Source organism: Larimichthys crocea, chromosome XVII (assembly GCF_000972845.2).
Source record: "Larimichthys crocea isolate SSNF chromosome XVII, L_crocea_2.0, whole genome shotgun sequence".
NCBI classification, from domain to species: domain Eukaryota; kingdom Metazoa; phylum Chordata; class Actinopteri; family Sciaenidae; genus Larimichthys; species Larimichthys crocea.
Window position 1 is genome coordinate 8,237,068 of NC_040027.1, and position 138,047 is coordinate 8,375,114.

Below are 138,047 nucleotides of genomic sequence, written 5' to 3' on the forward strand. Positions count from 1 at the left end.
AAGAACTTACTGCTGCACTAACACTTTCTTTTCGCACTGTACCTTGATCAAGGTACAGGGGTCGGTTGTTGTCTTTTCCTGTGGTTGTGTTATGTATTGAGTCATATTATATCGACGTGTGGATGTGTTTCGATGTGTTTTCAGTTAGTCAGTGAGTCAGCAAACAAACAAACAAACAAACAAACAAACAAACAAACAAACAAACGTGCATTGAACATTAGTAAAAAAAAAATGACTCAGTTTGTGGGCTGACATGAATTTAGATTTTCTAACATGTGAATTCTGGCATTTATTACGACTGCCAACTGTAGTCAAACATCACTGACTTGGAATTAGTTTGTTGCAGGAGGAAAAGTATTTTTATGCCAAGCAATCAAAATTCTCCATCTGTCTCTCCGGCTTCTTCCAAAAAACCCACGAGCTCAGCGCTTTCACTTTATGTTTTAATGGAACACAGTTTGGAAATTTGCATGCAGATTCAAAAAAAGGAAGTGTATATAATGTGATATACAGCGTGCAAATGTGCAAAGGGAAATGTAAAATACAACGATCCGGGTATGAACAGGGTGTGAGACCTGCATTTGTAAGTGGATATGATAAATATCATAATTTCAAAGTAAACAGTTTGTAATCTGACAAGCAGATGCTCTCAATTCCTGCCCAGAGTTTATAAAAAGCTATTCTTCTCCCTGCTGCTCGCTCCTATTATCCTATAGATTTAACACCATGTGAATGGAAGTCGTCTTTCCTGCCGTCTCTCTTTGTGCCTGCGAGCGTTTTAACTCATATACATTGTAACCTTTACCTGGTCAGTAGTTAAAGACCAGCTCGTCTTATGGTGTGTGTGTGTGTGTGTGTGTGTGTGTTTGAAAGTCAGTGAAAGCCAACACCTTCTCCAGGGAAGACACTTCAGATTCATTCACACATGCATTGTCTGCGCAGAGCAGCACACACCCATGTGATCGTATGTCACACAGAGAGAGGGACTATATGTCCTGCACGCTTCATGTTCTGTGCAGGGAGGTACTGATTTTGACGCCTGTGTGTGTGTGTGTGTGTGTGTGTGTGTGTGTGTGTGTTATGTAGCCTACATATTGAATATTTGTCACGTTGTTGCGTTTATGAAAGAGCACGCAGGGAGGATGGTGTGTTCAATGACACTTTAACATGATACACTGTGTTTTAGCTCAGATTACCGGTAGATTAGGATGCATTACGGGTTTAGTTACCGGTCAATAACTCTCTACTCAGCACGGGACGATCCATTCATTTACATTTACACAATGTCAGTGCCCTTTTCTTTTAGATTTGCAGCCCCTAGGCCTAGAGAATAGTTCAATATCATCATTTATTAGTCAGGTTTTCATTAAAATACCTGCAATAAAAAAATGCAAATGAACCTGCGTCTCCATCCACGACGGTTGTGGGAATATTAGGAGTTGTTTCCACGAGATAACCAGTCAGTCGGGTGGAGAAGAGAGGACTCAACGTGCAATTAAAAAAGTGCCAGTCAAACATCAGGCGAACAAACCTGCTTCGTGCACGTCGTGATCAAGAATTTATCATCAAAACACACTTCGAATATTTCAGAATAATGTACATGATGATTATTGATGCATGAATGTGCACCACACCTTAATCTGTGACTAAATAAAACATTTAAAATGTAGCTTTAAACTTCGACTTCACTCTGATTCATTTTATATGAGCGTGGCCCAATCACGATCATCAATAACTGAAAGTATGTTGATTCTTATAATAACTCTGTCATAGTCTGGACAGTTGGCTGATGTGTCACGTCGTTAGCTCGAATGTTTGTGCGCTTGCAGTCGACTTTAACTCATCACCAGGTTTTTGGAAATGATTTGTGAACTCGTCATCGTCGTCAGTCTGTCGGCGCGTGATTCATAATCAATCAAGATTAATCATCAACGAAAGTGTTGAAGAACTTTAAGAAGAAACAGTGACTTTCTGTGGGTCCTGTGCTGTTCTGTGCCGACCACACAAACAATAAGGTCAAGTCAGTTTCAACTCGAGGAACTTTATCGATTTTTAACATTTTTCTAGGCCACTTTATTATTATTATTTTTATTATGTTGAAGTTGCTTCAGAGTCAGCACAAGTCTGAGGCCATTGTTCTCCCTCTGGGTCGGGTGTGAATTGCTGCCCCACAAGAGAAGGAGTTTAAGTATCGTTCAGAGTGCAAGGTGCAAAGTCAGCAGTAATCGGGACGTTGTACCGGACCATCGTGGTTCAGAGGGAGCTGATTCTCTCCAACCCTCACCTGTGGTCGTGAGCTTCAGGTGTAACCGAAACAGCTCGGAGTAGAGCTGTTTAATCCTTTGCACTAAAAAGAGCCAGCTGAGGTGGTCCGAGCTTCTGATTAGAAGGAGGCAGACCCAGAACCCACTGGAGGGACTAACATATCCGGCCTATGAACGCCTCGAGATCTCCCAGGAGGAGCCGGATACGTTTCTGGGATAAAGAATGTCTGTAAGGTCCTGCTGCGACTCGACCCGGAATAAACGGAAGGAAATACATGGATGCTTGAGTGGCATTTTGCAAATTGAACTGTATCGTTCATCCTCACGTGTTACAGTTATAGATGAATATATTTAAGTATTTCTGCCCTGATGACGAGTCTGTGAGGTCAGAACCGCTCCGACCTCTCTCCTGACTCGGCCCAACAAAGCCTGAGTACATTTCTTTTCTATGCATTTTAAAGTTGACATTACATTTCCTGTGAGAAAACTGCCATCATACAGACAAGATGTGTTTGTGAAATGAAGCCAGCGTCAATATTTTACAGTTTACCTGCTTCACATCCGGCTCATATCTGTGTTTACGTATGTGTGTGTGTGTGTGTGTGTGTGTGTGTGTGTGTGAGAGAGAGAGAGAGAGGAAATTGATACTGTCCATCATCTGTCACACATCACATGCTCACTCAGGCGCTCACAGCACACGCTACCAAGTGGAACGCCGAATACCCAGTACACACAGACACACACACACACACACACACACACACACACACACACACACACACACACACACACACACACACACAGCCTCTCTTTACACTTCTATAACTTTTGTTCTGTCCTATTCCAGCTTCCATCTCTGCATTGTTTTTCTAGACAGGCTCAGATCTATGGGTGAGGGTGGTGTGTGTGTGTGTGTGTGTGTGTGTGTGTGTGTGTGTGTGTCTGATGGGGGCATGGTGGAGTGGAGGCGGTGGAGGTGGAGGTGGAGGGTTTTGGTTGACAAGATCTGTTAAAAGCAGAGCTGTGAATCTTTCATGATGTCTGATGCAGCGACATGAGAGAGACAGACGGAGATAGAGGTGAGGGAGAAGAAAGGGGAGAGGAGGGAGGAGGAGGAGGAGGGAGGAGGAGGAGGAGGAAGGAGGAGGAGGGAGGAGGGAGGATGGAGGCTCTGTCCTGGCTGCCTTTCCTGTCATCTCTAACATTCATCCTCCCTTCACAGACACGGGACGAGTGTCGTACAGCTGCTTCAGTCCTGATCTCTGTGTTTGATCACTTCTTATGAGACGTTTTAAAATGTGTGATTGTGCAGGACAGGAAATATTTGTGTCTTAGAAGTCTGACAGTCAGAGCTGAGCAGCTGTCCGGATGCTGAAGCTTTGTAGTAAGACATAAACCTACAGCAGGAACCAGAAGTTCTGTCAAAACCGCTCCAGAATGACGTTTGAATATTCGCTCATTACGTCAATAACAGGAGGACAGACTGATACAACTCACCAAAATTCAAAGTACAGGGTGCTTGGAGCATTTTTACTTTTACTTACGTTACGTATGTTTGGTCTTAGTCTGGACTCGGTCTTGCAGCACCTTCATCTTGGTCTTGACTTGGTCTCAGTTTAGTTGGTAATGACTCCAACACTGGTAGTAACTGAGTGTTACGTCCAAAGTTAAATAGCACATCATTAACTAACAGCATTAGTTTAAAGGTCCAGTGCGTAGGTTGCAACAAAATGAACACTCTCCCACGTCTCACCCTCTTCTTCCAAGCACGTAATAAAAAAAGTAAAACGGCAAATCTACATCAGTCGTAGTTTGTGTGTTCTGAGCTACTGTACAAAAATGCTGGTTCAAAATATAAAGAGCTCTTTTTTAAGACAATGAAAACATACTAATGAATATTTGTTCCTGCAAAGAAATACTCCCAAATCTTCCACACCGGACCTTTGAAAGAGTTTTACTGTTTCCTCTTTTGTGTGGGAACTCGTCCTGGATTCTGTCAGGGTTTCATGTGCTCTTTATTTATTTAGACTCCAGCAGCTGCAGTTTTCTCTCTTTGTTTACTTCTAAAGGACTTTTGTTCACTTACTAAGAATTACGAGTGATGTACGCCGCAGTTATCATTGTGAATTGCAGATTTATGTTCCATGCAGGAACATATGGCTTGACAACAGCCACTAAGGGTGCAAATTAGCACAAGATATCTTCCATAAAATGCCAGTAAACCTGCAGCTTTTCATTGCACGTCATTTTTATATATTTGTATGTGTGTGTTTAAGCTTCTTGATATATGTAATGCAGCTGCATTGCATATTTACGTTCGACATAAAAACCCGCAGCTCTTATCCAGACTGTGGGTAAAAGCCCGATAGATTAAATTCCTCTGTTGCCAACGTGAGGACGTAAAACTGATGAATGCAGGGTTGGGAGTCATGCAGCCCTCCTGCATCCCGATGATGATCACGTAAAACAGGATCGGTAGGTGTGGGGAGGAAGAAGAACGGGAGGTGCAAAAGTGCAAACCATTCGATTCCTTAACATCAATCTTTGCACCTAAAATCAATTTGGTCCAAGCCGGTATCGTCTCTCGATAACCTCTGCCTCTCTCTTCCTCCCCTCTTTAATTCACACCTCTTCTCATTGTTCCCTCTTTTCCATTTAATGTTTACTTCCTCCCTCTTATCAGCCTCTATTTTTACTTTCTCCTCCTCCTCCTCCTCCTCCTCCTCCTCCTCCCAGTCCTCCTCATCCCCCTCCTCCCTCTGCGAGTCGAGCATCCATCTGTTTTCCAAATGAAAAGATGAGCCGTTTGTGTGATGTGGTGGACTCGGTGGTTGCTCGGTTGCTTTATGAGTCAACTCTCTTCATACATATGCTCCATGGAGCTGTATACACTGTGTGTGTGTGTGTGTGTGTGTGTGTGTGTGTGTGTGTGCACTGAAGGGATGGTGATTTATTGGTATAATATTTACATAGAGATGAGCTGGTTGTGCTGCTGCTCTCTGAGCTGATTCTTCAGTCACGTTACACTGAACAGTAACAACATAGCATGCTCACTGATTAGTCACTTCACAGCTAATTATTAACGAGGTTGATCATTTGAGTTGATTTTAAAGCCAAAATTTAAACAGATTGCTTGTTCCACCTTCCATTTTCCATCTCCTGTGAAGGGAATATTTGGATTCTGCATCTTTGTTGGTTGGTTAACAACCAATTTAGATTCTGTATGGCAGCTTGGCTTTGGGTAATTGGGGAATTTTTCACTATTTTCTGACATTCGTGGTGAAAAGATAGTGAAATCAATTCTGCAGAATAAATTCCAATCAGAATAAACGTCACTTGCAGCCCCTCGTTTATTTTCTACTGATTAATTGACGTTCAGCAAAGAGTTGAGGCAGAATAGAAATCTGTGTTTTTGCGATTTTGCGCCCTCAGTTTCAGAGACCACAGTGGTACTCAAGTATTTAATATGTCCAACAGCAGTCAGGCTCTCGCCCTCTGTTAACGTCCTCTTCACCTCTGCCATTATGTCCATCTAACAGCAGCTGCAGTTCTCGATAGTTTTCTTTACTGTCCATCAGGGAAGCAGAAAATACAAAATACAGAGACACCATTCACCTGATGACAGTCAGCAGCATCAACATGATTTAAAATGTTTGTGACAGAACAGTTACACAAGCGGATAGTTATATAATACGACAGTATATCTACATGTGTAGTAACGTACCGCCCTCTCTTGTACTTCAGATGAAGTTGAAGCATTTTTAAATAACTTTTCATGACGCGTCAGGAGTGAATGAGATGCGTTGACTCCAGCTCGCAGCGCTGCGTATTAACTGTCACGCGTCGTGGTTTGTAATTTCATGCAAGGACACGAGTGCAGCCTCCTCACTGGGTTATCTGCAGACACGTGCGTATCAGAGCATGTACGGTGAGGCGCCGCGAAGCCTCTGGATGCCTCATTTATAATAACAGGTCATAACAAGGATTGATTGTTGTGATTCAAATCTGTGCGGCAAAATATGACGCAGGGACGTAAACAATGGTTTCAGTTCATGTAGCCGGTCTTGACAAAGGTTCCATTAACCTTTTAGACAGATCGTTGTGTAATGAAGTCATTATTCTCAATTATATCACTATTATAATACAGAGTTACGTCCTGCAATACATCCTGCTTTCATGAAGGAGGATTTACTGCAGGACTCGTTGATGTGAATAAAACACATCATACATACATGACCATGAAGCTGAATCAGAACCAAACAGCTTAAACAAAAAACTGAACATTCGATTATTGCAGGACTGTTGTGTTAGACTGCATTCAGTCTACAACTCGAGATGAAGTCGAGCATCAATCAGTTTTTACTCAAGTCAAAAGCAGGCAGCAAAAAAAGAAAAACTGCAGTTCCTCTAACGTCCACTTGAGGCTGGCTCCAGAAGTGAGTCAGTCTCCATAAGTCCCCATGTCCAAATGTCCAACTTCACAGCAGAAATAAACATGTTTACAGCCTGGTACAAAAAACAGTTTTGGTCTCTGTAGCTAATTTCCCCGTTCATGACAACTGTACTGAGGGTGAATTTATATACAACTCACCTGTTCACATTATATTAAGGCTTAACGTTATGCAGGGTTAAGAGCGTGGACGCTTTGATTGACAGGTGGATGTCGGTTAAAGTGGCTTGTTTGAGCAACCGGGCTTCACTGAGCCCGCCTCAGGTCCACATCTTTGCACCGAGCTTTATTACATCTCTTCAGAAACCTGTGGGTGACGTCACAGAGACTAGGTCCAGGTTTTATACAGTCCATGGTTGAAAGTAACACTGTGACTGTGAAGCCACAGGAACAAATCTGGACTGAGATTTTTTGACGGGCTGCACAAAAATCTGTCAAGTAAAAACATGAAAACGACTAAAACATTATTTATTCCCCTGAGAATCCGTCGGATCCAGTTTGCAGCCCAGAAAGTGTTTAGCTGTCAAATCGGCCTCAGCGTGCTGAATGACTGGCTGTACATTTGTTCGGCGTACTGTACGGTCGCCAGGGGAGACGTTACATAATTACAGCTAATCGCATAGTTTGTAAGTATTTTCCTGGAAGCCCTGCAGGCCTTGTGTCTGTTTTATAGCTTGAACGGGCTCGTTAGGAGAAAATATAAAGTGACTCAGTGATTTTGTACAAACGAGGATGTTGGTGTCCCAGCAGAGACACACACACATGCACACACCCCGGAGTGCTGATAGGATCACCGGTGAAGAGTATTATCACAGGCAGATCTCATTGAGTGTAACAGGATGTGTGAGGCAGGTCTATCTGTCACGGCAATACGAGGTGACAGAGCAACAACAACAGCAACTTGGCAACGGTTTCCAATAGCAACCAATGATCATCTCTGATACATTACATGTTAGCGGAGTGAAAATATGATCGATTTTAATGTTGGAGTGAGTTTCAAAGGCCAAATCAATAAAGTGGGCCGTGCTGTCGCTTCCACCTGAATCTGAAGTGTTCGCGCTGTCTCGTGGAAAGAGCAAGCTGGTGAATTTGTTGACATTTAACACACACACACACACACACAGGAGACTAAATGCTGCATCCAGCACAGTGTGTGTTTTCATGTTTCCTATAATTAGACATGTTGCTGTGAAAATCCAAACATGCACGCGTGCTGTGCTTGTGTCTCCATAACGCCGGCCTTTCTCCTACTTTTTTTTTATCATTTTAACCTCCCTAGCGTCAGCTCCGAGCCTATTTCATGTTAGTTTTTATTGTTATTTTTATAGCGTTTCTGCTTTATTAGATAGCTTGCCGCCGGAGGTGCCAAAGAAGTTTATTTGATAGAGGTGGCGAACTGCATAAAAACTGCTCCTTGGCTCATAACGTCTCCAAGACACAGCGTGCGTCATATCCTGACGATACACCAGGGCATTCATACGAGTTTTCCAAATGTTCCACAATTTGTGCAGCACAGTGCTCACAGGTCTTTGCCCAAAGGCACCATGGGAGACATAATAATGAATTTCTGTGAATAGACTTCCAAGCAGCAGCAGAAGAAGAAGAAGAAGAAGAAGAAGAAGAAGTGCTCCCTGTGAAACTTTAAAAGCTTATTTGCATTTTCTTCACTTTTCATTTGGATCTTGTCACTTTCACTGCAAATGTTCTGCAGCCGAGCCGATTATCCACTAAACTTTCTGATTCCCTCCCTGACCTCGTGTTTGTGACAAATTGCTTTGGTGACTAGAAGTTCAGTTGAGTTCAGCAGAGGTCGAGTGAATCAAGGAAAAATGTTGATTGTAACAGACGATACGTGATGACAAAGGTCATCGACCCCGAGCATCCCACTATGGAGTCCAGACACTGTGGAGGTGGCTGATGACTCTGCTGTAAGGCTGATGGCGGATAAAATGATGAAGCTGATGAATCTGCAAAGAGTTAGCAGACAGAGAGCAGGATCAGTGCAGATGATAACATGATGGACTTCAGGCCTACAGCATGAAAAATAAGAGTCTTCCTCTGAGCTTCATTTGGTTTTTGAAGCTCCACCAATAATGAAACCAAATCAATGACATGCCAGCATAATTCATGAACCACTATAACGATTGGTTCCCCTGACAGACGCACAGCAACTCACAGACTTTAACAGATATGAATATGAATCTGTAGGAAACAGACCAATAATTTGGCATTAGCAATGTTGTGGTTTCCATTTGTAGTCCAAGTAGTATTAACCAATCACGTTTGAGCGGGTTTTGGTTGCAGCAGTACAGAACAAAAATGGCACGAAGCCGCTGGAGGTAGAGCCCGTGCAGGTTGATTAGTTGATGGGATGCAGGTGTGGTGATGCACGCACACAAAGGGTGGAGCACACACACAAAGGGTGGAGGAAAACTACTGGAAACGACACAAAGGGAAGGAAGGAAGAGGAAAAGCCTCGACTGTAACAAAGACAGGCCTAACGTCTTCACTGATACAATCTTGGAAGCCATCGGCTGTCGTCTGATGACAGTCGAGTTTTAAGTTTTAATAAAAATGCAGATAACTGTATAGAGATCGGCCCAAATGTGTCTCTCGTCATATTTGTATCAAGTTGCTGACTGGACTGTGGAGGAAGTCTTGAGCATGTTCTGGCTACAACAGAAGCTCCCAAACATTGGGCTGTTTAGAGATAACTTCAGTACCGAGCCTGGAAAGATTGTCTGTGTAACTTCACACCGTGCTCATGTTGGTCATTGTTCTGACGGGGAGAGAAAGTCAAAGTCACGCTGGACCCGAACAGCAGCATTCTGGATGAAATCAGGATCAGATTTACTGTAAAATCCACTCCAACATTAAACAGTTACTGCTTTCCATTATATATTTTTAGCAACTACAGCACAGTAATCATTTGTCCAAGCACCGACACGAGGCTTTGGAGGTTTGTCTACATTTTAAAACTTGGCCAGCGTCGAGTCAAACTTCAGTTCATCAGTTCAGCCTCTTCACTGTTCTGACAGTGAAGATCTGACCTGGAAACAGCCGACCCCAGGCTGTGACCTGATGTTCCCCCCTCCACGAGGATTTGATGCTCCCTGCTGAGAAAGAGCATCGTCGGCCTCTGATGTACCCCCTTTTTAAACCCCTCCACCCTCCACACGTTTGCCACCTTCCCATCACCAGCAGCACCACCAACGCTGTTCTGTTGGATTAGGGGATGATGTCTAATCTCATGCTAATCCTGCTCCGTTAATCTGCGCTCGCAGTTCTCAGCTCACAGCATGACGGCTAACACACTGACCTTGCCTCGCTGAGGGAATAACACACACTCTGACTTACTCCATGTTTGTTTCTGTCTCTCTGCTCCCGTTCAACACGTCACAGGTCTCATTATTCCTCAGAAAAACTTAAATCTCCTTTTGATTTCTCACAGGGCGACATGATCCCGTGTTTACAGTCGAGCTGATCCCAGCGGTCAAAGATAGCCGCCTTCACCTTTGCCCTCACTGGAATTATCCACATACAATCAGGCGGCGACTCTGACTCCTCGGCGTGGCACACACACACCGGTTGGCACTTGTTGTGCTTTTTTACAGAGCGAGTGAAAGGGAGTCAAAGTGGTAGTTAGTTTAAGAGCCTTTAACTGCTCCCAGAAATGACATAGAATTATGGTATTATACGGCGAGGTCGGTGCCACGCGAGCACACACACACACACACACACACACACACACACACATGTACATACACACATGTACATACACACATGTACATACACAGTGGCTGGGCAGCAGACAGGGCTGGACTGTGGGGCGGTGGGTATTTTTGGTTCGGTAATAGTATAAAATAAGGCGTCTGCCTGCAGCTCCCTCTCTTTTCTCTGCTCCTCTTCGTTTCTCTCGTCTGTTCTCAAAGAAGTCAAAGCATCAGTAATTACATTTTTCATTTCTCGGTGTCGGATGTTTGTTTTTCCTAATTAAACATATCGGGGACAGTAAATACATCATTTCACAAGTTATAGCCGTGTTATGTAAAGGATCTGCTGCAGAAGTGAAGACCACGTTCAGCCTGTCATAGAATGCTAAGATGATCCATGTCCTGTGTTAAACTCCACTGTTCATGTTGAACTGAGGCGCCAACCATTGATTATTTCCATCATCCATTAATCTGACTCTTATTTTTTGATGTTTAATATTTTTGTTGGCCAACAGCCTTCGCAGCCCAGTGGTCCAGAAAATGGTCCCACTGGGATGAAAGCACATTTTTGCTCCAATGACCCATTTTTCTAAAAACACTCTCTGAGTTTTTTGTCCTTAATATCTCGTACACGAGAGGACGGTGAGAGGTGACCATCGTCCTCTCGTCCTCTCGTACTTCATCAGGTGAAACAGTCGCAGTTTGGTCAAGTTTAGGCAGCAAAACTTTGATCATGGTTCACGAGAAAACCGACACTGCATTAAACCTACATGACTGTATGAAAGATATTACTACATGAGCTCAGGAACACTTTGGATCATGAGTAAACAGAGTTCATCTCTGCGAAACATGTGACATGACGTCTACGTAACGCTTTAAAAATCAGTTCACGATCACGACAAAGCTAAACAGCAAACACTCACATGAGAGATGCTGGAACCAGGAAAGAGATCATCGTAATCATTAACAATCATCTCACCTCTTTTCTCTGTCTGAATCCTGCAGAGCGATTTTGCACCATCCCTTTCTTCTTTTGCAAGCGAGCGTGCAAATATTGATATAAGCTGCAAGACAAGCAGCCTCATCGATCTGCGTGTTGAATAGCTCTGCTGGCTGTGGGGGGAAAATGTGATGACCTGTCACAAAGCTGCAGTGGAAGTCATTTTTGTGTCAATCAATTATGCAGTCATTTGTGAGACAGACGAGCCGAAAAAGAAAAAAAAGAAAAGCGGTGGTGTGATTTTAAATCACAGACAAAAGATGGAAGCTGCAGATTTATTAGACACTTAGAAAAATCACAGCTTTATAATTTACTCCATTCCCCCTTTTTCTCTCTCTGCTGCTGCCTCCGCCGATGATCTTTCACTCCTCCCTCCCTCTCTCCTTTCATTTCCATTTTATTGCCTTCTCATCCCTCCATCTTTCTCCTCTTTCATCATTACAGCCTCCTCCCTCCTCCTCCCTCTCTTCTTCCTTCCTTTTGCTTTTCAGTGGATAGTAAAAAGGTAAAAGTGTACTTTGGGAGGAAGGCCATGTGGAACGTTAAATCACATACAGGTGCCCTTAAATAGTGAAGAGAGTGTTAGATGGAAACACACACACACACACACACACACACACACACCGGCAGCGCCTCATTTAGGTAGCAGTAATTTGCCGCAGTAAGTGACAGGGTTATTGTAAGACGCTCATTAAGAAAGGGAAGCAGCGAATAAACGTCTGACTGAAGGGGATAAATTGAAACCACCGCGCCACTTTTACTGCAGCCGCTTTGATGTGGTGTGTGACGGCAGCGCCGGGGCAGACTGAGGGCGTGTGTGTGTGTGTGTGTGTGTGTGTGTGTGTGTGTGTGAGTCATGTCCTCCAACACTGATTCTACATTTCATTAATTACTTTTGCTCAGCGTTTTGTCATCCGTCGTGCGAGTCGTGCTGCGTACTGTACGAGCGTCTGTTCTTCGCTGCTTCGAGGTCGCAGAGGTCAGATCGGTTACTACGAGACAGGCTGTTACCGCGGGAACACGGCGAGAGGTCACTTCCTGTGACAAACTTTCATCTCGGCGGGAGAGAGAGAGAGGGAAGGAGGGATGTGTGGATGAAAGGAGAGAGGCAGGGACGTTAGAACAAGAAGCGATAAACTGAGTCAGGATGGACGACGGGCTGAGGCGATGTTTAGGTGACAAGACTGAAAAAGGACGTCTGAGTCTGTCTAGTCCATCATAAAAGATGCTGAATGACGCCGAACATGCACGACCTTCATGATAATTATAACATATAACTAAAGTCTCAGATTTTATTGATGCCAATGTCGTTATTTATTCGATTCTTTATTGATTCCTGAGCAGAAAAAACGTCAGCCTACGCAGGTTTTCAGCTTCGAGGCTTTACTGTCTAAATCAAATGATGGGCGAGTCGAGCTGCAGTCTGTCTGTCTGTCTGTCTGTCTGTCTGTCTGTCTGTCTGTCTGTCATCCTGTTCAATGGATGAAATGAGAAAATATTTGTACAGTGTTTGTTTTCAGGCCTTCTTAGTCAAAGAAAGAATCTGCCGCTCGTGTTGTTCTATCGAGATATTTACTCTCAGCGACACTCGTACGTGCGATCGCCATGCGTTGTCCTGGACTTGAAGCCGGTGTGTGTGTAGAAGATGTTTCAGTACGCTGCTGATGTTTTCACACGACTTAAATCATTGTTAATTAGCTACAAACAGTTTCCTCCATGAATCCTTGATTTGAATTTAGAAAAAACGCGCCGGCATCGATGAAAGGACTCGATCATCTTGGAGACCGGTTCTGGTCTCTATTAAACACTCGTTATGAGACTTATTATACCACTTAGCAGCTAAAAGGAATGACAATGTTGGTCAAGACTGAAATATCTCAAGAACTATCTGATGGAAATAAGTTTTGTGTAACCTCGCTGACCTTGGTGATTTTCCTTCTGCTGCCTTTAAGCAGACAGACTAATCCAGCTCTGCAATTTGTCTGGTCTCACTTGAGCAACAGTTTCCACACATCGCTCATATTTTGGATAGAAATGATGACCAGAGCTACAAAACTGTGACTCATCTCGAAACGCTGCAGAGTGATGATTAAGTTCTCAAGCAGCTACAGGTTCGCTCAGAGTTAATGGTTTCACTGGTTTGAACGGACAGCGGCGACGCTCCACCCAAACAGGAAAAGCTGTTTGTCAAACGGAGGCTTCCTTTGTCAGCACCTTTAAAGCAGGTTGAGCAACGCTCTCACATCTGGAAACTAGTCATTTGAGAGGCTTCAGTTATGCTTTACAGTGTGCTGATTCAGCCCGACCTCGGAGAAAGATTAGTCCGCAGCGTTGGTGCAGGTTAGATGTGTGATGGATCTTCCACTGTGTGGCTGTGGAGTGTAATTGGATTTACACGTCTCATTTAACCCGCTAGATGCCTCAACAATCTCAGATATTGGAAACATCGCTCGAGTTTCTCGAGTAAAACGAAATTGATCTTGTAGTTTTCATGGTACAGAAGTTGACTTTAATTACTTACAATTAAAGAAAGTTCAACCAAACAACTTTTAGCCAGTTCAGCAAACTTCAGCCGTTTAGCTACTTAATTATGATTAAAGTTATAATTACAAAGTCTGGCTGTCTTCATTCACAACACTGGGGATCAATTAGGAAGTTTCACAGTTTCTAAAACACCCAAAAAATCTGCTGCTGCTGCTGCTGCTGCTGCACGAGTTACTGTAATATCTTTAGTGTGTGTTATGAAATACAGTGACCTGACGTCTGGTAACCCTGATCCATGTAATCCAGAGGAGGTGTGTGTGTGTGTGTGTGTGTGTGTTCTCATAAACTCCAATTAAGAGATTAAACGAGGCCTTTTGCATTTAGCAGTATTAGTCTTTCTCTGTTTGCATATTGATATTTCGTATATATATGTCGTAGTTGATGATTTAATTAAGAGATAAACTGACTGAACTCCACCGCTGCAGGATGCTGACCAATCACAAACTGAGCTCAGTCATGCGTTTAATAAGGAGCCGACTGTGTTAAATACTTTAAATTCTACATGAGCATAAACTAATATTCAGTTTTCATTCATTTGTGACTGTCAGGGCTGCTACAGTCATCTCTGTCCGGGCCTCACTGATCACTGTACAGAACCAGAACCACATAACTTTATTCAAACTGGATCAGACTTTATTCACGATATATTTGCTTCTTTACACCTCTGATCTCTGTCCTCTGCTCAGCTTCAGCTCTTTGATAAACTTTGATAAGTAGCATACTGCCAAGTGTTCTTACCTCGGTCAGCCCGGGATGCCAGGAGCCAAACCCGGCAAGAAAACCAGCTCGGCAGGCTGTTGTATTTCCAGCCCGACTGTCCACAACTGATTTGGGAAGTTGTGTTTGGTCCTGGTCCGGCTACCTGCAATGCATAGCAGTGGGGGTGTAATACTTCCTTAATATACGGCATCAACATCTGCAACAAAAGTCCCTTTTACAAGAAATATGAGGAGGTGATTAGTGTAGCTTAGCATAGAGACAGGCTCTGTCTTCCAGCACCTCTGAGGCTAATGAACATAATATATCTCATTTATTTAATCCACAATAAACAATTTGTGGTTTTCCAAAGCTAAACAAACTAAACCCCTCCCGGCTCCAAGTCTGCAACAAATGCAAAGACATGAGAACGGATTTGATCTTAAAACATATTTAGCAAAATGTCAAACCGCTGCTATCAACAGAAGACAGATTGATGGTGGATTAAAGGCACAGATGGCACTGATGATAACTACAGTGACAGGATATGTGTAGGAATAATCTTGTTCGATTAAGACGTTAATTTGAGTTGGGCGATTCATCACACTTTCTTCACCCTCCACCTGAGCTCAGCTACAGCAGGTCCAGCTCAAATTTGGAAAGATGTGCGATAGTTTGCAACCAGCTAATCAGCTCGCCATGATAAACAGCCATGTGCATTAAAAATGCATTTTTCCAGAGGGGAAGTACCAATTATCTGTCTGCAGCCAGGAGCCAAACCAATAACTATTCCCACGTCTGACACACGAGCCAGCAGCATGGCACCGTCACACCGAGTGTCAGGCAGCTGTTTCTGTGAATTACTGCACGAGCGTTGTCTTTGATTAAACGTTTGACTTGATTAATGAAAGTTTCTCTTGATGGGAGTTTAATTTGAGTTTAGTTCAGCAACAACAGGCAGGAAGCTGACATGTTTTTGAGGGGCCCGGCTTCCTGTCAGCAGCTTCTTGCTGCCTGGCTGAACAGCTCCGCGTCAGCCCCCGCCGTGCGGTGCAGCGGGGGTTACCTGTTCACCTGAACACGTGCTGAGGAGGACTCGCTCCTGTTGAGACGTGCTCAGGTATGTCGAGGGCTGCCACGAGGAATGTGTGGAAAAGAGGAGGGGGGGGTGACGGAGAGAAGGAAGCGAGAGGCAGATGTTTTTAGTTTTTGTTTGATGTGAAAAGGAAATGTTGTCTTGATGTGGTCTCCATGGCGACTAGTGTAAGGTGTTATATGTCTGCAGGCGAAACTAAAAAAAAGAAGAAAAAACAAGTTTCAAATTAAACGGATTCACTAATGATTAAGTGCAAAATGCCCTGCAGGAGAACGAGGATCTGTTATTTCAGGAGGGCTGTGGGAAAGTGTGAGTCTAACACACACCGTTAAATTCATCTCCATAAATACAAACATCAACGATTCCACGTGATCTATACCAAAGACTTTATCAGGTTTGATGCTGGTCTGATGGCATGAATAAAATATTCCTCATATAATAAGCATGCTGATCTTTGTTCAAACAGATCTTCCTTTGACTAAATCCTTGAGGATCAGACTGAGGTTGACGGTTTGAGTCCCAGTAAAAGGAGAAGGTGGCTGAAAATAGAAGTCTGTGATTGAACTGAGGAGCACTCAGAGCTGATTGCGATGATGTGAAGCAGGATTTCTTTTTTTAAGCATGCACAGGTTTAAAATCTGAGTGTGGTGGTGATTATGCAGGAGGTTTTTAAGGCAGATTGGTGCTTTATGTTGTTTTTTTTACTACCTGCAGCGTCAGATTCAGATCAGGTGTCTGTCTGTAGCAGCACGCTCTCAGGTTTCATCTTTGTTTACACTAAAGAGCTGCAGGAAATTAATTTCTTCCTGCGAGGAAGCGATAAACCTCGCTGCAGATGTTAGCCACTGTTTGCTCTTTTTCACCAGCGACTTTTGGATGATTTTTTTTCTTTTATCACTAGTGGCTGGTCGACCTTTAGCGTGCACGACCCTGAATAAAGAGTCATGTTTTCACGAGGGTGTATCGAATTAAGCTGTCACCGTGCCTTTTTCCTCTTCCTTTACATAAACTGTAGAAAAAACGAAAGTCAAACCAGACTCACACGATCACAGAGGGAGTTGATCTCATCACTGCTGGACAGAAACGAATGCTCTGCATATTGATATCTCTTGCGAAGACCAGTTTCTGTTTTAAACCCTGAGGATGAGAACAGTTTAAAGGTTAAAACTCATTTTGAGCTCAGTTAGATTCATCGTGTTCGGGAAGTTTTAAATTTTTTTTGTTTTGATAGCATCACTCATCACAAACTAGTGAGTTTGTCGCTTTGCCAACAACTAAACATGAAGCAAGGTGAACACCACGAGGCACCAGACCTTTGTCAGTCCCAGATCTACTCTTCTTGCTCGCTCACTCTCTCCTTTTCTCTTCTTAGCTTCCTCCGTCAGCGTCCTCTTCACTCTCTTCTCCTCTGCCATCATGTCCGTGGAGGCTGCACGGCTGCACATACCGGCCTGACACAAGCTCCACTCCCCCTTCAGCTTTTACCCTTCTCTTCCCAAACACTTACACTCACAGCCCGGCTAACAAACTGAGCTAAAATTTACTAACAGCAGCTACAGCTGTGTTCTGGCCTTTAGGTTGGTCGTGATGGAAAGTGAAAGAAGTTAAACTCGTACTTATGTTCCAGTTTAGTTTCTTGATTTGATTGCCGTCAGTCGGCTCCCGTCTCTCTTTCTTTAATCTGAGCGGCGGCCTGAGGCACCAGGGAACGTTTTATGTCAATGAGGGTCCCTGCAAGTATATTACGAATCTGTGTGTGTGTGTATAAATATATATGTGTGTGTGTGTGTGTGTGCCCTTAAGGATATGGACTGATATGCTGAAGCTTGAGGGCAAACACAGCTTGAGAAAGCAAATCACCTATAGCAACTGATTTAATTGAACCCCTCTCCTCTCCTGTCCTCTCCTCTTCTCCACCCCTCCTCCTCACTTCTCCTCTGCCCTCCTCCCTTCCTCTCCTCCTCTCCTCGTTTGCACCCTTTTTTTTCAATGCAGCACTTGAAAGCTTTGTTTCCCTTCAAGGCTTTGCTCAAAAGGACTTTCTTCCATTTTGATAATCTCGCTCTCTCACTATGTGCAGATGCTTTCCTGAATCCATTTTCCATCACCAAAGCCCTTGAGCAAGGCACTGCAGTGTGTTTGATTTGATTGATGTATTTATTTTCCAGCTGCTGTACACGTCTCTCTGCATGTTTTAGCGTGTTTGCAAAGCTTTGCTTTCTGCACATGTGTTCGTGTGTCACCGCCGTGCTTAACTCTGTCTTTTCAAGTAGATTAAGATTTTATAGCAGGATGCCAGCTGCTTCCATTACCCAGCAACCCAGGAATGCAGTAAAGCATATGTGTCTGTGGTAAACGCCCAGCGTCGTCTAGGTTGGTGAGCGAACCAACAACAAAATGCACTAAAACATTAGATGCTGCTGTCTCTGAGCTCCATGTATCACTGACTGTGGTTTTTAAACTGCGGCTCTCGTTTTATGGAAGGTGACCTGATCAAAGAAGCTGCTGACACTGACGATGATTGATCGCCGAGCGCCGTCACCTCTCCTCTCTTCTTTAGCTCATCATGTTCCGTTTTGGAGGAGCATGTGTCGGAGGTGTTGATGTGAAGTTGAGCTGAAATTTGAAATATAATCCATAATGATACCGCGCTGTGGCTTGAGTGGCCTGAGACATTTCTTTTGACATATTTCTGGAAGCAGTGCGGAAGCTCCAGGCCTGCCGAGAGGCGTTTTCCACGACAGCGGCTGACATTTCAGGGCTGTCGTGGCAAAGATAGGCACTATCTAAGGCTGGCCATGTATTCACTGTACACACAGAGAGAGGTTTGTATTATGATCCTAGTTTTAGTCTTAGTTTATAGTTAAGATTTGTACTTAACTTATATTTTTCTGCCTCTTTGAGTCCTCATGATGTTTGTCTTTGCTGCGGTGCTGCAGTTTCACAGCAGGATGAACTAAGTATCTATATCCACTAAATACTTTGTACTTATTTTCTTGCAAAGCTAATTATTAAATCCAAACTTTAAAGATGAACTAAAAGAGGACTCTGTCATTATGTTCAGAGATGCTGCTGAGCCTGGTTACATTGCCTCCTAACCCAGCTCCTGTTCTGGCACGACACCAGCTCCGCTCCATAATTAATAATAACAGCACCAACTTTATTAGTCGTAGCTGTGGGCAATCTAAAGATGCTGCAGACTGCTTCCACATTGTCTATGTGTGTGTGTGTGTGTGTGTGTGTGTGTGTGTGAACAGGATCTCTATCTCTCTGCTCAGGGCGGCCTCAGCGTGTCATCGAGCCACCCTTTAAGGACCGCCCACAAAATCCTGGACTGAAAAACAGTTTCTCCACATTTCAGTAACATGTCGTTCAAAGTCTTTTCACGTGTGTTCAGCAACAACATGTTTCATTTATTCTGGAAGAAATCTCAGAATTTAAAAACAAAAGACTTCCTTCAGACGTCGGAGATAATCACAGCGAGCTGACGTGGCTGATTCTTCTACAGCAGACTGACAGGAGTTGTCAGAGCGGTGTGAAAATTCACAGCTACAGTGTGAGGACGTAATTACATCGATCACTTTAAATAATCAGAAGACTGGTGTGATTAGCAGAAAGTGATTTTTTTAAATTGATGGTGTTCAGAGGAGCAGAGCGTCCCATCGCAGACCGACTGACCTGAGCCTGACACGCGAGGATCGATGAAGAAATGAGAATATTAAATGAGCGCCCTGGTTGTATGGAGTGTGTGTTTATGTGTGTGTATGTGTCTGGTTTGAACTCCAGGCTCCAGACTTGTATTTCTCTTTACCTCTGTAACAAAGCAACAACAAAAAAACACACCTGAAAACATCCCAAACATTAAAAACATCCCAAAAATGGAGGTGAGAAAAGAAGAAAGGTGGTGCTGTTTCCTGTGCTACACTCTCTGACACACACACACACACACACACACACACACACACCAGCCAATGCCAATGAAAGATTCATGGTGCACTGATGTCGAAGGCGTCTCCTCTTCTGCTCCACTTACCCTCGTGGACAAATTCTGCCCTCCAACCCAAACACACACACACACACACACCCAGCAACCAGCAAAAAGAGAGCAGTGATGCACACAGCTGTGGGCTACGTACTCACCCCTAACCTTCCCAGATGTAGGCGCACACACACACACACACACACGCACACACACACACACACACACACATCCAGGCTGTCAAGAGACTGATGCTGCAGACTGCTTTCTAGGCTGTCTGGCAGATTCAGTGTGTGTGTGTGCACAAATATGTCTATATATATATATGTGTGTGTGTGTGTGTGTGTGTGTGTGAAAAAGATCTTTATTTTTACTTTCCCTCGTGGGAATATCCCCGTAAGAATAGAAAAAAACAGGTTTTAGGTTGGGCGTGTCACCATCAGGGTTTAGTTATTGGCTGCAGGGGAGGAAGAGTCGGTAAAAAACAATTTAATTATTCTCAACATTCATCACTGCAGACTTTCCGTGTTGCACTTTTGTCCTTTTTAACTATTTTTGGCCTTTTTTTGGGGAGCGAATATTTCGTCCGTTGAGGCCTGTTCAAGTTGAAGTGCATATCTGAGGTACTTTATACTGCATTGTACTTCAGCATTTCAGAGGGAGGTGTGTGTTTTTCACAGCAACATTATATCTCAGAATCATCCTTCAGGCTCTTTTCCTGTGTGAAGCACTGTGACGTTAAAAACAAGGGTCTATATAAATAAAGGTGATCAGTCGTGATCATTTTCTGTCTGTGAGTCTGTTACGAAGGAAAACAACAACCACAAACACCTGCTGGATGGACTGGCTGATAAAATGTCCTCCACCCACACACAACCAGAGAAACAGCCTTTAGACAAAACAAAACAAAAGTTACATCCAAGACTACTGCACCAAACTAACCTTGGTACTAGATATGAATAATATCTGAATATAATATAATTTGAATAATAAATGCATGGACTTTAAGTCCTTCCGGTAATCTGTACTTTGACTTTTTAATGGAGTACTTTTAAGGTGGTATTGCATTTTTTTACTGAGTAAAACACTTTAATTAATTAAAATTAGGTTTATTAATGATCTAAAGGGGAATACATTGAATTTCAGTTACATACCGTCCATAACGAATGTACTGACACACAAACATACAGCCACAGAACGTACAGGCAGAATGGTTGCTATATATAAATCAAGTATACTGTATATTCTGTACAGAGTGCTGTTCTGGTTGGTAACTAAGGATTCCAGGAGTACAATAAATGATTCATGTTGCGGTGAGAGAGGCACTCAGAAAAACACAAAAGTATTAACCAAACAATACACCCAGAGTTAACTAATGAATACTGTGGATTGATGAATTAAGCATGGCGTTTTAAGAGGCTCTGATTACTTCAGCGTCATAAGATACTGCATTTAAGTAATTTAGAGTAGTTAGAGGATCGTGAAGTTGTTCATCAGGATAGGAAAGCGTCTCATGAAAATCATCCACAGTCTAAAACTGTGGATATATGATGTGTGACGATCCTGTGATGTCAGTCCTGCCTCCACGGACGCCCAACTAGACATTATTATCTGAATATTTCATAAAAACAGCAGTAAATTGCTGCTCTGGTAGTTAACCCTCGACCCAGGTTTGATTCCGCCCTGTGGGCTTTTGCTGCATGTCATTGAAAGTAGAAAGTCTCCCAGTGGAAATAAGCTGTATGGAATATACAATGGCCTGAATGCAGAGGCTGGGTCATTGTCATATAACGCAGAGCGTAATCAGACTAACGAGGTTTAGCAGCTGAGCTTAGAATGTTATCATACTAATATTTCATAGCACACAGAACAGCTGATCAGTGTTTATATTTTGATCTGCTGATGGTGTGTTAACCTCGCGGAGGGATCACACTGCTAACACTACACCTGACATATTCAGTGATTAAATTATGCAAATGAATCGGATAAAACTATTCAATTAATGAACTCTCTCTGCCAGGTGAACATCTGAGGATGTGTCCTCAGGGTCCGACCTGTTGTACCAGCGACATGGAGGAGAACCTGGCCAGCCTGAGCACCCGAGAGACGGAGGGTCTGATCAGAGAAGCCGGCAGGTCGCTGCAGGCTGCCTTCAACGCCCTCCACAGGAGCTTTGACAGTAAGTGGAGAGTGTGTGTGTGTCGGTGTGTGTGTGTGTGTTTGCAGGATAGACGCTCATTACTAGCTGAGCTCAATAACAAAGCTTCAGCAGTGGGCCCAGAGGACTGTGACATTTAGATGTTGTGTATTTGTGAATTTGTGTTTGGTACAAGCTCTGACTGTGCTCAGCGCTCAGTCCTGCAGCTTCAACAGAGCAGTGTGTGTGTGTGTGTGTGTGTGTGTGCGTGAGGCAGGATGTGTTTGTGTCCTGTGCGTCAAGGGGACCCCTGACTGGGTGTTATAATGAGAGCGGAGTCAGCCAGACACAATGAAACGTGATAAGCCGATCCCCCTGATCTCAAAGGAGCACACACACACACACACACACACACACACACACACACACACACGCACACACACACACACACAAACAGGGGGGTGTCCCCTGGGGCAGTGACTGGTTCAGCTAATGAGCAGTTGACCCACTGAGGAGCCGAGTCTGCAGATCACTGCACATCAGAGAAAGAGAGGGATGGATGGAGGGATGGAGGGATGGAGGGATGGATGGATGGAGGGATGGGTGGAGGAAGGAAAGAAAGAGTGAGAAGTGTCACTGCTAACGGGGAGAGATGCAGCGAGTGAGAAGTGTGTCACTAATGCTGAGTAGAAACAAAAAAATAGAGAAAAGAATGAAGAGAAACAGAGCAGGAGGAAGACTAGAGGAGGTGGAGGAGGTGGAGGAGGACAGTATTATTAGTCTGAAGGCAGCAGGCCACCTCAGTAGCAGTAATGTGGCCGCCCATCTGGTTGTGGTTAGAACAGGCTGGCACTGGTACGCAGCCTTTGAAGCACGAGGGAAAAGCCCGGACCAGCACACTGCTGCAGAGACGAGCGAGCCGACTTCTTTCTGTTTGACCTCTCTGTCACTTTGTATCCATCTGTCTGCTTCAAAAGGAACCTTTAAAACATGGTAAATAAATGTAAATGTGTGCTAATCAGCTGGAATATAAAAAGAGTTAATGAGAGGGGAAAGATCGACTCTGCAATCAGGAATATAATCACAGCAGCAGCATTCAACAAAGTGTTGTTCTTCAGCGTCTTGATGGCAAATAAATGGAAGTATTCCACATTCAGTGATGATTCTCTATCGTTAAGCTGCACCGATCAATATTTATTTAAACAAACAATGGATCAGATGACTGTGAGATGTGAAAGGGGTCGCTCACGGAGACAAACCCACCGAGATCTTTGCCCTGCATGACAACAACAGGAACTTATGGGAATAAACCTTTAACAGGGAACTTAAATATAGTTGTGGAAAATATATTTTATCATCATCTTGACTAAAACAACCAGTTTTCATGCAGGTCCACTTGAATATCTGCTATTCCTCAATCACATGCACATAGCACACTGCTTACTGCAGGGCTACTGAGGCCACGCCCCCTACCTGCACAGGTGATCAGAGCACACAGAGACTGTTGAAGACACACATTCAGTAATAATAGTTCTGCTTACAAATAAATCTTTGGATATGATACAGTTTGTTTAAATTAAGTCCCATGGAGTTTCCGATTTGGTATATTTCCAAAATTCCCCAGCTTTAACTTCCCATGGAAAGTTTCCAGAAATTTACCGGACACTTTCCACCCCTTTGCAGCCCTATTAAGGTGTGTTTATTAGTGGTGGGTGTAACCGCTATGAAACAATCAGAAAATTACTTTTAATTTCTCTGAGTCACTCGCTCTCTCACGCTCTGCACTCCCTTAGTCTCATTCACTGTCTGTGTCGCTCGACCACAACTGTCTGTCCATAAACAAACCACAGCAGGTTGGTTTCATAGTTTAGTCCATGAGCTTCACCTGGATAGCTCAGCTTCAGTGACAATTCAGGCTGTGGAGGAGTTTATTCCGTTCATCTTATGTAATTCAAGTCATCATAATTTACTAAAAAGTGAAACTCAGCTTATCTCTGCTCTCTCTTCATCCTCAGCCTATTTCACGGAGCTGCACGGCCGCTCGGAGCGCTCCCTGCAGGAGGCGCTGTCCCCGCTCGGCCCTCTGTTCTCCCAGAACACTCGTCTCTACGGAGATCTCTACACCGACCTGCGGCAGTACTACCGAGGCTCTGCTCTCAACCTGGACGAGACCCTGACTGAGTTCTGGTCCCGCCTGCTGGAGCGGACCTTTAAAACCTCTGCACCAACAGACGTGAGTAAATCTTATGAATAAAAAAGGTCTGCTTGTTGTTTCTGTTCTGGTTTATTAAGAGAAAGTGATAAAAAATGTGACATCACTTTCTAAAAGCAGCATTATTTTTTATCTATTTTTACACATAAATGCAACCAGAGCTGATTTATGTTCTACCAGAATAGAGGAGACGCATTTCACATCTCTTTTTAATAATATAGTCCTCGTCCGAGGTGGTTTAAGAGGCTACATTTGTAATCACAAGGTCCTGGACTCGAGTCTGTCTGGGACTTTTGTTCCACGTCGTCCTTCATGTCTCCGTCCCTGCATGCTATCTAATAAAGGCTAGAAAAAAAAAGACAATAACATATGTCTCCTCCACCCTCCCGACCCCCTTGTCACCTCTGTCTGGCAGGTCAACCTGTCAGAGGACTACCTTGAATGCGTTGCTAAGCAACAGGAGACGCTGCGGCCATTTGGAGATGTCCCACGGGACATGAAGGCGAAGGTGATCCGGGCTTTTGTCACAGCCAGGTCGTTTGTCCAGGGGCTGGTCATCAGCGGGGAGGTGGTCAGGAAGGTGTCGCAGGTGAGAGAGAGTGTGTGTGTGCATGAGATGTACAGACAGAGAGAGGCCGAGAAACTGAGACACAGTGTGTTAGTGAGAGAAGATCACATGTGTGTGTGTGTGTGTGTGTGTGTGTGTGTGTGTGTGTTCGCTGGGCTGGGCTGGTTCCAAGCAAAGCTGATGGGTGCGTGGTCGTCACGCCCTGTCAGAGAAAACGTCTCCACCCTAAAAATGAAAAACACAAAGATCATCACAAATGAAATGTCAGACTGCTGCCATCAGAATAAAGCTCTTATTTTGGAGGGATGACAACATCTGTTGTCAGATTATGGGTGTGATGATGTTTTTCCAGCTCTCCATGCTGTTTTTTTGCCGTGTGTCTGATGTGACGCCCTGACGGTTTTCTTTTATGTGTCGCTGTTGTCAGAAGGTTATTGTGAATCTGTTCCCAACATCGGAGCATTCTGCTGTGTTTTAAAAACTTAAAATAAAAAACCTAACCCAACTCGACCCTCATCGATCGTGGCGTCTTCATCGATATTCATCAAAGCAGCAGGAGCTCAGGCTTTTTTAAATCAGTCAGCACTTAAACCTCATTACAACACGTAACGTAACAACATAATGTAACGCTGACACAAATTAATGCAGACATGATGTCGACAGTGATGCATTATGAAACTTGGCCTGCAGGAAAAACTGTGAAGCACGCACGTTAACAGTTAGTTTTAAATCTTGCAAACACACTCTCGTCGTCCTGAACTACCTGCCCTCATTCTGAGCTCCCTCCATCACACCTGTGCAGGATGGCGGTAAAATAACACCACTGTGCAACCGGACACCTCTCATGACTTCTGACAGTGTCATAGACCATGCACGGTATGAAGACAGACAAGGAGGCCGTCATTGTTGTCTCGTTCACTTTGTGCCATCTAAAATGTTACAATACCGCCCTCTACTGTTGGTTTCTTTCCTTGAGCACAGAAAAACAGGTCGCTCATGAGATAAGATGTTGAGTTGAAACACCTCTACATTCCCTAAAACAAAGAGGAAACTTGGACATAAACCTTTGTGGTGCTAACCATCCTGTCAAACATCCCCAGGTGTCTCTGAGCCCCGAGTGCACGAAGGCCCTGATGAAGCTGGTTTACTGCCCCCACTGTCGCGGCTTGGCCTCCATCAAACCCTGCTCCAACTACTGCTCCAACGTCATGAAGGGCTGCCTGGCCAATCAAGCTGACCTGGACACCGAGTGGCAGAACCTCATAGGTAAGATTCAGGAGGACGAGTATCAACGAGTCATCAACCATCAATCCCTGCAGAACCACCAGACCCCTCAGACTGTTGCGTTTACAGCAATGAGTAATAATGTAGATTAAAGTCTGTTGACCTGAAACTTCTCTCTCGCTCGTTCCTCCCTTCAGACACGATGATCCAGGTGGCCTCCAGTTTCAGCATGGAGCCCAGTCTCGACGTGGTTCTGTCCTCCATCCCAGCTCGGATCTACGAGGCCGTTCACTTCCTGCAGGAAAACATGGACGCGTTCACGGCAAAAGTAAGACGTCTCTAACTTTTGTCTCATCACTTCTGCTTCCGTCTGCAGTCCTGCAGAACGAACTCCACCTCTTTATTGGATCGTTGGTTTGAGTTTGATCATTAAAGAACATGTAAAACTGTACAACGTGCGCCGGTGTTAATGGACTTGTCACCGCTGAATTTGATTGGTTTTATTGGTTTAATAGATGTATCCTTCAAATAAAGGCGAGGCAGCATTATCGACTCCCGTAATATTTATGCTGATGTATACAATATCCGTTTAACGGACAAGCAGTGAGTGCAGCTATGAGTTATGTCTTGTTTCTGAAGCCAAGTTCTGTTCTTACACTTGAACTTTAACAAAGTTTGGGGTCAGTTATTATGTTGATGTTTTTCTTCTTTCCTTCAATAATGGAATCATTTGAAATTTAGGCCCCTAAAGACGAATAATTAAATGATTCAAACTTCCATTTCAGAGAATCTTGAATTTGTTTTCCAGCCCAGAAAAGTACGAGTCAACCTAAATCTAAATATTTTGGGAACTGTCCACTTTACAAGAGCTTTGAGGCGTTTATTTCTGGATTTTATACATTTTCAGTTTCAATCATTTAAACTCCCGTAATGAAGCTTTTAAACCAACCACCAACTGTCAATGAGAAGTTTAAACTGTGAGACCAACCTTTGATTTCTAGTTTCAAATTAAGTTACTGAGCGCTGATTACTTATATTCTTATTTAACTGTTGCTCAAAGGATATTTGTCTCTTCCTGTCATCTGGTTGAACTATTTTAAAGCATTTGACTTTCTTTATTTTCTAAAGAGACTTTCTCGGCAGCGTCATTGCTGGATTCTCGAACACGTCGGCTGTGGGTGGAAAAATTAGTTTGTCAATGGCGCCATCTAGTGGAAGACAGACAGACCCAGTCATTTTAGATCCACTTCACAGTTCACAGCTTTGGCTACATGTTTGTGTTAATGTGTGTGTGTGTGTGTGTTTGTAGGTGTACCAGACGTGTGGAACTCCAGGTGAACCAGGAACAGGAAGTCCCACCCTTCATGAGCAGAGGAAGAAGAGCGGCTCGCTGACTGCATCCGAGTACAAACCGTCTCCAACAGCTGGACTCAGACTCGAGATGCAGGTGAGAATCTTTACATTTGAAAATGGTTTTAAATGTTTTGGATTTCACCTGTGACCCACAAAACAAACCGTCTCCGTCTCCAGGTGTCAGATCTGTCCAGTAAGCTCAGGGAGATGCGGCAGTATTGGACCCAGCTCCCTGTGGCACTTTGCAGCAAACTGGCATCAGGAGGCGCCGGTCAGGACAAATGCTGGAACGGCATGACGAAGGCCAGGTGAGGAAGAGAACCACAGACTGTATAACACATGGACGTCATGTCATCTTGGTAGTCCTGCCTCCGTGAGAGGTCAAAGATGTAGAGAGTGGGTGGAGTTGAATGAAGCCTATCCTACCTGTTCGTTTGATTTCATGTTGACGTTAAAATATTTCTTTGGTTTGCTTCAAAACAGGATTTGCTCCCCTTTCAAACACATGAACTCCTGCCAATGAGTTCTTCTTTAAAAGTTTATACATTTTATACCAGGGATGAAGTCCAGTGTTAGCACTGTGTCTCACAGCAGGAAGGTTTTTCTTTCTGTGGAGTTTGTAGGTTTTTCGTGCCGCCAAGCTTCGAAACTCCTTCGTTCTCCAGCAGAAAACTGCATTCAAGTGTGTTGAATGGAACAGAAAAATCAAGATGTGTCACAAAAAGGAAACTTTATCTTCAGCACTTAAAAGCTGAGAGGAGAATAAAACACAAAGAGCCTCTGAGAAAGTTGCCATGACACAGGTCGGTTCTCTTCCCTCTGAAGGACATTCGGACCCTTTGTGTCGTAACAAAATAACAAAACAGGCAGCAAGCTTTTTCTTTCCAGACGGGAGATGGATGGAAATTTATTCTGAGGTGTTCTGACATTTCTTCCACAAACACAAAAAGCCTGTGGAGATTTACATCCTGCAGCCCGAGCGTTCACACAGCCCAGCGCGTTCCTGCAGCCGCCTTTAATCCACGAGTAGATGTATTATAAAACATTATGATGGCACGCTGATATGTGCACACACACACACACACACACACACACACACACACACACACACAGTGTGGCTGGATTACAGCCAGCTGCTGAAATTTATGCCGTGCAGAACCGTGTCAACAATATATGACAGTGAAAAGGCATGAAATACACTGCAGATCTGTGTGTGTGTGTGTGTGTGTGTGAGAGAAAGCTGAGAAAGGCCATGAGATATAGATGAACTGCTGACTGTGTGTGACAGATTAAGGAAATGTGTGTGTGTCGGTGTGGCAGGGTGAATTATCACCGTGATGAACCGTTTGAATCTCCACAGCGACATCTTGTGGATTTTCTTGAGAGCTCAATAAATGTCACGCAGAAAAGTTACAACTCTAATAAATCCTCGGCGGAGTGGAGTACGGAGTTTAAATGGGGTTATTTAAAATTTTAAGCCGCTTCGGGAACGTAAATTAAATCCAACCACGAAGCATGAGGTGTTTGTGTGTGTGTGTGAGTGTGTGTAACTATCTTTATGTGGACGATAACTCAAGTTTTAAACTTTAAATTAGGGAACTGTGAGGACACGTTCACCTCCTCTGTTTAAGCATCAACCTCTGTGGCTGTGATGTGAAGCCAGTGTGTGTGTGTGTGTGTGTGTGTGTGTGTCCTTCAGTCTACCTGCTGACCACACGCTGTCAGCACAAACTGCCACGTCCAATTTGCAGGATCGGGCACAGCGGTGCAGATTTGCAGAGCGAGCGCGCCCGTGCGTGTCGTTTTCAAGTAAACAAAGATGTTCGCCGCTTCATTAACCACACGCTCTGTCCTAATGATGCTCCAACACGTCCTTGTCTCCTCCAATCAGGTATCTTCCAGAGGTGATGGGTGACGGCTTGGCCAATCAGATCAACAACCCAGAAGTGGAGCTTGACATCACGAAGCCAGACATGACCATCCGGCAGCAGATCATGCAGCTGAAAATCATGAGCAACAGGCTGAAAAACGCACTGGATGGCAACGACGTGGACTTCCAGGATGCAAGTGGGTCCCTCTCTAATATTTGTGCTTGCTCATGGTTGGACTTGTTGGGTACGGACTAGACCAGGGGTGTCAAACTGGTCCACAAAGGGGCCGTGTGGCTGCAGTTTTCCAACCAAACAGCAGCACACTTGACTCATTTAATCAACTGATCTCAGTCTTCAGAGAGTTGATTGGTCAAACTGTGTGCTCTTGGTTGGTTGGAACTAAAATCTGCAGCCACACGGCCCCTTTGTGGACCAGTTTGACACCCCTGGACTAGACTAATTGAACTGAAGGTCTCACACATACAGTACATACATGTTTACCACTGCAAGAACTTATTCAATGGTTGGATTCCCTTCATCATGATGACAGCTGATAACTAACTGACCAAATACTTCCAACAAACTTAATTAAAACATTGATTCCACTCATGAATCCACTCAGTAACTAGAAACTGAAAAGTCTGACTGAATGTGACACCTCCTTCTCTAAAAACATTTTTCCTCTCTCCTCTCTCGTGTCCTCCTCCAGGCGATGACATCAGCGGCTCAGGCAGCGGGATGTGTGTCGGCGGTCAGTGTTCTCGAAACAGGCCGGGATTGTACGCCTTCCCTCCGGAAAACAAGGTCCGAGCCGCGGCCTCGTCTCAGACCCGCCTCTGTAGCCTCCTACTCCTGCTCCCATTGGCCGTCCTGCTGCTGCTTCAGCGATGATGGACCGCCGCCGCTGCCTCCAATCAGACTCTGAAGTCTAGACCATGGGATGGACAAAAAGGGGTTTTGGTGGGAGGGAATTGGAACTTAACTTTGCCAAAAAAAAAAATAATGAAAAAGACCTTTTGGGGGAATGAATGGACATTTTCTTTAACCGAGAGGAGCAAAAAATTAAGGTACAATATTCTTTTTATTTTGTTTTGCTGACATTTGGATATGTCGTAGTTTGGGTGTGATTTGTCCATGTGGTGATTTGTTGAGCTGGTTTCAATGGATTCTTGTGATGAGGATTGTCGGAAGAAGACGGAGACGAGAAAGACGGAAAAGAGACTGATGATGATGATGAAGGTGACGATTGATTGACACCCTATCAGGTCCGTTTACCACCAGTTTCCAGTCACAGTGAAACTCTGTTTAGTTCCTCGATATGTGGTGCGTTCAACAAGGCTTTTTAAATTCATTTCATTTTCTAGTCGAGGTCGTCTACCTTAACAAACATTGTGTAAGTTGTAAATGTTTGTGTACATTAGCTAAAAAGACTGGCACCATACTGAGCCATGAATGTACAGTATAATACTATATTGGCATTGAATCTCCCTCCATGATCGGTGGTGTAGTCGTCCAGATGTTTCGGTGTGTGTCGGCATAAACAGATACATTCAGTAGGTGTACTGCAGATGAAATGTACGAGATGTTGTCACTCTCACTCTATAACCAAACCATTTCAACAGAAAAACAACGTTCAAAGCACAGACGAGCAGTTTCTTTAAGTCCTGGAAGTTGCACGTTATTCTGACACGACGCTAAAGAGGAGTCCTTGTTGAACGCACACCTGCGTTACGTAACTGATTGAAATGAAGTCTTTAGAAGCGACACGGCGGCTGATCTACAGTGAGTCAAACCAAAGCACTTTTTTTTTTTAACCTTTCCTTTGACAGAAGACATTCCCCCCAAGTACGCCGAACAATGAGCGGCGACGCTTTCACCGGCTTTTGTAAAAGACTTTGAGTTTTTGTACATACAGCACAGGACACTGTCAGAGTATCAACATGTAAACATTTGCCTGGTGATATATCATTTACTCGGCATGCCTTCTTCTTCCAGTCTACACTCTACTATACTGGTACATACGGGACTCCTGATTCACACAAGTCTCTTTGCACATAACACACACATACACTGACACACACCGGGGGTTGTGTATTAAGCTGATTTTTTTTTAATGCATCAGTGTATTTAATCACACATTTCATTCATTAAACTCTGTTTGATTGTAGCAGTGGATTCCACAATGTACATTTTGATTTGATTTCACTGATTAGCATCCGTCAGCAAGAAGCTGCGTCTTTATTTAAAGGAGGTGCTGCATCGAGTTCACACGTCTGTGTTTTTAAAAGTTATAGATGTGTCAGATTGATTCATAACAGAACGAATGCATTGAAAACTGGAGGGCAGAAATTGTGCAAAGTGAAAATACGTCCACGAAACGAGTGTCTGGAAAACATCCATCTGGCTCAAATAGATATCATCAAATTCATAGAGCTCATCTACATACGCTAAATATGTAGGCATGAGTCTACAGACGACAGTTACTACTACATGTTGCAGCAACTGTACTGAGGGTGAATTTATATACAACTCACCTGTTCACATTATATTAAGGCTTAAAGTTATGCAGGATTAAGAGCGTGATTGACAGGTGGCTTTCAGCTCTCCTCAGCTCCACCCACGCATCACGTCTTTGCCCATTTTAGGCGGAGGCAAGATTGCCAAGATGGAAACAACCAGAGCGACAACCCTGAGCTTCACAGAAACCTGTGGGTGACGTCACAGTTATGTTTCATTTCTCTGAACTGCTCGGTACTTCATGTGGATGTATTTTGACAGAGCGCAATTGCCCGCAAGGATTGTGCCGCGGCTTCACGGCTGCAGGCTGAACCAAATGGAAAACTTGTTGTCCTCATTAATCACGCTGACACAAAAACATGAGAAAATTAGGTTGAAAAATACCAAAATTAACCTTTAAAAAGTCTCCAGCGAGTCCCCCAACTTTATGGAAGTGCAGTGTTAAATCAGGAGAGCCCCCCTCTGTAGGTCTCACAGCTTTCCAGGAATGCATCCATTAGCCACAGAGATGTGTCTTCAAATGATGCCCGATGTTGTGGCCACCAGATTCAGCCATGACTCACTCACGCTGGCTTTATTTCCCCTGCAGGGCCGAGCCGGGCCACGTCCACTCATCAGATATCAAATCTGGGATGCTGTTTCTCTTTTTCTAGGAAAAAAACCTACCGGCTGCCCTACAGCTATAAATAAACATACAGCTCTTGGTAACAGGCGCTGACAGGCCTCATGTGGCCCTGCTGGAGAATAATGGAGCGTATGTGAGGATGACAATCGTGGACCAGTCGGGGGGGGGGTTGGAGTAATGAATGATTTATTTTCCTGAAGCATACAACAGGATGAAACCGAGCAGCAAAGACTATAAAGTATGTAAAACAAAAAAAAAGTAAAGTCTGTTTGTCTGTGACAGATCCGAGCTGAACATGTTTTTTCCTCCTGAATGTCTCGTCCTGTAATTGTGAATGATGTGGAAGTAAAAGTAGAATTTTCACTGAGATGTGGGAGGACTCGTGTAACAGCCGCAATCTACCGCGCCGCTGCTTCCTAGACTTGATTTATGGACGCTCAGCACGCTGCCCGAGCTGTCCGCCGTGATGAAAGTTTACTCACCGCCTCGACTCCCCCAGGTGAGATTTACCTCTAAACAAAAGGCTCCGCGGCTCTTGCTGCACACATTTAAGAGATGTAGCTGTCATTGTTCTGCACATGTGGCAGACAGCGCGCTCTATAATCGATATTTGGGTCTCCACCTGTGGTTTAGAAAAGAAACAGACTCAGTACTGATGTGTGTGAATGATTTGAAATGCCTGCTGGCTCTAAGAAGCATCTCCCTCTCTTTGTCCTCTTTCAGATACTGGTCAATGTGTACAGGATGCAGTAGCCACTGAATAAAGGTGATTGTTGTGGTGGTACACGGTGTAGCGTCATCTAAAAGCTGTCAACGATTGAAATGTCATGTTGGGAGACGAACTGTCTGGACTGCAATGTCACGGCAATGATCTGCGCTGCTGCTGTGTTTCCTTTTTCCTTTTATATGCAGGTAGTGCAAGAGACGGGAAGCTGCAGGAGATGAAGGAGAAACTTCAAGAGAGAATTGATCCAAGGCCATCCGGGGCTGAAATGTTTCTGAGCTTTATTTTACTGTAACACTCGGTGAAGTCTTCGACCTTTCATGCTGCATTTGTCATTAAAACTTTCAGATTGTTGCTACAACTGTTGCTGAAGGCCAAAAGACAACTTCTTTAACTTCCACCTGGTGACGCTGCTCCAAAGGGTTGAAATATTTACTGCGACTTTCAACGTCTACGATAAACGCCAAAATGTCGAGCTCACCAGAACAAGATAACTACCACGAGCATTTCAGCTACCAACACACTTCTCGGGTACGAATTCTGCAGGAGACGCCGTATGAACCATGACCTCGATGCAAAGACGGACACAAATTAATCGGGGAAGTCGCGGCTATTAATTAAGGACGGGATGGACTCCCTGTTGACTCCAATAAATTGACTGAATGGAAAAGGAAACTTGGTCAGTATCAGCGTTCAGGTCAAGCGTATCGATGCTTCCATAACCTCCCTAAGCCTCTTACCACCATCCACTGCTCCACCCGTGAGGTGCTGGAAACACAGAGTATAAAAAGTTACACCAACATAAACATGCATTGTGTTTTTTGATCGATGACACTGTCATTTTTTTGTTGAGGCTTTCAAAAAAGAGTCCCCAAACCGGGTCGGTCTTGTAATAAATCCTTGAAAAGTTGTGCTGGCAGATTTGGGTTGAAGTGTGACGGATGGACGGGGCTGTGCTGGGGTCATCGTTTCACAGCAGACGCTTTGACTCGACTTTGTCACAGCAGGAAAAAGCCCAGGTGTAATTAACGCCATTAAAAATGGCTCTGGTCCGTTTAAGTTTATCCATCAGCCACGTCAGTCAATGAGCCACTCGGCTCTACAGCAGGAGCTACAAAAGATCGCAGCAGTGACATTAAATGTGTGAGACGACCTAAAACAATGATAAAGATGTCCCATGAGTAAATGTGGGACTGACTTTTAGTGGTTGGTGAGAGCTTGGTGAAATAAAAGGCTGAAAGACAGACGCCGAGCTGGGCTGACTGCTGCTGGACTAGTCAGTGATATCAGCTGCTGCTGGGGACCTGGGTGATGATTGGCTGTTCTGGGTTCGAGCCATAGACGGAGATGTCCAGATCCACGGCTCTTCAGAAGCCTGTGGGGGACGTGACGGTGCTGCCTTCCAGCTAATCTAAAAATGGGCAAGGACGGGATCGTTAGTGGACCTGAGGCTTGTTGGCCATCTGTAACAGCACCCACCTGTCAATCAAAGCGTCCACGCTCTTAATCCTGCATAACTTTAAGCCTTAATATAATGTGAACAGGTGAGTTGTATATAAATTCACCCTCAGTACAGTTGTCATGAACGGGGAAATTAGCTACAGAGACCAAAACTGTTTTTTGTACCAGGCTGTAAACATGTTTATTTCTGCTGTGAAGTTGGACATTTGGACATGGGGACTTATGGAGACTGACTCACTTCTGGAGCCAGCCTCAGGTGGACGTTAGAGGAACTGCACTTCTGCGCTGGCTTCACCCTTACAGCCACGGAGGCTGCAGCAGCTCGGGTGGCCGTGCTTGCCTCCACCCTCTTCCAGCTGATCTAAAAACGTCAGTTGTGAGTTAAATGGAGATTGACTTGTTCTGCAGCCGGCCTCAAATGGTTGCTCAGGGAACTGCTGGGTCTGAACACAATGGATCCTGGAGTCAGACGGTTCTGTCAACCCTGTGTCAGCTTAGATTGTCTCCATCCCCGACCATGATAAGGACGAACAGGTGAGAGTCTTACCTGTTGCACATGTTTATGATGCCTCCATCTCTTTCAGCATCAGCATCCACTGCTGTGCCGCGGTTTGGCCGCTGGGTGTCGCCGTCCCGTCACCCAGCGGCACATGTAGCACGCCGGGGCGGAGGAAGAGACCTGACCATTGGGCATTCAGTTTGGGTCAGGTGGAAGAGAACGGGTGATTGGTTTTACGCAGCCATACTCTCTCCTGATTGGACAGAAAAAGGTGTGAGAAAGAGAGAGAGAGAGAGAGAGAGAGAGAGAGAGAGAGAGCAGATCCAGTCTGTCCGCTTCAGTCCCTGCTGACTCTCCACACACACACACACACACATGCAGACACACACACACTGCAGGCTGAGATGTGACTGTTAACCGGGAGGAATACAGCGTTTCTGTTTCTGTGGGATTTTTCTGTTTCTGTCAGCCGGATGATGGGAGAGGACAGGCGGGGACGCGGTCTGGCCATGCCGGCCACTTGGGTTGCGGTGCTGCTGTGTGTGATTACGCCGGTGTGCGCAGTGGAAGGTAGGTGCGCAAAGCCGTGCGTCAGGACGCTCCTCAGATGATGCATGCACTAACTGTTTGCACATGAGCGTCCTGATGGATTTACTGACTGTTTGACTTCTTGCAGGCTGATGTGCAGGCGTACACGCTCTGTGAAGTTTGGGGTGTGTTTGGGTTTATTCGGAGGTTTGGGTGGAGGAATGCAACTCACTGTGTGCACGGATGGAAGTGAGCTGCAGCTCTGTGTGCCTCCTCCTCAGGAACAAAGTGCTGGATATTTGCACAATAATCCTGATGGACTTCATCATGATGATGTTCTTTTAAATGATAGAGGATTGTTTTCATGTGATATTAGGAGCTCTTATTAATGATGAATACACTGGATCATCTCCCTCCTCAGTGCACTGTTGTATCTCCATTAACACGCACGCTGCTGCTCACCTGCAGCGGCAAAGCGAGGCGTAATTATAGCTCACAGGTGCTCAGTGACTCCATGGAGCTGCTGCCACCTCCTCCTCTACTTCTCCTTCAGCGTCACCTCTTGTTCCTCCTGTTGTTTCACCCCTCCCTCCCCTCTCCTCTCTCCTCTCCTGGTCCTTTTCCCCCCAAACATCAGCTTCTGCTGCTCAGATTGGACTCCCACTGCTCCTCCTCATGCTTCTCCCTTTGCTTCTCTTCACTCTTGCTGCGACCTCCTGCTTCTTCTTCCAAAGCGTTACCAGGCTCCTCCACAAGCATCACCTCCTGCTGCTCCCCCCCTTTCTGACTCCTGCTGCTGCTGTTGTTCCTCCAAGCATTATTGCTCCGTCTAACATTTCTCCCCCCCAGCAGCTCTGTGTTGTTGTTGCTTCTCCTCCCTAAGCGTGACCTCCTGCTTCGCTCCTCTTCCGTCTCATCGACTATGCATCCTGATCCTTCTTCCACTCCTTCACAAGCGTCCCCTTAGCGCCTCTTCAGTCGCTCCTCTCCAACAATCCCTCCTTGTTCTTTCACATATATCACCTCCTGCTGCTCCTCTTTGAGCATTGTTGCTCCTCGCTCGTCATGCCCAAACTCCACCTCCTGCTGCACCTTCCCAAGCTGCAGCAGCAAGTTCTACCCTTCATCAAGCATCACTTCCTCCTCTTCCTCCTCATGACCTCCTGCTCCTTTTACTTCTCCTCCACAAGCATCACCTACTGTGTGTCCCTTTGCTCCTCCCCGAGCGTCACGTCTTGCTCCACCTGCTGCTTTTTCTTCCACTGCTCCTGCTGCTCCTTCCTTCTTTCTGGTACTCCACCGTGAGCATCACTTCTGCTCCACCCATGCCCTTTGCTCCTCGCCAAGTTTCACCTCCTGCTGTTCCACCCCACGCTCCACTTCTTGCTCCACCTCCTGCTCCTGCTGCATCTCTTGTTTCTACAACCCCTCCGACATCCATGCTACCTCCTTTCTGTTCCTCCTGCTACTCCTACCTCAAGCATCACCTGCTATTCCTGCTATTCCACCCCGGGCACCACTTCTTGCTCCACCTGCTGCTCCTACAACCCTTCCGGCATCCTTTACTGGTACCCATGTTAGCTCCTTTCTGCTCTTCCTGCTGCTCCTCCCCAAAGCATGAATTACTGCGTCTCCCTTTGCTCCTCTCCAAATATCTCCTCCTGCTGTTCCAACCCAAGCATCACCTCTTGCTCCACCTACTGCTCCAACAACCCTAAACCGGTAAACATGCTCCCTCCTTCCTGCTGCTCCTCCCCAATCATCTCCTACTGCCCTTGCCACCCTTCCACATCTCCAGTTTGCCCTCCTGCTCCTCCTCTTCCTCCTCCTGCTCCTCCTGTATGGAAGCACTAGATTAGTCTGCTGCTGTGTTTTAATGGTGCGCGTAATGACGGGCTCCGAAGTGAGACGTGTAAATGTGGTGAAGGGCAGGACTATTTGGAATAAACAGAATGCTGTTTGTGTTTATCTGTGTGTGTGTGTGTGTGTGTCTGTGTGTGTGTGTGTATGTGTGTGTGTGGGAGGAAGATTGAAAGGTAGGAGGTGAAGATGCAGAGGAGAGATAAGTAGGTACAGTGTGGGTGCTGGGTTGTTTTGTGGTCACGGTGGCCTTTTCATGGTAAGTAGGTGCCTAATGAACTGAGTGCATAAGCTGATCTGAGTGTTGGTGTAAAACAGAGCCGCTGCTGACACAGTCACTGCCGTTAGCTCTGCTGCGAGTACACAAGAACAGCCCGACATCATCATGGTCTGATCTCAGACCTGTCAGTGTTTTAATAAGTCTGCAGCTGCAGCTTAGTCGTGTTTGCTTTTAAACTTAATCTCCTGTCCACCTAATCGGTCTGATCTGCAGTATGTAAGGGCTGGACGAAGCTAACATGACACTGCAAAGAAAGAAACAAGCAAAGCACTAAAATCAAATGTATATTAATACATAATGAATTAACAGATATCTTCATTATCAATTCATCCTGTGACTAACTGATTAATAATTTGGCTGTGAAAAGTCAGAAAACAGTAAAAAAAATGCTAACTTCCCCATGGAGGCGTCTTTATATTCATCAAGTCATCGTTTCAGCTCCACCTCAGCGCGGCTCGTTATTTTTTTGTTTAGGTTGGCGTGCTGGAATTACTCCAATGTTGTTTTTGATTTATTCAGAATAAAACGAGGTTACAGCTTTAATATGTAAGAACGTCATTACAAAGAATACGACTTAAAGTGTTTCAGCTCACATAAACTAACATACATTTATACAGTTTGTGCTCTGTGTCTGAGGTAGTTGCAGTTGGAAACCAATCCATGGGAATAAACGGGAATAAACCAGGAATTTACAAAAACAGTGAACTTAAACATCGTTAGGGAAAATATATTTTATCATCATCTTGACTAAATCAACCAGATTTCATGCAGGTCCACTTGATTATCTGCTATTCCTCCATCACATGCACAGAGCACACTGCTTGCTGCAGGTTTATTGAGGCCACGCCCCCTACCTGCACAGGTGATTTCTGTACCTGGACCACACTTTAGAGCCCAGAGCACACAGAGACTATTCATTGTGTATTAGTCTGCTTATGACAAAACAAAATGTTCACATTGAAGTTTGGTTTGTTTGAATTACCCACAATTTCTAGTAAATTCCAATAAATTTCCATAATTCCCATGGAGTTTATCCCAAAATTCCCAAGCTTAACTTCCCACGGAACGCATGCAACTCTAGTCTGATGTGCTCAGAAACCTTAAAGAAGATTCCTAGACAGGTGAATCTCCCCGTGATGTGAATGTGACCCTCATCTTCAGCTTTGAAGGTCATCTCCTCGTGCAGAGTTTCTTACTCGACTCTCGGCGGGCACTTGTAGCCACGCGACACACCTGCGAGATAGAAAAGTTGCAAGCTGTAGTCACATTCCTAAAAATACACAGAGCATAGCAAAATATAAAAATATAATAGAGGTAAAGGCGAACAATGTAAGCATGGTTTGATGAGAGCGAGATAATAATAACGCAGCATCTTTTCTCATGCTACATGTACCTTTATTATTTACTTTATGTTGTTGTGTTTGAGCCCAGCTCAGTTTAAATGAATCTCAGATATCCATATCTGCAGCATCAGTCAGGCTTTTCTCTTTCTCTCTTTGCTTCTATCCTGCTGATTTCTCAAATGAAGTCAGCCTTGATCATATCTGTTGTTTACCAGCAGTACCAGCAGTTTTTTTTTTTTTTCAAAGCGTGAAGTCAGGCAGTCTTTGAGGACGCGGAAAAATACTGGGAAAGTTTCCTATCCTGAACAAAAGTATGACGGACACATCATGCTGGCTCTAGCTGTTTGCCGTCATCTGTGTAAGCCTGAAATGAGCTGCACGGATACAATGACTCCTGCATCCCCTCAGGAATTACACCTTTTCAGGAAGCCTAAAATGCAGCACAGTAAATCCAGCGTTTGACCCTGTGATTCTGAAAGTCAATGCAAACCCTGACCCAGCGGATATTTGTGGGTATAAGTGCTACATATCCCGCAAACAAGCCTTGGGAGGGAGGGAGAGGGGTGGCAAAGTCATCTGTGTCTGAACCAAATGCCCAGTCAGCAGCAGGCTCTGTCGCGGAAATTGCTGATTTGTGTCAGTGTTGAGTGTCGAGAGGTCGAGGAGTTAATTTCTTTCGACTCTTTCAATGCGAGAAACTGCTACTGAGGTTGGAGCCTAATTTCAGAAATCCTGAATTTCTACAGAAGCTTGGCTACATGTTTAATGTGCACAGTATATATATATACGGTTACACCGCATGTACTATTTCTGTCCTTTTCCCTGGAGCGTGAACACACCGACACACACACACACACACACACACACACACACACACCCACACACACACACACCGTGTCCCATCTGCCATCTTGTGGGAATGCTAAAGGTTAAACACTGCAGAGATTTTTAGATGCTGGATTAACACGACAGGAGTCGCAATTTGTGACTTATTCAGTGTGTGTTTGTGTGTGCAACAAATGATGAAGGAATAATGCAGTCAGGAAAACACACACACACACACACACACACACACACACACACACACTGTACCCTGCACCACGCTCTGTCAGCTCATGTTTTAAAGATGCAGTTTCTATATTCATCTGGTGACAGGTCATCAATGTGACAGACAGATAGTTGAACTGGAGGAAAGCAGGAGCTTGGAAGGAGATCCTTTTGCACCGGTCCAGACTTTTTCACCCCGTTGTTTCCCAGTCCCGGTTTCACCTCAGGTCGTCCCTCCAGTATTAAATATTTATTTCTACATTCCGATTGTCTCAGAATAAATTCGGTTTTCTTCTTCCACGAGGGAACCTGTGGGAATATTTACCTCAGAGTCCTGAGTTTTTTTTTTTTCGTGCTGTATTTCCCACAGCGCGTTGGGCATCAAGAGGCAATTTCATATCAGTCAGTCTGGTATTAGACGCCGTGCTTCTCTATACCCACAGGCTATCAGACTTCAATATCACAGTTTTCTGGGGTGGAGGAAGTAGTTTCTAACAAAACATGCTCAGTGTTTACAGAGACGTGATTAATAAGTTCTGCTGAGTGTGAAAATATATCCTTAACTATCAATCTTCACACCTTTTTGAGCTGTGAATTTTCACACGAGTCAACAATCCTGTTCTTGTATTGAAGGAAGAACTTGTTTGTTACGGAGGAAAAATATATTTTTTAATGCACTAAATGTTTGGGTCAAAATGTACATCTCTGATCCAAAATGATTTATAATGTTTCTGCAGCTGTGGTGGCTATTTGTATATTTTCAACACAAAGCTGTATTGATAGTTACAGTCAGTTCTTTCAATGAATGGAACAGATAGTTAAATATTGATGCTTTTTTTACTGTTCCAGAATTTTATGTTTAAAATGTGACTTGAAAGTAAAATATCTGTTTTTATCTTAGTGACTTTGTCCAACTCGAGTCCAAGTTAAGGCTCAAGTCTGCATGAAACCAGTCCTGAGTGCATACATATATATACAATATATATATATATAATATAATATGATATATTATGATATATCTAGATATATATATATAGATAGTATATGTGTGTTACAGAGATCTTGGCATTTGTGCATGCAGTATTATGGTTCAGGGCGAGGCCCGTATAACCTTTAATGTCAGTATTGTGAACATTTCTGCAAACAGTTGCTGCGTCCAGCAGATCGGGTTCATCAGCTGTCACAGTCTGCTCCTCTCAGTACTTTTCCATTCACTCTCCACTCACCTGCCAGCCACACCCCCCTCATCAGACCAACTCCCCTCACCTGCTTGACTCACCTGGTTCCCATCACCAATCAAGCCAGTATTTAAACCCTCTCTGCCAGATTGTTCTACATGCTCATGGTCGACTCTCCAGCACTTTTCCCACGGACTGACTCGTTGCCGACTCTGCCTGCCTTGGACTAACCTGTTTTGCCGTAATCCCGGAAACCGACCCTGCCTTCTGTTCGTGACCACGAGTTCAGCATCTGGCCCCTCTGGATTCCGCCAGCTGGTGACGGCTCGACTACCGGCGGCTCGTTCCTGTGTACTGCATTTGGGTTTTACAATCAGCATCATTTACAGTCGCGTTTCTGCCCACCTGATGGATCTAAGTCCAGTATTCACTCTTATTTTAGTTCTGTTTTCGGTCTCCACCAACTCCAGAGGAAAATGTTGACACAGTGTGACCGATGGAACCAAAACAAAACCCAAATAATGAGGTGGAAGAGACTAAAATTCTCAGTAGAAACGAGAAGCTTACTGATGGACAGTAAAGTAAGTACTGCTGCCAACTGTAGCTGCTGCCAACTGAGGTAAGCTCAGTCCGTTAGCCGGGCTGCCCACACTGTGAGCTAGTGTTTGGACCAGGAAGAGGAGGTTTTAAAGCCGTGAGGGGGGATGCAAGACAAAAGAACAAAGCAAAACCAAAATAACGAGCTGAAAGACACTAAAATTGTCAGTAGAACTCAGGTGGGTGATGGTGCAAATTCTCTGATTATTTAAACCTGACGTGAGAAATCTGTGCTGCTGTCTGACCTCAGAGGATTACTATAAGTTTACGATGTGAATTACAGTGTAGGACGAGTCCCTGCGGCGTGAAACCTGCCCAGAGAATTCATCGCTCATATCCACAACAGTCAATCAGCATCTAAAGCACTTTCATTACAAACGTTTTACAACAATCACCATTTCTCCTCCACAGCCGACACGTCTAAAAGCACAAATTGATTTTGGCTGTAGTGAGATGCAGAAGGCTTGCACATTACAGAACACTTCACCGCCTGAACTCCTCCGGTTATTTGCATAACAAACCAGTCTAAATAGATTATATTTCCCTGATATGAAACGATAATTGATACCGTTAGAGAACGGAGCACTGGTGGGCATGAAGGGAATGAAAGAATCCTTTGTTTTCACCTAAAATTCTTCCACTTCCTTTCACTTTGGTCCATTATACTGTCACTTCAACTAATTTGCAGCTCAAAGAGTCACATCAATACGCCGCTGTGTTAGACAGACGTCAATGGCACGCTCTTTGAGTTGCTCTGCCTTCTCCCTTTTCAACATGCAAGGTAAGCAATGGCATCAATTACCCTTTGTTTCAGGCGAAGGAGAAATTATTTCCCTGTGCCCTCTTGGTAGAATTCACCAATAAAAAAAACACTTTAATTTATCTTGACCTCAGGCCTCTCACTGACTCCTTCACCTACCGGCCATGGAGCAGAAAAACAGAAGTCTGAATTTACAGCTGAATGCAAATCAGGCATAAAGGGAAGCAGGGGTTGCTGCAGATTGCCGTCCTTTAGTTTCCCCGTAGTGACGGCGCAGCATTTCAGAAATGTCGTGTTGCTGCATATTATTGTAGAGTGCTGGCGTCCAGCGTACACAATATGAAGTCAGAAACTTGAGTTGCATCTGTCATCATCAGTGTTGTTTCAATGATCAGTTATTTGTTGGATTCATTGACTAACAGCCATATTATTTTATAAACTGTTAATTATTATTTAAGCATTCATCATCAGGCGGGCGGAATGACGCCAGAGTGCTTTAATAAGCCACCTGTAACGACCCCTACCTGTCAGTCAAAGCGTCCCCGCTCTTAATCCTGCATAACTTTAAGCCTTAATATAATGTGAACAGGTGAGTTGTATATAAATTCACCCTCAGTACAGTTGTCATGAACGGGGAAATTAGCTACAGAGACCAAAACTGTTTTTGTACCAGGCTGTAAACATGTTTATATCTGCTGTGAAGTTGGACATTTGGACATGGGGACTTATGGAGACTGACTCACTTCTGGAGCCAGCCTCAAGTGGACGTTAGAGGAACTGCATGTCTCTTGCATTGGCTTCACTTTGCAGCCCCGGAGCTTAGCGCTCGGTTTTTATTCTTACGTACTCTCACGTTCTTCGCTGTTCTTTGAGGATCGACTTGTTTGATCGCGGGTCGATGTCGGTTTTATTTTTCGTAGTGCTCTGTGGACAGACTGGTCCAGGACACGTTAGCTAGAGGAGGAGGTTGACAGAAGAGGTTGATATCTGTGATGTTTTTGGCAGGTTTCCATTGAGTTTTGAATGAGTTGGGTTGAGTATTGTAACTAGTTAACTTGCTTGTTGAGCATTAATGTCAGTGAATATAATATTAGTATTGAAGGTATACCCTTCTTCTTTTTTATCACATTGTGTTCTCTTCCTCACACACTGCATGCTGCAGCTCTGAGCTTTAGACCTTCATAGCTCAGCATATGATTGAACATAATGGCCCATTATTTATTTGCTGGTGGAGAGTGGGCCCTCTGCCAGCCTCTTCAGGGCTCCTGCCGTGGGCATATGGTCTCACAGATAGCCGTGCTGGATATTAAGGACTGTGCCACTGCTGGAGTGAAAGAAAAGAAGGAAAAGGACACAATGGGTGCAACAACGCACATCGATGATTTTGCTTCACACTCAAAAGGTTGTAAGGGGAAACAAAAAGTGCCTCATCAGGAATTTTAATGAGTTTTAAATTTGAACAATAAAAACGTTTGAGATCTTAAAATGCATCGAGCATACAGGATATACGTATTAAAGCAAATCAGAGATGTGATGATTATTTTCATTGTCGAACAGAGATTCAGGTTTAAAACATGAAGTCAGGAACATGAGCGAGGAAAGATCCACAGTCCTCGTTCAGCGAAAAGATGCAGTCAGAAGTTTATTTGAAGCTAATATGAAACAAATCAAGATGATCAATTTTAAAGTTACAGTTTAATTTGCTCTTTTGTTTCCTTGTTAAGCTGCAGTGGAACAAACAGAGAGAATCTTGTACTCTGACTCTGGAAGATTTAATTTGTCTAATTTGTACTACTGAAGCCCGACTTTAACTTGTAAATTACATTTCTGCACAGAGCTAGGACTGCAGGTTTTGCATGCATTGTCAGTTGTATTGGAAGGGATCTCTCAAAGGTGTGAAGAGGAAGGGCAAGCTAAAATCACATTCATGTAAGATAAGAATAAGCAGCCACAACATAAGGTACAGAGTAAGAAATATACAGTGATTGCACAGTCCTGTCTCCTCTCTGTATTCCAGTTTGAACTTTATCCACTCACAGTAGGCTGACCAAGCGTCCGTGTTCTTTCAGTTCCGTTTCTTCACACTCGCTCGATTTCATCCACACCTGCCTTTTACAGCCACGGGCTTCTGTTCTGCACGAGCATCGAGGCGTTCAGCGGTTCTGCTCGGGAACAGACGGAAACTGACTGCAGCAGGGAGAAAGAGAGATTATTGTTCAGGTCCGACACGTGCTGGCGAAATGTCACACACTTGAGCATGACCCCACATTTTATTTCTTTCTGTGAGTGTATGTGTGGTTACATTGTTTTTCTCAACACAACAGGGGCAAAGCCAAAAAAGCAGGGCAGAGCAGACGGGCAGGAACACGACGGGGGTAATTTTAGTTTGATAGTTTTACTCTGTGTGACAGCAGTTTGGATAGCAGATCTCATGATGGATAGAAAGAGCGAAACGTAGAAAATGAGTTAAAGAAAAGACATAAAGAAAGTGATGATGAACCCAGTGGTTAGCCTTCTGTAGTTTGATGTATGGTGCAGAGAGCCAATAAGTGTCAGGTCCCTCCCACCAGGGAGCCATTTTAACAAGCTCTCAGTGTTTGAGTGGTTTGTAATCTAGCCCGACGACGTCTGACTGCTGCGGAATTAAAATTCTGAGGCTGTGAAAACGAAGGTATACACAAGTAAGCAGCTATTGATTCATCCATCAAAATGCTTTGTGTATTTGTGTATCGTTATTCTTTCAGGCATTGACTTAGATCATCGGAAAAGACAGAGAACTCCCGGGAACAGCACGCAGCAACCCTGGTGATCACGAGCCAGAATCAATATTCACACTGCAAACATACAATGTGTGCTTTAAGCCGCTGGTCCACCTGGACAGTTCTGAGCTCAAAAACACATTTTCTTCATCCCAGACTGAAAAAATAAATTTTTTATTTGGGTCCTGGCCTGAATCTCTGCTGCATTATCCAGAGCACACACACTGATGTACAGCATACCTGATCGTTTGTATGAATCCATCGCTGGAACACCCAAGTGTGTTTCTTTTTTTTTAGAGCAGAGCTTAGTCAACATACCACACTGCATATTCCTTGTTAGGGAAGTTTATGTTACCTATTGTGCAGAAATAAGTTATACACGAGCTGAAGGCACGTTCGCTCGGCACAGAAAACCCCGAAGGCAAACAGATGCACCTTAAGAAGCCTGTTGACTCGGGTATCATAGTGAACTCACAACCACAATATTGACTTTTCCTCACGGGCAGTGTGTGAATTTCATACATGGAGAAGGCTGAGCAACACATGTCAGCCTCCACAGAGCTCCTACCATTTGTTTTCTAGTTTATTATCATATAAAATGTCTTTGTTCTACTCCCCAAATATATAAATATCATGTTTGGGCTTTAGAATAATACACGAGATGGTGTGCGTTACCGTGATTATTGGCATGACGATGATGCGGTCAGGTCCAAGGTGTTTCACTGAAGTTTGATTTGATGACAGTTACCAGTTTAAATAAAACACAATCAGAATGTATTTTAGGGCAATTTGTTCTCAAAATAAACATAAAATACAGAAGTACTGGTTGTAAAATTAAGCAATGTTACACAACAGGGTGTGCATTACCGTCTTTATTGGCACTGCAGTGGTGTGGTCACGTTATTCTTATGAATTACCATAAATTATACTCATCAGAGATAGTTGATTTAATTGTAACAAGAGGTCATAGTGTAAATAAATAAAAGAAACAAAGGACAAAAAGATTTGTTTATTTAATATTTTTCGAGCTGAGCATGGTGCGATGATTTGAATGACCGTCTATGATAGTTGTCATTATCTGTCATTTGTTAGTCGTTCATCATCAGAAATCTATAAAGTATCGGCAAAAGACACATTTTACCAGAACACGACTGGTGGCTAATGCTAATTTTGTGCCATGACTGTTAGGAATAAGGAACATAGCAACCCAGGATTTTAACATAAATTAATATAGTTATATAGTTAGAGGGAGCTAGAGATGTGCAGAGGTGAGTACATCATGAAGTTGTCGGCATCAGATCAGTGAAACTGTCTTTGCATGAGTGACAAATGAAACTTTATCCCCCAAGTCAAGAGCTTGCAAGAGATCAGGCTGTGCAGGTCATTTGAACTGGGAAAGAATGAAATGTAACTATGATACTAACCTGACAGCTGAATCTGTTTGTTTTTTAAAATGTATAATTTATATATCATTGAATTACTGTGCTGAATTACCAGCACTGTTTTTCACAGTCTCAGAATTGCTTCTAGTAAAACTCCAGTCTTCAGCTTTAATTGGAAGTACGTTTAATTTGCTGCAGATCCGAGGGCAGGAAAACGACACACACTTAACATTTTGAGACAAATTGCATCTCAGGGCTATTACTACTTACTATTAAGGCAGGTGTTTCCATTGGAAATCACACGGCGTCTTGTTTTTTTCTGAATGATTAATTTAGTTCAACAAAGATAACTACCTGAGAGGAACGTGGCATTGTTTCCAATGTCCTCTTTGCAAAGATGCTGCTGGAGACTCTATCCTGCTGCCCAGACATCTGTAAAGGGAATGGGACTAATTATTTGGTGGCCTCGTCTCAGAGAAAAACTGCACCTACAAAGAAAATTACAGTTCAGGGACCTGCTATAGAAGCTGAGGTAGCAATCATGAAGCTGTAAACAAGCTGTAAACAACGTGAGATATGCATTCATGCCCAGACCGGTGACATTGATAAAATATTTAACAGCTATTTTTGCAGGATCTTTTCTCTCAATAGTCCAAACATGACACCGGTTAGAGGAGAGTCCACTTCACTCTACACTGCTCCTCTGAGTAAAAACTGTATCTACTGAGGAGGAATAAGGAATCAGCGGAGAGTATAACCGTCAGTTGGGGACCCAATTTAAAGTTGAACACTGACAAAGTGCTTTAAGAGGCAGCGACAGTAAAAAAACGGCAGTGAAAGGGGGGGCAGAGGTCGAGGTGAGGAGGAGGGGAGGAAGCTGAGACTCAAGGAGGAGAAAGTGGATCTGGATGCAGCTGTTGTGTTGCAGTCCTCCAGGGTCGATCCAGGAGGAGACGCTGCACATCTTTATGACAGCGGGTCAAACTCTGCGTCTGCGTGTACAAATGCACTGAAGCGATGCGACGCCGTCGACAGGACACCAACACCGTGATGACACACAAACACAAACAGCATCTTCACCAGCACAGATGATGAGCGTCTGTACGTTATTTTACGGATGTTCTCTGAATTATTACCATCGAACAGCGATACAGAGAAAAACTGTTTTCTAGCAACGCTCATCAAGGTTCAACATCTTGCTCAAGGACACTTGACTGGAACGGGGAGGCCAGAATTAATCCAGAACCTGAGCCGCTGCTTTGTTTCCTGACTCATTCATTGGCGCGTTTGAGCTTCACTGGGTGTGAGGTGCAACATGCAGCCAAACGTATGCATGAAAACTACTCAGATTACCTCAAAGGTCCAACAGTAAACTACTGTAAAACTACCACTACTAAAACATGTTTCATTTACAGTGTACCCATCAAACAAAAATACACTGAGAGACTTCTGAAGTTCTGTACTACAGATTTTCTCTGTTCAACTTAAATGTAACCCCGTCTCTCCTCCGGGAAGCGATCCTCCTCAGGTTTCTACCTCAAGGAGCAAAGAGGTCAGGGCTGGACATATCTCCCACATTGCTGGAATAGTTTAGGCATGCTTGGTTTACGTTTAGCGTGCACGCAGAATTTACATAATCGCCCTCACAGGCTCAGAAAATAGCTGCGGCAGGTCGCGGTTCGGGCCGAACTTCTGGCCGCTTAAAGTTCCGGGTCTCATCTCAGTCTGATCTCTTCACCTCTGCGATCCTGGTCGCTTTCTGAACACAGAAATGGATTTTTGAGAGTTCTCCGTCGCTGTTCAGTCGCTGTGCACTTGATTTCCCGGCACCTCTCCAAAATGTGTAAAAGTGGCCTCTCAGCATTTAATGAAGTAACAGGGGATCTGAAACGGTAACACGTTAAAACACTTAACGTCCATTTCACCGCGTGGAACAGTAATCAGATTTAATTTGGAACTGTTTGCAAGTACGATTTTATGAAGCTTATTTAATTTGGTTTGAAGTTTATTTATTACATAAAAGGACAAACTGAGTCTCATTCTGTCTCTGCTGGTAAATAGTTAATTACACATGGTGACATGTTTGTATTAATGATATTTGATAGATTACTAGTGTAAACCTATTGTGCTATCACCCATGTGGTTTGTGGACAGCTGGTTTGACCCTTTGAGTTTGGCGACGTGGACGGTGCCGTCGGTTTAGACGAGAGGTGGAGCTGGTGGGTGACGTACAGCGAGTTGGGCAGCGTTTGGTTCAGACTGGTTCAGTGTACTCATAGACTACATGGATTCATATTTGATCAGCACTTTCTAGTGTTATCTGAGTTTCATGTGTCTATTTGACTCTAAATGGGACCATAATTTACCATATGAACATCATGCCGTGTGGAAGAAGACTTGAAACTAGAGAACCAGACGGTAAAATCATGAGGAAACTGTTTACCGAGGTCTAAATCAACTAAGAAGTTGGCACTTACAGTGAAACTGTAACTTCCAGATTCTGCTGCAGGTGTAAGAACTCAGAAACTCATTGACTTTCATTCAGCTGCAGTATGTCAGGTGGTTTATTCACTCTGGATATTAACAGTATTTCTTGACATTTCCATAGAGCCCCAGAGCGCCGTAGATTAAACGCCACAGCGTGTGGAAAGAGGCGAGTCCGCCATTTGTGATTACACGTCTGTAAAAAACGATTTAAGAGAAGATTACACTTTATTGTATGTCTAATAAGTGCTGAAGTAAATGCCAGCAAGTGGTAACATAAGTACAGTATACTTGAAGAACGTGCTTTGGTTTGAAGTGAAGTGATGAAACGAGCCGACGTGACATCTGATGGGATTCAGCTCTCTGTGGCGAGAAGGCTGAGTGTGATAAACTGTAGTTTTATCTGACATGTTACAGTCTGTAAATGTCCCATGTTGTTCTTAGGCTCTATTATTAAATATCTAAAGCTGCTAAGATGAAGTTTCTAATTTCTGAGTCTGAAGAAATTCAGTTTACATTAATATAAAACAGAGAAAAGTAGAAAATTCATACCTGAGACATGAATTTAAATTTGAAAAAAAGGACTTTAATGTTTGCTGCTTAATTGACTGTTTGACTATTTCAGTTAAATTAGTTTTAGCTTCTGTTTTGTGTTTGCAGAAATCTCAAAACCAAAATGTGCCGGTAGAGTTCGAATCACTGCAAACAGATCCTGTTATATTACAGCATTGTTGTACTAATGTAAGTGGTATTTTAATGTTGTCGCTGGTCAAGATGGAGCTAATTTCAACTCCTTCTGGTTTGATCTGTAACAATGGATCATATTTATCACATGTTTGTGTTAAAATCTTCATTTGAAAATGAACTACAGTCGTAATTTTAGTTCTTAAATAAATGCAATGAGGTAAAAAGTTCAATATTTCTCTCTGAAATGCAGTGAGTAGAAGTATAAAGTAGGCTGAAATAGAAACCTCAGAGTTGTAGGTAAAGGTACTTGGTGGACGTTCGATGTTTGTTCGCGCCCCGTAAAGGTTCCTTCCTCTCGGGGGTCGTGCCAACAGCCACCCCACCTTCACATCGTGGTCCACAGCGAGTCTGGTAGCATGCGGCTTCACGCTGGCACGACCAAACTCGCACACTGTGCGAGCATGTGTCTCTGAGCCGCGTTGTACTTTCTACTGTTGGCATAAGGTGTCTCACTGAGCTGGCGGATGTCTTCCAGGCTGGAACATCTGTCAGCAGATTGACCCGCTGATAGATCGGGACTGTCAGGGGAGATGCGGCGCAGGCTCGGTGGCATGCGGTCAGCTGATATCTCTCTCTTTCTCTCTTTGTTCATTTCTGTCTTTCTCTGGCTGTCTCCGGGGAGACAAGCGGAGACACATGCTGACATGTGATAAACAGATCTGTGACTAATGGTCTGCTTTAATAGAATACAAATTAGATGATTAGACAACCTCTTTTATGCCGAGCAAGGAAAAGCAAGGTTCACAAAATAATGCTTAAAGCTGGAGTCTGCTGGTTTGTTAATTATCTATATTATGCGCCATCTGCATGGTGGGGGATGGTGTGAGATTACAAATGCTACATTGCCTCGGTAGTATGCTTTGCTTTTGGCTTGTCAGGTTGTGCATGTCCTGGTATGAAATGTCAGTAAAGCAAATAATATATTCATGCTAAAAATTACCTTGTCAGTCAGTGACATTTCACCCTGCTGGATACCAACAACATACCTGCCAGCTCTTCTCGATTTTCCTTGAATTGTTTCTTCTGGAAAATCTACGTATGTTCCCCGACTCCTGAATGAACTCTCCCACTGTGAGTCACAGAGCAAACGATGTGATCGGTGTAACACAGCAACACGAAAAAGGACAAGAAGAAAGATTGAAGAGTCTGACGGTAACAGCTTTCACCTTTATGTTATTTAGATACACGGACAGGTCTTTGTCCTCTTTTATCATTATGAAATAAACACAATGTTTTAGATGGACAGCAGAATTATATTCTTTACACTGCATGCTAAGACAAGTCAACTTATGAAACAGACTGCAGCATTGAAGAGAGCAGCATGAATCCTCTGCTGTCTTTGACAACATGAAACTGATGCTGATGACATCAAAAGTCAGATTTTCTGCTTAGTGGCATCATTGTAGCTGCTCTCAGCAAACATGGAAATAGATTCAGTGCATGTGCCTCAAAGCTCAGTTCAGTCTTTTGTACCGCTGTTTTAATTAAGTATCAGCTCAGCTTCTGAAATGTCAGGTTTGCTTTCTGCTCTTAAAATAAACTCAGTATCTTATCCAGACCGTCAGTTGTCTGGTTACCTATCCCTGCTTCAAACGCAACAATAACTCATCTGTGAACAGTTTTCGTCACTGTTACCGTCTGTCGGCGCCGCTCGCCTCACTTCGCTCCGAGAAACTGAACGCAGACCAAGACGTCTGCCGAGAAGCAGCCGTGGCTGTCTGAGTGCAGGTGTCAGTCAAATCGTCTGTGATAAAAAATTTGGCAACTTTAAAGCACAGATCATCTGCAAAGAAGAACACACAGTGTCAGCACTGGCTGAGACACAACCTGCACCGGTACCAACATTACGACCCATGTGCATGTTTCAGTCAGATGGGTACACACACTACTTCATTTAGTCAACATGTATTGAGGGATGTAGCTGATGCAGTGTAAAGTTTGAGGAGTTGTTCCTAAATTGGGACTCGTCTCGTTGTGGTCTAGACTTGGTCTCAACCCCCTCAAAGTCTTGGTCTTGTTTTAAGAACTGGGCCACATTCAGAACCATTTAAATGATTTGTTTCTCCATATAAATACATATGATTGGGTACTGAAAATGTTGCTGCTGATGTGTGTTTTTCAGTCTCCCCTCTCTCGCCTTCTCAATGCGCTTTATATAAACCTAAGAAGCAGTAATGCTGCTGTGGGTGTATTCTTTGTGGATAGGATGAGCTTGTCACCATTTGAGATGCAGTGCAGATGTACTTAGGCACACAATAAACACTGTGGCCCATTTCCTTTCAGCTGACTACTCAGCAACCGAGTCTTTTTCCATTAAGCTTTTTTTTCCGTTCACAAGTCGCCCCTGAAATTATTTTGACACCGCACTTTGATGGACTCCTGTGGGTTTTTCGAAATTATTGTCAGTTTACGTGTCAAAATGCAAAAGAAATATAAAATGGAAGTATATTTACTTAAGACTGATTTGATGAAAGATGTTGGCGCCTTGGAGATTAAATGTTGCTTCAATGTGTAGCTCTCAGTTCTGCCTCTTCTGATTTCTCGTCCCACTCATCTTTCACTTCTGACTGGCAGCTCTGAGACGCTCACGGTGAAAACACTGGAAATCTCTTGATACTCTTATCTTCAAATACGCTGGATTTTGTCAGACAGTTTTATGAGTTTTATGGGAGCTAAAGTTGTAGTCTCATTGACAGTGTACTCCAGATGTCATTAGGTGCATTATTACAAGCCAGTATATATGATAACATCAGCCAGACTGGAGGTAGATACTAAGAGGAACTCTACTAGCCCAGGAGTGTTGTCCGTGTATCAAAACACGGAAAATAAAGTCCAGATCTTTGTATTTAGATTATTTTATAACTAGAACTGAAAATATACATCATTATATTGATATCTATGCTTTTATTTTGGCGGGTTTCCACTCGGTTTCCTCTATAAATCTAAAAATGTCTTCGCACACCCCGGGTGTCCCCGGGTTTCCAATCTTCTGGAAGCTGTCAGATTGTGAAAGACATTGTGAGTTCATCATCACATCATCCCCATCAGTCAGCAGAGGGACTTACCCGGCTCTCCCTGCCCAGACGGAGGCTGTCTTCTCGGGGAGAGTTCGCTGAAGAGTCGGTAGGGATGTAAAACTTTGAATATCTTTCCTCAGAAGTTGCCAAAGACATCCTACCTGCTACCACATCACTGTTGTTTGTTAGAACAATGCGGGTTGCTTGAAATTTCATCACACAATCACCGTATAATAATAATATAACAAGCTGTTCTCGCTCTCAAGGCTGTTTTTCTGGGACAGTTCGCCAAAGAGTCGGCAGAGAGGAATAACCGGGTCACGGTGACTTTTACACATTTCCTCATGTAGCTGTAGTTTGAATCAAAAAGCTACAAATAGCTCAAGTTTGATGTCAAATTAAAGAGGATTTTTTAAAGGTTCTCCACAACCTGCTAGATTTCTTCTGGGGTCTAGATAAGACGGTTTACTTGTCATGATTATAGTTAATACCAGTTATATAATGTCTTATTGGTGTAATTGTGTTCTGGGTTTGGAGGATGCACAAAAAGCAGCGTCCGTTCAGAACAGGAGGGTAGAGATGATATTGGTTGTATTATGAGAAATGTAGGATCCAGCATTTTTGAAGCTTGACCCACTCTGGGGACTCGGAGTCCTCAGCCTCAGCTGCTTCAATATTGATCATTCCATTTTAATTTGTCCCTTGTGAGTTCTCTAACTTTATGGAAGTGCAATATAAAATCACTGAGGTGCCCGTTTCACTTTATATTTGACCCGAACTCCTATCGCAGCCCCGCTGTATCGCCTGCAGAGGGGTGCATCGATCACTGTTACAGTACGGTCGAATATTATTCTGCGAAGAAGCATCAAACAATTAGCTTTAGACTTTTTCTCTCCTGATACCAATTCAGAAACCTGAACTCGCGGTCTCAGGTGGTATCGGCATCAGCGGCCTATAAAAACTCCTTGTGGTACGTTCCAAGAAGAAGACAATAAAGAATCCTTTTTAATGACCTCAGCACGCTGACCACTGTTTCTGTTCCTCAAATCTTTAAAGCACTTCATTGTGTGGAAGAAACATGAAGCTTTCTCTGTAACTGCGACTGCAACCGTTCCTTTTTATTCTATCGCCGTATGTGAATGAAAACGGTTTATTCTTCATGAGAAGGTTGTTTATTGCCGGCTGTTCCTGAACAGAACTGGTTCCAGAATCAGATCTACTCCTGATCTGCACTTCTCTACTATATATTTCCTGTTTAAAGTGACGATTGCAGAGTATTTGAACCATTTACTTCACCTCCATTCACTCCATCTATCTATCTCCACGTCCCATTTTAGCTCATTAGTAATCATGGATGTATGTTCACTGCGTGCTATCCACCAGCATATTTTAAATTATATTCCTGTGAACTCATAGTTTGTTGGATTGTTGAAGATTCCTCTGCATACGACCCGGGGAAGCTTGCGTAGTGAGAACCAGTCCAACTCCACTGGGGAAATGTCAGCAGAAAAACACAAAATAAAATAGTCCCCACCTCAAAGAGATCAATATCTGTTTAAATGCGCCCTATATTAAGAACATTTTAAAGCATTACCTTGCCAACAGACAGCCTTTTACTTTGACACCAACTGTAAAACTTTCCATATTCCCAACTGCTCGGCACACACTGCGGATCAGCTGTTTGGATCAGAGTTATTCAGCCACAGCCAGAAAAACACGAGCTGTAATTCAGTTCAAATCTGTACAAACGTGGAGTTTGATTTCAGTGCGATCTCTGAACTTTCCGACCTGAACAGCTGCTCCGAGGCGTAAATACGGAGCGCGGTGCAGTTGGAAGTTGTACAGATGGTGCCAAAGTAAAAAAAAAAAAAAAGCTGTCTGACAGCAGCGAGGTGTAGGGGCGGAAATATCCTTCATGGAGTTTACACTTAAAGAGATATTGATTTTCTTTGTGGAGTCACAAAATATGTTTTTCTGTTGAGCCAGTCCACAGCAGTGCAAGGCTTTGCTTCTGTCCACTGACCGCCGCACTGACTTACCGTGGACAAGCAGGGGCACCGCCAGGAATTTTGGGCCCCATGACAAAAAAATCAAATTGGGCCCCTCTGTGCAGCTGTTGTCCCCTCATCTCTAGGACCATCAAAAGCTTTACAGAACAATAATCAAAGGCTTGCAACTGTTTTGCGTCTTGTAGTTCAATACTAGTGCTAGCACAGTATTTGTACATGCATGCAGTCTGCAGTGCAGTTCAATGTTTGATGAAGATAAAAATATGCTAAAGGCCATTTTTATTTAACTTTTACTGCCCAAAACACGTAAAAACAAAGAGATAATTAATTTCATTATTATATTTGAAATATATATACAGTGGTCCCTCGTTTATCGCAGGGGATACGTTCTAAAAATAACCTGCAATAAACGAAATCCGCGAAGCAATCGGCTTTATTTTTTTAAAACAATTATTATCCATGTTTTAAGGCCGTAAACCCCTAACCACACACTTTTATACACTTTTCTCAGACAGACATTAACATTTTCTCACATTTCTCTTATTTAAACTCTCAACGTTCAAACTTTTGCAGATTTAACAAAAATAAGTACGATACTGTATTAGTAAATGAAACCAAAGATCAAAACCTGTTTTCAAACCCCAAACATTTTTAACAAATTTCATTTTAATGATCAATCTACGAGGTTTGACACATAAGAAATTGTTACCAGTAACTCACGCGTATTTCACATTTCTCTGACGGTGCTGAACACAATGCGCGTTCATACTGTACAGTACGCTGTAAAAAAAAAAAAGCATGCAAAATTACACTAAAGAAATCCGCGAAACAGCGAGGTTAGTGAACCGCGTTATAGCGAGGGACGACTGTACTCATTGATGATGGTTTAATAATTTTATATTGGTGTTTACCTATTTTTTGGGGCCCTTGGAATTGTCCTAACTTTTCCCCCCTACACGCCGCCCCTGTGGACAAGTACCTCATACAACCACACTTTAAATGACCAGAACGCTCCCATTAAGTAAAAAATCCGAGTACCTCTGCCGCTGCTGGCATCTCTCGCCTCAGCGTTAATTAAACGATCCTCTATGATCAGTTCAACAGCTGGTTTTCACTCATTGAGCCTCCAGATATACGCCGACGTGTCATTTACAAATCCATCTAACATCTGTATCAGTCACATCCAGAAGTCAAGCACACAGTCGCAGCAGCCATTGTCCTCCAACCCCCATCGCACGCTCCTCCTTGGATTTTAATTGAATGTGTTTATATTCCCGTTTAACAAAGAGGATGACCGGCTGTCCAACCTTTTCACCGTATGTTCCGCAGCGAGCGCATAACCTTTTTGTTTTGTGCCGACAGAAGCTGCATTATCTCCTCGCCCGTCCTCGCTCGTGTAGCCCTCTGGAATCTGAAATTAACCGCCGAACGAGCGGTCGCCGTGCGACGACGTGTTAATGCGGCGTCTACGGGCGTCACTCCTCCTCCTCTGAAAAAGCAGAGCGTGTCAGTTAGCGGCCTGTTCTGCCTCGAGTTAGTCACAAAGGCACAAAGGATTCTGCCACAGTGACAGGCTGGATGCTTCCAGCATGTTTCATGTTCACGTTTCCTTCCAGAGAGAAAGACAGGCTTCATCAGTGCTCAGTTCTAAAAATAAGAACCCAAGATGTGCTCATTTTTATTGTTGTTCTCTTCCTATTTTCTAAAAGACAATAAGTTAGTTATTTATTTATTTCACAGTGACTAGCACACCCCGTTGTCTAAAAACTCAATATGTTGCAGTTATATTTATAGTGACAAGCCCCGACTGTGACAGGCAATCATATTCTGGAGAACCGCGATACATCTTTCTGTGTTTTAACACTACTGCTTCTTTAAAGACCGTGTGTTTTGTTGACAGGTTTTACTGTGTTCTATTGAATTATCTAAGGTATAATATGTCTTAGTGACAAGTCATCAAACCATACTATTGTAAAGAAATCCAACTTTGTAAGAGCTATGTTTCCTGGCCTTGATTTTTTTTTTTTTTTTTCTGGCAACAACACAAGCAAGCTGTAAATTGTTGAAATGTGCAGGTTTGGAGGTGGGTTGGTGGATTTAGAGGCTTCTCTGAAAAGCCGAGATAGAAGGTTCCTGTAGGAGAAAGCGGCGATATGTTATTTTATTTTTTTTCCCTCCCCACGGTGACGAGCATGTCCTCTTTCATCAAGTGAAATCATGACACCGCAAATTTTCTAGGTCAAGGCTGTTAACGACAGATGTGAGAGGGGGAACGAGAAGGAGAGGTGAAGACAGGGGGAGGGAGGGAGAGACATAAAGAGGAAGATAAAGAAAGAAATGAAGACAGGGGATTGAAAGTGTGTGTGTGTGTGTGTGTGTGTGTGTGTGCGTGTGTGTGTGTGGGATGCTTGTTCAATAAGAAACTGTGACACAGATAAGTGCTCATGTGTGACAGCTTGGTTGTTCTTTTTAACACAGCCGCCCTGCGCCTCTCTCTCTCTCTCTCCATTCACAACAGCAACGACGTGTCAGCAATGAGAAAAAAACAACCTGATACCTCAAGGCGCTCGGTACTCGCTTGTGCACACATCTGATCCTAAAGATCTGTTGCTGCCGAGACCACAATGCTTTGCGGGCGTGCTTGGCCTGAAAATGTCTACCGTCTCCCTCTGGTGCATGGATGAATGTCTTCAAATCTGTGTCTGTGCAGCTCGTGTGTTACCCGTTGTACCTGTTGTCAGGTGCTCTTTGTTCATCCGAGCTGCTGGTGCTTTGGGTCGGTTTTATGGAAGATATATAAATAATTGTCTGTTTTTTGACTTGAACCCCTTGTGGGCGAGGTGTAAACACATCACAGGCGTATCGCCTTATAAAGTTGATACGGTGAATGTGTTAGTGAAACAGCTGCTTATTTACACACCTAGCAGACGCCGAAGAGACGTGATGAATGTAAGTACAATATTCACCCTGTCTGGTCTTCACCGACTCCTGAGGGAAACATCTGTCTCCTTACTCCAGCTGCTAAATGCTCCATTATGTTCACCAGCTAGTCTGGGCGCATTCAGCAAACAACCCTTTTGTTTTAAAGTATACGTCTGTATGCTGAAGCTGGGAAACAATGTATGATGAGAGTGAATCAAACACAGTAAAGCAAATAAGCTGATAGATACTAAAATGCTCCACAGAGCTGAGGCAAACTGCTGAGTCAGAGTGTTTGTCATCCCTTTTCTCAGCCATGTGCTTCATTGTTTCAGTGATTATAAAATATATTAATGCAACTAACTGATCCAATTAAACACAACGCTTTGTGAACAGCATGTGACGTATAGTATCAACAGTATCAACGTGGTGCACTGCCGCATGTTTCTGTCATTTAAGTGCAAAGATCAGTGTTCAGCGTATGGAAAAGACGGTTCTGAGCATCAAATTAGTACTTACATATATTAATTAGTGAAAGTTAAATTAAGATGCGTGTGCTAACAAAGAAGATGGTATCAGGCTTTCAGATTGTGATCTAAAGCTGCAGGCTTTGTGGTTCCTAAATGAGAAGTTAATTAAAATATGAGACTGCAACTTTTTTTGTAAGATTCTTCTGGATCTTATTTGGTTTGGATACAACTCCCCATTCACTCTTTATTTCTGTTCATTTCCACACTGCAGTTTAACACTACAGACCTCAGAACTAACGCACAAAGAAACAACACATCTGGAATGATACGATTAAAAACATTCTTCGGAGCAGCCGTCTTTTCTTCTTTCGCTTCGTTGACAGCTCTCTGCTGTCTTGGCATTCTCTCAATCGGCTTCATGAGATCGTCACCTGGAACGATTTTCAATTAACACGTGCGCCCTGTCACAAGTTAATTAAGTGGAATCCCTTTTTAACACGTTCACACCATCAGCTGTTCACAGGTAGTGTGGGGATACAGTAAAGCCCAATCTGACAGGAATGGCTGAACAAAGGAAATGATACATCCATCATTATTTTAAGACATGTAGGTCAGTCATTCTGAGATTTTTTTTTATTTTTTATGTTTTTGTGAGAAGGTGATTGGATGGCATCTGCATGTGTGGTTCCCACCGCGAAGCCTGGAGGAGGTGGAGTAATGGTGTGGTGTGGCACCTGGTGGAGATTTATTCAAAGGCAGACTCCAGCACGGCTACCACAGCGTTCTGCAGCAACATGGCGTCTGGTTTGTGCCCACTTTTATTATCAACAGGACATTGACCCCAAACACACCTCCAGGCTCTGCAAGGTCTATTTGACCAAGAAGTCCAGTAAGATGGAGTTAAACTGTCCTCCACAATGACTCGATCTGAACCCATTTGACATGATTTGGGACGAGTTGGACCCTGAAATAGCCAACAAGGGCGCAGCATGAACAATTAATTTATGCTAGACTCATATTTAACTTTTATAATGAACTGCATAGTGTTCACCAGAACCGCTCCACTCAGAATGATCTGTGTGCCATAGTTGACTATTTTTTTTTGCAGGGATGGAGGTTCTTGAATTACCTCTCTTGGTAAAAAGGAGTCAAAATGTGCATAAATAAGAGCGGAGCTGACAGTAGCTTAAACCCAAAAATACTTTTAAGAGGCGTAGCGCCTAATTTAGCTGTGAGGAACCGGAGAGCAGACGCTGAAGGCAGTGAAGAGCAACTCAGCCACCTCGAGTGAACTTTGACACGGGAGATATTTTATCATCGAGACAAAAACACACCTTTACTGAGCATCAGTGGAAATAGAAAATGGGAACAAAGCCAAGAGACTGCCATGAGGAAGGAGTTCACAGGTCCTTGAAGTAATCGTAAAAATATAGAGGGAGACATTTAACAGGAAAGAACTGGATATAGACTCATTTTTATGCTATTTATCTTTTTGTACAACTTCTTAATTGCCCCAAAAGTTCAACTCATTTCTCAGAGTCTTTTTTCAGTGTTCATCATCAACACCTAATATACTGTCAGGCTGCAGGTCGGCCTTTCCCAGAAGTGCTACACACGATAGTGTGCCCTAATACTGAAATCTGTGCGCTGTGAAAGCAAATAAACAGAGATTAGCTATTAATACACACAAGGACCAAGAGCCCCACGTGTCTAATTTGTTTTGCACAGCACAGAGGAGGAGAAATCAAGAAGGAAATTAATACCAGTATTAGCAGGAAAAGTTAGCAGAGGATGAGAAACTGATAAATGTGATGCAGCAGAAGCTTTCGTTCTTGCAGATATTATCTGCAGAGGACTGAGACACGGCTTAGATTTGTTGTCTAACACTTAATGGACTAGTCACAGAGCTCATTGGATCATGGGGAAATGGGGCGGATGATGCAAATGTAATGTAATCCTTAACAAAGCTGGAAATTTGGTTGACAGCCTCCACCAAATTTGAGTTAATATTAGTTAAACTTGCATCAGGGCTTCAGGTATAAAGATGCACTGTATTCATCATGTGGAACAGGGTTTAAAGGGGCATTCCACCAATAATGGGGAGCACTTTAATGTCTTCCTGGAGGTGTTTGAATGACATGAACGCAGGCAGAGTCTCGCTGAAGACGCTGGTGGCTACGTTTAAGAAAAATTAGGAGCAATTTTATTTATTTTTTTTTTTTGGAGCGTCACCCACGCTCATGAGTCACTCGACCTACCGAGGCGCAGCGCTAAATTGCTGGAGGTTTCTTTTTGTTCTGAGAGAACTGTGTTCTTTCTCAGCATGCCCAGAATTTCTCCTGCAGCTTGCAGGTAAGCCAAACAATGATGAGTCTCTCTTAGGTCTGAGCTGGAGGTATATAAGACCAGTTCATGAACACATCCCAGCACTCACAGTGAGGCACTTTGAGTAGCTTTTAAAAAATATGAACAGTCTCTGCTGCCCTTAAAGGTCTTCAGGTTGTTCCACAGACGTGGACCGCGGCAAAAAAAGGACGCCGCGCTGTGGGTTTTAGTTCTGACTTGTAATGTGGTAATTAAAAGCAGGGTTCATAGAGGGTTCCTAGGTTAAAAGCAAATCTGATATATAGTTGTAACCAAGACCATGGAGAGCTTTTTAAACCAATAAAAGGATGTTAAAATGGAGTGTGAAGCAGACAGGCAGTCAGTGCAGAGGTTTTATATTTGGTGTAATGTGCGCTCTCTTTCTGGTCCTCATCAACAGACGTGCAGAGTTTTGGAGTAACTGTAATTGCAGTTTCGACTGTGGAATCCACATTAATTTACAGTAAACCATTTTACAATAGTTTACTGTGTATTTTGCCAAACACTACAGTAATTAAAGAGTTACTGTGAAAATTACAGTAATGCATCGTTTATTGTAGAAATTTACAGTAACCAACAATGTACTGTAGAAACTATGTTTTCTTTTACAGTTAAAACATGTTACTGTAGAACAAAAATACAGTGGAATACTGTGATTTTACTAGTCAACAGCTGCCAGTTAGTTACTGTGATTTTATTTACAGCAAGTTACTAATCAACAGCTGCCAGTTAGTTACTTGATTTTATTCACGGCAAGTTACTAATCAACAGCTGCCAGTTGGTTACTTGATTTTTTTCACAGCAAGTTACTAGTCAACAGCTGCCAGTTAGTTACTGTGATTTTATTCACGGCAAGTTACTAATCAACAGCTGCTAGCTAGTTACTTGATTTTATTTACAGCAAGTTACTAATCAACAGCTGCCAGTTAGTTACTGTGATTTTATTTACGGCAAGTTACTTGTCAACAGCTGCCAGTTAGTTACTGTGATTTTATTTACAGCAAGTTACTAGTCAACAGCTGCCAGTTAGTTACTTGATTTTATTCACGGCAAGTTACTAGTCAACAGCTGCCAGTTAGTTACTTGATTTTATTCACGGCAAGTTACTAATCAACAGCTGCTAGTTAGTTACTTGATTTTATTCACGGCAAGTTACTAGTCAATAGCTGCCAGTTAGTTACTGTGATTTTATTCACGGCAAGTTACTAATCAACAGCTGCTAGTTAGTTACTTGATTTCATTCACGGCAAGTTACTAATCAACAGCTGCCAGTTAGTTACTGTGATTTTTTTCAGTGTGAGCTGAATTCTTCTTCCAGAAAGTTGAGCGTTACAACAGTCAGCCACTGCTACTGCCCCCATAGACATGCAGTAACTTCATTTGAGGGTAATATGCTGTTAAGTGTCTTCAGATTGCACATTAAACAGTATCCATGTGTTCCACCGAGTAAGAAGTTAATAAAAAAAAAAAAGAAAACTCTCAAACTCTTTAATTTATGACACGACGGTGCCACGCTGTCGTAGCAGAATTGTAATTTTATCCGCAACATCCAACGGCTCCTCGTGTAAATCTACTGTTGTTGCATAGTTATGTCTCTTTTTTGCTGATCCAGTGTGTTTTTCAAGTGCTGAGCAGACTCTTTTAAGACAACAGGGTCAGCCCATTAGCCGGCGCTCGCAGATTGATGTTGAATGTGGAAATTATCGGGTGAGACTTATCGGGCCGTGTAGCAGCCAGAATGTAGCTTTGCAGGGGGAAACTGCCGTGCAGTTTGCAGACACTGGAGTGTAATACCGGGCCTGCCGGAGCTCCTGTGGGCCCAATACAGCAAAGTATTTCTGACAGCAGCTAAAACTTAATAAGACAATGATATATTTCTTTTTTTTCTTCTGATTCAAGGCAGCTTTTTGTTTAGCTGCTCATCCCAGTGTTTAAAATAATTACATAATTTCCTGAGGAGGTGTAAACGTTCGCCCACGTAACACTTTTTTTTCCGAGTGAGTGAGTGTGTGTGTGTGTGTGTGTGTGTGTGTGTGTGTGCCCTGCCTCATAACAGTCTTCATAATTGATTTTAGGGACCATGAGAGGTTGGATTCAAAGAAAAGCTCTGCATGAGCCCTGCAGAGTGTGTGTGTACATCTGTGTCTATAATACACATACGTTTGATTTGTGCAAGTGCAGATCTGCGTCTGAGTGTGTGTGTGTGTGTGTGTGTGTGTGTGTGTGTGCCCTGCCTCATAACAGTCTTCATAATTGATTTTAGGGACCATGAGAGGTTGGATTCAAAGAAAAGCTCTGCATGAGCCCTGCAGAGTGTGTGTGTACATCTGTGTCTATAATACACATACGTTCGATTTGTGCAAGTGCACATCTGCGTCTGAATGTGTGTGTGTGTGTGTGTGTGTGTGTGCTCTTGACTCAGTTGTCCTTTCGTGATACTGTGTCATTCCACTTCAACGCCTGATTGGTCAACGACTGCCTCGGTGGGCGGTATGACGTCTTTCACTCCAGGAGGGCTTTTAACGTGTGTGTTTGTGCATGTGTGTGTGTATCTGTGTGTTATTTTGGTGATGCTCCCAGGCGTATTTTCTTTCTTTTTTCCCGGAGGCATACAGTACGCACACACACACACACACACACACACACACACACACACACACATTCAGAGGTGTATGTATCACACAATTTGTGTCTTTGAACAGTGGACTAATCTTGTTAGAACACACTCGGCTAATTGGGATTGGATGAAGAGACTTCACCTGTACTTATACATCACACACACACACACACACACACACACACACAGAAGAAGAGAAGGAGTAAAATGACTTTTAATTCAGCGTCTGAGAGAGAAATACTTTTATTTCTCCCTCGTTGGCCACAACAAGGATTTAACAGCCTCTTTGACGGCTACGATATCGCACAGATTTACCTGCTGTTTCCTCTTCCATAAAATGGCTTTGGGTTTCATTCGGCGGTGTGTTTGGTGTGTGTTGGTTGAGGAGGTGCACCACTGCGGGGGAGGTGGGCGCACTGTGATCACAGCCTCCAATATGTCAAAAGTAATTAGGCTGATCGGAGAGTATACCCTATTATGCGCAGAGAGGTGTGTGCCGCGCGCTGTTAATTAGGCTGATGAGTAGATGCGCTCTAATAAGCTCAGCACAGTTCTTCTCTCTTTTGAAAATGAGAATTCACAAAGTGTTTACTGTTATTATTATTTGGTTATATTGTTCTTATACCTCCGGACAAATAGCTTGTCATGTTAGAGGAAAATATGAATATTAAAAGTCAGTAAAGTGGCGACTGAAAGAAGAAATCAGAAACAGGTTTATTGCCAAATAAGTCTGAAAGAAGAAATCAGAAACAGGTTTATTGCCAAATAAGTTTTCACAAGCAAAGAGTTTATCTTGGTGCTAAACATAAGTTAAAAATGATATGTAAAGATAATAAAAAGTACTTGAAGATATAAACATACGTGCAATATGTTTTTAAAATGAGAAGCTGTACAGGTTTGTGCAGGAAACACCAGGTAGTGTGCAAAAGTTCACAATGTGCGAAATATTTAAATGTGCATCAGATTTCCAAGACATTTATTTTATTTATTTAAAGGTACAGCGTGTCAGATTGCAGATTGGTACCCCTTCTGTTCCCAGTGCATAGGAGAAGCTATGGTGGCCTTGTGTCAAAACAGGTCATCGTCACAACTGTCACTGTTGATACATATATTTAGAAATGTCACTTGTTCTGCGTTGTATTGGTGTGTGTGTTGACTTTAGCTCGCTGTTTAAGTTTAATGATGTAAGGGTAAGAAGCTAATCTGTTGCTTCTTCATGTCTTCTCTTCTTTCATGCTTCTTGTGCTAAATAATAAAGTATAAACTTCTGAAACAGATAAAAGTACTTAGGTAATACATTCATTTTAATTCAGTTTTATTTTATAACCTGATGTTTTACCCAAAAAATTCAATGTGTCTAGTAGTTTAGGGAGGTTTAGGAGCAAATCATCTGCATAGAGTGAAACTTTACACTCTATATATCTATACATTATACTTTAACCCTCCTCTATCAATTCCCTCAGTATTAATATCCTGCTGAGTAGCTAATGCTGGCAGTTCTATAGCAATAATAATGATAATATAATAATAATAAGAATGGGTGCAGTAATCCAAAAGACATTTGCTGAATAAAGCTTCTCAGATGTGAGAATTCAGTGATTATCTCATGAAGTGTCTTTGGGTAATTACAATGAGTAATTTCTTTCCATTTTCTAGACTAAACCTTTTTATATGTAAGTCTGTGTTTGAAATCTTTATGTTCTTTGTCTCATGTGATGCCCTTTTCCTGATTAAATAAAATCAATTAATCACGAAAACACTTGATGAGTTATGGAAATTACCATTAGTTGCAGCCCTAATGAAGGCAGGAAGATCATAATGAAGTTATATCAGCAGTTTTATATATTAAAAAAACATATCTGCCTTTGCCACATTACTCTCCCAGCACTCGGCCCTTAATGCTCGTGCTGTGAGCGGGATGTAATAATGTGAAATGATGAATCATAGAGGCCCTCTAAGAGTTCCTGGGCATGATGGTGCAATCAATTTTAAATAAATGTATTACCAGCAAAGTCTGTGTATTGTACGCTTAAAATCGCCTGAGAATACGCCTTTAACGTGCTGTTTTGAAGTAGAAATATGGAGGAGAGAGTGCACAGCCATTGTTCTATTCTTTAAGCAAAGCCTTGACTCAAATCCCTTCCTGCAAGACTTTGCTGGAAGGTATGGCTCGTAAGACTACACGAGCTATTCCAACATCTCTTCTGTCAACATCGTGGCTTTCTCTCTGTGTTACCATTTTCTTTTGAGTTTCATTTCTTTACCCAACCTTCAAAGACATCCGAGCAGGCAGAATATGCAGAAGGCAGAAATTAACTTGCTTTTTTCTTTTGTGCAAATCTTTGTTGACAACATGCCACTAAACGTACCGAAGCTACAAATTAGATGGTAACAATTGTCACCGTTTGAGTAAGCTTTGGTCCAAGATTTTTGATAGTCGACTACATTTTGGCGTGACAAACATTTCATTTCCCCAAACGACCTTCACTCCCAGGGGAGCGCTGAAAAACTGGGTTCTGCTGTAATTAGGCTAGCTCGCTGACAAAAAAAGAAGCATCCGAGGTAGAGAGAGAGAGAGAGGGGGGAGATAAAAGACCAGGAGGTAAGAGTGAAGGAGAGGATGAAGGTGGGGAGGGTGTGAGGAGGAGATAATGAGAGGCAGGGTGACAGAATGAAAGAGTGCACGAGGAGGAGAGCATGTCAAGAATCAAGAGGGGGGTTGTTTGCCGGCGGCTGCCTCATGGTGTGATGTCGTCTCACCGTGTTTTATTACACAGGGCAGCTCTGTGTTGGGTCCGTGTGTTGTCGGCATGCCAACTAACTTACGCCGGCTCGAGTGTTCTCAGCGTGTCCGCTCACTGCACCGCAGCTCGACTGCAAATAAGAAACGACCTGAGCGAGAATGAGAGTTCATGATAACCCTGGAACAACAACAACAGAGGAATTTCATTTTTTTTTAGTTCTGACTCCTGGTGGAAAAGTCTTTTATCAGTCGATACTTGCAGGGATAATCAACTGTATTTGTCTGAGATGCAATGAAAAGTGTCTTCCATAATCTTAATTATTGACAGCATGTGTCTTCCTTTGACATGCATGGACATGTTAATGTTATGTTTCTCTCCCAGCCTGCCACACTTTGCACACACGACACAGAGAGACACTGAAAATAGTTCCTGGGTCTGCTCACAAAGCAATATTTCACCATTACCACAGTGGGATATATAATACGAAGTGACATGTTTTTACGTTGAATGGGCTCTCGCTGTCAGCTTGTTTTGTTTGCGGAGTCGTCTTTTTATATATTTTTAGTTTTCAGACACCTTTGTTGTCGGCTCAGGAAGCACAATTAGCTTTGTGATGTACAGTAGTGTGTCAGTGTGTCACCCAGCTGTGGTTTAATCAATGTGTCAGGTTTGGTGTGTGTGTGTGTGTGAGCTAAGTGTAGCATATAGAGCTGATAGTCGGGGGTTCAGGAGGGGCCACACGGATCAGCTGCTGCAAACACACATCGCATTAAAGCGCTGTCTGTTTAATGACTGACTGATTTCTGCTGCATGCAATTATTATTTAATTTATGCTAAATTAATGTGATTTCTTATTGCAGTAACAATTAGTTTAAATGATCACAGTTCCAAATGTAAAGAGTACATTTAGGAGTGAGTGATGCGTATATAAATCCTCCATCACTGCAAGTTTATTGATCATCACATTGATTTAACAGTATTGCTATATTTGAGCGTTTGACAGCTCATTCAATGGCCAAAGGGTTTTAACGAAGGAAACAATTAATATTGTCTCATGGTCCATATGTTATATGGGCTTCTCCTAATTATTACATCACTGTTATTAATCAACACTATGGGTTGCTGTCCAACCACAGAACATGTGTGTTCAGACTGCAGAACATTTTGAAGGTTCTGGTAGATCCACAATGATTTACATGGTGGATCTCGTTAGCTGGCACACTAATTAACCAGCCTCTAGCAAACCTACGTTCAATAGTTACAGGTCAACTAGTCACTAACTAAACGTGATCGCTGCCTTCACCCTCACCTGAAACTCAGTTTAATTACACATGATAATTACTTAATTCATTAATTATTATTAATTCTTGAAAACTCCCATTGCTAGTGCTAACCACTCTCTGTTGCTAACTGCTACTATTGCTAGTAGCTAATTCATGTTGCTAACTGTTACAGCTACTGCTAAGCTAACTGCTACAGCTACTGCTAAGCTAACTGCTACAGCTATTGCTAAGCTAACTGTTAATTGCTTTCTGTTAACTGAAATTGCTCTTGTTAACAGCCCTGTGTTGCTAATTGCTATGTTGCTAACTGCTTTCTGTTGCTTGCAAACTGCTAATACTGTTTCTGACTAACTGCCCTTTGTTGCTGCTAACATGTAGCTGCCTTCTTTTGCTAACTGCTAATGTTGCTAACTTCTTTCCGTTGCTCGCTAACTGCTAATACTGCTAGCAATTACTTCATGTTGCTAACTGCCCTCTGTTGCTGCTAACTGTTGCAGTTACTGCTAAGCTAATTGTTCTGTTGCTCACTGCTAGTAGCTACTTCATGTTGCTAACTGCCCTCTGTTGTCACTAACTGTTAGAGCTATTGCTAAGCTGCTAATAGCCCTTTGTTGCTGCTAACATGTAGCTGCCTTCTTTTGCTAACTGCTAATACTGTTAGCAATTACTTTATGTTGCTAACTGTTAGAGCTATTGCTAAGCTAATTGCTTTCTGTTGCTCACTGCTAATGTTGCTGCTAACTAATTCATATTGCTAACTGCTATTGCTGCTGCTAACTACTCTCTGTTGCTAACTGCTACCACTGCTAGTAGCTACTTCATGTTGTTAACTGTTACAGCTGCTGCTAAGCTAACTGTTACAGCTACTGCTAATGCTGCTGCTAACTACTTCATGTTGCTAACTTCCCTCTGTTGCTGCTAACTGTTAATTGCTTTCTGTTGCTAACTGAAATTGCTCTTGCTAACAGCCCTGTGTTGCTAATTGCTATGTTGCTAACTGCTTTCTGTTGCTTGCAAACTGCTAATACTGTTTCTAACTAACTAACTGCCCTTTGTTGCTGCTAACATGTAGCTGCCTTCTTTTGCTAACCGCTAATGTTGCTAGCAACTACTTTATGTTGCAAACTGCCCTCTGTTGTCGCTAACTGTTAGAGCTATTGCTAAGCTAATTGCTAATTGCTTTCTGTTGCTCACTGCTAATGTTGCTGCTAACTAATTCATATTGCTAACTGCTATTGCTGCTGCTAACTTTTTGAAAACTCCCATTGCTAATGCTAACTACTCTCTGTTGCTAACTGCTACCACTGCTAGTAGCTACTTCATGTTGCTAACTGTTGGAGCTACTGTTAAGCTAAGCTGTTAATTGCTTTCTGTTGCAAACTGAAATTGCTCTTGCTAACTGCCCTGTGTTGCTAATTGCTATGTTGCAAACTGCTAATACTGTTTCTAACTCACTAACTGACTAACTAACTAACCAGCTGACCAGCTGACCTCACTGTAATCTCATTAATTAAGTATTCAGTGATGTCGTTACCATGGTATGTGATCGTGCACACATAATGCTTAATTACAGTGTTGAACTCCAGCACTGACTCGTTAGAGACGGATGCTAACGAGGCAGGAAACGATGACACCTGAGTTACCTGTGTCACCGTATCACACTGTTACTTTTGTTTGTGCGTCATCAGGCCCGCTGCGTTACTCGTGGCTACTCGCCTCTCGTATCATGGAGTGGGTGGAAAGAAGACGCATTAGAGAAAAGGTGTAAAGTGGGATTTTATGAATATGAATGACACGCATCACCGTGCAGCGCGAGAGTTTGGCATCCGAGCTGACTATTAATTAAAGCGGTACCTGTCCTCTCCCCGCAGCTCACCTGTCTCTCTCTCACCTGTCTCTCTCTCACCTGTCTCTCTCTCTGTTTTTGTCTGACAGAGACAGTGATGGATACAAGGACAGCGACAGCTGAGCTTGGCTGGATATCGTTCCCTGCCAACGGAGTAAGAACAATGTGCAAAGGTGTACTGTACGTGTGTGTGTGTAGGTGTGTAGGTGAATGTGTGTGTGTGTGTGTGTGTGTGTGTGTGTGTAGGTGAATGTGTGTGTGTGTGTACCCCTGGGGAAAGCAGTTTGAGTACACTTTCCAGTGCTCCATTAACGAGTCCGTCAAAATCTTAATTACAGTTGCAAGGTGACACCAATTAACCGCTATTGATGCAGAATAGAATGGATTCCAATAGATCAGCACACAATAGAATAGAACAGAATAGAATAGGATAGGATGGTCTTCCAGTCACTTTCTTGAACTTCATGGATTTTTTAAAAAGCTGGCTTGGCCACTAGCCGATCACAAAGCTCTGGTCTGCTGTGTGTGTGTGTGTGTGTGTGTGTGTTTGAGGTGAGTGGCTCTAATTGTGATGAATGGTTGTCCCTGTTCAGAAAAGAACGAGGTAGAGGAGAGGGAAAAAAGTGAATGAGGGAGAGGAGTGGGGAGAAAATGGGAGGGAGGGAAAGAGAAAGTTTAATTTGTGTCAGGTCTCGGTAAACCCATTAATCATTTTGGCCTCTCCTTTCCCCTTCCTCCCTTCACACACACACACATTAACCAGTGGGAGGAGGTGAGCGGCTACGACGAGAACCTCAACACCATCAGGACGTACCAGGTGTGCAACGTGTTCGAGCCCAGCCAGAACAACTGGCTCCTGACCACTTACATCGACCGGCGGGCGGCGCAACGCATCTACGTGGAGATCCGCTTCACCGTGCGTGACTGCGCCTCCATCCCGAGCGTGCTGGGCTCCTGCAAAGAGACGTTCAACCTCTACTACCTGGAGACCGACAGGACGGTGTCGGAGGGCATCAAAGGGGTGGAGTACTGGGCCAACGCCCCTTTTCTGAAGGTACCGGAGCCAGAAGGCGGGCTTTGTTTTTGGGTGTAAATGAGCATTTTAAAGTAAGATAATGATGATGATTGGGATGTTTCTCAGCACTGTTGGACCATGTTACCCCGTCGGTTCAGCCTCAGTTCTGCATGTTAAGTGCTGCATCTGTTTCCCGCTCTGGAGAAAATGCAGGCCAGAAGCTAAAAGCTGACATCTGTGCATGTTCAGTATATCATCCCCATCATATCTGAAGGTGTTCGTCTACGTGTCGAGGAAGCCGTCACACTTTTAAAGCTAGATTATTTAAATCGGAGAACTCTGAGAAGTGACAAACTTCAGGCTCTGACTCCCTCCAGTGCTTCTCCCGGAGCTCTTTGGGATTCATGGCTGACCTCTCCCTCTAAAAATGTCATCCACACAGCCTTCTACGTCTGCAGATTTTCAATTAACCACATCTTTTCAGTGTAGTTTCACACTGTTTATGTTGATGAGTCAGAGCGTTGGAAGCCATCCAAGCAAATCTCTTAGCAGTTGCCTCTGGTGCCAGCACTGAGGTTTGTTGGGGAAATAGCAAAATTAGAACATAATAAAATGATATGGTGTGTCGTCACACGAGCGCTTATCCACTTACTTACTTAGTGAATCTAAAATAAGAAAGAACAGGGATAGAAGAACCTGAATAAATGAAGTTCATTCACCTTTTTATTGGCCTTCATGTCCTCTTCTCTGTGTTAGGTGGACACCATCGCAGCAGACGAGAGTTTCTCCCAGGTTGATTTCGGCGGGAGGCTAATGAAGGTGAACACAGAAGTTCGGAGTTTCGGGCCGCTGTCCAAAGGCAGAGGGTTCCACTTGGCCTTCCAGGATCTGGGCGCTTGCATGTCCCTTCTGGCTGTCAGAGTGTTCTACAAGAAATGCCCAAGCATAGTGCAGAACTTTGCTTTCTTTCCAGAGGTACGGGCCAGAACAGTCTTTTTATTAGACTTTGTTGTCCAACATGTAAATTTTCATATTCTGATTCTGTGCAGACACTGACCGGAGCAGAGTCGACCTCATTAGTCATCGCTAGGGGAAGTTGTATCCCCAACGCCGAGGAGGTCGACGTGCCCATAAAGCTCTACTGCAACGGAGACGGAGAGTGGATGGTGCCCATCGGCAGCTGCAGCTGCAAGTCGGGTTACGAACCAGACAACGGCAACGTGTGTCGAGGTAAATCTGCGCATTAATGAGGCTGCGTCGGTTCAGACGGTGGAGAGGAAAAAACAGCTGCAAATGCCGCACATCAGAGATGTCATGTAGACTGAATTAATTAGATTTTTTTAAACCGTCTAATGACCTCGCTGTAGCGAGCGCTGCTGCACGCTTCACACAAATATCACATTGTTTTGCTGGGAAAGCTAACAAGGCTGCGTGACGGCAGATCAATACCCAGCAAACATGCTTCTCAAACCGGAGCAAGGCGTGCTCCTGCAGGAGGAGAGAAGAAAGGGCATCAAACAAATGGTTACAGTGTTATTTTTGTATTAAATATGTGCACATCAGTACCCTTTGTTTTCCATTCGCTGTGAAAAATGTGCCACGTTTAAGCCCTGCAGAGCAGGCGCTCCGACTGTAACTACTGTATGCTGAGTCAATTCAGGAGGAAATGCAAGTTTTATTGTGTGGAAAAGAGCAAAGTATGTCATTTCTGGCACTCGTAGCTGAATAATCACATGCATGTATACATTTTCTGGCATATTTTGTCGCCCAAGGGTGCAGCCCACGATGTTCCATATGTTAATATTAGTAGAGACAGACTTGGGTGGCACAGAAATAGCTCCTCTTCCCCCCGAATGTTCCATATATCTCTACCTCCTTCACTTCCTTTTTATATCTGGCCTCCTTCCCCATTTCCTCTCCAAAGTAGTAACCATCATTTCTTCTGCTTCTCCCCGGAGAGTCTCATCTATTTTTCGTGTGTAAATGTGTGTGTGTGATGTATGTACATACGGGGAAATGATAAGTGAGGCCTGCTTCATCCCGTGTTAATTAGTTTAGTGTGTTCCAGCCAGATTAGTCGACTGAAAATTAGTCCTGAACTGTCAGAGAGTGTGTCGGAGAGATAGAGGGGTATCTGAGAGGAAGGGAGGGAGAGAAGGAAGCAAGGAGGCAAGGAAGGAAGGGAAACAGGAGAGCCCTCTGGAGAGAAGGAAAAATTAAAGTAAAGAAAAAGGACAATCCAAGGACAGAAAGGTAAAAAAAAACTGTGACAGATAAAAGAGATAGAGAGCAAAGAAGGAGCTGATGAATAGTATTCTGTCTGTCTCTGCGTCGGTGTCAGTGTCTCTTTTGTGCACATAGTTTTCCAGAATATGGCAGTGCTGCAATATAATATGCAAAACGGTGTTTTCATCAGCGTCTAATCACTCGAAAATAAGAACTCTTCACTTCAAAATGAGACTTTTGTACGCGGAGGCGTCGTCGCGGGTCCTCGTGTGACGCGATGGAATTACAGGCTGAATGTTTCGCTTTGTTTTCGGGTGTTTCTCTCCGCGAGGTACTCGTTTCCGGGGACGTGTCTAATTACTGTTGAGACCGTGCTCGCGCTGGCTCGGTGTGCGTTATTAGCTGCTGATGCTTCAGGTGATTAATGCACATCGCCCATCTGTTTCCAGTAACGTCAGCCTCCAGCCCCCAGCCTTTTTTTTTTTTTGAGGTTGTCTCATCCACTTTGTGGCCAAATGGAGCTTTAAGGATCTCTGCAGACGGCTACTTCATTTATGCAGAAGAAGAACAATGTATCTCAGACACCTGTATCTAGTAGTTCCTCATAGGAGTCGAGCTGCCTAGATAAGATAGACTTTAATGATCCCACACCGGGGAAACGTTCTTGTCACAGTAGCTCACATACACGAGGTTGATAAATCATCTACAAGTGAGAAATCATGAAGTTGTTGGAATGAAGGACCTGTGGTAGAGCTCCTTCTTACATGGTGGGAGTGTCAGTCTGTTGAAGGAGCTGCTTCAGGCCTCCACAGTCTCCTGCAGGAGGTGAGAGGAGCCGCTCATGATGATGATGATGGACTTCAGCCCTGCCAGCATCCTCCTCCATGCTCACAGGCCACCGACGCATCAGCCTTCGCCCTCCTGTCCTCTCTCACGAGTTAAAAGCCGTATTCTGCAGCACTAACAGCTGCTCTCGAGTGTAAACAAGAGCGCTTTTTCTTTTTAATGGGTCAGCTGATGTATTCATGAAGCCATCCATACAGCAGAAAATGTATCTCCACAGTTTAAAGTAAAAGCTTTTCCACAAAATGGCTGCAGATGAGAGCAGAAAAACCATGAAGTAAGAAACACAGAAGTGTTCAGAGCTACTGGAGCTGCCATTTATTCGTCTGGGTAGGCTGTTTGTCACTCGTTCAGGTGTTTGTACTATGAGTAAGTAGTGAAGTAGTGTACGTAGTGACATAGTTTCCTGAGTGTGCACAGTCTTTTACTTTTCTGCTCGATCTGTTCGCTGCTGCTTCACGTGTTATCCGTCATAAATCAGCCAGCCATGTATTCTCTCCGGAGCGGGCTTTAGATCCACTTCTGGGACGCTCCTCTGAAACGTGCCACGGCGCTTCTGCCGCATGACAATCATTGTGGAGATAGCAGCTGAGATAAGTTCTGCCGGCCGCACAGCCGTGACACGAAGCAGCCTGGGCCGGTGGGATTTTAGGAATTAGTTGCTCTCTGTGCTGGCATGAAGCGTTTTTCTCAAAGGGAGTGTTTCTTATTTCTGTCAAACTTTGGACGCCAGCGAATGGACCGCTCATAGTCCGCTCCACGTAGAGTGTAATGGATGTAGACCAAAGAGACTCAACCTGACCCGACAGTTGGAGCGTTGCCTTGTCTGCGTACACCTGCCTCTTGTGTTATTCAGAGCGTTTGCACTTAAACAGTGATTTAGGATGTCCCGTCTGTCTCCGCTGAGCTGCCGTCTCTTTGGTGTGCTCCTCTGCCAGTCAGCTGATAATAACTTGGCAGGGAACTGGACCCACTATTAGAACAGATGGTTGTCTTTTGTTTGTGTGTGTGTGTGTGTGTGTGTGTGTCAGGCCACATAGATTGTGTTTATTTTACACCAAACCAGCATATTGTGCAAACCATCCGGCCAAATTGGATCGACATCAAAGTACCGTGTGCGTCTGTAAAGTCAACGAATATTCAAATTTGACTTCAAATGCAGCGCGCTACAAAAGTACTGAATACACACACAGTGCCCCTGCTGTGGACCCCAACAGCGCTACCACACACACACACACACACACACACACACACTCATGCAAGTTTTTAATAATTGATTAGTGAGCATGTGCACCAACTTTAGACAATTGTCATCCACATGGTCGCTGTGTGACTCCACACAGCTGGCTGGAGGCTCAGAGGGAAACATAGGAATAATATTTTACTCTGTCTGCGCCTCTAAACTTTCTTTCTTTCTTTCTTTCTTTCTTTCTTTCTTTCTTTCTTTCTTTCTTTCTCGAATCGATCTTTCTGTATTGATCTCACTATCTTTGCCTTTTCTTTCTCAGCATCTGCTCGTAGATGTTTTCCGTTTGCATGATGGATTTTCTGCCGCGTGAGCTGCGTCAGTTCATCTTCAAAGCTCCTTTTTTTTCCGTTTTTATCTATCCTATCCATACAAAGTTCGATACATAACACTAGGAAAAATACAATAAATACATCCATACTTGTGCTGGGGTAACTGATATTCAGTATCTAAAATTTGGCATTTTAATAAGAAAAGTTGTGAATGTTAGTCTAAAGAATTCAATTTAGACTCAGTGACAACATTTAAATCAACGTTAATCCATGTGTATTCATGTAGACTGATCAATTTATAATAAGATTTTCTCACACAGTCACAGTTTGATCTATTCCTCCTCTAAAACTGTGAAATATATACAACTGACTGACTGCACGAGTGATCACACAAACGACGTGCACACGATGTGTTAGTGGTTTAAAATTCTTAGAGAGCGAGAGAGAGAGAGAGAACTATACAGCGAGGTATCGAGAGATAACTAGTTGAGAAGGGGAGCCAGACTTGTTGCCATGGTGACACACCCCATGTGTATGAGCAAGGTTGTTGAATAAATGACCTTGACAAGCCAGATGTCTATCTGCTTATTCAAGCCACACACACACACACACACACACACAAAGAGGCACGATGCATTGACAGACTTCAAAGAAAGGTGGATGTCTGAATATGAAGAAACTAACTGTCTGGCAGATGAAGAAAAGAGGCGGCGGAGTCTCTCTGACAAATGGAGATTGAGGCGAAGCTGCAGCTGACGACAATTTGAATGTACGAAAACACAACGGCTGTTTTATTTCACGTGGTACGAATATTTTGTGACCGGTTTAAAGAGTATGAGCCTCTGAGGAGGGCGGCGTCAGCCCGGGTTATCGCTGCTTTGGTCAATCAGCAGTATTTTGGGGACATTTCAATGACTTTTATTACAGACAATAGAGACACGACTTCATTCTTGGACTGTTACCTATTCACCACCACTGTGGTAAACATGGACAGCTGTACACGTGTGTTTGTTCTGATTACATTAATTACCGACTAGTCCAGCAGCAGTCAGCCCAGCTCGGCGTCTGTCTTTCAGCCTTTTATTTCACCAAGCTCTCACCAACCACTAAAAGTCAGTCCCACATTTACTCTTGTCCGGCGGCTTCTTGCTCGCTCACTCTCTCCTCCTCTTCGCTCTCTTCTCCTCTGCCATTAAGTCCATAGAGGCTGCTGAGCTTGGTGACATTGCCTGCTTGCCCAGCTCCAGTTCTGGCACGACACCAGCTCTGTTTCACAAACACTAACACTCTCCCTGGTGCGCTGAGCTCAAAGCCTGGCTGACAAACTGAGCTAACCTGAGCTAACAGCAGCTACAGCTGTCAGCAGTTTACTTCACTGTCCATCATAAACTCTGTAAATCACAGCTAAAGCTGAAGTTGTTGAATTATTATACGCCTCCGGCGGCTTCTTGCTCGCTCACTCTCTCCTTTTCTCTTCTTAGCTTCCTCCGTCAGCGTCCTCTTCACTCTCTTCTCCTCTGCCATCATGTCCATAGAAGCTGCTGACCACCTCTTCTTCTTCCTGGTCGTCCATAACGCCTGTTGGTACAAACACTCAGTCCGTCAGCTTGGCGGTGAGCTCAGAGCGACGGGTACCGATTTCCTTTCATGAAATATAATCCAAGGAGATCTTTCAGAGCTCGTTAAGTGTGACTCCTCTCCCAATTAGTGAGATACTATTCATGCTATTACCAGAACGAGGTACCTGAAAGCATTTCGTCCTCTGATCTGATCAAAAGAAGAAGCATTAGCAGGTTCTGCTGTGCAGACCTCACCTGTGCACGTGTTACCTGTTGACTGTCCTCACATGAAACACGGCAAGTCAGTCCATCAGCGTCCTCTTCGCTCTCTTCTCCTCTGCCATTATCTACAGAGGCTGTTGAGTCCTTCTTCTCCCCGGTGGTCCATAACGCCTGTGGTACAAACACTCAGTTCGTCAGCTTGGCAGTGAGCTCAGAGCGACGGGTACCCGTCGCTCTGAGCTCACCGCCAAGCTGACGAACTGAGCTAACAGCAGCTACAGCTGTCAGCAGTTTACTTCACTGTCCATCATAAACTCTGTAAATCACAGAGAGTTGAGGCGGAGCAGCCGGAGGACATCAGAGGGAAAACCAGAAAACATTTCCTACATAAAATATGATCCAGTTTCACCAGAATCAGTGAAATAGTTGCTGCTGTGTGACTTAGTGCCGTAAAGCGTTACGTACTTCTCCCGACCCGGAGCCCAAAGTTACATAGAGTGAGAACAGACGTACGAACGACAGAGACACCGTTTGTTCCAACTCTAATCTTCATGTTACAGATACCAAAAATCTGCAGATATATAAGGAAGTCTTTCCTTGCCTTGTGCTTGCTCGATATGTCATGAGATAACTTCCGTTATGATTTGGCTCTTTATAAATATAGATTGTAATAAACTCAAGACTAAAATGAACATCCAGAGAAAGCAGGACTCACATCCTCCTCCACACCACACAGTGAGGGGAAGCCACGGAGGCCTTTCGGAGCGTGCAGCTCGCTGATGTTACATCATTTCTAAGCGGTAACAGTTACATCATTCAGAGCCGGCGATGTGTAAAACACATTTACAGTAATACAAGCTTGATCAAGTCCTGCAATGTGATACGAAGCATATTTCAAAACCTGAGATCTGAGTAGTTTCTTCTTCGCGCTCTGCAGCTCTCCATGCTCACGATGTAATATGCAGTAAAACACGAGGGCCAGAGAAGAACAGCTTCCTCCACTGTAAATCATGTTAGAACAAAAGCATCAGCAAAAGCAAGAAATAACATCGTAACGTTTCAGGAGCCGGAGTGCAGAAATAAAAACAGCTGTTTCATTGAGTTTCACTTTAGTCTTTCTCTTCTCTCTCGTGTCTGTCGGTTTGTTTGTCTCCACCTGACCCTTAGACCTTTTAACGTTTGATTAAGCGACACTCTGAAGCTCTTAACTCGCAGCCTCATTTGCTTCTTTCTCTCACTTCATGTTATCATTTGGGCTCGTACGGTCTCCCCTCCGTCTTCCACCATAAATCTGTGCAACATTTGCATTTTGGTCTTACGGCGTCTGAAGCATCTCGGAGATGAAGTGAACATTCATTACAGCAGAGGAGGGAAAACAAAGTGCTAAAGATAAATCAAAACTGTAAAAAAGTAACATTAAAAAAACCTCATTTGTTTTTTGTTTTTTCTTGGCTTTATGGCAGAGCTACTCTTCAGTCTAATTTCTCATTTCACACCTCTCTGTTTCTCGTTATAATTCAGAATGTGTTCGACCATGTCACGATCTTACATCTGATTTGTGGCTGTGCTGCTGCGTTTCTGCTCTGAACGGTTTGGACTGCTGACCAGCTTGGAAATGTTTCAAGCCAAAACCTGAGCTGCTCTCCAAAACGAAGCAAATCATATTCATAAAACCGACAAATAATTGACAAGCTCCGGCCTGAAACATGAACTCTTCCTGCTCCTCATTTCGTGAGCAGTTGCTGACTTGTTGTCGGGTTTTGCTTGAAATTTTCAAGCTGGAAAGTCACTGCAGCTGCTTTGAAAGCCTTTTTCACCTCGTGCTGTGCTCTTTTATTATTTGCAAACTGTGCATTTTGGCGCAGAACATCTTTGACAAAGTGATCTTAAGAGGCTCTTCCCGGTCAAATAAAGGTTAGATCGGCCGGCCTGTGTTCATGATTCAACAAAATATCTCTGAGGTAACAGAGAAATGGCTGCTATTGATCAGCTGCACTAACATACTGTACTTATCTGTTCAAGAAGCTGGTGTAATATATACTGATTGTACATTTAACTAAATCAGCAGCTTTTGCTGAGCCACAGTCGATTTCACAGTCCATCTATAAACTCACCTACACTCATGAGCTTTGCGGTAGTGACTGAAAGAATGAGATTGCGGATACAAGCAGCCGAAATGAGCTTCCTCCATCGGGTGGCCGGGCTCAGCCTTGGCTCTAAAGGGGCCAACTGAGGTGGATCTGGCATCTGGGCACCTTCCTTTGGAGATGTTCCAGACACGTTCCACCAGGAGGAGACCCCCAAGGCAAACCCAGAATCTGCTGGAAGGACTACATAGCCCATCTAGCCTGGGAACGCCTTGGGATCTCCCAGGATGATGTCTGGAGCGCCCTACTGAATGACCCTGGATAAGCAGAAGAAAATGACGCTCTACTGAAAATGATGGACTATTTTTGCAAGGGAAAAACGGAGTGATGCATGCATCCCAGAAACGTAACAGCAAGAAGGTCCTTGGTTCGAACCCTGGAACCTTTGCATGAAGTTTGCATGTTCTCCCTGTGTCTGCGTGAGTACTCTCTGGGTAGTTCCTCCCACACTCCAAAGACATGCACTTAAAAGGTTAATTTGTTTGTCTCTATGTGCCCTGCGATGAACTGGCGACTTGTCCAGGGTGTACCCCGCCTCTCGGGCCCGCTACCCCAGTGAAGATAAGCAGTTACAGATAATGTGTGTATGTCTGTTTGGAGAGTGGGCTGATGTGAAAGAACAGTTCTGAATTGGGTACAGTTATGGTGACCAGTGAGAACCTTTACTTCCTGTTTTTGTGGAACATTTCCTGAAGATTCTCCCCAGATGAAATCTGCTACAGCTCAGAGTTAGAGCTGACTGCGTTGTTGTGTGGAAGTTTGCAGGGTTATTTCCAAGCAGATGGGTATTAAATGCACATTATGCTGCACTTCCACAAATTTAAGACTGCAGTGGGACACATACAAGACCTGCTGTGGTGTTGGCATTTAATTAAATGAAAGGGAGGGCCTTCACACAGCCTACTAGAAGAAGAAGAAGAGATACTTTATTAATCCCTCAACGGGGAAATTCTTTTTTTTACTCGCACACATACGATGCAATGTGGAGAGAGATGGTGGAGTGATGGGCAGCCTTGCTCCTGAGGAGCACCTAGCTCAAGGCAAGGTGAACGGGCACCAGTCCACCTTCCATATTTTGGTCCATGCTGGACTTGAACCCCCGAGCCAAGTCTCTATGGACTGAGCTACTGCTGCCCAAGACTAGACTAGACACAGAAGTACACAATCACGTCAAAAAACTTCTACATAAGGATACTCTTACTCCACAAACTCTGACCTCCATCACCAGGCTTGTCTCATCCCGAGCAGACTGCAGTACAACTGACAGAACTATACACAACAAGCTGAATAACAAGCACGCACTTTAAATTCAGCACAAGCTGTCCCTCCGCGAACACAAGTTGGATAAAGGGAGACGTCTTTTAAGATTCATATATGTGCGTCATGTCCTAAAGGGTGATTCATATTTATGGACACGAACAGCTCTGATCCAGATAAAGCAACCGGAGAAATGAAACCATAATCTGCACCGCTAGATATGAAATGTAAGTTTGGGGGACGTATTGTTTTTGTGCATCTTGTCTGAACAAAGTGTAACGCACTGCTCTCCCCATAAAATCCCCTCTGTGCTCAAAGGCGCTCAAACATTGCATATTTGTTGTGCTTTATTCATGTTCAGGAGGCTCGGTTGTGTATTTTTAATGTTTTTCTCTGCTCTCTGTCTCTTCAGCTTGCCCTCAGGGCACCTTTAAGTCGTTCCAGGGGGCAGGATTATGTCAGCAATGTCCACTCAACAGTCGCTCCACCATCGAGGCTGCCACCCTCTGCGGTTGTCGGAACGGCTATTACCGCGGAGACATGGACAAACCGGAGGACGTGTGCACCAGTGAGTCAGACCCCCCGTCGAACGAACACACAGAAACACACTCGATAAACGTTTTAGTGTGATGACTGTATGTCTGGAGACATAATGCAAAGAGTGAGAAGGGAGATTTCTGCAGTGGCAGTCCAGTATCTCATCGTTCAATTAAAGGCCAATATCTGCCTTGATTTATCGTTCCAACCTTAATTTTATGCATCTTATTCAGAGCGAGTGTGCAGCAATGTTCCCGTCCTTGTTTGGGGATTTGGGGGCGCGTAAGTAATAACACTGCCACGTTCCTCAGGCTTTCCATTGAAGAGAATATGTGTTTAGTGTGTCGGAGAGGCCGTATTGCTATGCAAGACGAGGCACAGAATTTGAAAAACGCTGCCTCTCGGTTCCACAGAGAGATGGTGTAAGTAGGTTGAGACATGAATCATTTGGACTGTCTCTGCAGCAAGTTTCAAACTGTGAAACTGTGTGTGTATACGTCTGTGTGTGCTGTGTGTGGAGGTACATGTGTGTGTGTGTGTATCCTGGTGACCTGGATACAACTTCATGTTTTTTGGGGCTAACACAGCTCTGTTTCATTCATGTCTTTATTTTTTACTGAATGAATTAACAACACGTACCGCCTGAAAAATATCTGAACTGTAGAATTCTCTATCAGGTGTCGATGTGAGTCGTGGCGACCATTTTATGAGCCCTGATTTTCTGCTTTCAACCCGTGTACTGGTTTAGGTTCTTGGCGTCCTTTACTGCCAAACAGATTTATACAGTTTGGTTGCTTTTACACCTGTAGCTCGATCTAGTTTAGACCAGCGGTGCCCAATACAACACTCGTAACGTCCGGTTGAGTCGGTTACCTCGTCCTCTGTCCCGCCTATGACTTAGACGTACAGGGCAGCCAGGCTTAGATCTCGTCTTCTTCGATCAACTGCGCCAGCTGCTGCTAAAGACTAACGAGTGAAATTACAAAGAAGAAGAAGAAGAAAGGGTATAAAAATGAGTAAAGGAGCAAGTAAGAAACTGAAGATATCACTTCAATGTGGAATAGGAGGATGATGTTTGAAGTGGATCTGCCCAGCTACCGTCATCATTATTCTGAAGACTTTCAGACTGTTCATAAAACCTACGACCTACCTGGCTTCCCCCTCGAAAAGGAAGGTGAAGGAACTACAATCACAGTCGTCTGGACAGGAGTCATTTCTCTCAGTTAGTCTAAACTTTGGTCTGTTTTGTTTGAGTCTAAACTTTAAACTAACTGTACATAAAGATGGACGACACGACAGCTCCATGAAAGTGAAGCCAAAACGTTGCACCCCCCTGTTGCTGGCTCCAGTATAGGTCATAACCCGCTCCCTCTTCATTAAGTCAGTAGATGGGCTTAGGCCACACTAATATTAGTTATTTGATGCTTTAAAAAGGGGGGTTCACATCATGGTTGAGACCGTCTGGGTGTGACCTCAATACTGCTTCTCCAACCCCGATCACCAGACTCTGGCTCCGAATGATATCACCAGCCCAAGGTGGCTGTATATGCTGTATTTTAACAGATAGAGGAAGAAAAAATACATTTTTCTCTTTTTAATTTTGGTCTGTTTTGTTTGAACAATGGCTTTTTGAATATGAAGCAGCAGATGTTGAAATTCTGGCAGATTATCTACGACTACTGTTTATCTACAAAGAGCCGAGGAGGTAATTAAGAGACAAGAGACGTCTTGTGCTTCCATGTTGAACTTCTTAATAAGAACTTACATGGAGTAATACACAAAGTCAACATACCCTGGGGATTTAATATACTATGTTACCACAGTTACCAGATTAGTTTGAGTAAGTCGCTTATACTAAAATCCTGCATTCAAAATCTTAATTAAAAGACCAGCGTGCAGGATTCAGTGGCATCTAGTGGTGTAGTTGCAGATTGCAACCCCTCCACTCACCCTCCTGGTTCAGGCGTGTAGCTGATGCAAAACATGCAGAACTGGGCCTTTGTTCAGTGTGGGGCACACTCTAATTACCCAGCTAACGGGTGCCGAACTTAAGTATAGCTCTTGAGTAAATGCTCTTGGGCACATTTCATCTGCCACTGTTGTTGCAAATGGATTAATTAGTAGTTTATCTTTTGATTTCATGCTTCACTTATCCACCATCAAACGGTCCCGTGGTCGGCTTGCTCTGCTTTCGCACGACAAACAAACAGAGAGAGACAACTTTTCAGACGCGTTCGGTCTCCAGCAGAGTGGGATTGATGGCTTCTTCACTCAGTCTTCGCCTTAGTTGCAAAATCAATGTTGTTGTAAAATTGCAGCATAGTGATCCGTGAAAACGCCCGTAAAGGCAACAAATAAAGCGATCTGTCACCTGCCGATGTAATCTGGGATTAAAGCGTGTTTCATGTCACTACCCATCATCTGTTGCAGCATATCACAGATGGAAAAAAAAAACAATTTATGGGGTTAACTAATTCCGACGACAGAGAGCGTGCATGAAAAGCCTCGCCTCAAACGGAGCCTCTCTCAAACTCTGAAATTGATGCTGACGGAAGAAAAAATCAACTTCCCGAGCGAGAAGGTGTCAGGTGTCAACCTACTCAGCCTACGCAGCGTTGTGAATTACCTTGGAACCTTGAATTCAAGGGCAAAAACAAATGGAGTTACAAGTTACAATGAGAAGAGCGGAAAGAACTTGTGAGATCGAACTTCGGTATGAGGAAGAGTTCTTTTTTATTTGCTGTAAACACGGCCACATATTAAATCAGATCAGCAGAGTGGAAGAGTGAGCGTGCAGTGTGTGGACAGAAAATCATTCCCTCAGCATGCCTGCATAGGTATGGAGGAGGTGTGTGTGTGTGTGGGTTTATTTGGTGTGTATTTTCGTGCACGGGTCAGAAAGCTGCTGAAGAGGTGCAGAGTGTGTCTGCAGACTGCAGCACAGATGAATCAGTCTCTGTTGTCCACACGTAACGTCACTTTAAAATGTGTGTCGCTGTGAAGTCTGCGAGCGTCTGACAGCGCACAAAAGAATTTGTATTTGTGTTATTGAGATCAAAAGTAAATCAGAGTGAGTGTATCTGTGTCAACACGCTGCATGTGCCCCTGTGCGTATCATTATGAATGCACAGTTTCTGACGGCTGTGAATGTTTATAACATGCTGCTACTTAGACTTTCAACCCCCGACTGATTGCTCGCACTTTGATTCTGCAGCATGGGTGTCTGGCAGACACACACACACACACACACACACACACACACACACACATATATATATATTCAGCAGGGCCATCTCAGACGCTTCTCATCAGCATGTCATTTAACATATGCCAAGGTTGACTATCCACTTCATCTCATTTCTGCACTTCTTCCAACACGTCGCACGAGTGTGTGTGTGTCTGTGTGTGTGTGTGTGTGTGTGTGTGTCACAGGTCTTGTGATGAGTTGTGTGAGCAGTCGAGGAGAAGTGAACCCTCTAGGTTTAACCTTGTGAAAACTCTGGGTGTGCGTTTAAGACTCGCTCTTAACTCCCCGGAAAAAACCCCAGAGTTTCTCCTCTGATCAAAGAGCTGAGCTGACAGAAGAGAGAGAGCAGCAGCATGAGAGAAACCGACCGACTGAAGAGTGACAGACAAAAGAGATTCTCTGCCTTGTGGTGAGCTGTTAGGTCACCTTCTGTTCGCTTGAAACAGGGCTGGCCGAATCCCAAACTTCCATCATCTGCACCAGCAGATTGGATGGAAGCAACACTTGGCAGTGTGGCATGTAGGCACCCTTGAGAACCTGTTTAAACTTTTTAAGCTTTATTTTTGATAGAGACCGGTAAGAGAGAGACAGGGAACGACATGCAGGACAGAGCCACAGGTCAGATTTGAACTACACCCCTAAAACCTGTTTAAACTTTGACAGGTTGATGTCAGTAAAGTAATCATCCTTGTGTTTGCTGGTCAACCGGCTGAAAAGTCCAGGTTTTTCTTGACAGAACACACTCTGAGCTGTGGATGTTCTTTTTCTAGAATACTACTTCCTTGAGTAATTGATTAAAGTCTGTGTAAACTCAGAATAAATGTGTTTTGAGTTTGTCAGACCAAAGAAGGAAGTGTTATTAACCATCCAGCCAAATTTGAATGATTAAAAACATCGACGAGTTTATGAAGTTAGTTGTCAAAATTGGTAATTCTCAGCTCCAGGACTGAATGTGCTGAAGCGACTGAAACGCGTCAGATGAGTTCAGAAAATTAACATGACTGACTCTGAAACACTCTGAGCTGAGATGAATTCATCTCTGTCTCTCTGCTCAGGGCGGCCTCAGCGTGTCATCGAGCCACCCTTTAAGGACCGCCCACAAAAATCTTGAGACTGAAAACTGGTGAAAAACAGTTTTTAACTCCACATTTCACTAATATATCATTCAAAGTCTTTTCACGTGTTTTCAGCAACTATTTTCCAACATTTAATGTCAGAATTGCCTTTACACGGACTTTAATTATTTGGTCCCCATGTCCTGAAATTCTGGAAAATGTACCTTGAATTTCCCAAATGCTCAAGTTTATACATTCAAGTGCTTGTCTTACAAATTAGCACCTTATAAGCCAGAACCAATGTTTGGTGTTTTAAAAATCAGAATGAAAAGAATACAAATATTAAAATTGTAGATTTTTTGTTGTTGACTGATCGATCATGTTTTTAGATTTAATGTAATTTCTAAAGCAGCTCATACTGCATTCAGATAAACATTTCCCTTGAAATGTCATGAAGTAGAGGTCTCCATCAGTCCCCATGTCCAAATGACATCATGGTGTTTTTGTGCAGATTAAATTATGCATGAGCTTTAGAGGTGCAGTAATAAAGCTTTATGGTCATGTACTTACTTTCCTACATCTTCTATGGGTTTAAATCAAGCGGCTGCAGTTCCTCTAACGTCCACATGAGACTGGCTCCAGAAGTGAGTCAGTCTCCATAAGTCCCCATGTCCAAATGTCCAACTTCACAGCAGAAATAAACATGTTTACAGCCTGGTACAAAAAACAGTTTTGGTCTCTGTAGCTAATTTCCCCGTTCATGACAACTGTACTGAGGGTGAATTTATATACAACTCACCTGTTCACATTATATTAAGGCTTAAAGTTATGCAGGATTAAGAGCGTGGACGCTTTGATTGACAGGTGGGTGTGGTTACAGGTGGCTTGTTTGAGTAAACAGGCTTTGACGGCTGACGTCATGGATACAACGGCCAAACCTAAATATATCTACAGTAATCTTCAATAACACAAAGTGTACGACGGTTGAATGTGTTGACTTAACCTCAGCCTGGGGTCAGATGTGCTTCTGGAAAAGATGGACAGCGATACTTGTGATACTCCAGCTTCTGTACAAACAAATAAATCAGTGAATCCGATACGGTTCACTCCTGTCATACATTTATGTTAATGACAATGTGAGACTTCTTGGCCTGCTGGTTACTGTAATATAATATGGACTGAAGCATTTCCAAACATAGCTCACTGCGCACACACACACACACACACACACACACACACACACACACAGTGATGCTCTGCTTATACAACAGCTTGTTTAGACACCCTGTGATAGTAAAACATGTATCCATATGTGAGCCATTAGTCGGCACAGCTTAATAAAAAAGCTGAATGATTTTCTCGAGTGCTTTCCATAATGAGGTTTGATTGCATCCAGGTGTGAAGGAGTGATTTGCTTGATAGACTCTGATTGATATCTGCAGCACTTCAGCGTGGCCGGTTATTACAGCCTGGTTGAAACTGAATCTTCGATATTCTTCCTCCAGGCGTCCCTTCGGCTCCTCGCAACTTGGTCTCGGTCGTCAACCAGACATCGGTGCTGCTGGAGTGGCACGCGCCTCGAGACATCGGGCACCGTGACGACCTGTCGTACAACGTCTTGTGCCGCCGGTGCCACAGCAGCGAGCGGCGGGCATGTCAGCCGTGCGACGACAGCGTGGCGTTCGTCCCAGGCAAGCGAGGGCTGAAGGAGGTGAGGGTGGAGATCAGCAAACTGCGGGCCCACACGTCATACACCTTCGACATCCAGGTTTGTCCAACTGCTCATAATCTGTACTTTGAGTGTCAAATGTTTACGATCTGCCTAGACAGTCCTTCATGCTTTTGCCTCTTCACGGCAAACAAAGTTAGGAAGTTAGAAAGTGGAAAGTGCTGTGAATTCAGGATATTTAAACCTCCAGAAACAAACTTTACAAAGCCGCCTTTCAAGCCTTTACAGGCGGAGAGCATTCGGTGCTTAACAGCTGGATTTTCAGTGGAGAATTTCTTTAATGTTGGTGAAGAAAGTTACCTTGAAAATGACGTTGGATAACTGTTACAAACAGAAAATGTTGCATCTTGGAAAAAGACGAAAAATCCTACTAGAAATGCACGAAAACGAGCGTGTCGCTCGGCATGTTGTCGACTTTTACTATGCAATTAACTGCCAGATATTCGCTGTGATGTTCAAGGATGCCCAGGCTACATCGACGCTTTGTAACAGGGTGTTTATACACAGTTTGCTGTCATATCATGTTCTCTCAGGCCACAAGGCCACCATGACGTCTATAAAGCCGGTGTGGTGGTGAACCTTTAATCTCGCCTTCACCATCAAGGCCGGGTGTTTAAATCAAGGTGACCTGCTTAGTAACGGGAAGGAAACGAGTTACTTCAGTCATCTTCTAATCCAAATCTTTGTCTGATGTTAAAATCCAGTGGACCCAATAATTAATAAGCAATCAGAGTTTTGCAGTACATTAATCTTTTCCAGATCTGCTCAGTAGCGTGGCCTGGATTTCTAAGTTGATCCATTTGGAAAGCAGTCTGTTGTGGGACGGACTGATCGATAATGATGTATGAATGAATTACTGAAAGTCAGACCCCGTTCTCAAAGTGATGATCGTGATTTGATGTGTTTACTCTTTAAAGACGGAGCTGAGATATCTGTGATTTGTCTAATTTTATGTTTCATAAATTATCCACCAAGCGAAAGCAGTGACAACATTTGAAGAATTATCTGTGCATCTATGAGAAAACTATAGAAAACAGTTTGTATGTATTTTAATAAACTTAAAGAACAATGAAACAAACAAACCGATATAAAATTAGAGCTCGGAGTGAGCTATTAAGCTGGCGTTACTAATCACCAGGCCTTTGTTTAATGACTGAAGACATTGTTTCGACCGTCAAAATGATTAACTGAGCCCATGACGAACAATACGTGACAGCTAATTAGGAGTTCTTTAAAAACCGCGCCGACATCCTGTTTGTGTCTTTGTGTCGGTGAGATGAAAAAGGCGGTGAGACCTCAGCAGATTCAAACAGACGCTGGCAGAGCTCCGGCACTGAAATGAAAACCGTCTCTTTGTCGCTGATAATTGACTGTTTGTTAATTTCCTCCTCATAACAACAATTTTCCCATCAGCAGCCGCAACTCTGCACGGCAAGTCTCCAGGCTTTGGATCTCTCCATGAAAAGAGTTTGGATGGATATTTATTAACTTACAATAAATATACAAAATAATAAGCCAGTGTTACGTCAGAGATAGTGTTTCATACTGCATTATTTTTTGGGGTTGTCGAAAACAATGTTGCACAGGGTAACATTAACAACTGCGTCTTTGCTCTTTAATACTCCGGCAACCCCGACCAGATATTATTCTGTTTACCACTCGGACTCTTCAGTTCATCTCCTAACATTAAAAATTAAACATGCTGTTGGAAAACACCAATAATAAAACATAAATGCAACCAAGCTTGTGTAAGCTAAGCATCCAGACACAGCGAGGTCACGTGTAGCTTCAGCCTCGTTCTTTTGGCGCAGTGTTTGCACGTAACCTTTGAGTGCATTAGATCAATGTCCAGTATCTGCTACATTAAAAGTCAGTTAGTGTCCACACGTACACTTGCTATTTTGAGTATAAAAATGCATTCACACCATCAGTTATGGTTAAAAGTCAGTGTACGGTGCATGAGTTTTTATTACTGGACACTTCTTGACCTCAGTGGTTTTGACTATAGCGGAAGGGAAGGGTCGACCGGAGAAACAGCTGGAGCTGAAGAGGTTGCAGTGAATATTACAACATATAAATAAATGTATGTTATGTTTTCGACTTTGCCAGTTAAATTTTGGCAATAATGCTCCACCTGGTTGCAATTTGTCAAAGAAGAGAAGGCGGTAAAATGTTGTGATCCACGTTCACGACGACCGTACTCGAATTGAGACACGACAAGGAGAAGCGGCATTCGTCTTCCTTTGTCTGCAGTCGAGTTCCTGTTGATTTAAAAAGAATTTCATGTGTTAAATCCTAAATGAAATATTCTAAACTTCACAGTGTGCTGTGCCAAAACATTAAAACTTGTCTAACAACAGTAACTGAACTGTGTGTGAAGTGGAAGAGCTGACCGATACGCTTTGTTTGTGCTCTCCAGGCAGTCAACGGCGTCTCCAACAAGAGCCCTTATCCCGCCCAGCAACTGTCAATCAACATTACGACCAATCAGGCTGGTGAGTGGGGATTGTGCAAGCTGTGTGTGTGTGTGTGTGTGTGTGTGTGTGTGTGTGTGTGTGTGTGTGTGTGTGTGTGTGTGTGTGTTTGTGTGAATAAGCATACCCTGGGGCACAGTGGATTATGCTGGCTAGGGGGATAAAGGAAATTGAGCTTCAGCCTTTTAATTCATAAAACATGTTATAAGCTTGTCATCTCTCTCTCCCTCTGTCTCCCTCTCTCTCACCCCTTCTCTGTCTTTCCTGCACATCCACGGCTTTCATCCTGTTTTCCCTCTTTCCCCCCGGCTGCCTCCCTCGCTCAGTTCTCCTTCATCCCCTCTCCCTGCCCTCCTCTCCCTGCCCTCCTCTCTCCTCCGTCTCTGACAGTGTAATTCCTACAGACTATAAAGTGAGCTGAGTTACCGCTCCATCAATACTTTATGGAGACAGACACAAGTGATATTTCCACCGCTACCCAAATTTAGATTTAAAAGCTGCTTTGCTCTGATGGAAAACACATCATTTACCTCATCTACGGCAACCCTGGCTCATTCCTAATCGAAACATGATCCATTGTCACCCCGCCGCTTTCTGCGCGCATTTGTTACCGCTGCCGCTGAAAAATTTTCTTATCCCTGAAATCTTTTAGGACTCAACAAAAACTGATTTATTTTCAGGTTGACTGCACCATGGGGGGTGGGGGGGGGTGGAGGATTTAAATTATGCAACAGGTTTTAGCATGGACCCTGAGGACATGGAGCTCACTCGACATATAGGACCCTGTAAAATGTCAATTGTGGCGATATTAAAAAACGTCTCAGCTCGCACGCGCTGTCAGATTATTACTGCAGAAGATGCATGAAGAATTTACTGAGGATTATTGCCGTCCCGTGATATTCCTCCTGATTCCACTGAGCACATGCATTCGTTACCGGTGGAGTATCAGCCTCCATGTTTCGATACCCTCCTGTCCACGCTGTACGCTGTCACGTAAAGTACAAATGTAGTGAAAAACATCCCATAAAAAGATCCCAGAGGCAAAACCATGAAATACATTATGGCCGACAGCTTCTGGTTCCTAAAATCATGAGTAAAAATGCATTACAGACATAACTCTTGTTTCCCCATCATTGACAAGTGCAGTAATTTGTTTTCATGAGCCGGCGCGAGGAAGCATTTCTCTCCTTTGGGTGTAAATAATCCTCGGCAATATGTCATTTTACATTACACAATATATTTCCATATTTATGGTGTTTAAGCATGCTAACTGCTTAATTGATGGTGTGTTTTTGTGCGTGTGTGTGTGTGTGTGTGTGTGTGTTTCTCAACAGCTCCCTCAGCAGTTCCCATAATGCATCAAGTCAGCTCAACGAGCCGCAGTTTCTCGTTGTCATGGCCACCGCCCGAACAGCCCAACGGAATTATCCTCGACTACGAGATACGATACTATGACAAGGTAGAGTGGGATGATGAATGTTCGCGAGCGAGCATGTGTGTGTGTGTGTGTGTGTGGGTCTGCTTTTTGGTTTTCTGGTCACAGCCGGTAATCCATTACTTGATAAAACAGGCGAATCAATATCAACTTCATCTGAGTCATCTATTATCAGTTACCGAGAGTCTGGCTGCGTCTCAAACACTTCAGCTCGGAACCATTTGAATAAAATGTTTATTTATGGTCTGTCTGTATATATACACACCATATTCATCTGTTACATGGAAGTGTGCATTAAACTTTAATGTCATTAGAGTTAGTAGCTACTTAATTAGAGAAGCACAAAAACTGCCGTCCAGGTGATTACATGAAGGAGGTATTTTTACTTAAAGGAATAGTTCAACATTCAGGAAAACTCGTGTTAATTGTGAGTTAGATGAGAAGAGCCTCTCAAACCAAATCCACAGTAACCCTCTCTGTAATTAAAAGTCTCATGCAGATAATAGTAGGCATCTTAAAAGTATTAGAAATTAGTTTCAATCAAGATTTGAATATTGTCATTTGAGTTCTTGCTGATTGGGTTTTAATTGTGCACGGTTATGCTTGGACACTTATTTCAAAATGCACAATCTCTCACCAATCTGCCTCTTTGAGTCTGAGCCAGTGGGAACCAACTGGAGCAAAACAAGCACCAATTAATTTAGATCATGCAACAGAGGAAACGGGCTATACCTCTAAAGCTCACTCATTAGCACCATGCACCTTTCTTTCTTCATTGTACACAAATACTGACATTTCCATCATGGATTTAAAGTTGCCAGGCAACAAGCAGGGACATCAAGAAGTCATTGCTCCTGGCGAAGAAATAATCCGGCACAAAACTGCCCAGGAGAACCAAAACTTCTTGCATCAGTTGCTCAGGGAATGTTTCAGATATTGAGCTTTAAAGTTGCTACCGGAAAGATTTTTTCCCTCTTGACGGGAGCCAGGCGAGCTGTTTGACGTCAGGCAGACAGATTTGTGTTTAAGCATCATTCACAACAATGATTGCTCAATAGTGCTTTATAATTGTTTCCTGTCACTTAGCATGAGTACAGATAGTTGACAGAGGAGTAGTATTGTTATCAGTGCAGAGGCTGGTGGATGATGAAGGACAGCTGAAGGCCGAAACGTGTCGACATCATTCTCAGATTCAGAATTCCTCACCCCGCGCTCGACGTCTCTTAAAAAGTTCACTTCATGCATCATCTTTTATACAATATTATTTCCTAATAACTCTGGATTGATCTCAGAGCCACGATGCATATTTCATGGAGCCTGCAGTCATGCTGACAGGGTTTTACAGTGATGGAAGAGCCTCTCTTCATTCCAACACACAATTGTTAACGGTGGACGCGCAGCAAAAATGAGCATCCATTCATTTACGGAGTGATACAGTGGGACGCTGTGAGATGACAGGACTTTAGTTAAAATTAAAAAGGAAAAGGTTTACTGATGTTTCTGTAATGAGTAATTTAAGTCACTATAAACTGTAACACGCAATATGGAATCTAATTAACATCTGCGGGTTCCTGAAGATCCAATTAAATTGACTGTTTAATTAATCAAGCGACAAAATTACTCATGCAGATTTTGTGTGTCTTGTGCAGACGACGTTAAATCATGTTGACGCTGAGTTGTAATCACTCACTGGTTTACAGAGTTTCCTGTTGATGGACAGTGAAGTAAACTGCAGCCAACTGTAGCTGCTGTTAGATGAGTTTGTTAGCCAGGCTGAGAGCCCAGAAAGAAGAGGAGGTGTTCAGGCCCGTGGGGTGCAGACAGAAACTGGATCATATTTTATGGAGGAAATGTTTTCTGGTTTTCCCTCTGATGTCCTCCGGCTGCTCCGCCTCAACTCTCTGTGATTTACAGAGTTTATGATGGACAGTGAAGTAAACTGCTGACAGCTGTAGCTGCTGTTAGATAATGGCAGCTCAGTTTGTTAGCTGGGTTGTGTGCTCAGCCAGAAGGGGAGTGTTTGTACCGTAGAGTGGAGCTGGTGTCGTGCCAGAACAGGAGCTGGGCAGTGTAACCAGGCTCAGCAGCTTCTACGGACATAATGGCAGAGGAGAAGAGAGTGAAGAGGACGCTGACGGAGGAAGCTAAGAAGAGAAAAGGAGAGAGTGAGCGTGCAAGAAGCCGCCGGACAAGAGTAAATGTGGGACTGACTTTTAGTGGTTGGTGAGAGCTTGGTGAAATAAAGGCTGAAAGACACAGCCCGAGCTGGGCTGAAGTAAACTGCTGACAGCTGTAGCTGCTGTTAGCTCAGTTCGTCAGCTTGACAGTGAGCTCAGAGTGACGGGTAACCCGCATACGTGGACGAACTGGTGTTTGTACCAACAGGCGTTATGGACTACCAGGAAGAAGAAGAGGAGGTAACCAGGCTCAGCAGCTTCTATGGACATGATGGCAGAGGAGAAGAGAGTGAAGAGGACGCTGACGGAGGAAGCTAAGAAGAGAAAAGGAGAGAGTGAGCGACCTGGTTGATGATTGGCTGTTTGCAAAGTTCTCGACTCGCTAGTTTTCGATCAGAAGTAATGTAATCAGAACAAATACTCGAGTACAGCTGTCCGCACTCAGAAACTGGGGAACCTCGTGAAAAATTAAACGTGGATCTTGATTTAGTCAAACTTAAAAACATCTACTGATGTTGCCATCCTAGCTGATCAATAGATATTTTGATGATGTACTGCAGCTCATCATGAGACATTTTTACAGCTCGAGTGCAACTTTGTGTTGGTTCCAGAGTCTTTGGGGAGGACTCCGGTGTTTGTGGACTGCAGTCACTGATATTGCTGTAGTATTTGTTGAGTGTTGTGCCAGAAGACATCACATAGAGATAGACTCATCACCACAGAGAGTACTACACCTCTGCAGGAAACCATCCATTCATCCAGGCTTGGATGTTGAGGATCCGTCTGGGAAACAAGATGTTCAGAATTTTGATCAGCAAAGTTTAGAAGTATTTTTTTTTTGGACACTGTGGTTAGAAACTTTTGACCAAAAGACAGAAGCGGTGTGCAACCCGCATTTCCACATTCTCCACTGGAAATAATATATAGAATCAGATAAGATATACAATCTCTCCGGCGTGTTCTGCATCCACCCGGAGGTCTTCTACCAGTCGGATGTGACCAGGAAACTAACAAAGCGAGGCCGCCCCCCCGGAGGCATCCTTATCAGACACCCACACCACCTTAACTAGCTCCTTTTGAATGTGAATGAGCACCGAGCTCCCATCAGATGTCTGAACACCTTACTCTACCTCTGCAGAGAAAACTTGTACATGTCATTTATTTGGTTACTGCCAAAGCTTGTGACCACAGATGAGGTTTAACGTGAACTTCACCTTCCGGCTCAGCTCCATTTTCACCACAACAGTTCAGTACAAAACTGTTACCCCCTTCTGTGAATCCACTTTGTCGTGGTGGATGGGAGTGATCCTGAATTCACCCTCCTCCTCCAGGAGTCAGAACCTCCATTAGAACTGGTCTTGTTTGGCCATCAGATGCTGGGTGCCGTTTGTAGTTTGGGTAGTTGGGCTTTGGTTGCAGCAGAGATTGCCTTGGCACGGTGTTTGTCTGATTTGATCTGAATTTACATAACTGCAACATTTTAAGCAATGACAGTAATGACTAGCGAGGATCCAACCTGTTTGCAGCCGTCCTCCCAGGCCGTCCTGGTCTGAGGTGGGACTTGGACGGGGGGCTACTTCGCACCCTCGACGTATTTTGTGTTGATTCTGAACTACTAACGTTCATTGTTAGATGTGAGGACAGACAGAAACAGTGTTCTTGGCCCTGGTGAAAGTGTTTTGCAGAAGAGAATAAAGCGTAGAAGTGATGAGAAAAAATGTCACTCTACTGCTTTGAGAGCAGAAGAGTGGGAGATCTTCCTCCCTCCCTTGCTATATCACTTAAAGACAAGAAGACTAAAGCACCAATTTATCCGCCAGCGCATACTATTTGAAAACTCTTACCACTCCGCTCTGTGAAGCTGTCTGACTGAAGTAATAAAGCCTCCAGTCGTCCTGTAGTGGACAAGTTCATAATCTGTATGTACCAGTAGACTTAAGGCGCAAAACACTCCACTGTCAGAGTCCAGTGATCAAACTAGCCTGCATAAAGGATGGCAAACCCGGGGCAGCCAATGAGGACCTGATTGGTTTCCCATCAAAGACTCTGTTGCTTTAGGAAAAAGCTGCAAAGAAAGGACAAACCGTGGCTGCATATCTTCTTCTTCTTTGTAATTCAGTCAGTGTGAAGCACAATGCGTTTGGAAAAAGCCACAGTTAAATTAAAAGCATATCTATTACCCAAAGCTAAGCATGAGAATATCCTCATCTTTTCTGAAGCTCAGCCAGCAGCTGCAAAAATAGACAGACGTTCACTGCAGACAGATTAAAACCAAAGAGCAAAGCACCTACAAGGGATTGTGTGAGATCCACCAAAGAGAACAACACGCCTCCTCATCCACAGCCCACGTTTGATTCTCTGCCCGTTTCTTAACTAAATTGAAGAAAATAGTTTTTGGCATTTCTTTTTGGGAAACCACTTCTAGTCTGTTCACCCATTTTGTCTTTTTAATACTCGCTGTCAGTGAGTCGGTGCTTCCATAAGTCACCGCGAGATACAAACAGAAGCACAAACTTTAAATGCTCAAGAAGTCAACTCTTTTTTTCTTATCTGTGCTCTTTGATAAAAAAGCAGAATCCTCGAGTCCATGACTCCAGAGGGCTCGCTCACGGATTCCAATTTCCCGGAACAACATGGTGTGGGGCTATAATTTTATCTGTGCTGCATAAAGGGAAGAGACAGGAGAGTTTTCATTGTTATGGTCGCTTCCCTCGGTTCAGTGTGTGCTATATACTTATATATAACTCCCATAACTACTAAATACAGCACTGACACGAGTGTTCATCATTATAGAAGTTACAATAAGTAATAAATGGAGCTCACATATTGTATTCAGACTGTGCTCTTTTCCGTCTCACTGTCACATTTTCTAAATGCTGCTAAAATTAGCCCGTGCGGCTCTAATGTCTAATGTCAAGTATAATGGAAGCACGATCGCGACTATCCTCGTTACCGATTTTCTTTCATGAAATATAATCCAAGGAGATCTTTCAGAGCTCGTTAAGTGTGACTCCTCTCCCAATTAGTGAGATACTATTCATGCTATTACCAGAACGAGGTACCTGAAAGCATTTCTCCTCTGATCTGATCAAAGAAGAAGCATTAGCAGGTTCTGCTGTGCAGACCTCACCTGTGCACGTGTTACCTGTTGACTGTCCTCACCAGAACACGGCAAGTCCAACACAGTCAGCCCAGAACCAGAACCACCAGCAGCAGCTGATTCATGCTAGTCCAGCAGCAGTCAGCCCAGCTCGGCGTCTGTCTTTCAGCCTTTTATTTCACCAAGCTCTCACCAACCACTAAAAGTCAGTCCCAATTTACTCTTGTCCGGCGGCTTCTTGCTCGCTCACTCTCTCCTTTCTCTTCTTAGACTTCCTCGTCAGCGTCCTCTTCACTCTCTTCTCCTCTGCCATCATGTCCCTAGAATGCTGGACCTGGTTACTCCTCTTCTTCTCCGGTAGTCCATAACGCCTGTTTGGTACAAACATCAGTTCGTCAGCTTGGCGTGAGCTCAGAGCGACGGGTACCCGTCGCTCTAGCTCACCCCAAGCGTGACGGACTGAGCTAACGCATAACAGACTGAGCTAATAACGAGCTAACGCAGCTAACAGACTGAGCTACACAAATGAGCCTAACAGCAGCTAACAGACGGTGCTAACAGCAGCTAACAGACTGAGTTTAACATGGAAGCTAACAGGAGGCTAAAGACTGAAGCTAACCAGCAGCTAACAGCGCCTAACAACTGAGTTAACATGAGCGAACATGAGCTAACAGACTGAGCTAACATGAGCGAACAGCACTAACAACTGAGCTAAACAAGCTAACAGCAGCTACAGAGCTAACAAACGAGCTAACATGAGCTAAACAAAACGGAAGCTAAACCGCAGCTAACAAACTGAGCTAACAAACAGCTAACAGGCAGCTAACAGACTGAGCTAACATAGCTAACAGCAGCTAACAGACGGAGCTAACTGAGCTAAACAGCAGCGAACAGACTGAGCTAACAGCAGCTAACACAGCCTACCAAACTGAGCTAACATGAGGCTAACAGCACTAACAACGAACTGAGATAACATGTAGCTTAACAGCAGCTACAGCTGTCAGCAGTTACATTCAACTGTCCGTCAGAACTCTGTAAATCACAGAGAGTTGAGGCGGAGCAGCCGGAGGACATCAGAGGGAAAACCAGAAAACATTTCCTCCATAAAATATGATCCGGGCCTGAACACCTCCTCTTCTTTCTGGGCTCACAGCCTGGCTAACAAACTTAGCTCACAGCAGCTACAGTTGGCTGCAGTTTACTTTACTGTCCATCAACAGGAAACTCTGTAAACCAGTGAGTGATTATCTACAGAGGCTGTTGAGTCCTTCTTCTCCCCGGTGGTCCACAATGGCACATGTGGTACAAACACCAACACTACCCCGGTGCTCTGCTCTGAGCTCACAGTCTGGCCAGCCTGGCTAACAAACAGAGTTGAGAGAAAGGTTGCACAATGTTGATTTAAGTTTTTCTGATCACCAAACTCGTGTGATCGTACAGAAAGTCACTGTCCTCTGTTAGAAGCAGTGCGACATTGATTTACTGCCATAAACCACTCAGTACAAAGTGTCTGACTGTCCTCAGAAACCACCGTTTGGTTTCTACCAACAGCCAACACGGGTTTCTTTGAACCATGACCATTATCTTCCATCCTAACCTCAGAGGTAGATCTGTTGTTGTGGCGTGAGGCCGTGTTGGAATGATCATTTATAGTAAAAGCCAGAGCAGCTGGAACATAAAACGTAAAAGTTGCATGAGCAAAAACATATTTCAAGATAGGACGGACAAAAACAAAACAAAAAAAAGCAGTAAAGCGTCTCTACAGAGACAACATGTGTCCAAAAATCATGTCAGTATGAGCAGCAGAGCCACCACTCATGACAATGCCACACTTTTTAAGTGCAGCTGCACATCTCATGCTGGAGTAGGCAGTCCCAAGCTATAGGACATGGTACAAATAGTGGTGTAACGAGACAAGTGAACAAAATCCTGCAACAATACAAATATATCTGGAAGCGGCAGGTGTGATGGGGGGGGGGGGGGGTTTGGTAAAAGTGAAGTTGCAGAGAGGAGACAGAGCAGAGGAAGTCGAGACTTTGCCTCTCGGAGAGCAATTATAGTGAGTTTAGGACAAAGTGAAAAGCTTTGCGCTCGCTGGGAGATGTACTGTAGCCGCCGTCTGACAGCGGCAGATAAAACCTCGACTTTGTCAAACTCTTTAATGTGCCTCGTTTATCTGCCGCCGCTTTTTGCTTTAACATTATTTAACATGGAAGCCAATTAAGACCCAGAATCAAACGCCGTCTGCGGTTTATTCTTTCATTGTTTCTCCGTCTTTTGATATAAATCTTAAGAAGGGAGAAATACTCTCACACTGTAGAATAGCCAGCCACATGAAGTGACTAATTTTAGCTCATAGCTTCGAGTGAAGAAGTCCTCGGGGAGCAGTTTGATAAGCCTGGAGAGAGAGAGAGAGAGAGGGGACAGGTTTTTCTTACCAGACAGCTGTACTTTCTTTTCTGATACTTTGTCATTTCTCCACCTCCATCTTCTCCTCCACCCTCCATCCCTCCCACCCCATCACCCACTCCTCCCCTGATAGCCACTCTATAGATAATGAGGTTTTAATGTAGTAAATTTTATATGGCACGGGGAGGCAGGATTTTTTACCCACTATACTTATCTCTGGCTAGCAGACCTTCCCAGATGGGCTGCCCCCTAACCTTTTCTCACACACACACACACACACACACACACACACACACACACACACACACACACACACACACACACCTCTAAATCCGAACCCCAGCCCGACACAATAAACCCATTTCTATGGCCACTTCCAAATATAACTATCTTATTCTCTGCCAGCTTTTGACAGTGCAAACTCTGTAGATGTCCTAATTATGACATAGTAACAGCCATATATAATATATATCAACAAATTAGAGCCTAATGATGTTAAATGCAGTGTATTAATATGTCAGATTAACACTTATACGTGGCACAGAACATGTCATATCATCAACGATAAAGATATCACAAGCAGTAACAAAAGAGGGTGTTTGTCCTCGCTCCCTCTTTCCTTCCCGTTCTTCTCCCTCCTCATCACCATCATCATCATCGCCGTCGACCCCCTTCCACCTCCTTCATCCTCACGGCATGATTCCCTCCCCCCCTCCTCCTCTTCCTTTCACACCACCACACCGTATCTGTCTTTCCCTCCGGACCGTTCCCGATGTGGTCGCAAGTTAAACCTTTTTTTATCTGAAAGAAATGAGTGAGCGGAGGCATAGAAGGAGGGCACAGGAAGATAGAGGTAAAAGGTTGTAGCCTTGGGTTTATGAGATAGGCCTGATAGGTTCTGATGACTAATTCACCTCAGGAGGAGCGTCGGGCAGAAGGAAGACTAAATGGTCTGGTAGATCTGTCTCTGTGGGCTATAGCTATCAGTTTGTTATATTTTAAGGAAAAGAACGAGACAAAGGGCTGGAAAAAAAAGAGCAAGAGGTCAAAGGGGAAGGAAGGTACAAAATCAGAGGAGAGAGAGTGATTGCAAGGTGAAGCAGATAAGTGCAAGTTGGAAGAGGAGCTCTAGAGAAGAAGTGAAGCGATAAAAATAATGGAAATTACAGAAAACATTTGTATTTTTTTGGCTTCATGTGCTGAGGTTTTTGAATGATGCCGTTTCTGCCTTCTGTCTGTCACCACCCGAATAAAACTGGGAATAAATGGACTTCGGTTTGTGCAGCACAAAACACCCCCCATCAACTTTTTTAAGAACAATGACCCGTTATTCACTGGACTTTTTCACCGGGAGATAGCAGTTCCAATCAAAACAGTTTATATGTTTCTGCAAATGAGAACAAGCTGAATTCCACCAATTTTTTTTTTTTTTTGCCACCATTGTTGTACGGTAATGACTTAAAATTACGTGCCAAAACATGGGGAGGCGCCACATGGCACACACAAACAAAATCTATAAAACACGTCAAAACGTCAGAGAGAGAACACCAGCACGGTGACAATGAGTTAGTCAAAGATTAGTAAATATTCAGAGAGACAGAAAACTTCCATGTGACTAATGGAAATATGACTAATAGGAGCAGTCGTAGTTATTCTAATAATAGTATTTATAGCAGCAGCAGACATGAGAAGAAGTTGGTAACGTGCGATAACGGGACATTGGTGTGTATTGGTGTCTGCATCCCGTGTGCGTCCTTAATTATCTCCATATGCACAAATAAATCCAGATCTGTTTCCATGACTAGATAATGTACCACCAGGGGTGAGTCTAAAAAGGGTGTGCAGTAATTTGGGTGAACTGATCCTTAAAGGTGCGAACAGACACAGACGGATTAGGTAGATGTATAATTCAAGCGCGTGGAGGGCGGTAACAAAATGCGGTCGAGGATAATTGAACTGTTCTTTTTCACTGTTGGGGGAGAGTGTGATGCAGATTGGCGCCGTGTGACAAAGATCCCAGATGAATTCAAACTCAAGATGTTGCAGTTCTGCCATCCTGCCAGCGTGTCACAGTCTGAAAATGGTGAATGTCTCAGTTTGGACCGGAACTTTGGAAGAATTAATCTTGTCTTAGCTGAAGGCCAAAACTGAGTACTAAAATTAGTCTCCTGTAGTCTGTGACTGAATAAGTATTACAGTCTGTCTTGGATGGCTGTGAAGCATATTAATCTCTCTCTCTCTCGTTCTTTTCTCAACCTCCTCTTCAGTCCCAGACATCGGTGCTGAACAGCTCAGTGGTCCAGAGCGAAACGCCCAACGTTGTTCTGGAGGGTCTGAGACCGGGGACCGGCTACGTGGTCCAGGTGAGAGCCCGCACTGTGGCCGGCTACGGAGCCTACAGCAAGGACATGCTCTTCCAAACACTCACCGATGGTAAGTGTGTGGGTGGTCGGTTGGCTGGAGTGTGTGTAGGTGTGTGTGTGTAGGTGTGTGTGTGTGTTTTGATGGTGGAGAGAGTGCAGGACTGAGAGAGGGTTGAGCAGGAGTGAATATCTGACTGTGAAGTAATTAAATTCTGCCCTACTTTGTGTGTGTGTGTGTGTGTGTGTGTGTGTGTGTGTGTGTGTGTAGTGTGCATGAACATGAGTCTATGTGTGCTTGCAGTTATGTAAAATGAGCCTCACAAATGACGTTTGATGTGTTCGAGAGAGAGAAACTGTTTGTGAGAGTCTAAAAAATATATTAAAATAAAACCTGTGTGTGTGTGTGTGTGTGTGTGTGTGTGTGTGTGTGTGTGTCTCTGCAGATGAGTATAAGTCCGAGCTGGGACAGCAGCTCTCCCTGATTGCAGGTTCTTTAGTCGGTGGAGTGTGTATCGTCTCATTGGTCGCTATCGTGATCATCTGCACCAGGTAACACGCACACACTGTTTTACACACACACACACACACTGTTTTACACACACACACATGCTACACATGCGTTACTTGTGTGAAACTCTGATTATTTAGTGGATCAGTGTCCTGACCTCGTGTCTCTTTGGCCCGCTCTGTGCTGACAGTGTGACGTTGAGTCAGCATGCACAGTACAAGGACCCTGAAACAGAACTCAGCCATTATTACACTTGTTTACAGTCCCTGACTTTTCTATTTGACCGTCTATATTTTGGTCATGTGATGTGAACTGAATCATCTCCATGAAAACTGTTTCTGCTGAAGAACACTGTGAGATATGGTTGAAAGGCAGTAAGTGTGCCTTGAGCTAAGATATAACATGTAATGTTTGTTTTTTCTGCTGGATTTCAAAGGGCCAGTGTGTCGAATTTATTGAATTTATTGCATCCTCCTCACCTCACCCTCGCCATGAGGGCGAAACAACCCTGTGGCAAAACGCAGTATATAGCACAGAAGAGGACCGGCTCCCACTGTAGATACAAAAGGCTGATTTTAAAGTAACAAAAACAAACAAACAAAATATTCATATTTTCAGGTGATTGTACAGTATTAAAAAATATAGTTCTGCATAATTTTATGTCATGTCTGCAATATTTTGAGAATAAAGCCAGACCTTTAAGTAGATTATTTATCTATTTAAAGATTTGCTCATAACAAGAAGATGGTTAGTAGACTGTAAAAATAACTACACTACAAATTAAAATGTAATATAGATGAGAGCTAAACGTGTCAGCTCACATGGCTTAAAATGTTTAACGGTCATGGTTTTATTCTAATTTAAATAAGAGAAAGCCAATTTCCTAGAATTTATCAATAACAAAATTTGTAATAACTAGAAATGGAGGCACAGTTTGTTTTCAAATAAATCAGGACTTTCTGAAAATCTCTGACCCGATGACCTCCCAAACAAATAAAAGAGCAATGCAGGATATGAGGAAGTTATGAAGTTGAGCTGACACGTTTAAAATGTTTTGAATATATTTCTTTGGTTCCATCCTCAGATGAAAGCAGGAAACAAAAGCTGACAACACAGAATAATAACAAGTCGAGCACCACTAATGAATTCCTGACAGACTTCTTTTTTTTTCTTATTTTTGTTTCTTGACATTTATTTTACCTCAGCTCAGCTGAGGAGACGACGAGCAATTAGCGTTTCTAACTTTTCAAACTTTTTCCGTTCGCCTGCCTCTTTCCCATACTCCTCTCTGCCTGTTTGTTCCCGTAGACGGCGGCAGCTGAAGGAGAGCGTGTACGGTGACAAGCTGCAGCAGTACAACACTGGAGGAGGTGCGACCAAAACTTTTAGAGATCAACGTTTAGAAATGCTTTCACAAAAAGTGTAAGGTTATATTTACACTTTCTAATTTCCCTCCTCAGAGGTGACTCTCAGGCCTGACATGTTTAGCGGCACCACCCCCACGGTGACCTTTCCCACCCTGTCAGAAGGTCACAGTTCACCGGGGGTCAAGATCTACATCGACCCTTTCACCTACGAGGACCCCAACGAGGCGGTGCGGGAGTTCGCCAAGGAAATCGACCCCTCCTGTGTCAAAATAGAGGAAGTCATCGGATCAGGTAGAGATTTCTTTCTTCAGGTTGTTGAAAGATTATTTTGTGTCAGATATTACAGCTCGAAGCTTCTCGGTCCTCGTTCATATCGACTCCAGAAGCGAAGTGAATCTTGTAATGAGTCGAAGTGTCACTGAGACAGCAGACGCGCTCGTACGTAAATTAATCAGCTTCTTCGAGTGTGCCACGCTTTTGTGTCATTGAGAGAAAGATCTGGAAACACGCAATACCAATTTATTATTTTGCTTTATTTCTTCCCTTTGAAGTCAGGCGGGATGTTTTATTCATGCTGAAAACTTTCACCAGAATAGATTAAAAAGTGTCTTCATGCATTCTCTTTGGCTATCTGAGCTCTCGCTGTAGAAATGCCGTGTGATGTTTGGCAAATACAGAAAGTTGGAGTCCCAGAGCATCCTCTGATTTTTTTATTTTTTTTAATTTTATTTTTGCAGAGCGGAGTTTTTGCATTTCTGCTGTCGGATGAAAAAAAGAAACAAGAAACAGAAAATAAGAAAAAACTTTACAGTTGCTATGATCCCTGAGTATTGAAACTGTGCAATAGATTAAATAAATTGACTCTTGCTTTATCGTCCCCAAGAGGAAACATGCACATAAGTAAATAAATAATTAATAAAATACATAAAAGAACGTAAAACATGCTAAAACTCACAACTACAGGTTATAAATAGGTTAAAACGTGCAGCCCAGTCATTAGTCCAGATAGAAATAGACGATACAAACCGTATTCATCACTTGTATCTGTGTTCATGGTTTAATTTACATTATGTCTTATCAAACTATTGGAACACAACAAGCTCTGCCAGAGATCAAGAAGAAAATCATTCTTTCTTGCTGATATTAATGCTTAATGTGGGTTTTAATAAATAACTTCGATTCAAGGTCGTATATCATCTCTGCATTCCCAGGCTCACATCACTGAAGTGCCCCAGTCCTCCAAAAGGCCAAATTTCATTTAATAATTTAGTTTATATTGGACTCACGTGGCCTAACAGGTTCGTCTGGTAACAAGTTTACTGTGTCCATTATTTAATTAGTTGAATATTTGCTATTAAAGTCAGCCCTGTGATGAACTGGCAACTTGTCCAGGGTGTAGCCCAACGTCAGCTCCACGACCCTGATAAGGATAAGCTGTTATGGAAAATGAATGGATGGATGGAGGCGCTATTAAAGAATATTATACAGGTTCCACATAATTACTTCATCTTGGCCCTGTTCTCTAGCCGGTCACTGTGTCCGAATCAAGTTCTTAATCCTGCATAACTTTAATATAATGTGAACAGGTGAGTTGTATATAAATTCACCCTCAGTACAGTTGTCATGAACGGGGAAATTAAACATGTTTATGTTGTTTATTTCTGCTGTGAAGTTGGACATTTGGACATGGGGACTTCAGGTGGCCGTTCTTGGAACTGCTTGGGTTTTATTTTCCAGCCTCCTTGTTTCCTTGTAAACACTAATTCATCATCTGCATATTTGAATCTTTAATGATTAATTAGTGGTATGTATCGACCTCAAACCGTCACAGGCGGAGGAATGTTTTTACTCCCCGAGAAAACTCTTTTTTTATTTTCCTCTGGAGCAGAACCAATCAAAGCCAAATGGCCGCGGAGCTCGAGGTGATAAAGGTCGTGAACCAGATTCAGCCTCTCGCCGCTGAGAGTTTGTGCTCTCGGCTTTGGTCTGTTGAGCCACTCTGAGCGGTTTTCCGTAATCCCTCAGTTTCTCGCTTTATTTCTCTCACGGGGAAGGTTTCTCACCTCAGCCAGAGGTGACAGAGGAGGGATGAAAGCAACGGGCAGGGGAGGGGAAAATATGAGCCCGGGTGATTGAGATGTGACCGGATTTGGAGCCGGTAAACGCCTGAATCTCTCCGACTCTGCTGCGATAGAAAGTGAACATTTATCCACAGCTCCTGCCCTCTTTCCCCTCGCTCTGACTTTCTCTTTTTGTGTTTTTCTTTCTGTATTTCTTTGATACTACCCCCTCTCTCTCTCTCTCCCCTTGTCTTCATCGCTCTCTGTGATTCAGCCCCTCCGGAGCTTTAGAGTGTGTTTGCGTACAGGGAAATGCTAAAACAAAGAACCAAGGGGGGAAGAGGCAGAACAACACGTCGAGGAGGAGGGAAGATAAAAAGAAGGAAGCACCCTACAGAGATAATAAAAATATCTCACCTCACTCTCTTCCTCTCACCTCTTCCCGGTTTCCTCTTTCCTTATTACTCCCACACACACAGTAAGAGATGTCATTCATAGAAAGCACTTTGTCCGACTGACGACAGGTCCTACAACACTTTAATTTGTAACAGACAGTAGCAATAACGTCTCACCTGACAGGCCGGTTAAATTACTAGGAACAAAACCAATTAATATTTCTTCTTTTGCTTCACATTCTCTTTGACCACGTCTATTTTAGAAAACGAGAAAGTGACACGTCATATGATCTCGCCTCGATTTGCAAAAACGACTCTTTTCATCCCTCTCCTTCCTTCCTTCCTTCCTTCCTTCCTTCCTTCCTTCCTTCCTTCTCCTCCTTGCATTTCCACCCTTCACTCTTTCATTCCAACCCCCATCTCCTCCCTGCCTCCCCCGTCCTCTTTCTATTCTCCTTCCTATTTTGCCCTCCATCCATCTCGGCTTCTGCTGGTTTACAGCGGTGACAGTAGGTACTTTTTAATGAGCTGTGAGATGTGGAGCAGAGATCACAGCGAGACAGGACGACACTGCCTGTCATCCAATTCCCATCACTCATCCATTATTCACACGCGCTGATTTTTATCTCAGGAATGAGGACTTTTATTTTGAAGTGATATTCAATTTTCATGTCCCCCGAGTCGGCGCATGGCTGCATTTATTTTGACAAAAGACATCTGTGTCTCCTGAACTGTAAGGAAATATTCATTGTACGACATGTACATCGAACAAGTTCAAGTCATTGAGGTTGAAACCGGTTCGTATTATTGACATTAGAACCGATCAAACCGGCTCATACATGTTAATCTGTGAATAGCTGTGCGTAGCTTCCATGAAAAGTAATAAGAGTACATGTACTTCATTACATACGTTTTCTGCTGCCTTATACTTATACTGAGGCAGATATTATGACTGATACGATAATAATTAATCATGAACAGCTGCTGCAGAACACCAAAATGGCTCATAAGTAATTACACGACAAACTCATCCCTAAAAATATTATTCCGCCGTCTCCGTATTAACATCATAACTGCCAGAGCTGGAGCTAAAAACAATTAGTCTGCTGCAGGTGGACTGGTAGACCGGGTTCTGTTATACTTAATAATAATTTAATTAACAACAATTCATGTTTTATTTAGTTGATAACTGTTGTTTAGTTGCATTATTACACGAGTGGGTGTGCTTCACTGTCAATATTGGCACTTCAGTGATGCCTGTGGACCTGACTGCATCACTGTGGTGCCAATAATGACGATAAAGCACAACCTCTTGTGTAATAATGTTAAATAAGATATTATTAAGTAATACAGCAGAAAAATAAAACATAAATTAAAGGGGCAGTACACCAAGTTTCACTTAATGATCTCCATATTTATTTATAGTATTTTAATGTCTGCAGGGTTTCCACGGGTGCTTGAATTCCTTGAAAATGCTTGAATTTCAATTCAGTGTTTTCAAGGTTGTGAAAATTCTTGAATTTTTTGTGAAGTGCTTGAAAAAAAATGCTTGAAATTTGTGTGATGTCTATTTGTCACTGTTATTGCGCTATGGTAGTTACACAATACACCGCTCACAAGCTGAGAATACAAGCCAATTCACAATTAGTTAAAAATCAAAACAGTCAATCTACCACCATATGAAATAATGCTAATTAGACCCATATTATTATGCCATACAGTGGCACCGCTGCGCTTCCCATGACCATCATGGCAAACACAGTAGGCTACCTGTTTAAAGGTGCTGGAAAAATGGAAAAACTGGTGCTTGAAGGTGCTTGAAAAGTGCTTGAATTTGTTCATGAAAAAGGTGTGGGAACCCTGAATGTCTGACAAAATCATTATATACTAAGCCGCCTACATATGGCGTCCTGTGTGACCACAGAGACAATATATTGACGCGTCAAGCCACAAGAACAGAGTTAGAAGAAGCTTGAGACAATGAGACAAATGAAACCGTACCGAGGAACTTGATCCACGAGGTCACCTGGCTGCCTGTGTGCGAATGTGCGAAGCCAAGTGCCCGAGCGATAATACCGGCACAGTTCCTTTTGTCTTGTTTGCCACCTCTGCTACAAACCTTCTTCTTCCCGTGCAGAGGAACTCTTGAGCAGACTCAATTGTGGGTGTTATTTCAAAATATCATCAGCGTGTCCTTGAGCAAGCGCTCGGCCTCAATCTGCCCAAACAGAGATGCTCAAAGGCATCAGTGAGTGTGTGTGTGTGTGTATGTGTGTGTGTGTGTGTGCACCACGCTCTTTCAGGATGATTGATGGATGAATTTTAATAAGGAGTGGTAGCCAAATGGTTTGAACTACAGCCTATTTGATTTTACCGGGGACCCATTTTACATCATAAATGTGATGAAAACGTAATTATTTATTCGCCCCTTTTATTGTGTAATAATTTATTTATAGGCTCTGAATTCATAGGAGCATTAAAACAACAACCATCCCCAACAATAGAGCTGTTTTCTGTCCAGTCTCATAATGTTTCCTCCTCCCGCAGGAGAGTTCGGGGAGGTCTACAAAGGTCGGCTGAAGCCCGTCGGGAAGAAAGAAATCCCCGTGGCCATCAAGACCCTGAAGGTTGGTTACTCCGAGAGGCAGAGGAGGGACTTCCTGTCCGAGGCGTCAATCATGGGCCAGTTCGACCAACCCAACATCATCAGACTGGAGGGCGTGGTCACCAAGAGCCGGCCGACGATGATCATCACGGAGTTCATGGAGAACGGAGCTCTCGACTCTTTCCTCAGGGTACAACAACACACACACACACACACACACACACACGCACACACACACACACACACACACACAGTCAAAACACTGCAAGAAAAACGGAATCATTAAAACTGTCTTCATCACATCACAGCCACATTTTTGTCGTGACATTTATGTAGAGTAGGACATATCTGTTTATCTGCTCGACCTTCTCTAAACAACTGAAGTGAAACAAAAGAAAAGCCTGATAACAAAAAATAAAACTAATCCTGTCACGGTTCATGATTCTGCAGCAAAAGACGGGCAGTTCCCGGTGATCCAGCTGGTTGGTATGCTGAGGGGCATCGCGTCTGGAATGAGGTACACACACACACACACACACACACACACACACACACACACAACACACACACCACACCACACACACACACACTCCTGCTACAGAAACCCATTTTTACAAAAGATGAATAAAAAAGTTTTTCAGTGATTGTTGTGTGAAATTAGATTTTTATGTAAACAAAACCAGTTCCAGCACTCTGAGATTTCATCTGGTGATATCCAACACTGTGTGGTCATGTGTTTACACTCAATCAGACATCAGCAGCTCGAGATGAGATGTGCTGCCCGCTCTCTTTCTTGACCTTCAACCCAAAAAGATAAATATTAAAATCATCATCAGGATCATCAACAGGATCAATTTAATAACAAATAAATAAAGTTTCCTTCGCGTCTAAAAGAGTCAGCTGTGATGGTTCGGGCATCTGATCAGGATCCTCCCGGGCCCCTTCCTTTGGAGATGATCCAGGCATGTCCATCTAGTAGGAGACCCAGAACCTGCTGAAGGGATTACAGAGCCCATCTGGCCATCTCCATCTCAAGATGGATGAACAAATAAGTTGTGCACGAGCTTTCTTGGCTCCACACAAACAATTTGAAGCTGTCGTAGGCAACTGGACAGCTTAGTTACTCGAAGACGTTTCGCCTCTTCGTCCAAGATGATTCTTCAGTTCGCTGAGGAGTCTTTCAGGGTCCATTTAGGCTTTTATTTTGGAGCTTCCAGCTGTATCACACGGTCCTCTAAAGCACACAAACAGAATCAGTTTACAGACTGTACGTGTTCGTTACGTGCACGTTTGTCTTCAAACAGAAAGACAGATGGAGACGAGAGTTCTGGGAGAATGAGACACAAAGACAGAAACAAGCTCCTGCTCTTCCTCTTTCTCCTCTCCTCTCCTTCCTGTGCTCCTCCTCATCCTCATCCTGCCAGCGTGTCTGTCTGTCAGTCCGTCCGTCGCTTTCATCCTGCCCTCCTTTCGAGGCGCCTCTAAAGACAGAAAGAGAAACTCTTTGATGTTTGCTTCTCACAGCGTGACCCCTTTTGACTCAGAAATCATCCGCTGACTCATGCACACACACACACACACACACACACACACACACACACACAATGATCGATCGCCGTGTTGCTGTCCTAGCGTGACCATCTTGCAGGCACAAGACCCAGAGGATCAATGTGTGTGTGTGTGTGTGTGTGTGTACCTAGAATAAGGTTTTGCCTGCAGAGGATTAGGCTGGAGGAGCATCAAAGGCGCAGTTTGATGCACAAAGTGAATTAAAAGACACACACACACACACACACACACACACACACACACACACACTCACACACCTTCGACTGCAGTCATGTCAGTGGGGATGTCAGCTATAAGAAACAGAACTGTCTGGCCCAGAGGTGAAAGAGTAAGAACAAGAAGAAGAACAACAAGCCTCCAGCTCTGTGTGTTTACTGTTGAGAAAATTCAGATTAAATGTTTTCATTATTCTATAAATGTGTCCTCCTAATAATCAGATGTACACGTGACGGTTATATGAGCCGTCTGACAGTGACGGTTTCAGACTCCATGCTGTCTCCTTCCCCTCACAGTCATCTTTGACAATAACCTCTCCTTCATCGCCTCCAGTACTGACTGCTGCATCCTCTACAACACACCATCCAAAACTTTTAATAAACACCAGTAGATCCAAAACTCTACTGCCCTACCCTGTCCTCCAGAACCTCCACCGGCTCCCAGAACCACAGCGCATTCAGTACAAAGCCACTCCATCGCCACAATCCAACCCGCAGCCTCCGCTCCTCCGCCACCCAGGACCAAGCACCGAACCTGGGGGCGACGGAGCCTTCTCCTCTTCCTTCCAACACTCACATCTCTGACAGAAACTCACCTTGTGTGTGTATTATCTTTACATCATGTCACATCCTGTACTTATTTTGGGACAGTGAAAGCCCATCGGTGAATTTTAAGCCCCTGAATCAGTCCCTGTTTAATTATTCCAGCTTTGATTAAACAGTCTAACCTTCATATCTCTGCAAGCTGTTTCAAAGCCGCTCTGCTTCATTCTGTCTCTCTATGTTGGACAGATGATAGCGATGCCAGATCGGGAGCTAACTGACTGCTTTGGAGTATTTCAGGTACACCAGGTGTTTATCTCTGCGGGGTTGTTAACACCCTGAGAGGCGTGTGACTCGCGGACATACCGTCCTTCCAGCGGGCCGTTGAGGTCAAGTGTGGGTTGTTGACACGTCCTGCTCCGGTGTGAGTCGCTCGGGTCACGCTGGGTGGAGTGGATGGTTGTTGAACTGTCTGGGAAGTGATTTTAGACAGATTGTGTCGTAACCTCCCCTCTCTCCTGGTGAGCGATGGTCTTCACCTCCACGACCCGCTGGATGGAGGGGGAGTCACATGACACGCATCAGCAACCAATCAAAAAACTGACTAAGAAACTAAGTTAGTCCAGATGTCTACAGCAACCTTCAACCTTCAGCGGATGCTTCGACCTGGATGAATTTTCACAGACGTACTTGCCTGATGTCACTCTCTCTATGAGCTTTGTTCCTCCTCAGTCGTAGTTATCTCACACTCGGTTGTTCACGTGAAAAGTGACTGAAGTGAGGAGAGAAAGGTTCTGACATTGGATATCTGTGGGCGGAGGGGTTGAAGTGATCTTACACAGCCCCGTGAAGCATCCTGATGCGTTAAGCCCAACCCGTACACCTCACCAAAGACCAGACGTCAAAACACTGCAAGAAAAACTGAATCATTAAACTGTCTTCATCACATCACAGCCACATTTTGTCGTGACATTTTATGTAGAGTACGGACATATCTGTTTATCTGCTCGACCTTCTCTAAACAACTGAAGTGAAACACAAAGAAAAGCCTGATAACAAAAAATAAAACTAATCCTGTCACGGTTCATGATTCTGCAGCAAAATGACGGGCAGTTCCCGGTGATCCAGCTGGTTGGTATGCTGAGGGGCATCGCGTCTGGAATGAGGTACACACACACACACACACACAGACACACACACACACTCCTGCTACAGAAACCCATTTTTATCATAAAGATGAATAAAAAAGTTTTTCAGTGATTGTTGTGTGAAATTAGATTTTTATGTAACAAAACCAGTTCTAGCACTCTGAGATTTCATCTGGTGATATCCAACACTGTGTGGTCATGTGTTACACTCAATCAGACACACACACACACACACACACACACACACACACACACACACACGTGATCCTATCTGTGTTTTCTGGCTGTGATCACACACAAACATGCACATGTGTTTCTCATCAAACGTAGCTTGCACACTGAAGCCCCTTACCTTTTTAGAGTAGCGGACAATAGATACACACACACACACATACACACGCGCACACACACACACACACTCATGATAAATCCTGCTGATGTTACAGGTACCTGGCGGAAATGAGTTATGTTCACCGTGACCTGGCTGCCCGGAACATCCTGGTGAACAGTAACTTGGTGTGTAAGGTGTCTGACTTCGGCTTATCGCGGTATCTGGAGGAGGACACCTCTGACCCCACCTACACCAGCTCACTGGTGAGGACTCACACTCACACACACACTAACACACACACACACTAATGCTGCCGGCTGGTTTGAGGACAGACAGTTTGTCGAACTCGGCTATAATAAAAATATAGCCTGTGCTGTGATGAGGGAATGATTCACACGGAGGTTATGAGCATATTGTCTGTGTTTACACAGTCATCAGTGAACCTTGAATATTTTAAATGGATTTACGTGGATCTAGTGTGTGTGTGTGTGTGTGTGTGTGTGTGTGTGTGTGTGTGTGTGTGTGTTGTGGGCGGTTAAGAGCTGCGACTCTCCGCTCTGTGTCCAAACTCTCAGTATCAAGGCCGTCCTGCATGTTGTGCATCAGTGTGACTCGGTTCAGTTAAATCAAAACAAGAAATGTAATTTATCCAAAGCTATCCGCTGTTATCTGTGCCACAACGTTCCACGAAGCTTTCCAAGATTCTACATTTTTACATTTCAGTCCTTTAGCTGACGCTTTTATCCAAAGCGACTCACAGCGAAGGAAACAGTCAAGGTACAGTGCGATAAGAAAGTGTTAGTGCTGTGACAGTTCTTAAAAGGACAGATGTGTCCTGTCCAGATGTTGGTAGTGTTGCAGAGGAGGTCCTCTCTGAAGAGCTGGAGGTTTGTGAAGGTAGAGAGGGACGCCCCTGATCTGGTCTGGAGATGAACACCAGCTCGTGTCAGGATTGTACTGCTGACTAAAGTCACAAGTGGAAACACGTACGTGGTTTTCAGCGGATGGAGATAATGAATATGGCTGTGCTCTGCACTCTGAACACAGTGGAGCCTTTGTCTGAAATAAAGAAATGAATTTGTCGTATTTCCTCTAATCTATGACTCCTGATGGATGAAGCACTGTGTACCGCTGTATGGTACGCCTGTTTTACGTTGAATATATGTTGCTCGCCTCGTGTCTTTGTCTATTTTCAGTCAGTCAGTGTGCTTCAGCGTCTCTTTTGCCCTTGGCTGGATATGGATGTGTGTGTGGAACAGATGTTATTCTTCGCTGTCCTCATCTCCACACCGGAGATAAAGATTATTAAAATAAAATCTTCTGTGCTCCTCCTCCGTTCCCAGCAGTTCTCATCGGTGTTCCACTTCTTACCTTTGTGTTTCTGGAGTTCAGAGAGAGACTATAAACTCTTTCCTCCTCTCATCTTCCCGTTTCCTCGTCCTTCCTCTCAGGGCGGTAAGATCCCGGTGCGGTGGACGGCTCCGGAGGCGATCGCCTACAGAAAGTTTACCTCGGCTTCAGATGTCTGGAGTTACGGCATCGTCACCTGGGAGGTGATGTCATACGGAGAGAGGCCTTACTGGGACATGAGCAACCAAGACGTGAGTCACTGTGTGTGTGTGTGTGTGTGTGTGTGAGAGTGTGTGTGTGTGTGTGTGTGTGTTAGAGATAGTCTTTCTCTTTTTCATCTGCGTTCTGATTGATGTCTGTAAGTGTATACGATTCTTTACCATCACCTCCCCTGTGTGTGTGTGTGTGTGTGTGTGTGTGTGTGTGTGTGTGTGTGTGTGAGTGTGTGTGTGTGTGTGTGGGATGGGGGGTTGTACTTGTTTGTTTCCTTTGCCGTCTCTCACAGCGGGGTGTCTGCATGTCTTGGAAAACACACGGAAAAATGAGGACATCAATTCAAAGTGTCACAGACATGTTTGTTCCCGGGGACGTCAGACCAGAATTTTCTTTTCTTCTGGGAATATTTTTATCGTCTTGACAACTTTATTCCAATTATCTTCACAGTGTGAATGTGCTGCAGCTTTTTCTATACTCTGTTTGTTTGTGTGTGTGTGTGTGTGTGTGTGTGTGTGCTGCCATGACAATTAAGTCATCAGGTGGTTTGAGGTTACCGTCTTTAACGCTGGAACTGATTGACGCTTTATAAAAATGAAGTGCACAGTTCTGTTAAGATGTATCATAAAACAGATTCGATTTCAGCGTTTAAACCTGCAGGGATCACAAACAGTACGTGGAAAACGAGGTTCCACAAGATCGGATTGCTGACATGTTTTATTTTTAGGTTTCTATTCCCGAGTAGAAACGCGATACACAGATTATGGCGAGTTTTGGCACTGAAACCCGTCTTCAAAGCGCCGCGGATCTAAATCCCAATTCTCGCCTGAAACTGAAACTTTCCGTCTGAAGGCTTTGAGGCAGAGAACGAGCTCTCAGTTCGTCTCGAGTTTAAACTTTAAAATACATTTTGTTGATGCAGAACAGAAAAAACATTGCTGAGTGGCTTCAGTTGTGTTTACCACCTGGAAAATATTCCTCATAAGCTCTTTTGTCTTTGTCTCTCTCCCACATTTTTCAGACCACAGCTCCGCTGCAGCGATGTTTACCTTAGCTTTAGATGTCATTAACTCTGACTGTATGTGACGTGATCTCGATCTGCATAGCCGTCCCACTGATGAGGAGTTAATCAGTGGCAGGGTCCCCTTCCAACAACATTTTCATAACTCATAAAACTGAATCATTCCCTCATTTCTTCCCCGTCTGGCATCTACTTCACCTTAATTCCTCTTCATTCCCCTTATTTCACACTTTCCTCCCTCCCGCTGTCTCTCCTCACCTCCACCCTCACCCCTCATTCCCCTAAGGTTGCTCCTGAGCAATAAAAGCAGTCTATGCAGCAGTAATGACAGAGAGTCAGTATAATGACAGAGACAGGTTTATAATGGCACAGACAGTGTATAATGATGAGGAAAGTGTGCGTGTGCCACTATAACGAGTGACTGCCGGGGCATTAACTATGCATGAACCTCACACCCTAAACTCACACATACGACACACACACACACACAGTTAAACCACATGCATGCATAAAGGCGCACACAGGGAAACCACACACGTGCAGGCTGATTCTGCACGCACACGCACGAAAATTTCAAAGAACACGGAGCGGTGAAATTGTCAGCGGAGCCACCACAGGTGCTGTGTTCGACATGAATTAATCATGAAAGAAACCTGTGATGTTTTACTACACTTGCTGCTATTTTGATTGACAGCGGTGCTTAGAGAGAATTTATGCAGCACAAAGCTCGAGAAGCGTGTCGGGGTCGAGTAGAGTTCACCCAGAGAGCAGCCGAATCCCCGGTGCCGAATTCACAGAAGCAGAAGCACCATTTCCCCTCAGCTTAACGTTAGGTAGACTTCACTGACACTGGCTTGTAGCTTAAAATTTAACAAATAGAGCTGAAAAGAACAAGTTGAAATGTTATTTCAAGACATTTTATGGCACTTGGTACGAGAACAATCCGTCATTAAAATGTGGAAATGTGGAAAACTGCATTAAAACTCGTGCAGGCGCAGACGTTTGGACTCACAGGCAGAACACGTGGAGTCAAAACAGCGTTTACTAGGTCAACAATCAAACGCAGGAGAAGTCAGGCAAGTCCAAGGAGGCAAGAGTCCAGAAACAGGCAGAGGTCGTAAAATAAGGCAGGCAGGAACTGGAACACTCTGGCAGGAAGGGCACAATAGAAAATCTGGCAGAGTGCTACCGCGAGGCTACAAGGCAGGTAAACCAGGGAAGATAATGACGGACTGAGGAGCAGGTGTGGAGGTGGATGTGGAGGTCAGGTGATGGGGAACGGTGGTAACACGCTGGGGACAGGTGGGGGAATGGGAAGAGAATGAAATGGCAGACAGTCAGTGACCAGCAGACGAGAAACATTAAAAAATATGCAGAAAATTCTGAATTTATTAACCTTAAGTCACAGCAGAAAATAATGGAAACAATAATGGAAGAAATGAAGTGACACAGATTTAATGAAGGTTAGAAAACATCTCAATAATAAAATCAATTTAAAGGAAGAGTTTAAAGTGTAAAAACCGCTGATGTTAGTTTGTTACATTGTTAGTTCATCGTGTTTACGTAAAACAAAATGCATATTACATATATACAATAGAAACTTTACAGTGTGAATATATCTGCAGTATACTTTACAAATACAGAAGAGACGTTTAAAGATCGCTCTCACATCTGTGGCACAAGGTGCAGAATAATTTGTGATATTTAATATTTCCTTTCTTTGATTATTTTCTTCGGGTGGCGAGGCAGCTAGTTAATGTCTCTTTTTTCAAATTCAACATAATTAAATTCGGCACTAAAAGGCACGCTGGCGTATTTAGCACAACCTCTCTCTGCAAATGCAAAACTCCTGCCTGAAGGTTCTGAGAGAAAAACCTCAAAAGGTCCTTATCGTTCTCTGACATAATGAAATCAGAAGCTTCTCTTGTAAAACTACCTGCCTCTGCATCAGAGACTGCAGCAGTCTTAGCGATGAGTATCTGGATACCCCTGAGCGACTGTCGGGATGAAGTCCTCAAATGGAAACTGAATCCTCCGAGCTAATCCAAGATGTTATTTTTTCCTCCTCTGGTTTTAAATAAAGCTGAACGATGCAAGATTGTTACTGTAAAAAAATATACACCTGTCGAATCAGCCGAAAACACAACGGAGCTGTAACAGAAGACCGACCCCCTCCCCGCTGAACTCTTCTCCACCAACAGGAACTCACAAATCAAAATGTGACAGCAGAAATATATGAAGTGCCTCTTAAACATCCCTTTGATGGCAGCGAAGATCAGCGTCATATCACAATCATAAGTTCAGAAATTGTTCATCTCCTGCGTCTGCAGTCGCTGTGCTGTCTGTTGGTGTGTCAGATATATGTCTGTTCTGCAGTGGGGCAGCACGTAGATAAATACATGCAATCCAACGCCAACCACTTCTACTATTTATAACCACACTTGACCTGTCACAGGTGAGTGTTTGTGGAAGTGGCTCGGATTTCTATATTTTTCCCTTTCCTCTGCCTCCTCGTCCAACAATGTGGGTGATGGAGGTGGAGACAAACACTCATGCAACTGAACCTGATCTCAAACTGCAATATTTTCCCATGACCATGACTCAGCACCCACATATTTCAGCATTTTCAGGCAATCAAGCTGCCACACACACACACACCGACCGATAAACCAAACCGCAGCTGCCAGTAAGTCCTCACAGGACTCGGTATAAGGCCGCGTTCGGACACGAGCGCGTCGCTTCAATGATCCTGTGAGTCCGTGATCTCGGAGAGTCTGTTAACTGAGTGTGTGAGAAACTGAACCAAGACAGTGAAGGTGTGAAACCAAAACCATGAAAGTCTTTGCAGGGAAACGAGCGAAAGATACCGATGTACCGCCTTTAATCGTATACAAAGCACACATGCAGTGGTTATTTTTCAGTATCTCTAACCGTGTCTTCACATTTGTCTCCTCTCTTGCCTCCCAGGTGATAAACGCCATCGAGCAGGACTTCAGGCTGCCAGCTCCCATGGACTGTCCGGTAGTGCTGCACCAGCTGATGCTGGACTGCTGGCAGAAAGACAGGAACGCACGGCCAAAATTCCCCGATATCGTCAGCATGCTGGACAAAATGATACGCAACCCTGCCTCTCTCAAAGCCGGCACCAACAACATCGGCCCCGGGTGAGGCGAGATAGAAACTCATTTACATGCAAACACAATCTTCCTGAGTGGAACTCTTTCTGTTTGCTAAAACCTCCCCGTGTCTCTGCTATCTGCATGCACCTGTCTGCAGCCCTTCCCATCATCCCTTGTTAGACCGTGGAGCTCCGGACCTCAGCATGGTGAGCTCCGTGGAGGACTGGCTGGCTGCGCTCAAGATGACCCAGTATCGAGACTCCTTCCTGGGCTCCGGCTTCACTTCTTTGCCGCTCGTCACACAAATTACAGCCGAGTAAGTCGAGCCGTTTAACTGACTCTCTCTGGTTTTTGTCTGTCTGCCTGCGTCTCACGCTGCTCACCTGCCAAGTCTGTGTCTTGTTAGTCGGACTACTGGCAGGCTGGTTGGCTGACTGCTGGTCCATGTGTACGCCTGGCTGTCTCTCTGAACGAGCTCCCAGACTTACTATCTTCCATCCTTCCTTCCTCTTTTTATCGTGGTGTAAATTACAGACATCAATATTCATATCTTTGTCAAATTAATTCCTACAAACTATAGGTGGCTTTAATCGATATTTATTTCCCTTCATCATCTGCCGAGCTGAGAAGTTTCAGCTTCATTTACTCAGCTATGCATTTTGTTGTTGGTCCCTATACGCTGCACTGTGGGTTACATAAAGAAGACGACTCTGCCCACAGGGATTAATTAAATATACTTTAACGAAATACCAGTGTGGAGACGGCGAGCAGGGCCACACAGAGCTGGCTATGAGCCAGTGAACTTCATTTAAAACATGTTATATAAAACACAGGCGCATCTTAGATCCTACGAAGAGTCTTCAGCTCGAAGACTCGTCTGTGCTAGTTTAAAGTTACTTAAAGTTTTGAAATCCTTGACATCTCAGTCCCAGTCGGTCTGGTAACACCTGTAGTTACAAAGTGCAGAACTCCGGGACATGTAGAAGCTCAATTATTGCCTGGTGTCTTTTAGACGTTTCCATCCTTTGGCGATCTGATTTTATTCTGACATGCGAACAGTGGAAGTGAAAGTTGGTTTCCTGTCACTGCGGCTGCTGAAATCTAACAGAAACGACCGCTGTCTTGTTTTGTAGATGATTTCAGCGCTTCGTGCTCACATATGGCAAACAGCTCCTGTTCTGGCACGACATCAGCTCAGCCAAGCTGAAGCTTTAACAGTAGCCTTGTTGACACCTGCACCTCTGTCTGTGTTTTTGCAGAGATCTTCAGAGGATCGGAGTGTCTCTGGCCGGACACCAGAAGAAAATCCTGACCAGCGTTCAGTCGATGAGGCACAACATCGACGACCAGTCCCCGACTGAATCCGTGTAACCGCACGGCGGAGCGACGCAGTATGAAATATTCGACAAGTGTACAGTCCGAACGAGGAGGCTGTCGTCTTTTCTGTTTCACCCACCTGAACTTTCCGTGTTTTTCACAATCACTGTGGCTGTTTATGTGTCTGTGTGGCGTCTCCGGGTCCCTCCTTCGCTCATTGGACAGACGTCCACACATTGGAGTTAATTATTTGTGACTGAAAATTAAAAGAAAGAAAAACAAAAAAAACAAAGACAATACCGGGGTCCAATCACAAACCCTCGTTCACTCTCTCACCTGAAATCTGCCTGCGAGATAAACTTCCATCAGTGAAATCCACAAACCTGTTTTTACCAGCTTGACTGTTTGATTCAAGGACGACATGGCCTAGTTTTTATGTGAGGATAAATCACACAAACACGTTACTGTGAAGAGGAAGCTGACTTTTATACGAAGGCACAGAAACTGGAGCAGGTGTTTCTGGAGACTCCACCCGGCTTTTGTTGTTATCTCCAGTCTCGTTGACTACATCGAGCGAGTTGGTGAAAATCGCCACCATTTAAAAACCGAGACGGGCGCCAACAGTTAACTGGGACTTCTGTGAATCTATCTTCATATTGAAGAGTCTGTACATATTATGATATGGGATGTTTGTTTCCTATTTTGCTCATTTGCTTTCCAACAATTAATTACCACTGGAGTATTCGTGCGCTCTCTGTGATTATCTTCCTCCGTCTGCCTCGTCACTGGAACAAATTTTAAAGTGGTGGTGCTGCAGACACACACACACAAAAAAAAAAAAGGTTTCATAGCTCCATTTTTTCGTACTTTCCATGCAGCCATGAAAAGATCAACTCTTCCACACACGGAGCTGGTGAAGTCTGACCTACTTAAAACACTTAATGCAGAGGGAATCATAATAAATGGTGTTTTACAGTCAGTACAGATGCCCTCTGAGTAAAGGCAATTACAGACCAATGCAGATGAAGAAATATTAAACCATCGCAGTGTAACAAGTCTTTTTTTTTTTAACTAAACTAGAAAGCAAAGCAACTGCCGTCAAGAGACTGTGTGGGTATTCGATCATTAGCAGCTGCTGAGACTCACCTGTTGGAAACACAGCACAGTCCAGAGAGTCTCCAAAGACAGGACAGGTATTCCCGTCCAACGTTCTTGTGATTTGGCTGCAAACCCTAAAGCCGTCTGCTTGAAACGTTTCTGTCAGAAGATGGCAAGCATCGGCCTACAGCGACAGGCAGGCAGGCAGGCAGGCAGCCGGGCGGGGACCTTTGTATGAATTCAATTTTGTATTCATTGGCCGCCGGACGTGTCATTGTTGTCAGCGCCGGCTTTGACAGTCACATTTAGCGAATTGACAAGAGCTGATTAACACCGTGTCAGTTTGCAGACATGAAGCGACCCGTCCACGTTCTCACATCCGTGGACAGAAACCTTTCATCCGTTCACGAGCAACAAAGACCGGTGTCAGGAGGAGATCCAACAACACCGGGGCGGTCAGGGAGGAAGCTGACAGCGTGTTTGTCGTGTTTTTGTGCATAAATATGATGTTTGACTCACCGGTAAATCAAAACATGATATAAAGAAGGTCTGGGGGAGCTCCTAAACCTCCGGTCAATGCGTGTGCACCCACACATTAAGGATTCCCGGCCTGTAGCACTGACTGGATGTCCTGATGTTTGCTTTTCTTTCTTTACTGCTGCATGACGTTTGTGTTCGTCCTCGGGTCGCCGCTCTCCGCCTGCCGGGACGGCCCAGAGTCTTTTTATTTATTTATTTATTTATGATCCGGGTTTCCGCTCCATCGTTGCCTGGCAACGATAGCTTATTGAACATTTTATCAGGAGGTATTGGGATCAACCCGGGAGCGTGTCAGCGGTTCAGAGGCGCACTTCGTTGTAAATAGACGCCTCCGGCCGGCTCGACAGAGCCTGAGACGACTCGGACGAGTGTGGCTGGAGCTCATATTTAAAAAAAAAAGACATCTATCAATACAGGCAGGCGTCTTGATACATTATGTAACATCCCTCGCTAAGTGTGACGTGTCTGTCCTCTGCTTCATGTTTCTTTTCCTGCTGTTGAACAAGGTGGGATGTGAGCTTCACATGTTCCCGTGTCAGCACGTCTTGTCTTTGTCTGAGCACCACAGAGGAGATATCTCAGGAACACAACAGATGTGAGTTTGCTGCATAAAATGAGATTTATTGGTAAATAATGCACTACGTAAAAAGACGAAGAGTTCGTGGAGTTGCTGTTAGTTTTCTGAAGTGCTTATTAAAAGTTAAATCCACCCTGAATCCAAGAGGAGAACACATCAGTGAGAGTTCTCTGCTCGTTAATGTGAACGTTCAATAACACACACTCTGATTAGATCAGTCGGGGCACGTCGTCTAGTTTAAGGCCAAATTACATTTTTAATCCTTTTTATTCAAAGTGTGGAGTTTTGACATTAAGCTTTCTTTTCTTATGAAGTTTTTTCTGCGAGTCACTGCAGACCTAAGACAACCTACAAGGCCGTGTCCTAATTCTGCAGCTTTATGCTTTTGTGCGAAGCCGGCATCGTGTCTTCACTCGAATTATTCAGGACGAGTACTGACAAATGATTTTTGAGCTCGCTGCTGATCGACACTTGACATTTGAAGGTTTTTTTACGGACGTGCATCGCTGCATGTATCATTCCCTGTTAGTGGAAAACACTTGGCAGGTGCCCTGTGGAATCTTCTTGAACAAAGTTTGTGTTTACATTCAGTGTTACTCATCGTGTGGTGAATGTATTTCGTCTTTACTTGCTGTCAGTCTTTTTCTTCTGGTGCACTGCAGCGATTCTCGGTGCTTCATCTCCACCTGGAGACCAGCAGAATAAATCCATGTGGTCAAAGACAGTATAGACTTATGAAGGTGGAGAATCAGCTGATCCTAGAAGTGTTTTTCACTGTTTTAGTATTCAAATTTGATCAGTAAACGAATCACAGGACTCTCCTGAGTGACCGGCTTTTCATTTCTGTGAAATCTTGTTTTGTCCGTCAGTTTGTCGTGACAGATGGATGTAAATACCAGAGAAGCTGTGAAAGCAAACAGCTTGGCCGTCGCAGTTGGGAACAAAAGATGTCACTGATTTCATCCAAAAGTGACCCAAAAATAAAGAGTAGGTTTCTCAGCTTCTGCCGACAGATTTTAGGCTCTGTAATTTGGATGTTTCTTATCGAGGTTAACTTCTTTCGCTTCGCTGTGTTGGTTTGTGCACAGGCTTTGACTCTTTGATACTCATGATGTGACCTCAGGTCAGGATCCACATGCAGAAGCCGTAATAGTTCCGTCCACTTCAAAACTTCACGTTGTATTCATTTTGGACACAGCTTCTGTTTTCAGGTGGAAAGATCCACCTGTGAACGTCCTTTAAGATTTCTCTCTTTGTAACATGACTTTGTAATTTTGTTGCATGATATTTTCGTGTTGTGTGCTGCTTTGCAAAAGGTCGGCGTGGTGGCATTTCTCCATTTAACCTGCTCGTGTTTGTGGACATCAGGGTCTGTATCTGTGACCAAAAAATTGGGATTACCGCCAATGGAGACGACTGATGAATTTCTCATTGTTGAACGTTGTAAGAAAAGGGACAGCTGACATTTACTGCAGATGTTTGAGATGGACAAGTGCATCCAGACTCCGCTGTAACCGTGCTGGAAATATCTCAGCATCGTGTCACGTTATGTTTAGCCAATTAACCGGCGAGGCAGAAAAAAAAATATCCTGCTACACAACAAAGTAGACCCAGAAATGCAAAGGTGTGCCATCAGGAAGCTCTTCTTCCGAGTGTTTTAGGGTGGATTTATCTTTTGACTGCAGTTATTTTCTGGAGGCTGCTTTTCTCCTCTCCTGTTGCTCTGCTGTAATAGATACTGGAGGTGAAGCTGAAGATGAGAGGAGGCGAGTTATGGAAGTGAAAGGGAATAGGTAATAGAAGGGAAGGATAGCGAAAGAAGAGAGGAAACGAGGCGCGGGAGGCAAAGCTCAACTCTGGGTTTTTTTGAATAAAAATGAGGCTGGGTGTGCAGAGATTACTCTCTTTTTGTCTCGGCTCTACCCGGCTGTCCTCGTTCTCCTCCTAAAGCTCCCAAACCTCTCTCACTCGCTCTGCTTCCAGACTCACATTCCCACCGACTAACGGCCTAAAAGCAAACGAGTCCGGTTTTTCTTCGTAGATGCATGATTCTCACAAACATTTCGGCCTTTTTTGTTTTAGCTTTGTTTGATCGAGACAGCTGAAGAGTGACAGGAATGTGAGGAGAGAGGAGAGAGAGATGGGGAACGACATGCAGGAAAGAGGTCGGATTCGAACCCTGGGCCACACGGACTGAGGCTTCGGGCCGGATGCTCCGAGCTGAGCGACACTCATTCTCAACTTGCATCTCTTGGCAGGTTAAACTTTGAAAGCAAACTCTCCTGCAGAGAAGCATTTCTCCCCAAACCGTGCGAGTTAAGGTCTTCTCTACTCCGAAAATAAAATGATCTGTTCTCTCGTTTTAGCCAGTCACATTTGTTTCATGTGTCCAGAGTTTCATCAGACGTCTGAACTAAACGAGTCCGGCTGTGCAGGAAAGCTTTCCTCCTGTTTAATTTCCATTTCTTTCTTTACTACTGCTTGCCATACTTTTCAGTATGTATGTAATGTATATGGTTTCTCTTGAAAAAAGAAAACGAGCTCAGTAATCAGCTGTAGCCTCTCTCTGTTTACCTACGATACTGTTATAGGTGTTACAGCTCATATAGTCGGAGCATCCCACTGTAATGTATTATAATGCTGTAATATAACGTGAGTATGCGCACGCCTGTGCATCTGTGTGTGTGCGTGTGTGTGTGCGTGTGTAATATAATGTGTGTGTGCTGTTCAGTGTACAGTAAAATGTTTGTACATCGTGCGTGTGTGAGTTTGTAGCTGTTAACTTTCTGAGTCTTACATTTACAATGCACTGTTTGTCAATAAAGAAGACAAATCGATCAAAGCGATCAGCTCTGGTGATCAATGCACGCTCAGCGTCAGAGACAGAGAGGAGGAAGTTCAAGGACACGTGAAGGTAAACACGTTTCATGACTTGTGTCAAAAAATAGTAAAAATACGACATCATGGTGTTTTTGTGCAGATTAAACGATGCATGAGCTTTAGAGGTGCAGTAATAAAGCTTTATGGTCATCTACTTACTTTTCTACATCTTCTATGGGTTTAAATCAAGCGGCTGCAGTTCCTCTAACGTCCACCTGAGGCTGGCTCCAGAAGTGAGTCAGTCTCCATAAGTCCCCATGTCCAAATGTCCAACTTCACAGCAGAAATAAACATGTTTACAGCCTGGTACAAAAAACAGTTTTGGTCTCTGTAGCTAATTCGTTCATGACAACTGTACTGAGGGTGAATTTATATACAACTCACCTGTTCACATTATATTAAGGCTTAAAGTTATGCAGGATTAAGAGCGTGTGGACGCGTGTTTATGCAACCAGGCTTCATTATACTGTCTATGGTTTTAATAAGGGCAGGAGAAGATAAGTTAAAAATGGGAAATGTTTTGCAATTATTATCTTTCCACACCCCCCCCCCCAAAAAAAAATTATGAAATATCGCCAGAGTGCAGGAGGAAAGTGAGTCAGATATCACAGATGACAAAGTCATTTTAAGTGTCTGGTCATGGCAGAAATCTGTGTTGGCCATATTGGTAATAATAATAATAATTATTATTATTATAATAATGCTTGATGTTCACTGGAGGTGATGCAGTGTAGGAGTGCATCCTGAAAAGTAATAAAAAAGGTAATAAAGCTGCGTAATGAGTTCAGCTTTTATTAAAGCAGACTAAATGAATCACTGACGGGAGTCACAGTGGGTTTTTTAAAATTGTGTGTTTGCGACTTTAACTCCTCGTTGATAGATGGAAAAGTTTACAACCCTCCAGGACGACTCTGAGCGACACGGCGTGGCTCTCCTCCGAGAGCTGACGAAAAGTTACAAAAAGCGAAAAGAGAAAACGCCTGAATTGAATCAAATTTAAAGCCAGAGACACTAATAAAAGAAATCCATTACCTGACAGCCGGTGGACTCGGCTGCAGTGTGTTATTCAGAGCAGAGAGAGCTCCATCAATTCATATGAAACAGATTAGCAGCACAGGAACTATTGCAAACCGCTAATGAGCGCCATGAATACACGTTAGGAGTGTAATTGACATAAACCCGTTAACTGCAGCTAAGTGACAGAGAATGAAATCTGATTACAATAAAGTGTGGCCTGCGAGTGAGCAGTAATAAATACGTTCTCCGGATGTTTCACTGATCAGCTCCTGCATGAATCTGCACTTTAAACTGACCCGCATGACCATTTACAAACAGCTTCTATTGATTAGTCTCAAAGATTAAAAGACCCAAACCAACAACTGATCGATCCTGTAAACATGTTGGAGCAGCTCCATGTTTGTCCAAAAACTATTAGAAATACAAGACGTGTACATGACGCGTTCCCTTTCTTACTGTGGACATCAGTCACTCCCACACACACCATCCTGCTGCTATAAATACTCCACAGCACCGAGTGTGAATTAATCCACAGCTGAAAATAGTCCCCCAGCAAATAACACTTGATCCTGTTTGAGTAATGTTTGCCAGACTGATTAGCCGCATTTCAAAGATTCAAATATCCAGTACATGATCTGTGTTTAAACTCTGCGACCTCCGAGATCAGCGGTCAGTCTGCGGCCAATACAGCGGCCGACAGGACGTGGTTTTCTTACTCTCACCTCTGAAGTGTAACATGTTTCCCTGTTGGTCTCAGAGTTTCACCAAAATCACTGAATAAATTCATAAAGCTGCGTGTTTGGCCTTGGATGCATGTAACAACCTTCGACAGCGTGCCATCGAAGCTTCCGCTCGTCATTGCCGGATTGGATGCACATCGCAGACGGTCAGAAGTTCATGGTAAAAATGAAAATCAGAGCACACACACACTGCATAACGTCCTTGCTCTGCTCTTGCTCCTCTTTCAAGGTGAAACCGTGAGTCATTTTTTAACCACGGTGACGTCCTCTCTGCTCGTTCACTCAAAGCTGCTGCAGCTTTCCTCGGTTGTCTCCTAGTTTGGCTGCAGACCGAATGAGGAGCTTGATCTGCAGCACCTGGACCCAGTCCTGGAAGGAGCGCCTTACCTGACGACCCACCTTTTTGTTTTGTGGCTTTTTGTGGCTTGTTTCAGCTCACCTGTTGTCAGTCTTCATCTTTACTGAATGTAATGTGAGGTTTTAAGTTGCCGTCCATGTCTCATTGCCTTCAGAGTTCAGAGAAATGGGCCAGAGGAGCTCAGTGGAGGTCATATCTAATGGATGATATCGTACATCTGCTTCAAGGGTTAATGGATTTCAGTGGTTACAGATTAAAGCCCGGCCAGGCGTGGTGGCATGACTTCATCACCGGTGGAAAGAGCGACTGACAGAAGGAGGTTAAGAGAGCGAGAGAAGATGGAGGAAGAGATTCTTTATGAAAGTGTGTGTGTCACATACAGTGAGTCATCTTCACACAGCCTCACCAGATCTGTCTTCCATCTCCTCCCCCAACAACCCCCTGGATAAATAATTGACTCTCTCTCTTTGGAAAACTGGTCGACTGGTGTGAGGCGTTTAGCTCCTGCCGGAGACGAGACGACGTGGCTCTTTCTTTCTCTTTCGCTTCGCCTCTATCTTCTGCAGGAAAGCGATGAACACTCAGGCCTGTTTTTGTTTTTTTTCTGAAGGAATGCACACGATCTATTATTTAACGGGAGTCTGCAGCAGCTATCTCTATCTACTACCCTTCTAAAATAAATCTGGAGAGATCCGCACACATCTGAACTGAGCTGAGACCTCTCGTGCTCACAGCGTGAACATTCACAGGAGAAGCAGAAACCAGCAGAGTTGTAACAGTTGTAAATAAAATCTGTTGTGGTCATGCAGGTGAAGCTGAAGAAAGTAGAAACTCTTTTTGGAATGACTGAAATCTTTTCTATCATCGTAACTGTGTGTTCTCTCTGCGCTTCAGGAGGTTTTACTTCATCTCTGTAGATTTTAGACTCAATACTCCTTTCTCTCCTAAACACTTTTCCTTGACCTCAACAGAAAACGTCACGAGGTCAAAGAAAGATTTCAGGAGACGACCAGAGAATCTGACTTCACTCACACTAGACCTGACGTGTCTCTCTACAATGTTCAGAAGATGGACTACAAAACAAAGATGGTGATGCTCAATAATCAGCAGTAACTTCTGTGACGATCTGCAGGACTAATCGATGTGTTGAACACTGGAACAGCTCCCGTGTGTGAACGCAGGGACGGCATCACCTCCTTTCCTTTCATAGAGGACGGTCCAGGAGATAGGAGATAAGAAAGGAAGGCTACGATATTACGTCCGGGTCGTATTAGGAGTAGTCAAGCAACCGGACCCCGTGTTCATTTCCTGCCTTCACTCCTCTGATCACTCTCCATCCTGCAGTGAGCGCTCGCTTCGTCCCTGTGTAATCTGAGTTGTCTCTTTGCTGAAGCGTTCCAGCTTCTTTCGCCTGCTTCCAACTGTAAAAGCCTCTTTTACTGTTTGTCCCCTCGGTACCTGCTCGGCTGCTGTTGCTCGAGTCTTAAATGACTAAATAAAACTTTAGGAATTTGACTGAATACGCCGCTGACCGGTGATGATACGATGCGGCCGCGCTCTCAGTAGGAAAACCAAAGGGCCTCCAAGTCTTGGGGTGATACTTGCAGGTGAAAAGCAAAGCAGGATCACTACCTGGTGGAGATGCCATCTGCAAGACACAGAGACAGGATCAGGAACAGGTTCAAGCTTTGTGGGATTTGGCAACAGGAAGTCTGGAATGTTAAATGTCACCTCTCCGGGCATCAGGAGCTGGAGCTGGAGTGTGTCAGTCAGCTCGGAGGTGAGTCTCCAAATATGTGGAGTACTCTGCACTAAGTAAGTTTATGAAGCCTTCCAGAGGGAGCTGCGTGAAAAGTGATGAATTGCCAAGTGATGTTACTCGAGTCAGCAGGACTGCGAGTTTGAAATGAAAACAAAAAAAGCTTGTGATGTGATGTGGAGTGAGAAAGAAGCGATCTAAGCAGACCTCTGCAGCCAGCTCGTCCAGTCTGCGAGCACAACATGAACAAATGTGCAATGTGATGTATGCACGAGGTCGCATGCATTCATTTAGAACCTTCAGCAGTGTTATCGCAGTGCACTGCTTCCCTCGGAGGTTCAAGTTCAAGTGTCTCAAGGTCTCAAAGGACCTCATGCACGCTTTTGGCAGGCTTAATTTCCAGAATTAATAGCATTATGGGAGAAGATGTCAAAGTGTAGGAGAGTTTTGGAGTCGTTCTGCTGAGTGCACTCTTCTGTAAGAAATTAGTACAAGTAGTCGGGAACATTTCAGGAAATTACTTTGAGGCGAGTTACACGAGAACTTCACATCGATGAATAACAAAGGCTCTACTTTACAGCCAGGGTCAAAACCTGCAGTTCCTCTAACGTCCACCTGAGGCTGGCTCCAGAAGTGAGTCAGTCTCCATAAGTCCCCATGTCCAAATGTCCAACTTCACAGCAGAAATAAACATGTTTACAGCCTGGTACAAAAAACAGTTTTGGTCTCTGTAGCTAATTTCCCCGTTCATGACAACTGTACTGAGGGTGAATTTATATACAACTCACCTGTTCACATTATATTAAGGCTTAAAGTTATGCAGGGTTAAGAGCGTGGATGCTTTGACTGACAGGTGGGTGTGGTTACAGGTGGTTTCACCAATCTGGCTTTTCGTTTGGAGATCTTGTCCTTGATCAGGTCTGCAGTCAAATCTGAGCCGGAGCAGATCGACTTATCACAGTCAGACTGACGTTTCTTCCTTTCAACCTTTAAAATTTTGACCTTTAATTGCAGAGAAACTCTTTAAATTCCTCCACGCTGCATCTTCCCACCGAGTCAGACCTGCAGCGTCTCGAGTTTGAGGTAAAGATGTTGACCTTTTAATTATTGCACTCCATTAGGCTAATGACTTTAATTTGTAACGAATGCAGAATGTGTGCAGCATGTTTAATGTCAAACAGACTCGCGGTGTTGGGCCTCTCAAAGTTTGACATTTTGCTCTCGAACCAATTAGTTTAAAGTCTTTTAACAGTGTAAAGGTGTAAATGAAATCAAACCTGGCATAGCTCAAAGCGACTCATTTAAACCGGAGTGTGAAAGGGTTAAACCGGTCGAGGAAATTCCAGAAACAACAACAGCAGCAGCGCTGTAAATCTGAGCGGGGTGAAAACACCTCGTTTACGGCATTCCTGCCTTTTTTTTTTTAAACTGTGAGTCGTGACACGTGACTTAAATCATTTCTGACCTTGTCGTGCCACGGCGACCTGGTCAGACCTTCAGTCTGGTGATTCACGGCAGGGTCGCATCACATTACACTTTACAGAGCATGTATATTTGTATGTGCAGCAGAAAGTTTGTGCCTGTTGTTTAATATCTCAAAGTTGAATCTGTTTCATGCTGCAGCGTTTTGTCCAGAAGCACAGTGTGTATTCTTGTCAAGGTTAAAAAAAAAAAATAACTTTTTGGACGGTAATGAGACGTAAAATGTTCCAGTGAAAGAAAAGAAAAGTATTGTTTTTGTGTTTTTGTGTTTTTGTGTTTTTGGAGCGTGTGCACGGCGTTCTGTGCCAGGAAAACTTGGCCTTGTTATAAAGAATTAACATTCAAAGCACACCACTGAACAATTAATAAAAAAAAAAAATTAGCTTTGCAGTTGATTATTAATGAATTCAGGAAGTATTGTCTTGCATTTTTACTCCGCTCACTTACCACATCCCGATGAAATGAACACGTTTCTTTTTGTTTCAGGGAATCGCTCTGAGCGCCTTAATTTGAGAAAATCGGGTCAAACGTAACTTTGATGTTCAAACTCTTTCAACTTCATCTGAACTTAATTATCCCCCTCTAATCATCCCTTAAGTAGATTCAGAATATGATGAACATCTTTGTCGATGCGCGGCCGAGCTCTATCTGCCTCTTTTTGTTGAGAGATTTACCAAATATTCGGACGTCCTTATCGCTGATATAGGAAGTTAAGATGCTCGCCGGATCACACGCGTGACACAATAAAACTCTTAAGCCGGCAGATCTTCCTCAGACATTCAGTATTTTAAGTTTAAATTAGAATCAAAGGTGGAAATATGGCCATGCTGTCTCTGCTCTGTCTGCGTTTTCACACTTCCCTCTTCCTCCCGCCTCCTCCTTTACCTTCCTCTCCCCTTCTCCGTTTCCTGCATCTCATTGTTCTTTTCGAAGCCTCTGAAGTTTAAATTTAGCCGCGGATTCTTCTGCAGGGATCAGTGCTTGTGTTGCTTTCCGAGGACGCCCTCGGTCTTTGTGGGAAGCACTTTCAGTCTAATCTCATTTTTTACGGCGTCTTCTGCTGGAATATTTTGGTTGTGTGTGAACACGATGAAACCAAACGCTCGGAGACCGAAGCAAACTGATGCCAGATCAGCAACGTTAAATATTCACTCAGAGATGGACTGAAAATATTGATCTACATTGTTTCCCACAATGATTTCATCCAATAACAGACTGCGTTATTTATTATAAATATCTGATCTCTGAAGTATTTAAAGGGTCAATTCACCCAAACACCAAACACACTTTGTATTTCAGCCACGCACACACTTTGATTTGTTGAGATATTCGATGCTGAGACTTGTGCTGCTGCCAAATTACGCTGGACGCGATGTGAATGGGAAGCAGGAGAAAAATCAACAGAAACAAAATCCATTCAGTCGAACAGATATTTTCAAAAACACTTTTTGCTGCTTTTATTATGAAATCTTGTTTTTTTTTACCTTGAATATATTGAAATGCAAGAATCTAATTTACAGGTTTTATTTTGCAGAGATGTCAGACTTTGGCTTCAGGTAACTTTTCTCTCTGTGACCTCCTGTTGATCCACTCCACATGGACAGTGAAGTAAACTGCTGACAGCTGTAGCTGCTGTTAGCTCATGTTAGCTCATGTTAGCTCAGTCTGTTAGCTGCTGTTAGCTCATGTTAGCTCAGTCTGTTAGCTCAGTTCTGCGGTGAGCTCAAGCTGACGAACTGAGTGTTTGTACCAACAGGCGTTATGGACGACCAGGAAGAAGAAGAAGAGGAGGTAACCAGGCTCAGCAGCTTCTACGGACATGATGGCAGAGGAGAAAGAAGAGAGTGACACATGATGATCTGCTCCATAGTGAGTTCATCATCATCATCATCATCATCACTTCATAATCAGGCCTCGTGGAGATGTCGGCTTTTCAGATCAGCAGCAGCAGCAGCTGGTGGCGGCGGCGGCGGTGCGAGGAAGCCCCTCACATGAGATCACACCGTCTGATTCATCCCTGCTGCCTCATTGTCACGGCTTAAAAGGCGACAACAACACACACACACACACACACACACACACACACACACACCCTGTGGTTAGCCTGCTTTTATCCAGGACTGCACCTACATGTTGATTTGATGATTTGACTAGAAGAAGAAGAAGAGGAAGAGAGGGGGGGGCTCAGTTTTGTATCGCCATAGCAACAGGCGACTGTAGAGAAATGTGCTTCTCTCTTTTAATCTCTTTTTAAATCATCTTTGAAAAGATGGGACGGCTCAGTGACAATATCTGTGTGAGACGCTCCGAGTGTGAGAATGAATCTCTGCAGTAATTGTGGCCTCCGTCCTCACCCTTCACTTCTTCTCCCTCTTCTGTCAGAGTGCAGATTTCCTCCCCCTCTCACTCTCCCTGTGCCGGCCTTGTCTTCCTCTCTGCACAATGCCGTGGTTTCAAGAATAGCAATCAGCCTTGCCTCATTTGGCCGCTGTCTCCCCGTGTGCCAGCAGAGAATACTTCTTCATGCTCTCGAGTCGAGGCTGAGCTCCCTGAAGACGTCCGGGCTTCCTTCACGCGGCTAAATTAGATATTTAAGTGGCTCCGTGCTTTGTTGCAACTCTGCTGATGTGAAAAGTCAAGATTAAAAACACAAGAAGAGTTAAACTTGAAAGATTGAAATCCAATTTGCATCCTTTGTTGGATTTCATATCCTCTCCTCTCCTCCGCTTATCTCCATCTTTGCTTCTCCTCATCCTCCACCAACAAATCAAGTAATCTTCTTATTGCACGAGTCTGAATTCAGGTCGAGCTACCACTGTCGTGGTAACTTCTCAGCCTTTGTGCTGCTTCAGGTCTAATACACCAAACATGTGATTTAGGAATATTATTAAAAAACTGATATTGTAGCAGGGTGTTCTGCATAATTTTTTTTCCTCCGTGTGTGTCTCCGTTGCAGGACTGTTGCATCATTTGAGTTGGAAGTTGCTGAGCTCAGACTGACTCACGGGCTCTGAAGGTTCTTTAAACTGTAATCTGCTTTAAATTGCTGATTGATTAACAGCTTAACACTTCATCATCGGACGTGTCAGCCGGCGTGTGTCTGAGTCATCAAACGAGCGTTCACACATTTTCTTTCTCTGAATTATTTTTCTTTTAAATAACATCAGCCTCCTCTCTCTCTCTCTCTCTCTCTCTTTATCTTCTTCTTCTTTAGAACAAAGTCTCTTTTCATGCCGTCTGTATGCAAAGGCCAGGGCTGTACATCCGCTGTACGGTCCCCAGCCTTGTTAATATTTCACATGGTTAGAAGCCGGAGCAGACGCCTGGTTCTTCTCCTCATTTAACCTCCAGCACCAGATCTCCATACCAACCAGCCGGGCTGAGGCCTCGACCAGAGCCGGGCTGATCGTTGCAGTGCGGCTCCCCTGTTGTTCACTTTTGTTCTTCACCGACATGCAGCATGTTTTTTTCCTGTCCAGTGAACCAAACATCTGCAAATTCACTGATTCATTGATTCTGTTCATACATGAGAACCAAGTCACACAGCAGCAACTATTTCACTGATTCTGGTGAAACTGGATCATATTTTATGGAGGAAATGTTTTCTGGTTTTCCCTCTGATGTCCTCCGGCTGCTCCGCCTCAACTCTCTGTGATTTACAGAGTTTATGATGGACAGTGAAGTAAACTGCTGACAGCTGTAGCTGCTGTTAGCTCATGTTAGCTCAGTCTGTTAGCTGCTGTTAGCTCATGTTAGCTCAGTCTGTTAGCTGCTGTTAGCTCATGTTAGCTCATTTTGTTAGCTGCTGTTAGCTCATGTTAGCTCAGTCTGTTAGCTGCTGTTAGCTGCTGTTAGCTCATGTTAGCTCAGTTTGTTAGCTGCTGTTAGCTCAGTTTGTTAGCTCAGTTTGTTAGCTGCTGTTAGCTCATGTTAGCTCAGTCTGTTAGCTGCTGTTAGCTGCTGTTAGCTCATGTTAGCTCAGTTTGTTAGCTGCTGTTAGCTCAGTTTGTTAGCTCATGTTAGCTCAGTCTGTTAGCTGCTGTTAGCTCATGTTAGCTCAGTCTGTGAGCTGCTGTTAGCTCATGTTAGCTCAGTCTGTGAGCTGCTGTTAGCTCAGTCTGTTAGCTGCTGTTAGCTCAGTTTGTTAGCTTAAGTTAGCTCAGTTTGTTAGCTGCTGTTAGCTCATGCTAGCTCAGTCTGTTAGCTGCTGTTAGCTCATGTTAGCTCAGTTGGGTACCCGTCGCTCTGAGCTCACCGCCAAGCTGACGAACTGAGTGTTTGTACCAACAGGCGTTATGGACGACCAGGAAGAAGAAGAGGAGGTAACCAGGCTCAGCAGCTTCTATGGACATGATGGCAGAGGAGAAGAGAGTGAAGAGGACGCTGACGGAGGAAGCTAAGAAGAGAAAAGGAGAGAGTGAGCGAGCAAGAAGCCGCCGGACAAGAGTAAATGTGGGACTGACTTTTAGTGGTTGGTGAGAGCTTGGTGAAATAAAAGGCTGAAAGACAGACGCCGAGCTGGGCTGACTGCTGCTGGACTAGGCAGTGAGATCAGCTGCTGCTGCAGGTTCTGGTTCTGGTTCTGGGCTGACTGCTGCTGGACTAGGCAGTAAACGATCTGAATTCTTCCGTCTCCTCTGTATAAGCTGTGAATGTGACTGTAACAGGAAATCAGCCGGCATGAGTTCCCACAAATTAAATTCCCGTCGAGCTGTTTATGATGTGAACTCTTTGAATTCATTCGGCATCTTGAATTTGAATTTGATATAGTTCGCATGAAAAATACGTGATGAGATCGAATCCTATGATTCCTCGCCTCTTTGTCTAAATCGTTGAACCTTTTTATTCTTTCTTCTGGTTTCTGACGAGTCTTGAAAAGTCCCAGCGTGAGCAGAGTTTAATGACTAACAAGTCGAATAAATAACAGAGCTGCAGCGATGAGGGAGAATGTGAGAGAGACTTCACTTAAGTGAAATCACAATTATTCATCCATTATGTAAGAATAATGTCAAAGAGATTTAAATGTGTTCTTAATAGTTCTTTTAAATTGTTATTAAAAGGGCCACTGGAGGTGTTTGTGTTTGATTGACAGCCAAGCAGAATCTCAGCGGGAGACGAAGTCAACAAATTTACAGAAAATGTCGTTGACGGTGAGGTTATTTTAGCGGCGGTGTTTAAACCTGCAGTGTGGAAGATTTTTACATATAAATGAACCTCCGACACGCTGCCAAACACACAGATATGCTGCACTGTGTGAACGGAGTGAATGCAGCAGAAATCTGTGGCGACGTTCCCACGCTCCAGCACGAAGCGTTTCACGTCAGCTGGCAGCGATCTGAAGGTGAGAGCGACTGCAGCGAGTATGCTACGACACAAACATTCCCCGACGATATTTAATTAATGTAATTATTGAGATAAAGGTTTGGCATTGCAGAGAAGAAGTAGATAAACAAAACTGACCAAAATAACATTTGCATAATGTTATATATATGTGTATATATACACACACACAGGTTTTGGACGAACATGTGCTGCCAAATGGACAACGCCAAACGTTCTGCACGTATCGTGACGTGTCGGTCGTGAACGTATCATGTGTATACGGATCGTTCATGTGTCACCTCGTCACTGTAGACTGGATACAGGACACGAGTCACGTTATTGTGGTGTGTCTTTGCTTTGCTCGGTTTTCACATGGTTTGAATTGCTTGTAGCGTTTTGTGTAAAACAACTTTGTCAACTGCAGCAAACCATGTCGCCTTCAATGTCTGAGAGCTACAGCGCTGCGCTGGTTTAAAATTAAAGAAAGTTTCAGTTTGTGCGATTTTATTTTGGAAACGAGGTTCTAAATCAGAGAGAGAGACGTTAGCAGGAAACTAGTTCGGGGTTTGTCTGTGGCTGCCGTCTGGCTGTCTGTCAACGTGACCGTATGGTTTAATTAAATAATAATAAATGATTTGATTGGTATGAAAACAAGTTCTCGAGACGGAGAAGCAAACAGCTTTCTGACTGATTAAAAACAGAGGGTGCCATCATGAAATGAAAAAATCTACATTTCTCTTTTCTGGTTTCTGATTTATGTTCTCAGAGGAGAGCACAGCACATGTGCATGTATTGGCACACCGAGACATGAATGTCAACTCTCAGCCCGAGTCCTGCACGCCTGGTCACCAGAGTCCAGACGATCCGCGTGCCAGGTCCGTCCCACCTTCGCTGGTCGTCTTCCAGGTGTTGACACCAGCCTGAGTGCTGCTAACCGGAGCACTCCATCCCCGACATCTTCAGCCAGACCTGGCAGCCTCGTATGGGCCAGAGCTGGCTGACATCTGGTCTTCTGATGCCAGGACACAGATTCAGCTGCATCTGAACATGATGAGCGGCGTAAACCAACGAGAACACGTTGAGGGAAGATCAGAAGCTTCTATTAAACATCTTCACGTTTAGTGCCGCGGGGTCAAGTTTGACTAGAGATGATGCTGGATTGTTTTAAGACGCAAAGCGGGAAGAGATTAATGTTCCTCCCAGCACAAACAAAAGTCTTCCTCACAAAGGCAGATGGCGCGAGTGAAAGACAGATGGAAAATCACTTCCTCACTGTTTGTTCTCGTCAGTAAAAGTCGTCTGAAGAGGCAACGTCTTCTTAATTGAGAGGAAGTGTTTCCTCCCATTAAAAAGATGTAAAGTTTATTGTTTTTTTGGGGGGAAATATGGTTTTAATTCAGGGAAACATTCGCAGTGACGGCGTCACTGGTGCACGGCAGATTACCAATCATCTGTACCGCGGTGTCATTTGTTTGCAGTAATTATACAAGAGTATCACAAATACTTTGGCAATGATGGATGATGGCACCCAAAGCTTCAGGTCTACACAGCAGCAGCTACCTTCTCATATTGTTTAGCATCATCAGGTCTGCGTGCTGTCTCCTCACAGTCAGAGGAAGCTTTAATACAGACGCTCCTAACTCTGCTCTTCCAGCCGTATAATGAAGACTCCGGGGATACCGCGGCCTTGAGAGTAGAATAAATGTCAAAGGCCACATAAGACGAGCATCTCATTATGATAATCATCTCACTTTGTTATTTATGATTCGATTCAGGCTCTGACACGGAGGTTGTTATTATTTTAGATTTCCAGGAACTGTTTGTGGATCCGAACTTCTGATTATGTTTTTCTGTCAGTCACAGTTTGTCATCAAACATTCATTTCACAGGTGATGCTGATGATCGAGGCTGATGATCGAGGCTGTGACAGCACCCACCTGTCAATCAAAGCGGTAACCTTTAAGCCTTAATATCATTTGAACAGGTGAGTTAACTGTTTTTTTGTACCAGGCTGTAAACATGTTACATTGACATTTGGACATGGGGACTTATGGAGACTGACTCACTTCTGGAGCCAGCTTCAAGTGGACGTTAGAGGAACTGCAGCCTGTGTGGCTGAAAAGTAAAAGCCTGACAGTGAGGTGCTGTTCCTCTGGTGTCGTCGGACCTGACGGTCTGAATCCAAATGACCACGATCTACAGTAAGGCTTGTGGACAGAAGATAGTTTTTAAAAACATAATTGATGCCATTTTTAGGGCCCGAGCACGGCACGCGGTGCGAGGCCCTATTGGATTTCGAATGTTTAAAGGCTTGTATGTACTCGAAAACTCACAAAAATGGCTCTACAGCGCCACCTAGATGTTTGTTTTCAGAGGGGCCCCTCGCCACGGTTTCATCCACGTATAAAGTGTTGGCCTCTCATATACTTTCTAAGGGCTGTCTGAAACTTCTTGTGCTTATTAAGACCAATATTATTAAATTCGGCTGCATAATATTATTTAGGGGGCATGGCAAAAGCGCTCTATAGCGCCCCCTTGATTTTTTCTTTGAGGCAGCCCCGCCACAGTTTTGGACACAGAGTTTTGAAACCTCAGCCGAATTGTAGAACATGGCACGACCTACAAAGAAGTCTCTTGGAGCAACGGGCTACAGTCAACAGGAAGCCAGATATTTAAGAATCAAATCAGCATTTTTGGTGTTTCGGGCTGGTTGAGAAGGGTTTGAACGAACTCCTCCAAGGGATTTTATCCAACTGACTTCAAACTTGGTAGGTGTTTCATATAGACGTACCGAATAAAAGTTACAAAATGATGAATTTTGGGGAAACTGTGTGGGCGTGGCGATCCATAAAAAGATTCAAAGAAGAAATCGGCAGGAAGCACCTTCTCAGAACTTCTTGTGGTTATAAAGACCGAATTATGCACATTTCGACGTGTGGCACATGTGCGAGGGCCCGACCATCGCTGCTGCAACTTTAATTCTTCTTTTTTTTTGGTCTAGTAAAGATAAACTTTGGGTTCCACACCTTCTGTAGTCTCCAGTCGCTTCCTGTTGCAAACATAAGAGAAAAACTACAGTGGCCACATCGGGAGCCGCGTTTTCATTCAGGCTGCTGTAAAAAAGACACTCTGTGTGCTGCAGTGAATAACGTCATATAGAAATGTAAGCTGTACATATGTTTTGTTTTTTATAGTTTGGCAGTCTCTGTGCGGCCAATGTGCATTTCCAGTGAATGCACAATGCTTGTTGTTGAGTTGAGGCACTGCTGAAGAACACAGGAGACCTAAAGCTCAAACTAGACCTTTTTAATCAGTTAATTAGGTAGTTAGCTTCACCACTAGCAGCCTGATTTACCATTACCAATGGTCAATTCAGCCTCATCATAATTTTACACTGTAACCTTCATAAATCAAGAGTTTACCGTAATGACTTTATTTTTTAGGTCAGGAGTCTTGACAATGACCTCTCATTGTTGATTACACACACTCACGGAGAGACGGCGGGCTCCATCGATTCGGATTGCGTGTACTCAGATTAATACGCCGTGGCTGTGAACACACACACATTATAACGGAGCGCAGAAATAATCAAACCGTCAACAGAAATGTGGCAGGGATGTATATGTGGATTTGTGGAGGATTTATGGCAGTCATTTAGGAGGAGGTTCACAAGTTGCAGGAGCTGGGGAGGAAACGCACAGCTGATGAAAAATAGTCTGTCAATCTGTCTGCCCTGGGTGAATCTCCAAACCCGTGAATCTGACGGTAAGAATGAAATATTATGTGAGTGTGAAATATTCAACGGTGAAATATTCTGCTCTGTCGTCCTCATATCCACTTCTCTCTGTCTGCCTCTCTCCTCCGCTTTTGTCTCACTTTCCTGCCTTTCTCTCTCTGCCTGTGACTGCTCTCTTCATCCTCTCTGCCCTGTCTGCCTCTTCCCATCTCTCTCAGTGCTGCAGGGAGTTCAGCATCAAATTAGTCATCGCAGTTTTCACGACGAAGGAGGAGAGAGGACAGAGAGAGTGGAGAG

General features: G+C 43.8%; 2 protein-coding genes across 3 annotated transcripts in view; both read left to right on the forward strand.

Moving 5' to 3' along the window:
- Positions 1 to 31,294, forward strand: part of LOC104930566 (glypican-1) — a 34,510-nt gene extending 3,216 nt beyond the window's left edge. Inside the window, exons 2-10 of the mRNA XM_019254082.2 lie at positions 21,763 to 21,921; positions 23,895 to 24,112; positions 24,507 to 24,680; positions 25,760 to 25,925; positions 26,081 to 26,211; positions 27,193 to 27,330; positions 27,414 to 27,544; positions 29,128 to 29,303; positions 29,817 to 31,294. Of these exons, the coding sequence (XP_019109627.1) occupies positions 21,763 to 21,921; positions 23,895 to 24,112; positions 24,507 to 24,680; positions 25,760 to 25,925; positions 26,081 to 26,211; positions 27,193 to 27,330; positions 27,414 to 27,544; positions 29,128 to 29,303; positions 29,817 to 29,998 (1,475 nt within the window). The 3' untranslated portion in view covers positions 29,999 to 31,294. The remainder of the gene's footprint in view (positions 1 to 21,762; positions 21,922 to 23,894; positions 24,113 to 24,506; positions 24,681 to 25,759; positions 25,926 to 26,080; positions 26,212 to 27,192; positions 27,331 to 27,413; positions 27,545 to 29,127; positions 29,304 to 29,816) is intronic.
- A 3,802-nt stretch (positions 31,295 to 35,096) lies between these two features.
- Positions 35,097 to 121,601, forward strand: LOC104930567 (ephrin type-B receptor 1). Of its 2 annotated transcripts, XM_027290504.1 has the most exons (20): positions 35,103 to 35,503; positions 69,257 to 69,321; positions 69,931 to 70,221; positions 70,939 to 71,157; positions 71,232 to 71,412; positions 80,367 to 80,522; positions 86,299 to 86,561; positions 88,942 to 89,017; positions 90,331 to 90,455; positions 100,385 to 100,550; positions 100,924 to 101,029; positions 102,297 to 102,358; positions 102,449 to 102,646; positions 107,358 to 107,605; positions 110,841 to 110,908; positions 111,337 to 111,484; positions 112,673 to 112,822; positions 116,773 to 116,969; positions 117,082 to 117,240; positions 118,184 to 121,601. In XM_027290504.1, the coding sequence occupies exons 1-20, from the start codon at positions 35,407 to 35,409 to the stop codon at positions 118,293 to 118,295; spliced, it is 3,087 nt and encodes a 1,028-aa protein (XP_027146305.1). In that variant the 5' UTR covers positions 35,103 to 35,406; the 3' UTR covers positions 118,296 to 121,601. The 2 variants fall into 2 exon arrangements, with proteins under 2 accessions (XP_027146306.1, XP_027146305.1); XM_027290505.1 differs by lacking the exons at positions 110,841 to 110,908; positions 111,337 to 111,484; positions 112,673 to 112,822; ... (1 more) ...; positions 117,082 to 117,240; positions 118,184 to 121,601 and adding an exon at positions 107,866 to 107,936 and having other exon boundaries at positions 35,097 to 35,503.
- The last annotated feature ends 16,446 nt before the right edge of the window (positions 121,602 to 138,047 follow it).

Excerpts from the sequence above, each read along its gene's own strand:
- LOC104930567 (XM_027290504.1), top strand. The coding sequence starts at position 35,407 with ATGATGGGAGAGGACAGGCGGGGACGCGGTCTGGCCATGCCGGCCACT. Across the intron at positions 86,562-88,941 it reads CATACACCTTCGACATCCAG|GCAGTCAACGGCGTCTCCAA; the intron begins GTTTGTCCAACT and ends TGTGCTCTCCAG. Across the intron at positions 101,030-102,296 it reads ATCGTGATCATCTGCACCAG|ACGGCGGCAGCTGAAGGAGA; the intron begins GTAACACGCACA and ends TTGTTCCCGTAG.